Source organism: Mesoplodon mirus (genome assembly GCF_964341445.2).
Source record: "Mesoplodon mirus genome assembly, chromosome: 15".
NCBI classification, from domain to species: Eukaryota; Metazoa; Chordata; class Mammalia; order Artiodactyla; family Ziphiidae; genus Mesoplodon; species Mesoplodon mirus.
In genome coordinates this window covers 12,372,395-12,516,573 of record NC_138991.1, presented here as the reverse complement: position 1 = coordinate 12,516,573, position 144,179 = coordinate 12,372,395, and the positions used below count along the sequence as shown (strand labels likewise).

Below are 144,179 nucleotides of genomic sequence, written 5' to 3'. Positions count from 1 at the left end.
TACTCGCAAAGAAATTCTATGGTTTTGTTCAAAAGAAAAAGTCAGCTTTCTACCTACTGCAATTGAGATTTCAAGATAACTTGTTAAGGGGGAAAAAGCAAGCCTCAGAACATTATATGCGATCTCAACTACAACAAAAAGAAGAGAGGAGGGAGGGCTTTGTCTATAGAGGTGTTGAATCGTGAAAGAGTGCTAGGACCTGGGGCCAGGCATCCTATTTCTGGCCCTCCCTTGCTGTGTAACGAAGAATTAAATAAAGTAAGCTACATAAGAGGCTCTGCTCAGGGTCTAGGACATAGGAAGTGGTCAGTAAAGAATAGGTATACTAATAAGTATCAGCATTATGCCCAAACTTTCTCTGGAGGAAGACACAAGAAACGAGGTACAAGGGCTACTTCTGGGAACAGAAGGATGTGGGTGGGAGAGAGGGCCGCTGACTTTTCAGTGTATGCCCTTTTTGAAGAGTTTGAGTTTTTCTTTTTACCTGTGTCTGTACCATATGTTTCAAGAAGATTATTTAAATAGGGGAGCAGGGCAAATTCCAAAGGAGGGGCAGCTGAGTGATTTCAGGTGGTTTTCCAGCTGGATTTTTCTGAGCTACCAGCAACCTGGGCCCCGTGGTTCACAGTCTGGCCCCTCATTCACCTGGGGGACTGTTAGAAGGGCAGGACCTCAGCTCCACCCCAGACCTGTGGAAAGAGAATCTGCATTTTGACAAGATGCCCAGGTGAGTCGCATGCGTGTGCAAGGTTGAGAGGCACTCGTTTTCAGGCTGCAGCCCCGGAGGCCTCCAAGGACCAGAAAACAAGTGTTTTTTTTTGTGTGTGTTTTTTAAACATCTTTATTGGAGTATAAGTGCTTTACAGTGGTGTGTTAGTTTCTGCTTTATAACAAAGTGAATCCGTTATACATATACATATATCACCATATCCCCTCCCTCTTGCATCTCCCTCCTACCCTCCCTTCCCTATCCCACCCCTCTAGGTGGTCACAAAGCACCGAGCTGATCTCCCTGTGCTATGCGGCTATTTCCCACTAGCTATCTGTTTTACGTTTGGTCGTGTATATATGTCCATGCCACTCTCTCACTTCGTCCCAGCTTACCCTTCCCCCTCCCCATATCCTCAAGTCCATGCTCTAGTAGGTCTGTGTCTTTATTCCCGTCTTACAAGTGTTTTTCAGTTTTGTGACTCAGCCGAGCAAAGGATGAATGGAATGAGTGGCCCCTCCCTTGGGGTGGGGTTTGGGGAAGGGGAGAGAACAGGAAGAATTCAGAACTCTGCTTGCTGTCTCCCCACAGCAGGTTGTAGCACGTGAGGTCTGAGGCATGTGGCTTTCAGCAGCTCCCCACTTAGGGTTTAAAATAACTTTCTGGCTAAAAAAAGAAAGAAAGGAAGGAAGAAAGAAGAGGGACCCTCCCACTGTAGCCCACATAGCCCCGACATGAAAGGAGGCCTCTGCTCTCCCCACCCCAGCCCCAAGCCCACTTTCTGTCTCTTTGGAGACAGTGACAGAAGTATTGCTCAAGGCGAAATCAAGTGGGAGATCCTTAGAGCTGAAGGGCCTCTAAGATAATTCACTTTGAGCTTCTCAGTTAACAGGTGGAGCGGTCAAGCCTCGGAGAGCGGAAGTGGTTTGTCCAAGGTCACACAGCAAGTTAGGGGCCGAAACAGCTCAGGAATCATAGAGGTAAGAGAGACCTTGAAACCATCTACTTAAGAGTTACAAACTTGAGAGGGCCACACAGGTGATGCCTGAAAGAGAAGCCGATCAGCCACACAGGTGATGCCTGAAAGAGAAGCCGATCAGCCGTTCTAGCCCACAGGCTGCAGAGCTGGGACGTGAGCCCAGATGGGCTCATGAGAATTGGTTCTGGAACTTTTGTTGGTACCAGCTATTCACAGGCATAGAGCCTGCCAACAGTTTTTTTTAATTGTGGTAAAATGTACTAACATTTACCATCTTAACCATTTTTAAGTATTCATTTCGGGAACATTAAATGCATTCACATTGTTGTGTAATGAGCCTGTCACTCTTGGTAGAGACATGGGGATAAGAAGTATATCACTCTTTTAGTTCTAGTCTAAGAAAAACTGCAGGGAGCAAAATGATAAATGACCACAGACACTGGGGTGAGGGAGAAAACAGGGAGTAGTGGGCACCATGGCAAACTGAGAAGCATGCAACCCCATCTGAGAGGCAGCCTACTTAGCTCCAGCTGACTTGTGCCTGCAGGGATGCTAGATCATCTATATTTGAAAACACCCGATTTTGTTTTAAATGTATTTTTTTGAAGTATAGTTGATTTACTATGTTGCGTTAGTTTCTGGTATACATCAAAGTGATTCAGGTATATATATATATATATATATATATATATATATATATGTATGTATATGTATATATATATACACACACACATACACATACATTCTTTTTCATATTTTTTTCTTTATGGTTTATCACAGGGTACTGAATATAGTTTCCTGTGCTCTACAGTAGGACCTTGTTGTTTATCCATCCTACATATTATAGTTTACATCTGCTAATCCCAAATTCCCAATCCAACCCTCCTCCAACCCCCTCCCTCTTGGCAACCACAAGTCTGTTCTCTATGTCTGTGAGTCTCTTTCTGTTTCATAGATAAGCTCATTTGTGTCATATTTTAGATTCCACATATAAGTGATATCACATAGTATTTGTCTTTCTCTTTCTGATTTACTTCACTTAGTATGATAATCTCTAGGTCCACCAATGTTGCTGCAAGTGACATTATTTCATTCTTTTTTATGGCTGAGTAGTATTCCAGTGTGTGTGTGTGTGTGTGTGTGTGTGTGTGTGTGCGCGCGCGCGCGCATGTATACACCACATCTTCTTTATCCATTCATCTGTCAATGGAATTTAGGTTGTTTCCATGTCTTGGCTATTGAAAACACTGAATGTTTTAAGCTTTTTTTCAAAATTGAAAACATTTTGAAAGGTAAACAGAAAAATTCGCCCTCCCACTTGGGTCCTCCTCTCCCATAGGTAACAGTTATTGATTTCTTATGAATACTTAAAATTTCTTTATAATTATACAAGCAAATAGTAACACACACATACATTTTTGTCTTGTTTCTCCATTTTTACACAAAAGAGAGCATAATAAACACTTTGTTTTACACCTGGCTTTTTTACTTAACAATTTATCCTAGAAAACTTACCTGATCAGCACTGGGCAGTGTCCTCATTTTTTCCAGCTGCATGGTATTCCATTCTATGGATGATCCATATTTGATCTAACCCATCCCCTATTGATAGGCACTGGCTATTTTTTGAAACTGTTGCATTACAAACAATGCTGCCTGGATAACCTCCAACATAATCATTTTTCACATGTGCACATGTATCTGTGGGCTAGTTTCCAAATAGTAGAATTTTTATATTTGCATTTTTTATATTTAACAAACTTGCCAAATTTTCCCCAAGATCCACTCCTGCCAGTCATGTATGAGCGACTATTTCCTCACAAACACTTTATTGTTTTAATGTTGACAAATAAACTAAAATGAAACAAAATAAAAACCATGTGCATCCAAACAAACAAAGCTGTGGACTGCATCAGTTCCAACTTTACCAACTCCAACCCTTCAAAGCCCAGAAATGTTGATTGACTTGCTTCAAGTTGCACAGTGAAGGAACCACAGAGTCAGGATTCGAATCTCAACAGCCTGATTCCTATGACTGTACCTGATCAACTTCCCAGCTAACCGCCAACTTGGGGGACCCCTCAGCTTTGGTGGTAAGAAACTACAGCTTCTGCAGAGTTACCTTGTCAGCTTAACCAGTTGAAAAAGTCCCAGGCTTATTTGCAGATGTTGACTGTGGATGGAGCTGGCCTCACACCCAGCAAGTACCTCCTCTCAGATGTTATCGGTCAGCTTTTGCTGTGTAAAAACCAAGCACAAAATCTTATTTATTTCTGTTCTTTCAACGGAAAGCCCTTCACCCAAGTGCTTGAGGAAGCTCCTTATTGCAGAAGTGAGTCTGCAACTAAAACCCATGAAGTAGCTTTGGGTCCAGACAGACCTGAGCTCCACTTCTGGCTCAACCCTCTTGTAAACTGTATGACTTTGGATAATTATCTCTTTTAAGATTCCTTTTCCCTCAACTATAATAGAAGGATAAAGGTAGTCCTCACTTTGAATTGCGGTAACCACAGTGGACACAAAATAAGTACCTTGAACATGAGAATCAGCTCACCAAGATGCTCAGGCTATGAAAGGCTCAAAGGAACTGGGCTGGTGTGAGAGGAGAGAAGGTTCAAGGGTCCCCTCTCACACTTATACTCCTCCATGTCACACCCTCATTTAGTCACGAACAGTGGACAGACTCACCCATACTCATCACATTATGATTTTTTTTACATCGAGCACAGATAATTAGATACGTGTAAGTTGCATACACATGTAAAACAATTCCTTTGTATTTATATTGTGTTTATGCAACTAGATTGACAGCAGGGACTGTCTTCTAGTGGGTAAGACAGGCATGGGGACGGCTAAATATTTGGCAAAATAGAATGAAATAAATGGCGGCTGCAAAGTGCCATGGGGAAGGGCAACCCATTCAAATTGGAGCCCGGAAGGGCTTCTGGAGTCTTCTGAATCATCCCTTGAAGGAGGGTTAGGGGATGGAAGAGGACCCAGCATTTATTAAACAGCTATTTGCTTGGCACTCTGTTTCCTGATTTAATTTTTTCTATTGAGTTTTTTTTCTTTAAAAAATAACTCAAGTATGATATCACTTACTTGTGGAATCTAAATAATACAACAAACTAGTGAGTATAACCAAAAAAGAAGCAGACTTAGGGAACAAGTTAGTGGTTACCAGTGGGGAGAGGGAAGGGGAGAGGGGCAATGTAGGGGTAAGAGATTAAGAGGTCACAAACTATTAGGTATAAAATAAGCTACAAGGATATATTGTACAACATGGAGAATGTAGCAAATATTTTACAATAATAATTGGAGTATAACCTTTAAAAATTGTGAATCATTATATTGTACAGCTATAATTTATATAGTATTATACATCAACTATACTTGAAAAAGGAATTTTAAAAGGAACATGAAAAATAAAAGGATTTGTTTAAAAAAATAACACAAATGTATAAGTCAGCTTTTGCTACAGAACAAACTCTCATTTATTTCTGGCTCACACATCTGTGGATTTGGGGGGAAGCTGCTTTTTTTTTTTTTTTTGGCTGAGCCACGCGTGGCATGCAGGATCTTAGTTCCCCAACCAGGGATCGAACCCGTGCCCCCTGCAGTGGAAGCTCGGAGTCTTAACCACTGGACCACCAGGAAAGTCCCAGTGGGGAGCTACTATTGATCTCATGATTTCAGCTAGACCTCTAGGAAAGGGGGTTGATTTAGAGATCCCCAACATGTCACTCATTTTGGGGAGACTAGTGGGCTATGCAGAACACGTTCTTCTCATTGTGAAATGCAGGAACCCAGGGACCAGCCCAACTCAACCAGCACATTTCAAGTCTTTGTTTATATCATGTCCACTAATACCCCATTGGCCAAAGCCAGTCACATAGCCAAGGCCAAAGACAAGAGGTGGAGAAGTATGTTCCATCCACCGAAGTGGAGGAGGAGAGGGTACAAATTTGCTCAAAAATCACCTAGTTGGCTGCAATCAATACTACGTGAATGCAGTCACGTTAAAAATTCAAACAAGAAAGTATAAAAACATAACAAGGGAGGAAAATACTTTACCATCGTCCCCATCCCACCTCTCCCCAGCTGGACATAATCATCCCATCAGTTTGGGTTGAGCCCCGTCAGACTTCTTCCCACACTTTCACACACACACAGAGAAGGTTTTTATTTTACCCAATGAGCTCATACACTATGTATTTTCACATGACAATTACAAGTATCTAACCATTTAACAATTATATTGACCTTATGATTAGACTTTTTTTTTAACATCTTTATTGGAGTATAATTGCTTTACAGTGATGTGTTAGTTTATGCTTTATAACAAAGTGAATCCTTTATACATATACATATGTTCCCATATCTCTTCCCTATTGCATCTCCCTCCCTCCCACCCTCCCTATCCCACCCCCCTAGGTGGTCACAAAGCACCGAGCTGATCTCCCTGTGCTGTGCGGCTGCTTCCCACTAGCTGTCTATTTTACATGTGGTAGTGTATATATGTCCATGTCACTCTCTCATTTTGTCCCAGCTTACCCTTCCCCCTCCCCATATCCTCAAGTCCATTCTCTAGTAGGTCTGCGTCTTTATTACCATCTTGCCCCTAGGTTCTTCATGAACTTTATTTTATTTTTTTTAGATTCCATATGTATGTGTGAGCATACGGTATTTGTCTTTCTCTTTCTGACTTACTTCACTCTGTATGACAGTCTATATGTCCATCCACCTCACTACAAATAACTCAATTTCGTTCCTTTTTATGGCTGAGTAATATTCCATTGTATATATGTGCCACATCTTCTTTATCCATTCATCTGTTGATGGACACTTCGGTTGCTTCCATGTCCTGGCTATTGTAAATAGAGCTGTAATGAACATTGTGGTATGTGACTCTTTTTGAATTATGGCTTTCTCAGGGTATATGCCCAGTAGTGGGATTGCTGGGTCGTATGGTAGTTCTATTTTTAGTTTTTTAAGGACCCTCCATACTGTTCTCCATAGTGGCTGTATCAATTTACATTCCCACCAACAATGCAAGAGGGTTCCCTTTTCTCCACACCCTCTCCAGCATTTATTGTTTGTAGATTTTTTGATGATGGCCATTCTGACCAGTGTGAGATGATATCTCATTGTAGTTTTGATATGCATTTCTCTAATGATTAATGATGTTGAGCATTCTTTCATGTGTCTGTTGGCAATCTGTATATCTTCTCTGGAGAAATGTCTATTTAGGTCTTCTGCCCATTTTTGGATTGGGTTGTTTGTTTTTTTAATATTGAGCTGCATGCCCTGCTTGTAAATTTTGGAGATTTGATTAGACTTTTTGAGTTGCTATTTTATAAGCAAGGAATCTGGGGTTAAGATGCATACCCAAGATCACCCACCTCTTCAATAGATGGACCAGGATTCAAACCCAGGACTTTCCAAAAATTATTTTCATTACGATGAGGCTGTCTCTATAAAAGGGGGATCGAATTATGCCCCCAAATTTGTTACCAGCCCACTTTGCCTTTCATATGGGACCACAGAGAAGGCGACGGGTCTGTGTTTGTGTTTGTGCGTGTGTGTGTGTGTTGAGAGTGAGTGGGTTTTAGGAAAAGGAAAAAGGAGTTATCACTATGACCAGACTTGTGTTAAGAGCTTTGGGAAACATGATGTACAGAAAAGACCCTCACCCTCTCGTCACTTATAATTAAGCCAAAGAAACAAGGAGTCTCTCTTGAGGCAGTTGAACAACTCGGCAGGATGTGCTAGCTGGCAGGTTGGGCACCGATGGGACGTTTGCTCTGTCCGTCTAAGAGCTGAATGCTGGAGGACACGAGCCTTAACCACGTTCCTAGAAAATGGGAAAAATTTAGAGAAAGAATGAATCTTGGCCTGAATTGGGAACAGTGGTGATTGCTACACTCGTCGGACTCAGTAGGTGTGATGTGAGTGTGTCACCAGGGGGCTTAGTTTAGACCGGAGTCAGGGAAGGTTTCTTGAGAAACTGACCTTCAAGCAGAACCCTGAAGGCTGAGTGGGAATTAGGCAAAGAATAAGGGAAGAGAGAGAATGGCAGGTGGGAAAACCTTGAGTGAAGCCGGAGAGGACTTGGGCATCAGAGCAAGAGAAGGATTCCTGGGTGGTGAGGTAGAGGGTGGGGATGGAGGTAGGGAAGCCCTGTGAGATAAGGCCGGGCGGTTGGCAGGGGCCAGGTTTGCAGGGACTTGAGCTGATCTGCATTGGGAAGGCAGATAAGAGGGGAAACGTGTGCGTGACCACAAGCTGTTGCCAGAGGAAGATGGCAGACGTATGTGCCTGTGAAAGAATGGCTTCATGAGCATATAAGAGGACAAGGTCAGGGCAGCACATGGCTCTGAATCAGGGCCAGGGGAGGTACTGTGTAAATCGTGTGATGATTCTGGATATGATTTCCTCTGGTCAGGTCTGCAGCTAAAAATTCAAGTTTTCAAAAGGGCGTCTTGGATAGCAAAACTTGAGAAGCCCTTTGCATGGAGTTTGAACAAAGCACAGAAGAGACAAAGTCTGATGTGTTTGTGGTGTGGAATAGAGGAACAGGTCGGGGAGGGATTGGCATTTGGAAGGTGTCACAAGGTGACATCTGAGCTAGGTCTTGAGGGATGAATGGGAGCTCACTAAGCCAGGATGGGGGGGGGGAATGACACAGCGGGCAGAAGGCACAGAAGAGGTAAAGGCAGGGTGTTCTGAAAGTGCCCGATGGGTGAAGGAAACAGGTTGGAGGGTGTGAACTTAGATTCCTGGTGGAGAGGGCCACAGGGAATGCTGGGGTTCAGCAGGGGGTAGGCTGTGCAGAGCGTCCCACACCAGGCACGGGAACTGGGGAGCAGCACGATCAGATGATTCGTAATAACATATCGGGCTCACTTCTGTGCCCTCTCACCACAAGGGACTAGAACGAGGCATCTGGGGCCCTTCCCCCTCTTCCTCTGCACAAAGACACACCTTTCGGAGAGGTCAAGGTGGGAGATGGGGTAACAGATCCTGTCATCCTATCCCCAATCCCTGCGTCAGGAAGCCCTTTCCCCAGCGGGCTCTAGCCCAAGTCTTCTGTTAAGACAGAGGTTGGAAAACTGTTTTTCTCATCCACCTGGACTCAGGTGGGCAGGATGGAAGCCAACCCAAGTCCTCTGGAGACAGTTCTCGCTGTGGGATTGGCCCTTGGAGGAAACAGATGAAACCCAATGCAACATGAAAGATGGCAGAGGTGGCCAAGTGCTGATCTTATCAAGCTAACTCCTCCTTGGAATCAAAGAAAGGGAATAGAGCTTTCCTTGTTTTCTCTCCTTTTACCTCTTGGTTAACTGCTGGCCAGGGGTCTGTGGGATAGGCGTTGTGGGTGACTCTCAGACTGTAATCTGGCCTGGGAGGTGGGCAGGTTTCCCAGCCATCCTGGATTTTTAACATTTTCTTGTTGGAAGTCACATCCTCAAGCAAACTATTGAACACCATTTAGGGGGAGGGACAGAAAAGGTAAAAGACTGTCTTTGCGTAAGAGGGGTCTGTAATCTAGATAAAGGCAGGAAAACAGGCACAGGTCCTTCATCTATCTCACTCAACTGTGAGCTCATTAGAAGCAAGGACCTAGTCAAAACCATACTGGCATTTGTCTCTGGAAACAAGCACATAATGGGGCTCAATGTATATGTCATCTCATCCAGAATTCTTTCAGTTGTGAGTAGTAGAAACCCAGCTCAGGATGGTTTAAATGAAAAGTGGGATGTGTTGATTTATAAAACTGAGAAATCCAGGGCTAGAATGACTTCAGGCATGGCTGGATCTAGGGGTTAACCAAAGTCATCAGGGTCAGACTTTCTTCCATCCCATCACTTAATTCCTGTGCTCTTTGTGTTGGCCTTATTTTCAAGTAGATTCTTACTAAGTGGTGACTCTTGGTGGCAAGACATACCTTTAGCAACCCCAGTGGAAAGAGTTTCTATTCTCCCAATAGTTACAGCAGAAATGCCTGGACTGGATCTTGCTGGACTGATGTGGGTCACAAGCTGATTCCTGATACAGTCACTGGCCAGGGGAATGGAATATGCTGATTGGCCAAACCTAAGCCCCATGTCCATTTCATATTTGTTACATGAATAAATATGAAAGGCTAAAGATAGCAATATAATATTTTACATTTGAACAACAGAGTAGCTACAGGGGTTCTTTTTCAAAACCTACATCTGATCATTTCACTCCTCGGCTCTAAACCTTACATCTCACTCAGAGCAAAAGCCCAAGTCCTTACAATGGCTCACAAGGCACTGCATGATCTGCACCCCTGCCCAGCTCCGATTCCTCAACTACTTCCTCTCCCACTAATCTCCCCTTGCTCACTACTTTCCAGCCAGGTTGTCCTCCTTGCTGATCCACAAACCATTAGGCATGCAGTAGCCTCGGTTTCTTTATTAATAAGATGGGGATGCTTGTAGGAGACATCTGACATTTTGTCTGTCCAGCATTCCTCGTTTTCGGGCACTTCTGTGACATCCCCTCACCCCCATGTGTTTCAGGAAGTGTTGGCCCATCCCAGATCCAAAAATGGACTTGTAACTGACCAATCAGAACATTCCAGCAGCATTCCAAAACCATTCACGGAGCTTGGTTCAGGGGTGGACGTGTGACCCAAGTCAATCTAATGAGATTCAATCCTGACACTTCCACTGGAATTATTAGAAATAAAAACTCTCTTTATGCGAATGTTTTTAGAAGGATAATAGAAGAATTAAGCCACAAGAGCTACCACATGGAGAGAGAGTGTGCTTGACAAACACCAGGGAAAGCAGCACAGTGAGGCTGAGAGAGGAAAACCGAGTTCTGGTGGTATCTTTGAGCTCCCGGATTCAGCCATGCCTGAATCCCACTAGACTTAAAGTTACATGCCTTAGAAGATTCCCTTCTTTGCTCAGGCCGATTGGACTTTGGTTTTAGTCACTTGTAAGCAAGACCACATTGAAGGGCTGCTGTTGTAAGGGTTAAATGACATTGTGAATTATACAGCGCTTAGCATGGTAAGTGCTCAAAAAAACAGGAGTCATTATTTGTAGTATTTTATGATTCCATCTTCTGCACACATATTGAAATCTGTTTTCACTCTTAAAACTTTTACTTAACAAAAAAGTATTTAAAATTCTGTGTCATCAGGGCTGATAGTCACTTGGTACAAGTGTGGCCACATGGGTTATTAGAACACTGAAATATTTTCATAATGGCTGGTAAATAGCACCACTCTGAATCTCCCAAGTACTCCCTGGATCTCTAGGACGCACCCAACCCCTCTCTTGGGACTCTCCAGCCCATCCTATAATCTAGCACCTAAAGGGTTAACACCAGGGCTGGCAGGAGCCTCCTGGACCTGCTCTCTGACTAAGGCTACATATTTTTGATATCACCTCTGGGTAATCTATCGACTCTTCAATATGCATGCATTAAATGGAAACCCTAAATTATCAACAGCTCCACGAAATAAGAGCCTCACCCTCCATCCCTCAAATGATCAATTATTGTTAATTGTGTAAACTTGTCTGATCCTAAAGACACCAGAGACATAGTTTGGCACATTGGTGACCAAGCAGGCATGGCCACAAGCCCAAGTCCCTTTTTTCTCCCTGCCTGTTACCTTGTAGAGCTCCCTCCTTTATTCTACATCATGGTCATATTTGTGATTCCTAGTGGCAATCTGATATTCCTTTGTTTTAACGCACGATGGCTGGCCTTACCCTTCCTTCACGGTGAGACATATGGTCCGTTTTTGTTCAGCTTTTCAAATTTTAAAAACTCACTCTGTTGGAAATTGAATTTCCATGTGGTGCCCATCTTTCTGGTAATAAGCAACGGATTTCCTTCCTGATTCAAACTTCAGTTTTGCGAATCACAAGACGCAGTTTAACTTTTCGTCTGCAAGTGATTTTTGTTGGTGCTCTTTGAAATAAGAATCCTGGTGCTCAGTTGTGTAATGCTGCCATTTAATAAATTATTTATTTTGATTCTAAGTCCATAAAGGATTTAAAGTGGTTTTTAAAAATATGTACAAGATGAAATCAATACGTGAGGGAATCAGGGAGAAGAAAAAATAAGGAGCAGTATATCTGACAGGTATTGCGCTCAGCTGCTGGGGAGAGAGACCAGAAATCACAGTGGCCCAAACACCACAGACATTTATTTTTCTCTTACATAACTGAAATCTGGAGGGAGGAGGTCCAGAACTGCTGTGGCAGCTCCACAGTAATTGAGGATACAGGCTCCTCCTAGCATCTTCCTTCATTATCCTTAGAATGTGGCTTCCGTCCTCAAGGCTACCTCGTGGTTCAAGATGGCTACAGGACCTCCAGCCATTGCAGCCACATTTAGACAGCAGGAGGCCGGGAGAGAGAAAATCCTGCAATCCCAGCTTTCTTTAAGGAGTTTCTTGGAAGTTCCAGCCCCAAACTTCTATTTATCTATCACTGGCCAGAATTTAACCCTAGCTACATAGGGACCTGAGAAGTACGGTCTCTTAACCGTGCACACTGCCACCTCGAATAAAATCAGGGCTTGGTTACAAGGAAAGAAGGGACAACGGATAATGGGTAGGCCACTAGAAATCTCTGCTACAAATAAGAAAATGGAAGAAAGTAAGGAGTTCAGCTGGTTCACAAAACTGCCTACTGTCAAGATGTCTCAGGTGTCTGGCGGCCAGGTTGTCTCCAAGCATCCTAGTGACGATGCAGAAAGGAATCTGTGGCTAAATACAAAGTGTATTATCCAAGCAAAGAAAGTACACCCATTGCTCGGAAAAACAGACAAACAAACAAAAAACAACTGGGAATTCCTTGGAGGTCTAATGGTTAGGACTCCGCGCTCTCACTGCCGAGGGCCTGGGTTCAATCCCTGGTCGGGGAACTAAAATCCCACAAGCTGTGTGGCCAAAAAACCCCAAACAAACAAACAAACAAACAAAAAACAAAAAAACTTACCTTTTCCCAATACAGAGGTTAAAAAGAAAGTCTCCCCACAGGTCTTCATGAGGAGACATGGGACGTGGTGGGTAATATCTTTAACAATATTCCTGCAGTAAAGGAACAACACGATTCTGGGATTTGCTTCAAAAATTCAGGGCAAGGGAGTGAGTGGGAGGAGAGCTAAAACCAGATGGGCCATGAGTTGAAAATTGCTGGACTGGGTGCTGGAGACATGGGAGTGTGTTATGTGTTTTCCTTTACTTTGGTATATGTTTAAAATTTTTCCATAATAAAAAAAGATTTAAACTCTGCAATAAGTCCTTTCTGACAATTGCTTTTTAAAATGTTCCTTTTAATAAACTTGCTTTAGGTTAAGTTGACAGGCAGTTTCTATCATAACTATTCCCTCATTTTTTCTTTTGGCTTTTTAATCTACTTTATTAACTTACTTTTTAACAGCTTTATTGAGATATAATTCGCCTCCTGTACTATTCACGCTTTTAAAAGGTACAATTCACTGGTTTCTCACAGAGTTGTACAGCAATCACCACAATCTAATTTTAGAATATTTTCATCACCCCCCCAAAGAACCTCCATACTTATGAGCAGTCACACCCCTTTCCCCTCCCCAACCCCGCGTCCACGCTCAGCCCTAGACAACCACTTATCTACTTCCTGACTCTATGTATTTGCCTATCCTGTATATTTCATGTAAATGGAATCATACAATATTGTTTTTCATGAGTGACTAGCTTCTTTCACCTAGCATAGTGTATTCAAATTTCATCCACGTTGTAGCACTCCTCAGTACTTCATACCTTTTTACAGCCAAGGAATATTCCATTTTATTGATATACCATATTTTGTTTATCCAATCATCCTCAGTTGATGGACATTTTGGTTGTTTCCAATTTGGGACTGTTATGAATAATGCAGATATGAGGTTTCACGTACAGCTTTTTGTGCAAATGTATGTTTTCATTTCTCTTGGGTATATAACTAGGAGTAGCATGGCTGGGTTAAATGGTAACTCTATGTTTAACATTTTGAGGGATTGCTGACTGTTTTCCAAAGTGGCTGCACCATTTTACATTTCCATTGGTAATGTATATCAGTTCCAACTTCATAGCCTCACCATTACTGATTATGGTCTGTCTTTTTTATTTTAGTCATACCAGTGGGTATAAAGTAGTGTCTTATGGTTTTGATTTGCATTTCCCTAATGATTAGTGATATTGACCATCTTTCAATGGATTTATTTGCTATTTGTATATCTTCTTTGGAGAAATGTCTATTCAAATCATTTGCCCACTCTTCAATTTATTGTTTTTTTATTGTTGGGTTGTAGGTGTTTTTTTAAATATATTCTGGATACAAGTCCCTTACTACATATATGATTTGAAAATATTTTCTACCATTCTGTAGCTTGTCTTTTCACTTTCTTGATGGTGATCTTTGAAGCAGAGAAGTTTTTAATTTTGATACAATCCAATTTATCTATTTTTCCTCTTTAGTCACTTGTGCTTTTTTGGTGTTATATCTAAGAAAGTTCTGCTTAACTCAGAATCATAAAGATTTGCTCTGATGTTTTCTTCCAAGAATTTTATAGTTTTAGTTCTTATCTTTAGGTCTGTGATCCATTTTGAATTATTCTCTGTGTATAATGTGAGGAAGGGATCCAAATTTATTCTTTGGATGTGAATATCCAGTGGTCCCAGCACATCTTACTGAAAAGGTTATCCCCATTGAATTATCTTGGCATCCATGTCAAAAATCATCTGACTGTAAGAGTGAGGATTTATTTCTACTCGTTTGATCTGTTTCACTGATCTTTGTCTGGCCCTATGCTGAAACCATTGTGTTGATTACTGTAGCTTTGTAGTAAGTTTTGAATTCAGAAATTGTGAGACCTCCAACTTTGTTCTTTTCCAAGGTTATTTCAAATTTTCTGTTTCTTCTTGAGTCAGTTTTGTAGGTTATGTCTTTTCAGAAATTTGTCCAGTTCATCTAAATCACATAATTTTTCGCCACAGTTGTTCATAGTATTCCTCTAAAACTTTTTTATTTCTTTAAAGTTGGTAATGATGCCCCCTCTTTCATTCTCGGTTTTAGTAACTTGAGTCTTCTCCCTATGTTTCTTGGTCAATATGGCTAAAGATTTGTTGATTTTGTTGATCTTTTCAAAGAACCAAATTTTGATATCATTTATTTTCTCTATTTTTTCCTATTCTTTATATCATTAATTTCTTCTCTAACACTTATTTCTTCTGCTTGCCTTAGCTTTATCCATAGTATTTAAAATGTAGTGTTTTCTAAATTATTTTCCACAGGACCAAGAATATCATTTGGTGAAGAAAAAGGATTTTTGTTATCAAATAGTTTTGGGAAGCACTGAATTTAATCATATTAAATCATTTCTATTTTTGTTTTTAACTATGGAGCTTCCCAGAAACTCTGCTATTTTTACTAATATTGTGGATTTCCAAGAGGGAATTTAGTATTCAGAATTTTCAATATATATAGGTTATTCAATGAGGAAACTTTTTTTGTAAGGTAGCTTTGGATTCTGGGATTTTGTGAAACTCTAAAGTTTCCTGAAGTTTTACCATGCACAAAGACTTTACATGGCTAAGATGTAGACTGACCATATAATTTATCATCCAAACCAGCACAGTCTTGAGACCAATGGGTGTGGCTATTAATAATTATGATAGAACAACAGGTGTAAAACCTAAACAATCCTGGGTTTTGAACCTGGACAGATGGCCTCACAACAGAGCCAGACAACCTGTGTTTGACCTCAGGTCCATCATATCCAGTTGTGTGGCCTCAGGCAAGTTGCTCAACCTCTGTCTGCTTTTGTTGTCTCATCTATAAAATGGGGGAAATTATAGTAGTACTTCCTTTGAGTTAATGCATATAAAGAACAGCTTAGCGAGGAGTCTAAAATTAGCCACTATCATCATCATCACCATCACCATATATCATTTGGATCTAATAGATACATCCGAGATAGGGACACCGTCTTGTTTCATTGTTATATCTCCAGCACCTGGAACAGTGTGTGTGTGTGTGTGTGTGTGGTATTGTACATTGCAGGTGCTTAGTAAATATTTCTTGAATGAATTCATGCCAGTGAATAAATGAATGAATGAATGAACGAATGAAATATGAGTGCAGTAGGGCTTTAGTTTAAGCATGGATGGCAATACCAAATGCTGGCAAGGATGTGGAGCAACAGGAACTCTCATTCATTGCTGGTGGGAATTTAAAATGCCACTTTGAAAGACACTTTGGCAGTTTCTTACAAACTAAACCTACTCTTACCATACAATCCAGCAATCATACTCTTTGCTATTTTCTCAAATGAATTGAAAACTTATGTCTACAGAAAAATCTAACATGGATGTTTATAGCAAAATCAGTAGCCCAAAACTCAATCAACTAACAGAGATCAGAGCAAGGTTGTGAACCCAAGCAGGCTGGCTCCAAGGCTCAGGCTCTTGATTGCTACGTATTCTGCGATCTGTGTGCACAGTACCTTACAGTTTGCAAAATGCTGTCAGGCATGCACTATCTCATTTAAGCCTCACAACAACCATTAGAGGTAGGTAGGGCAGCTATTATTATCCTTATTGGGAGTGGCAATGAGGGGATAGCAAATGAGGAAACTGAAGCCCTGAAAAGGCTGGTGATTTGCCCAAAGTCACATGATACACAGAATAAGACCTAGAGGCAGATGGGCTGGGTTCAAACCCCAGCACTGTTACTGACTGGCCACATGACCATGATCAAGTTAAAGCATACCTCTATGCCTCAGTTTCCCCATCTTTCTTAGCGTTCTTATGAGGATTAAGGGAATTAATACATTGAAAGCACTTAGAAGGGTGCCTGGAACCTGGGCTGGGACTAGAGTGAGGCAAGTGAGGAACTTGCTTTGGAACGAAATTTAAGGGGGCACCAAAAAACTCGGTGATTAAGATAAATGATCTTTGTAATACCATATTTTTTAAAAATTAAAATGAATGTAAAAAATCCATGATGGATAAAAATATCCAACATGTTAAACAGACAGGAGCAGTACTACAGACTTTGCCTCTTGTCTCAGGCTCCAGTAGGGCTCCACATGGCACTGTTACTGATCCTGTCCTTATAGAAAATGTTGGTATTTTGTTCATTATGGATTCTTCATATTCATTTTGATTTTTGTAAATACTGTATTATAAATATCATTTCTCCCAGTCATGGAGGTTTTTTGGCACCCCCTTAAATTTTGCCTGGCTTGCTTCCCACATACCTAGCCCCAGGCTTGTTTTGCATAGAGGAAGCATCCATTGCACATTTGCCATTGTTATTGCTACTGATTGCTAACTCTGCAACAGGAATTGTTGTGAAGAGTTTTATAAATATCTATCAGCTCAACAAGAAGAATAAAAACCAGAAACAAAGTTGAAAACCAAGGAACAGGATGGAAGAAAATATTTGTAGCTTATACAAGCAAAAGATTAGTGCCAAAACTGTATCAGGAACTCCTACAAATTCAAGATAGGGGAAGAGGATTAAGAGGTACAAACTACTAGGTATAAACTAAATAAGATGCAAGGATGTAGTGTACAGCACAGGGAATATAGCCAATATTTTATAATAACTTTACATGGAATATCATCTATAAAAATATTGAATCACTATGTTGTACACCTGAAGCTAATATACTATTGTAAATGAACTGTGCTTCGATATAAATAAATAAATAAACAAACAAATAAATACCTTAAAAAAAGAATTCCTACAAATTAATTAATTTTTTTTTTTTTTTTTTTTTGGCTGCATTGGGTCTTTGTTGCTGCACGCGGGCTTTCTCTAGTTGCCGCGAGCGGGGGCTACTCTTTGTTGCGGTGCACGGGCTTCTCATTGCAGCGGCGCGCGGGCTTCAGCAGTCGTGGTGCGCGGGCTTAGTTGCTCCGCGGCATGTGGGCATGTAGGATCTTCCCAGACCAGGGCACGAACCTGTGTCCCCTGCATTGGCAGGTGGATTCTTAACCACTGCGCCACCAGGGAAGTCCCACAGATTAATTTTTTTAAAGGACAAATGACCCAATACAACAGTAGGCAAAGGAGAGAAACAGGCAATTCACTGAAAAGGGAAAACAGATGATCATCAAATACATGAAAAACTTCAATCTCGGGCTTCCCTGGTGGCACAGTGGTTGAGAGTCCGCCTGCCGATGCAGGGGACACGGGTTCGTACCCCAGTCCGGGAAGATCCCACATGCCGCGAAGCAGCTGGGCCCGTGAGCCATGGCCACTGAGCCTGCGAGTCCAGAGCCTGTGCTCCGCAACAGGAGAGGCCACAACAGTGAAAGGCCCGCGTACCACAAAAAAAAAAAAGAAAAACAAAAAACAAATAAAAACCTTCAATCTCACTAGTTATGAAATACAAATTTTGAAATTAATGTTATCAAGCATGGGTAAGGGTATAAGGACACGGGATTATAAACTGATAGCAGCCTCTTTGGAGGGAAATTTGGCATATCTAGTAAATTAAAATTACACACACTCTCTTGCTGAGCTATTCCACTTCTTTTTACTCCAGGGAAAAACATACCCATGTGTGCAAGGATGTTTATTGAGACTTTGCTCGTAACAGCGATAAATTGGAAATAACCTAAATGTTCTTCAGAAAGAGAGCTGATTAAAAAACAAACAAACAAACAAAAAAACATGATATGGCCAGCAACACCACTCCTACTGGGGGGCCCAGGTCTATGGCAGCATCTCCTATCACCAGCCCTGATCTACAGAAGCCAGCTCCCCTGAGCTTTCCACCACCAGATCTCTCTTGTGCAGATAAGTGGAGAATTCCCTGGGGTTTGCAGAACAGACTGGCAGGGCGGGGTTTTAGTGTCCTCACTCTTACAAACCTGCCTTTCTGGGTCTTGGCTCCCTTCCTGCGTGGTCTGCTGGGGCAGTCCTGGCATTTCTACCACACACATTTTTTCAAGCTGCCCTCCTGGGAGCATATGAGCCTCATCCATCTCCTGGGGATGTGCCAAGGTGTTAAATCACAGGAAAATACTCACAAGTGGTAAACTCACTCATATGTAGTATCCTGTTATCTCCCTACACTCCGCCCCTTGATCCAGCGCCCTCTGGACCCAGTCCATCCACACTCTCCTGACTCTGGTTGGTACACGTGAAACTGATTGTGCAGCCCCTTCAGTGTCTAATCCCCCTCCTCCCTTAGCAGCCCAGAACATCCCCAAGTCGGGCTGTGCTGCCATGTGGCTCTTGGAGATGGGGGTGGATGCTGTTGGTTGGACCTCCTTGTCTAGAAGTGTTCAAGAGAGTTTGGAAGTGTCCTCGGCAAGATGGTGTCAACTCCAGCCTCTGCAATCACACAGCCCTGGGTTCAAGGTCGGGAGCTCAGCACTTCCTAGTTGTGTGGAAATTCACTCATCCTCTGTGAGTCTCTGTCTCCCCATCTGTGAAGGACAGGGAGTAGCACCAGCCTCAATGGGTCGTTTGTAAGGATTAAGTGAGATAACACCCGAATAGCTCCCCACAGAGTGCCTGCCTGGCTGGGCTGAGACACTTAGATGGGCCCTTCCTAACTTGAGATTCTATAAATAGGCAGACATGCTTCCCAGAAACCAGTGGGGAATTGAAAGCAGTGTCAGGCATTGGGGGAGGGGAAGAAAGGGACTTGAGGGAGAAAAGGAAACGCACGCTGGGTTCCGCTGCAGCTGTGGTGTGTGCCTGGGGTTCTCTCCAGATACTTCTCTGTTGTGGGTACCGTCCTGTGCATTGAGGGATTAATAACATCCCTGGCCTCTACCCACTAGAGGCCCGTAGCACTCTCATCCCACTTTGTGACAACCTCGTATCCCCTGGGGAGCAAAGTAATCCCTGGTTGAGAACCACTGCTGCAAAATGAATTAAGCCTCCCAGTAAAACCGGAATAATAACATACTCATACCTGCCTTGTATGGCAGCGGTACAGATTGTGGTTATTAGGATGTGTTTATTGAGCACTTACTACATGCCAATGTCTGTGCTGATGCTTGGCATTACTCAGCTCACCTAATCCTCAAGCCTGTCCTACTTGCCACTGCTATCCTTATCCTCACTGTACAGATGAAGCAACTACAAACTTCTCTCTTTTCTTCAAATCCAAATTCAACCAGCGCCTCCCAAAGGCCTGTTATGTGCCGGGACCCGGGGAGGTATTGTACTTGTAATAACCTCCCTGGTTTCTGGGTGGATTCTGCCAAATGGGAGGCAGTGGCTGGAGGTTGGAGGGTGAAAGGAAGGGAAGATCCTGAGCATTTTTCTCTTCTCTTCGCCTCCAACAGCATCTTCAGCAGCTGCTGTGTCTCCAGCTCCTGCCTTACAGCCCCTGCCTCATGGGTCCTGGATCCCGCTGCCTGTCAAAGCCTCCAGCAGGTGGCCCAGGCTCCCATGCCACCGTTAATGCCAACTCCTGTCTTTTCTCTCCCTCTACAAGGGTGGCAGCCTCTTCCTTCTCTGGTTAATCACCGAGCTGCCTAATATGCCCTGTTTGGCTTCTCAGCTCTACCATCACCCACATGACCAATTCCCTGTATTATATTCCCTCAGTTTGAATACCTAGAGGTGTTTCTGCTTCTCTGATTGGACCCTGACTGCTACATACAGGATCTGGTTTCCTTCCATGCTCTTAGATCAGAATGATGAGCTCTTGGCAACACATGGAGTATACCTCCTGAATACAAGAATAAATGTGTTTGATAAATGTATTAATCAGGACTCTTGATTGCAAGTGACAGAAAACCTAACCCCAAATGGTTTAAGCAGCAAAAGGGAATTTATCAGCCTATGTAACTGAAAAGTCCTGAGGATGTACTGATTTCAAGCACAGTTTGATCCAGGGACCCCAATGCTATTGTCAGCATGAACGTGGATGTTTACAGCAGTGAGAAAGGCCCATATAAACTGTAAACTGCTGTGGGAAAGGCTATGAGTAGTATCCCAGTGGCTTTTTCTCCCCTTCTTCCTGAGTTAGGCACGGGGCTGTCTGGAATCAGACTACATTTCCATAAAACAAGTGATTTGATGATCTACATAAGATGGTCTCCTTTTTATATTGCTAAGTAAAGACTTTAAGATAAAAGAAAATTAAAGAATTCTTTTCATCATTACTTCACAAAGAAAGAACACTTTAACCACCGCTACCTGCCAAAAAGGGAAAGAGATTAAACTATTAGAATAAACAGCAGTTATTTAAGTTTATAAAATTTTCACTACATTGTTGTTTTCCCCAAAGTACCATGAACTGGTTAAAAGAAAAAAGAACAAAAACAAACCAAAAAAACCCTCCTCATTGTCTAGCCAGGTTGTGTGTGTGTGTGTGTGCGCACGTGCACGTAGCAGGGGGATGTTGGGTACCCCAGCTCTAGAAAATTCTGAGATTCGTAAAAAGTGGTTCTTGCCCTAAGGAGCTTCAGGTTCCAAAAAGAAGAAGAAGAGAACAAAAACAGGATAATTGCTTTAATAGAGACACAAGCAACAAGAGAACCCAGAGAGAGAAATTAGTCCTGACTGTGGTAAAACCAGGTGGGGACCAGAGATCTGAGTGGGCTGAGATGAATTCTATGAGCCCTTAAGTCTGGGAGATAATTTTTACCAGACCAAAGAGAATCTGCAATTCCTAGAGTCTTGGTACCTTTAGAAGCAGAGATTCTATCGCCAAATAATCTCTTCCAGTTGGGGCACTAATGAAAACAGTGGGCGGGTTTGGTCCCCTCTCCTCCTGGGCCCCAGAGGCTCTGAGAACCATCACTTCTGATAGGATCCAGCTTGGAATTTAGCCTTAAAGTGCCTGCCAGTGCCTGCCAGTGCAGGTTTGAGAGGGAAGCAGCAGCCCCCAGGAGGGTCAGGAGATATATGGGGTCCTCGCACCACCATGAAGGACAATAAGGTAACTGGGACAGCAGACGTCAGAGGACTGCGCTCCGTGAGACTCTGAGACCCTGCCGCCCCCCAACTCGTTAAAACCCCTTGGAGAATTCGGGGGCATACCGGGCAGTTGTAGGCTGAGCTCAGTATAAGGAGGAATTATCCTCTTAGCTTTTCCAGTCCCACAGCTCCAGTCCCACTGCTGGAAGCACAGAAATGAGAAAAGGCAACAAAAGAGAAGGTCATAGATTGCGGGGGTGGATGGGGGGGTCATAGGGAGTATCAGGCAGAAGTGTCAGCAAATCAGAATCAAACCTGACTGATTTTCACGCAAGACTGGCAAAGAAAATAAATAAGGAAAAGTCCCCAGACTTTGTAAAATGGGCTCATGGAAAATTGTGGTGAGAGAGATTTTTTCTGATTAGCTCTGGGGAATAAAATAAGCCGGTACCACACTCACACATGACATAGCTATTAGATGTTCTTCTGGTGCCAAGGTAGCGCATGAGAATGATTCTAAGGCAAGAAGAGGTAAACCAAAACCTTTTTCCCTCCTTTTTTTCAGGGGGGTGGAAAGTAGGACCAGGTGGTGAGTCTAATCAGAACATTGGCGCCCTCTGATGGCCAATGTATAAATTGCATGAAGGTTGAGGATGGAGGAGGGGTGGAGGGTCTTCTTTCCCTTTTATGAGAAGAAAAATGTTAGATATACTAAGACGTTTCAGAGAGGCTGGCATTGCTTAAGAGGAATGTCCATTGGAAGGGGTATTCTTGGAGTTGGAGTCTATAACACCCTTCTCCTTTTGAAGCCAGCTTTTCCTGTGTTCCCTGGCTTGGTAGATGGCCTCACCACCAGTCTGGTTCCCCAAATAAGAAACCTGGGGGTCATCCTAGACACCCTACTCTCCCTCATCCTCACATTCAGGTAGTTCCTGAGGCATGATCATGTAACCTTCTAAACTGGTCTTGAATCTGCCTGCTTTTCACCACCTTTCCTGCTGCGGCTCTGGTCCAGGCCACCAACCCCTGTCAGCTAGAAAACAGCAGAAGTTTTCCTGTTTTGAGTATTCTCTCTTAGATCCATTCTAGCAGGGTGATCTTTCCCTTTGTCATCAAATTATTTTTGATTAAATAACTGTTCTGGTTACCGAGCTGCAGATCAAATCACCTCAAAACTTAGTGGCTTAAAACAATAATCAGTACCTCTCACTGTTTCTGTGGGTCAGGAAATCGGCAAGGGTGTGGTTTGGCAGTTCTGGCTGGAAGTTTCTTCTGTGATTGCAGTGTGACAAGGACTGCAATGACTGGAGCTGGGACAGTGGGAGCCAGAGCCATTGGGGGTTGGAGGGGCTCAGCATCTTCCTATCTCCACCTGGGCTCTCCACGTGGGCTGCTTGGGCTTCCTCACAGCGTGGTGGACTCAGGGCAGTGTTCCTGATTAAATGGCAACTCAGGGCTCAGGCACAAGCATTCACATGAGCAAAGTGGAAACTGAACCACTATTTATGATCTAGCCTCAAAAATACATAACATCGGGCTTCCCTGGTGGCGCAGTGGTTGAGAGTCCGCCTGCTGATGCAGGGGACACGGGTTCGTGCCCCAGTCCAGGAGAATCCCACATGCCGCGGAGCGACTGGGCCCGTGAGCCATGGCCACTAAGCCTGCGCGTCCGGAGCCTGTGCTCCGCAACAGGAGAGGCCACAACAGTGAGAGGCCCGCGTACCACACACACACAAAAAAAAATACATAACATCACTTCTGCCTTACTCTATTAGTTGATATAGTCTCAAAAGCCCACCCGGTTTCAAGGGTTGGGGACATAGATCTCACCTCTCAATGGGAGGACTGTCAAAGAATTTGTGGACATATTTTAAACCTGCCACAAGAATTAATACTTGGTAAAAATTTAAAATATGATACAGATAAGGCTTCAACTAACCCCCCCCCACATTAGTTTATGTGTTTATTATCTGTTTCTCCACATTAGAAATTAAGCTCGATGAGGGTAAGGACTTGGGCATTTTGTTCACTGCAGTGTTGCCAGTGCCTAGAACAGGGTTCGAGAACCACAGAGTGATAGGACAGAAGGAAATATCTGTCACTCTCCTCTCTGCCTAGATTAGGCCCAAGCATCCTCGACCATCCAGCTCCCTCCCTCCTCTGTGGTTCTCCCAAACTCCTGCCCCAAGTCACTTAGTTGTATACTAAGTTGCCACATCTTAAAACACAGTGCCCTATAGAGATGAGCTCAGCTGTGGGAGCCTGGTAGCCTGGATTCAAATCCCAGTGCTAATGAGAACCTGTGTGTGACCTCGGACAAGAAACCTCATAAAGCCTCAGTTTTCTCTTCTGTAAAAAAGAGGTACTATTACTACTTATCTCCTGGGGTAGTGTTGAGTTAATTTAAGAAAAGCGCTTAGGGGGCTTCCCTCGTGGCGCAGTGGTTAAGAATCCACCTTATGGATTAAGTGGTTAAGAATCCACCAATGCAGGGGACACAGGTTCAAGCCCTGGTCCGGAAAGATCCCACATACCCAGAGCAACTAAGCCCGGGCACCACAACTACTGAGCCTGTGCTCTAGAGCCCGCGAGCCACAAGTACTGAAGCCCGCATGCCACAACTGCTGAGCCCGAGTGCCTAGAGCCCATGCTCTGCAACAAGAGAAGCCACCGCAACGAGAAGCCCACGCACTGCAACGAAGAGTAGCCCCCGCTCGCCGCAACTAGAGAAAGCCCTTGCGCAGCAACGAAGACCCAAGGCAACCAAAAATAATAAAATTTTTTAAAAAAGAAAAGTACTTAGGGACTTCCCTGGCGGTCCAGTGGTTAAGACTCTGTGCTTCCACTGCAGGGGGCGCAGGTTCAATCCCTGGGGAAGATCCCACATGCTGCTAGGTGAGGCCAAAAAAAAAAGGACTTAGAACAGTGTGGCATGGGGGAAGTACCATGTGTGTTATCCACTCTTAGCGCTCATATTTCTGCATTGTTAGTTATTTTTCCAGTATATTTTCTTTATTTTTATTTTTATTTTTTTTTGCGGTATGCGGGCCTCTCACTGTTGTGGCCTCTCCCGTTGCGGAGCACAGGCTCCGGATGCACAGGCTCAGTGGCCATGGCTCACGGGCCCAGCCGCTCCACGGCATGTGGGATCTTCCCGGGCCAGGGCTTGAACCCGTTTCCCCTGCACTGGCAGGCGGGCGCTCAACCACTGCACCACCAGGGAAACCCTATTTTCTTTATTTTTAAGACAGCTTTGTTGAGCTTTAATTCACAGATCACACAATTTACCCATCTAAGGTATACAATGGTTTTTAGTGTATTCACAGACTTGTGAAACCATTACCACAATCTAATTTCAGAAAGTTTTCATCGCCCTCCAAAGAAACTCTGTACCCATTAGCAGTCATTTCTCATCCCCCTCTCTCCCCAGGGCCTGAAAACCCCTTATCTACGCTCTGTGTCTATGAATCCGCCTATATCCATGATATTTTTTTTCTTGTATTGTTTCACCCTTGATTGTGTCTTGTTTTCCACCCCCAATTATAATAAAGCATAAGATCCAGAGACCCTGTCTTCTCTTTTTTGTCCCATCCTGAACTTCAAACTGTTCTTCACCCAGTGGGTATCTACTGATAAAGTAATAAACTGGTCCTTTGAGTGAGAACAAATACAGAGCACCTACTATGTGCCAGGTAATGTGCTAGGTGATTTATATATACATTGACTTATCCTCACACAAACCCACGAGGCAGGCACTGTTATTATCCCCATTTTACTGATAAAGAAACTGAGACACAAGAGGGTGAGTCACTTGCCCAGAGTGACAAAGCCAGAAAGTAAGCAAAGTCAGAATTCCAACCCAGGGACTTGCCTGGTGGCACAGTGGTTAAGAATCTGCCTACCAGTGCAGGGGAAACGGGTTCAAGCCCTGGTCCGGGAAGATCCCACATGCCACAGAGCAACTAAGCCCATGCACCACAACTACTGAGCCCGGGTGCTGCATCTACTGAAGCCTGCACACCTAGAGCCTGTGCCCTGCAATAAGAGAAGCCACTGCAATGAGAAGCCTGCTCTCTGCAACTAGAGAAAGCTGGTGTGCCGCAACGAAGACCCAATGCAGCCAAAAATAAAATTTTTTTTTAAATTAAAAAAGGATTCCAACCCAGACCATTTGTATCTGGAGTCTGCACTCTTTACCTCTGCATAATACTTTCTCTTTTGAGGCCCTTTCACCTGGAAGGGCCATCCTTGTCCTTCTGATTTATCTGAAGGTTACCTGTGAGTATACGTGTGCCATGCTTTTGGCCACTCTGTCTATATTTGGGGGATTTCCCACCTCAAGAGTGGAAGGCAAAGCCAGACATGATCTCCAGCCTCCCTTGCAGCAAAGGGGCTGGCACGTGGCCTTGGCTCTGCTAATCAGCCACACCCACACCAGCCTTCAATTTGGAGGTGAGTGACTTGAAGAAGGCCCACCTAAAATCCATCAGGTAAGAGTAGCAGAGAGGCCTGCAGCTTGCAGAAGTGGGGGTCCTGGAAATGGCATCCCATACCCAGCCTTGGCCGTGGAGCCTGTACCCAGGATGGTGGCAGTGGATCTTTCTGGTATAGCCCAGCAGTGAAATATAGACATTGCATCCAGCTGCAAAGCCTCCAAACCTGATTTTCTGGCCCTCCCAGAGTTTCTATCAGCTTCTTGGTATATTTTAATAAAACACTTTTCTGCTTAAATTATCTAGAGTGAATGCTGTTGTTCACAATTCGGAACCTTGTCTGATACACTCACTGTCTAGGTATTAGTTTCTTCCTGCTGTTATAACAAATTGTCACAAACTTAGTGGCAACACCAGAAATTGATTACCTCACAGTTCTGGAGTCCTGAAATCTGGGGTCTCACTGAGCCAAATTCGAGGTGTCAGCAGGACTGTGTTCCTTTCTGGAGGCTCTAGGGGAGAATCTGTTTTCTTGCCTGTTCCAAATTCTAGAGGCGGCACACATCCCTTGGCTTGTGGTCCTCTTCCATCCTCAAAGCCAGCAAGGGCATCACTTCGACCTCTGCTTCTGTTGTCACATCTCCCTTCTCTGGCTCTGACTCTTCTGCCTCCCTTTTTCACTTATACGGACACTTAGGATTATATTCAGCCCACACAGACAATCCAGAACAGTCTTCCCATCTCAAGATCCTCAATTTATACAACTGAAACTAACACAACATTGTTAATCAACTATACTCCAGTATTACATAAAAACTAAAAAAAAAAAAATCCTCAGTTTAATCCCATCTGTAAAGTCCCTTTGGCCATGTAAGGTTATATTCACAGGTTCTGGAGATTAGCATGTGGGTGGGTATCTTTGGAGAGTTACTGGCCTGTCTACCACCGTTGGGTTCCCCAGAAACTCATTCATTCTGAGATAAGGATTTGGATGCACATGGTTTATTTGGGAAGCACCAGTAGGAGAGAGGGGAAGTGACACAGGGGAGGGGAGGAAGCCACAACAGGGTGTGCGGCCAGAGTTGTCTCTTCATCACTGGGTAGCTCTCCCCAGGGTGTCAACCCACTGGCATTTCTGGTGTGCCCTAGGCTCAGCCAAGCACACATCTGGGTCCAGAGAGAACTCTCAGGCCAAGGGTCTGGCATATTTTAAAACATAAAATACCAAAACAGCATGTAGCAGACCCTGGTCAGTGCTCCAGACATTTGCCCTGGGTACTCACCTCTCCTGGCTGCAGGAGGCTGCTTTGCATAAGCCATGGGGCTTGGCCAGCCTGTGAGCAGGACACAGTGTCAGAGCTGATGCCCCCAGAAGCAGCCTGTAGTCAGTGATGGGTGAGAAGTTGGTGAATGAATACACTTGCTCTCCCATCCCTTGGCTGGGATAACTCTGAGACATGCCTACACTGGCTCCCAGAATTCTCCGATGGGATGGAACCCCAGATGCCCTCAGTGATGACGGGCTTGATAGCACACCTGTGTTGGCTGCATCTGCACTCCTCTGCTGCTGTGTCCTGGGATCACTTCCCCAAACACACTTGAATCCTTGTCTTGGGGTCTTCCTCTCAGGGAGTTCAAACCAAGATCCAGGGACAAACAAACAACAAAACCCCACAACTGTGGTGTCTTAAATATTTACATTGGGCAAGTGAACACTTTTTTAGTGCAGCTGGACACATGGACCCAAACAAGCAGCATACAATTGCCTCCTTTGGAGACAATCTTGAAAATCTACATTTGAGGCTTTTCCTAAATATGAGGCCCCAACCAAATGGTGCTTCTGCCTCGAGCCCCCTCCCCAGCCGTGCTGACAGGCATCGAGGAGGCTGCACTTGAGTTTGGCCTTAAAGTAAACATGGAAAATAAATTTGTTTCCAGGGGAGCAGTGACACACAGAGGCACTGTGGGAGCGGGGGGTGGGGGGTGGTCATCCAGGACGGCTGGGCTCATAAAGAGGCTGTGTATCATGGGAAGAAGCCAGACTGGCAGCTGGAAAGGCAGACTGCAGGCACAGCCACAAGGGCCTTAAATGACTGGTGCTTGTTACCAAGTCAAGACATTACTCAGAGGAAAGCAGGAGTCAAAGCAGACAGTGTGGGCTGCCAACTTTATCCGTTAGGACTAGGTTCAGCTGCAAGAGATAGGGAAATGAAAATAAAAGGTGCTTATTCTATCTCATGTAAAAGCCAATGGGTCAGCACCCCAGAATTGGCATGGCACCCCAGAGTTGGCATGACTCTCCAGACTCTCAGGGACTCAGGCGCCTTCTCTCTTGTTCTGCTGAGAAAAACTTCTATCCCAAAGATCGCCTCCTGGGTGCAACGTGGCTGCTGGACAAAGTGGGCTGGGAGGAGGATGGCTAAATAGAATGCAACGTATCTCATTAAATTTAAGTTTCAGGTAGACAGCGAATTCTTCTAAAAATATAACTATGTCCAAATTATTGCATGGGACCTACCTATACTAAAAAAAAAAAAAAGGATTTCTTGTTTAGCTGAAATTCAAAGTAACAGCTGTAACAAATGACCCTAAACTAGGGCTTCCCTGGTGCCGCAGTGGTTGAGAGTCCGCCTGCTGATGCAGGGGACACAGGTTCGTGCCCCGGTCTGGGAAGATCCTATATGCCGCGGAGCGGCTAGGCCCGTGAGCCATGGCCGCTGAGCCTGTGCGTTCGGAGCCTGTGCCCCGCAACGGGAGAGGCAACAACAGTGAGACGCCCGCGTACAGCAAAAAAAAAAAAAAAAAAAAAAAAGACCCCAAACTCAGTGGCTTAAAGCAACACAGATTTAGGCTCTCACAGTTTTGGAGGTCAGAAGTGTAAAATGGATCAGCAGGATGGTGTTCCTTGTGAGGCACTCAGGGCACTTGTTTCTCTGCCTTTTCCAGCTTCTAGAGGCTTGCGTGCCTTGGCTTGTGGCTCCACAATCACTCCAACCTCTGCTTCCATCAACACATCTCCTCCTGACTCTGACCCTTCTGTGTCCCCCTTATAAGGACTCTTATTATATTGAGCCAACAAGATAATCCAGGATAATTTCACCGTCTCAAAACCCTTAACTTAATCACATCTGCAAAGCTCCTTTGGCCCCCTAACATAACATATTCACTGGAGATGAATTAGGATGTGGATAACTTTGGGGACCATTATTACGCCATAGAAAAACAGAAGTTGTGCCCCCAGATAACCTGCTGATTAGATGACTAAGTTCTGTGGCCCCCAATCCAGCTCCCTCCCTCCCTGCATTCATTCATTCATTCATTCATTCGTCCCATAAGTAGTTATTGAGCACCTCCTATGTGCTCTGGGCATAGAGCTGTGAACAGAACAATGTCTCCACCTTCACGGATGCACACTCTACCTCCGTTAACTATTCTGAATTGAAATTCATAGATAATGAAACCTTCTTATGCACATAATTTTTTGGAAAATATGATGACCTAATAAAGACAAAACAAAAGGAAAGCAATGTGTAATTTGCAGATTTGATTTCAGTATATAAATGTTTAGGTGCTATTACACTAAGATATAATGAATCAGTCAGCTGCTAGAACCTAAAAGTCAAATCCCCTGGATTACAACAGCTGCAAATGCAAGGGTGCCATTGGGGCAACTCAAATACCATGGCTGGCCTAAATGGTGGCGATGTGGTTTTGAAACAGTGAACAGCATTTGGTAACGTTCCAGACAAAATACAGTTTTCCCTTGAATTATAATCACAGTTGCATTCCCGGAAAATTCTATATATATTAAAACCGCACCAAAAATGCTTTGTGTTTATATGTAGGTTCTAGGTTCAGATCATTATCAATAGGTTTTTCACCTCCAGGAATGTCTAGTCCAACCAAGTGGGACATGTGTAATTCTTTGCTATATGGGAATGTCCAGCTCTCTGCAGGATGTAGACAAGCATTCCTGCTCCCCCTGTCATGACAATAAAAATATTTCCTCCACAAAATTTAAAAAATGTCCCTGGGGGTGGTACTGCCCTCAAGGAGAAGCAATGATTGAGCATAACAGAGGTGCATAAGTCAAGCCCTTGATGGGAACAAAAAGGAATCCAGAATGGCCTGAGAGTCCTGACAAGGAGGAAAGGGGGAGAGAGATGAAGCCAGAGAAGTCGGCCACAGTGAGATACTTAGATTCAATTCCAAGGACAATGGAGAGTGATGGGGAGTCGCTGTAGGGTTTTCAGCAGGAGAATGACATGGCTTGACCTTGTCATGGGGGGATGGCTCAAAACACCTGTTAGTCAGTGGACTGCACTGCTTTCTTCTGCGTTTCACACATTCATTCATTCACTCACGAATTCATTCAACAGGTGAGGACTGAGGAGTGTCTCAGTGATGTATATATTGCTGTGTAACAAGCTACCCCCAAATATAGTGGCTTAAAATAACAATCATTTGTTGTTTTCCATGAATCTGTGGGTTAGCTGGGCAGTTCCTCTACTGGTCTCACCAGGGTTTCTCAAGCTGTTGAATTCAGCTGGTGGGTCAGCTGGGGGCTGGGCTCAGCCGGGAGTGCTGGGATAACGGGCCTCTCTCTCTCCATGGGCTTTTTCTTCCAGATGCTCCTGCACATCTGAAGACCTCATGATGCCTGGGCTCTGGAAGAGCACAGCCTCACTTCCACCACATTTATTGGTCAAGGCAAGTCACAAGAGGGTAGAGAAACAGACTTCACTTTTTTCTTTCTTTCTTTTTTTGAGATAACATTTATTCATTTAAACCCGACCCTATTCCCAAAAGGCTTTAAAAAAATTTTTATTGAAGTATAGTTGATTTACAATGTTGTGCTAATTTGTGCTGTACAGCAACATGATTCAGTTATATATATATATATATTTCATATTCTTTCCATTTTGGTTTATCACAGGTTATTGAATATAGTTCCCTGTACTATATGGTAGGACCTTGCTCTTTATCCATCCTATACAGACTTCACTTCTTAGCAGGAGGAGCTGCAAAGTCTCCAGACAGCAATGGAATTTTTATGGCCATGAAACCTTCTACCTAGCTCCAGAACAGGCCCTGGGGATGCAGCCTGCTTCTCTGTGGCCTAAACCCTAGTCAGACAACAAACAAGTCAACAAGTGAAAAAGGTCAGAAAGTGCTGTAGGGAGAGAGGGGCTACTTTAAACACAGTGATCAGGGAGGGCCTCCCTGAGATGTTTGAGCTGAGACCTGAGCATCTGAGCATGTCTGTGTCAGAAGTTTCCAGAGATTCCAAAAAGACACTGCCCTTGCACGCGCAGCAGCACCATGGCTCCCTTGGGGGAGGTGGGCAGCGTGAAAGGAAGGGCTCCAGTGGACAGCACAGAGTGAGCCAGAATCTGTCTCCTTACCCTCACTGGCAGGCTGTGTGACACTGGCCATCTCTGTTTCTTCCCCTGTCTGATGCCCCCAAGTGTCCCCACCTCACACACCACACTGGGAGGAACCACAGGCTTATGAAAATAGATGGATACACTCCAGAAGGAGGTGCACTCGGGATGGTCCTTTCTGGCAGCACCATGCACAGATGTGGCACTGGACACACAGAAGTTCACTGGACTGGATGCCAGGAGCCAGGTCTACTCCAGGGACAGGAGGGTAGTGTGGGAGGTGAGTGTCTTGCCACAGGGGTGGTGAAATCCCATTTCTGGAGAGTGTGCATGAGCACACCTCCTTTCGATCTCTCTCTCTCCCGCCCTTTGCCTTCCTTTCACCTGCCCTTTCCCTCCACCCCTCCACACGCCCCTTCCTTTGCTCTCTTCCTCTCCCAGCCTGTTTCCTTGCTTTTCTCGCCTCCCCCCTTCACCTCCCTCCCGCACCATTTCTTTTTCCATTCTGCCTCCCTCTCCTCCTAATCCCCCCTTCCCTTTCTTTCCCTCCCTCTCCTCCTCTTTGTTCCCCCCTCCTCTGCTATGCTCCCCAACTCTCCTCTTCCTCCCTGCTCTCTTCCTATCTCCCCCCCCTTTCCCCTCACTTCTCCTCTTGCCTTCCCGCCTCCTCTCCTCTCACCGCCCCGCCTGCTCTTCCAATCCTCTAGCTTCCTCTCTTTTCTCCTCACCTCCCCTGACTCCCTAATCACCTCTCACTCACTCACCAACTTTCTTTCCACCTTCTCTCTCTCCCTCACCTCCTCTCTTTCCTCCTCTTACCCCTTTAGCATCTCTCACTCTTTTTTTCCAGTCTTCTTGTTCCCTTTCCTTTCTTCCTCTCCTCCGATCTCCTCCGCCTCTATGTCTCCTTCTTCATCTCTTCTCTGACCCTGTCATCCCCACTCTCACGCTCCTCATGGCCTTTCTCCTCACCTTCTCTCTCACACCCCCATCACCACCCCTCCTGCCTGCCACCACCTTTCTTCCGCCCTTCACATGCCCTCCTGCCTCCACCCACTTCTACTCACCTCCCAACTTTTTTCCCCTTCCTTCCTGCACCCTCGCCCCTCCCCTCCTCGTCCACCTGGCCCCGCCCCGCCCCCAGCCTAGACCACGCCCTCCAGGGTCACGGGTCGACGGACGCCGTAGCGCCCCCTCCAGTCACGTGGTCACGTGACGCGCTCCAACATGGCGGCGCCGTGGGGCCGCGGCGTCGCTTCCTGACTGGGCGGCGCGGACGGACGCGGCTGGTGCCGGCGTGGACGCCGGGCCCTCAGCTTCGCTCGCCCGCCTGCTAACGCCATCCGCCCGCGGGGCTTTCAGCCCCCGCTGGGCCGGGGCCATGCAGGAGAGCCAGACCAAGAGCATGTTCGTGTCCCGGGCCCTGGAGAAGATCCTAGCCGACAAGGAGGTGAAGCGGCCCCAGCACTCCCAGCTGCGCAGGGCCTGCCAGGTGGCGCTCGGTGGGTGAACCGCCCCGGCCCGGCCCCGCGCCGGCCTCCCCACGCCGGCCATTACCCCACGGGGCCTCAGCCCGGCCTCCTGGGCGCCACTTCCCCACGACCCCGAGTCCCACCCTCCCGCCCTCCTTATTATACCCCGGGAGAAACTGATGCCCTGCCAGCTCGGGACTGGCCCAAGGTCACCTAGCAAGTTGGTGACAGCCAGGGCTGGCTCTCCAGCCTCCCAGCCCAGGGCTCTTGCCACGGCTCCTTGACGTCCTATTTCCTGGTTCCTTCTCTCGTCACCTTCAGAAGCAGCAGCCCTTGATCTGAGCTTTTTCTTTACCTGGGTTCTGCTGGTTGGAGTTCCCCCATGTGAGCAGAGCCTGTGAGAAGAGCTGCCCAACTGCTTTAGGGAAACTCCTGAGGCCTGCTTTGGAAGTGCCCAGCTGGTGTATGTTTTCCTTTCATTTGGGGATCGCCCGTAACTCCCTCCAGGAGGGAATGTAGAGGGTTATCCTGCACTTTCAGGTACTGTAGTGTTAAAGAGATCTGCTCGTTCCTTGAGGTCCACTCAAATAGAGGGTCTGTGAGGGCAGAGACACTTGTTTGTTTTATTCACCGCTGGATCCCCTGCACCTGCAACAGGGCGTAACACGCAGTAGCTGCTGACTGAATGGACCCACAGATGATTGAAAGAGGGGAGAAGTCTGATTCATCTCTAGTTAAAACCTTGGTAGTTGATTCCATCATCAACATCCTATCTTTTAGTTTGTCACTCAACAAATATTTATCAAATGCCCACTGTGTACCAGGCACGGTGGCAGGCGCTGAGGATACAGTGGGGAACGAGACAGACAAGGTATTTGCCCTTACAGAGCTCCTACTCTAATAGCGGAGGCAGAATAATTTTTTAAAATGAATGAGACATTTTTGAATGCTAATAAATACTTTAGTAAAAGCAGTTTTTAAAAATTTATTTATTTTATTTATTTATTTTTGGCTGTGTTGGGTTTTCCTTTCTGCGCACGGGCTTTCTCTAACTGCGGAGAGCGGGGGCTACTCTTCATTGCGATGCGCAGGCTTCTCATTGTGGTGGCTTCTCGTTGTGGAGCACGGGCTCCAGGCTTGCAGGCTTCAGTAGTTGTGGCTGGCGGGCTCTAGAGCGCAGGCTCAGTAGTTGTGACACACGGGCTTCGTTGCTCGGCGGCATGTGGGATCTTCCCAAACCAGGGCTCGAACCCGTGTCCCCTTCATTGGCAGGTGGATTCTTAACCACTGCGCCACCAGGGAGACCTAAAAGTAATTTTTTCATAATTATTTTACTTGGGTAAAATTTTTTGTAAAAGTAGATGTGATAAAAAGGGCCTGAGGACTGCTTTCCATAGGGTGGTCAAGAAAGTAATCCTTTCTGAGGAGGTGACATTTGAGCCGAGTACTGAAAGGCAGGAAGTATTCACCACGTGGAATTACAGGAGAAGAGAGTTCTAGGCCGTGAGGATCAATACATTTGGCCAGAGTTGACATCAAGTTAATTCATCACCCCAATGCCTTTGGTTTGGAATGTGTAAAAAGACCTGTTTTCCCTAACAAGTGACCACGTACATGGAAAGTTGGATTTTCTGTCACAGAGTTGGAGGTTACCATCACCTTTCTCCTTTCATTTGGTGCAGGGTACTCTGGGAGTCTTCTCTTGGGGCCTAGGAATGGGTTTGTGAACTTTGAATTTATTTCTCTGGGAAGAAGGCCATGGCTTTCATCAGCTTCTCAGAGGGGTCTGAGACTCCCTCAAGGATCAAGAACTATTGATACAAAGGTGGTTGTTGCTGAGAAAATCTGGAAACATACTAGTCCTGTGAAATTCAGGATCAGTTAGAGGAATTTACTGAGATTTAGATTTGTAAAGCTTTTTTATTCAGGAAACCAAGGCTAACTGTTGAATATTGTTTTATCAGGAATGCAGGATAAGCACTACAAAGCAGTTAGTTAGGCAAAAGCCTGGTACTTACAACTCTGCTTGAAAATCTGCCTGCATTCTGTCCTCTCAGTGTTACTTTAAGTGAATTGTTGCAGAAGTTTCAAAATAGTTATTTGGCAGAGTTTTCATTCCCCCTTCAGAACATTTAACATCAAATTTCCAGCAAATTGTATATCACTTTGTTGGAACCTACGTATAAAATCGTCACATGGGTCATAGAGGGCCTTAACATTGAGAGCTTTTTATATATTTTTGGATCATGCCTTGTTGAGAAGTTCAGATTTTTCCAACCCAAACTGTGGAATGCGCATTCAGTGTTTTGGTAGTGAATTGTAAGAAATAGCCTATACTGAAAATAAAAGTTCTCCATTAAAAATATTTTTCTTGTCAAACAACATAGACGAGTTAAATAAAATATCCCATATGATGTTATTTAAGAAAAAAAAGAAATAGCCGATAAAGGAAGTAATTTGACCAGAGGTTAATTGAATAGCAGATTGTCATGGTGGCTCATCATCATCAAATTGAGTAATCATTACAAGGGAACCTATGTAAAGAGTTAGACTGGCCATCTTTTTTTTTTTTTAAGACAGTATTTGTGTGTCATTGCTGTTAAATGAAAATGACTGCAGAAGAAAGCATATAGCAGAGTATCTGCTGATACTTCACTCTGCATCCCAAGGCCCAGTTTTGTGTCCAGTAAAAGTAGCTGAAACAAGCCTGTGTACGAAGCATTGCAGTGTGGCGAGTATTTTAGAGATTGCCATGTATAGATTATTACTCATTTTGATAAGAGGAGCTGTAAGTGACTGCTCAAAGTTGAAATGCTTGAACGATAGGAGCACTTCCAGGAAACAGCTTCTGTGACCTTCCACCAGTTGTAGCATATTAGGGGGAGGGGATCACGGATGCAGGGTCTGTGTAGCGTACTGACTTGGAGTGTGTTCTGTGGACTCAAGACCGCCTGGGTTCAGATCCCTTGCCTTCTACTTGCTATCTTTGTGACCTTGGACAGATCGTATAGCTTCCTGATGGGGTTATTATAAAGTTAGGGGGCTTCCCTGGTGACGCAGTGGCTAAGAATCTGCCTGCCAATGCAGGGGACACGGGTTCGAGCCCTGGTCCGGGAAGATCCCACATGCCGTGGAGCAGCTAAGCCTGCGAGCCACAACTACTGAAGCCCGTGCGCCTAGAGCCTGTGCTCCGCAACAAGTGAAGCCACCGCAATGAGAAGCCCGCTCACCGCAACGAAGAGTAGCCCCCCCTTGCTGCAACTACAGAAAGCTCGCGCGCAGCAACAAATAAATAAATAAAATAAATAAATTTATTTTTTAAAAAAGATAGTTGACGTGTGCAAAAAGCTTGACATGTAGTAGGTGCTCTCTAAAAGCTTGCTGTGTTATTTATTATTTTAAGCTGTGAGAAACCACAAGCCACTCTAAGCACCCTGCTTGATGTTAACTTAGGTTGGTTGCTCGTTCAAGAATGACTTATTGCTCTATTTGGTTTGTAGGTGCAATAAATAAGAATGTGATTACACGACTGAAAGGCTGTGTTTATTAGAGTATTAACTTGCTAAGCTCAATGAAGACAAGGGTTGTTCCTTGTAAAAGCAGTGATGATCAGGATGGAACAGGTTTGGAGTAATCTCAGGGATTCCTCTTCTCTAAATGCCAAATGCATAGATGGGGTCTGCCCAATTAGAGGATCATGGCCTTCCAGCCTTTATTGAGAAATCAAAAGAGCCTGTGAAGGTATTCATCACCCCAAGGACGTTGTTGCTCTTTACTTTCCTAATGAAGTTTTTATATATATTAATCACCTTGAACCTTTCAGCCCTCCAGTTGGGGTACATAATTACATTTTTAGACCTCCCTTTCGCAACAGTTTATTTAAGAGCCGTTCTCTCTCATGGTCTCTTTAAATTATATTTCTGGTCTTAAACTCCATCAAGTTTAGAGCCTTGAGGAGATAATCTGAGTGGTTTCGAATGGTGTGGAAAAATCTGGAAATCTCGAAAACTTTAAATGAATTTTCACAGTAGTCTTCATATATGGTAAGAGATTTGGTATCTTGTTTAATAATTTAATACCCACAAAGTGCCAAGTAGGGGCTCAATGCTCTGTAATTGCCAGTTGTCATTAAACATACCTATGTTTTTCATATGAAATTGAGTGACTTTAATGTTTAGAGCAGTTTTAGGTTCACAGCAGAATTGCATGGGAGGTGCAGAGACTTCCCGTATTTCCCTCCCTGCCCCGCCTCGTGCATGGTCTCCGCATTACCAACATCCCTCACCAGAGTGGGGCGATTATATAGTGACGAACCTAACTCTGATGCATCGTTATCACCCAATTGAGTGAGTGACTTTTTTCTTTTTTTATAAATTTATTTATTTTATTTATTTATCTTTGGCTGCATTGGGTCTTCGTTGCTGTGTGCAGGCTTTCTCTAGTTGCGGCGAGCGGGGGCTACTCTTCCTTGCGGTGCGTGGGCTTCGCATTGCAGTGGCTTCTCTTGTTGCGGAGCACGGGCTCCAGGCGCACAGGTTTCAGTAGTTGTGGCCCATGGGCATAGTTGCTCCGCGGCATGTGGGATCTTCCCGAACCAGGACTCAAACCCGTGTCCCCTGCATTGGCAGGTGGATTCTTAACCACTGCGCCACCAGGGAAGCCTGAGTGAGTGACTTTTTTAAATCACATGTTATATAATAGCTGTATGATATCAACCATGTACTAAGCACTTCTGTGTTCCAGGCACAGTGCCATACGCTCTACATGCAGTTTAGTTCTTACTATTATTATCCTCGTTGAAGGCCTTAAGAACTTGGCTGACGTGACTTAACCAAGAAGCAGTGGAGCCAGGCTGTGAACACTGGCAGTCTGGCTCCAGAGCCCAAGATCTTAACTATTACTACCATTGCTCCTCCATACGAAAGTTCTTGTGTTGTATAAAATACTCATTGGAGTCTTAAACAATCATTATATTGGCAGTGAAGTTTCTATGCAGTGAACTTTTGGTGATGTTTCAGTAAGTAGAGCATTCAATAAGTAAAGAGCCTATTTTTTGTAGTTGAATTTTGAGATGTAGTATATGAAAGCCTCTAATCAAAAAGATCACAGCTTTTTCTCTGCAGCTTTTTACTGCGTATGTCTTTGGTTTAATTTAGGGACTAACAGGAAGAAAGAAATGAAGTTAAAGAGCTGGTTTCCCACGAGTTTCATTTGAGGTGTTAAATCTTGCTGATTTATGACCTCTCTCTACATCAGCAGTAAACTCCCTCTATTCATTCTGGAGTCGTGACGTGTGATTGATGTCCGTCTTTGGGTACAGCAGGCAAAGGGAAACCAAAGCTCAGAGGGCAGCTTGCCCACATCTGCACAGCCAGGTGGGCAACAGCTACAACGTGTAGCTGACATATAAATCATAAAATCCACTTTTAGATTTGCTACTCTGTTTAATATACGGGATTTAGAGACATGTGGGTCATTGGTGATCTTAGCTTGAGCTGTTTTGGTGGCACGCTGAAGGTGAAAACCAGTCTGGAGTGGGTTGAGGTGTGAGTGGGAGGTGAGGAAATAGACCGTGAGCACACGCAACTCTTCCCCAAAGTCTGGCTGTGCTGTGAAGGGGAGGAGGGAGATGTGGCTCATGGGGGTTCTTTGGTTTTTTCTTTTTCTTTGTTTAAAGGTAGAAAAGACTCAAACTTGTTTAAATGTCATTAGGATGAAGCCAATTAAGGGAGTATATTCATAAATTTTAGTTGCATATTAATATACAAAAAACATTCAGCATTCACATGTCCATATAATATATGGTAAATGGCTTTTTCCTGCGTACGATGTTGTTCTTCTAACTTTGATGTGTTTGAAATAACTATTCTCATCATTAGGAGGAACGTAAGTGCAAAATTTGAAAAATACCAAAAATATCCCTAAATTGTCAAAGTAAGTCTTTCAATTGAAACACAAAATAAAACCTTTAATGTTATCAAAGTCAGGTGTTTTGATTAGACATCTTGTTTATGTGTGCTGTAGATGATAAAAATTTTGAGAAACAATAGGACTTGGGACCCTGACGTTACTTTTTGTTGAAAAACTTTATAGTGATTCTGCAGGAGGAGGTTCTCTGTCTAGAAGCAGCACTAAAAATTGGATTTTGATTATTGAAAAGCATTTATTTGTTGGATTGGCAGAAAATTCATTGGGAGCTGCGTTTGAAACTTTGCTTATTGATTGGTCTTGTGATCCTGGGCTAATCATTTAGCTTCTCGGAGCCTTGGTTTCCTGGGATGAGAAAGGTGATAATACCTGTGTCACGGGATTGTTGTAAAGGTTATATGAACTAACGCAATAAATAACTGACACTGTACCTGGCACCTAACAAATGACCTACTAAAATTCAGAGGCATTGGTGTTACCATATTTAAAGGAGAAGGAGCTGAATACTTGTTCTTCCTGCCTCCCTTATTGGTTGGTTTATGGACATCTTTGCTGGTCTCTGACATTTCGACACTGGTAAGGCAAGTGGTTGGAAAAATTTAGAGCTCTGTCCTGTACTTGTAAATCTCAGGGGAGACTGTAAGCAGTGCTGGGGAAAACAGTAAGACCATTCTTTATGGAAAAGAGCAAACTTGTGAAAACGTGTGCTTAATCAGCAAGTACATGGAGTCTCCTATATAAATAGCTCAGAACTGTATTTAGTTATTTTTCACCAGGCTGAGGGGGCCTGCCTGGAAAATACTTGACTTTCTTTCCAGCAAGGTTATCTTAGAAAATACTTAACTGTTTGCGAATTCATTCCTGGAGTCTTCCTATAAGAAGCTTCTTTGGGTTTACTGTCTTGGTTGTAAATGAGTCTTTTAGCTTTTTTATTAGGTATTTCATTAGGTTTTATAGACTTGTGGGGAGAACAGCCTTCTTGTGCTAGGACCTAGAATTCTTAAATTTTCCCTCTGTCCTAAGGAGTAGTCAGTGCATACTTGTTCTCTGTATAGTCCTTCTGACTAAACCAGGGTGACATTCATTCAGAAGATATTTATTTGGGTGTCATACCAGGTGTCATGATGCAAGGAAAACAAAACAAACAAAGACCCTGTTCTCATGGTGTTTGCAGTTAATGGGGAAGAAGGGGACTGTTCAGATGATCACGTCCTCTGAGTCATACTAACAACCTGACAACTCCTGTGAAGGAGAGAAACCTGGTCCCACAAGGGGAGTGGACAAAGGGATGAAGGAAAGCTTCCCTGAGGAAGTCTTGAGAGCTGAATGATAATTAAAAATTAAATAGGTTAGGGTGAGAGGCATTATGGCAGCAGGAGGGGGAACAGCATATGCAAAGGTCCTGTGGCAGAGAGGAATATGACGGTTAAGGAAACTAAAAGATACAACAGCCTGTGAATCTGTAGTTACTTCAAAATTTTTAAAAAGCTTTAATAATAATTTTTTAAAAAGAAACTAAAAGAGGCCACTGTGTGGTTGGAGCATGGCAAATGAAGGGGGAGAGGTTTTGGGGATAAGGTGGGAGAGGTAGTCCAGGGTCCTACCATGCAAGACCTTGGAGGTTATGTTGAGGAGTTTGATTTTTAGACCAAAAGCAGTGAGATAACACTGCAGAGTTCTAAACAGGGAAGAAGGTGATGGGATAAACAGGTTTGTATTTTGGAAAGATCACTTGAGCCATTGTGTTCAGAACATCTTCGAGGAAAACCAGAGGGACTGCCCAGGGACCAGTGAGAAGGCAGTTACCGTCATCCAGGGGAGAGATGCCGGTGGCCTGGACTTAAGTAGTGATAGTAGTAACAGTAAAGTGAATGTATTCCCCACTTGTTTAGAAGGTAAAACTAAGAAACCTGGTGATGGATTGGGTAAGAACACGAGAAAGTGGATCAGTAAAGCTGACTCTTAAGTTTCTGACTCACCCAGCTGGATGGATAGTGGTGCAGTTCTTTTAGATGGGAGTGGGAAGACCATCTAGGGAGAGGTGGGTGGAGGAGCTTGATCTGAGTTGGGACTTGGATGTGTTGAGTTTCACCTGCCTTTGAGCATCCAGTTGGACAGGTGGAATAGGAAGTGGATGGATGTACGAGCCTTGTGTTCATAAGGCAGGCCGGCGCCGGAAATCAAGATTTGGGGGTCATCCGAGCCCAGGTGGGAATTGAAGATGCAGTTGAGGCTGCGAAGGCCTGTGGGGGAGAGTGTACAGGAAAGGAGAGGCAGGAGAGCCTGGGCCCGAGGAACCCCGGCCTGCCTGGCTGGGCAGAGGAGGCTGAGTCTACCAAGGAAATGGAGAAGAGATGGGACAGAGGGCAGATGAGAACGGGTGCTTATGAAGCCGAAAGTCGAGAAAATTTCAAGGAGGGGGAGGTCAGTCAGGTCAAATGCTGCAAGGAGGTCAGGTCAGATGGCAACTGGAAAATTGCCCATCAGATTTAGAGACATGCGGGTCATGGGTGACCTTAGCTTGAGCTGTTTTGCTGATGCAGTGAAGGTGAAAACCAGACTGTAATGGGTTGGGGCATGCACGGGAGGTGAGGAAACAGACACAGCTCTTTCCAGGGCTTTGCCTGGGGTGTGAAGGAGAGGATGGAGATGTGGATCGTGGGAGTTTTTGGTTTTATATTTTTCTTTGTTTAAAGGTAGAAGAGGCTTGAACTTGTTTAAATGTCACTGGGAAGGGAGCCAGTTAAGGGAGAGGTTAAATAATGCAAGAAAGAGAAAGGACAGTTTATTCATTCAGCAAATACTGAGTGCCTGCTCTGTGTCTAGGAATTCCTAGATAATGGGGATTCAGCAGTGAACAAAACAGACGGAAGTCTCTGTTATCACAGAGTTTATATTCTACTGGGGAAGATGGAGAATAAGTGAACTGATACAAAGTATGTCAAGGGTGGTAAATACCATGATGAAAAACTAGGAAAAATTGGTGTAAAGTGAAAAAATAAAGCAGGTAAGGTGGTCCAGAATCACAAGGAGGGCAGTTTTAGGTGGCGAAGGAAGGCCTCTCTGAAGAGGTGACATTTGAACAGTCATCTGAAGGAAGGGAAGAGTGAACCTTGTGGATATCTGGGGGAGGGAGGGCATTCCAGGTGGCAGGAAGAGCAAGTGCAAAAGGCCCTGAACAGGACAGGCAACAAGTAAGCTGGGGGCGGGGTGGTAGGAGGTGAGAACAAAGGGATAGCAGGGGGCCAGATGTTTTAGAGGCTTGGAGGCCAAGGTCAAGATTGTGAGTTTTTACTCTGTGAGATGAGAAGCCAGTGGCGTTCTGCGCAAAGGAGCAGATGTTAATCAGATTTACATTATGATGGTTATGGATAATCTATTTTGAGCAGATGTAATCTGATTCACATTTTAAGGGAATCCCTCTGGCTGATGTGTAGACAAAGATGTGGGCCGGGAGGAAGGGTGAGAGCTGAAGCTGTGAGACCAGTTAAGAAGGAGGCTCTTAGTCTAGGTGGGAGATGATGGTGGCTTGGTCTGGGGTAATGGGGGTGGTCCAGCATGTGAGAAGTGATCAGATTCTAGGTAGTTCTTCAGGCGGCAGTAGGGATGGGAGACTGCAGAGTTGGAGGGGCTTGACACTGCTTTCTAGCAGGAGAGAGTGCAGGCTGGGTACAGAAGTAGGTGAGTTTGTAGATTGGCCAACAGGAAGTTGAGGGAGTCTCCTCGTGTTGGCGTCTAATTTCTGCATGAAATAGGCTGCTCCATCGGTTGTGAGTAAAGATGAATGGTGATGACTAGGAGGGAGAGGTGGGGGTATTTGAAGAGAGTAGAGAAATATGCAGTAGTCTTTGTGGAGAGTTGGAGGTGGTGAGCTTAACTGGCAGTATTTAGGGTTCCATTGTGGTTGGTGATTAGGGCGTTTATAGACCTACCAACTTGCCCTGTAGTCAGAGGTCTGGTCGTTAGGTGGAGACAGGTCAGAGGAGAGGGTCATATAATCCAAGTTTGGGATTTTTGCCAGAAGTTAAGACTCAAGGTCAGAGAGAGTCAAGCCTATTGTTTGGCTGTCATTCAGATAACAATCCTGTAATGGGATCCATCCTGGAAAATGAAAAAAGGGGAAAGCTGACAAGTTCTTGGCCTTGTCAGGTCTGACAGGCCAAAGAAGGGTCCTACTGGGAGCAGTTAGTAGGTCATCTGGAAGGAAAGGAGGTTGTGGGCGGAGAACAGGTAGCAGCTAGAAGTAGCACAGTTCCAAACAAGGACAAGATTCAGAGTGTGGCCAGCCACACCAGGCTGACTTGGGGTGGAGGAGGAACTGAGGGTAGTGTTGGGTGGAGGAGGAACTGAGGGTAGTGTTGGTTTGCATAGTAGAGAGGAGTGTGCAGATCAGATGTGTGAGGGGAGGTGAAGGTTCCAAGGGATGTCGTGGGGCTTTGGGGGGTTGACTGGGGATGGCGTTGTTGAGCTTGGTCATGGTCATTGTCGGACTTAGCTTGGGAGTGGAGCAGAGAACGTGAGCTGGTGCCAAAGTCATTGACGAATGGGGAGGTGTGACCTGAGGTTCCTAACTGACAGCCATGGCCAGGAAGGATTTCCCAGGAAGACAGCGTGGCTTTTCAGCTGCAGCTGCCCCACCCCACTCAGGTCTGGCTCCTTTCCAGCCTGCTCATTTATTGCTGCTAATTGCCCAGTTGGCTGTTGGGAGAGCCGCACCTGTTAAAAGGCAGGGCAATAAACTGGAGCAGGTGTGCCCACCATCTCCTCCTCCTCCCTCACCCATCCTCCTCCTCTTTGGCTCTGGAGCAGACAGCCTGGGTGTGAGTCCTGCAGTGGCACTTCCTGACTGTGACTGTGGGCAGGTGACTTCACCTCTCTGTGTCCAGAGTCCTCACTGTGTATGGTTAGGAGATGAGTCTCTTGTCTTCCTGAGTTGTAAGGAGGACCAAATGGGCACCTGCCCCTAGCGAATGTCAGCAGTTATTATGATGATTTGTGTTCCACTGATTTTCTTCTTTCCCTTGGCTTTCTGTCGTTCCACCGACGGCACTAGAGATTTTGCACTATTACTGACTCAAACTTTTAAGATAAGAGCAAGAGAACAGACGTTTATTGACCACCTGTGTATGCCTGACACTGCCTTAGCCATCAATACTTCGGGTTTGTCAAAAGAATTACCTACACCCAACTGCCTAGTTACAGTCTCTGGAGCATATGGGGCTGCTTTTTATCATCCTCATTTTTTTTAGAGTAGGACATCAAGATTCAGGGAGGTTTAGTAACCCACCTGGCATCATTCAGCTGATAGATGTCCATCTTCTTTCGGAACTTCCAACCCACTTCTTGTCTTTCACCACACCAGGCTATGTCAGGTGTTCTGTGGGACCCCATGCCACACACCTTTTCCCTATTTTTTTTTCCCTGCCTCTTTTTTTTTTTTGGCCATGCAGCATGTGGGATATGGCATCATAGTTCCCTAACCAGGGATCGAGCCTGTGCCCCCCACAGTGGAAGCACGGAGTCTCAACCACTGGACCGCCAGGGAAGTCCCCTGCCTCTTTTCAATGGAAAAAAATGTTGTATCATCCAAATACATCTAGAAGCCAACTGTTGGGTCAGACTATATGGAACTACTACCCTCAGGCCATTTCCAGCTTTCCTGTGGCTCATGCTCATCCGTCTCTGTCCCCGCCCTGGCCCCAGCCCCCACTAATGCTTGCCTGGGTTATTAGCAGCGGCCTCTTGATTGGCTTCCCTGCTTCTATGCTGTCCACCCTCCTCTTTATACTCAAAACTGCAGCCAGAGGGATCTGTCCAAACATAGGTCCGCCCAGGCCCCTCCTCCACTGCCCTCCAGGGGCTTCTCCTCATCTGGACCCCTACTGGGCCTTGTGGAGAGGATTTTTCAAATTTTTTTTCTTTAACAAAGAATGTTCTAGAGAGTGCAACAATTCCTCATACTTGTGGGAATACTTAAGTATAGATTAAGAAGACTAAAGGAAATCTGTGATCCCGTGTTTTGTGAACATCGCAGTTTCTTGGTCTTCTGCAGTAGGTACTGCTCACTGTGGAGGGCTATGCCCTGCCCTGCTCAAGTCACACTGGCCCTTGTTCATTCCCATCGGAAAACCAGGGTGCACCTTCCTATGGTCCTGTCCCATCAGGCCAGAAAAAGAGGTGGGGGGATTCCAGAGCCTAGGTTGTAAATAGGCTCCCCGAGGCCGGATGAGGCTCACGGAGCAGTACGAACACCAAGCCTTCCAACTATGGTCGCAGCATTCACGCTTTGAATTAATGATGCAAAACCAGTGTTTATATTGTTTCGCATTTATAGGTTATGGAGTAATTTGACATGCTTATTTGAGAGCCAAGTTACCCAAGAGGTTACGAACACAGGCTTGGGAGCCTAATTTTCTGGGTTCAAGTCGCAGCTCCACCTCTCACTAGCTTGTAACCTTTCTGGATCTTGTCTCTTCATCTGTAAGATATAGCAGAGTTTGGCCTCGAACCCTGGTCCTCTGGCTCCTTAGTTGCTCTTTGTTCTTTGGCCAGGCAACATTTTGCTTGTATAAAACGGGGATGTTTTGTTTTCCTTGTGCTGGTCATAGTCCTTTATCCCCTGCAGTTAGTTTTCCGCGGCCAGTGAATTTCTTTCTCCTTGATTCTTCCCTATCCCTTAAGGCAAAGGTTGCAAACTGGTAGGGTAAGGTCAGGGCAGCCTGCAAACCAGTTTCATTTGAGCATAATTTTTTTTTTTTTTTTTGGCCATGCCTCGCGGCTTGCAGGATCTTAGTTCCCTGACCAGGAATGGAACCAGCACCCCCTGCAGTGGAAGTGTGGAGTCTTAACCACTGGATTGCCAGGGAAGTCCCTGAGCATAATTTTTTTAAACAGTTGAAATTACTTCCAATTACAGTTGGAGTTTTCACTTAAAATCCAGATTTTGAATTCTGGAGAAATCAGAACAACGGGCACCTCTGGGCTCAATCAGCTGGGACTGAGACTCTGCTGCCCTCCATGCCCTGTTGGGTGGGGAGGGGGGTCCTCCCTGCCCTGTGTCTCTCCAGGAGGTTTCCCACCTGGCCTCCATAGGTCTTTGATTTGATTACCCTTAGTGCCTCAGTGAGTAAGTAACAGTCCTGGTGATTGATTCGTCGACTGGTGGGTTGGCACCAGTGGCATTCTAGAACAGACTATTTTAGAGCTCAGAGGTCAGCACAGACTCTAACAGAGGCCTAATTGCTTCAGATACACTTAACATCTAAACTTAACTCTAATAAGGTAACCATGACTGGAAGGAACCCTTGCATTTGAGTTCCGGCATCAGTGCCCTTCTGACACGTCACACAGTGACAGATGTTATTACCACCAAGCAGAGTCTTGACATTATACATGTTGATTTCTGCAAGTTGAAAGCTTGGCCACCAGCCTCCTTGGCTGGATTTCCCGGGCCACTCCCACAGCCTGGGGCCTCAGGTAGAGGAGGCCAGAGCTACTTCCTGAGTGGATTCTTGTCCCAGAGGAGCAGGAACCATACCACAGAGCTCTCTTTAGCAGACCCTGTGGGTCACAGGCCTTATGGTCCATGAGCGAAATGTTTGATATTAGTCATCTGGTGTTCCTCTTCTGGTTTCTTATGTGTGTAGTAAGAGGACATTGAAAGAGTGGCTTGAAGGTTAAAATTGCCACCTCTAGTGAGTCCAGTTACTCGGTTTTCACTTCCTAAAGGTCAGTCTAGAATAGAGTTGTCCAGGAAAAGGAAACTTGTCACTTCCAGAACTGTGTTCTGGGGTTGCTAGGATAACTAATGCCGTATCCAAACCACTGGCTCTCAAGAGATTGTGTGAAGAAGGCTGGCCTTTTGGAGGTTATCTGAATACATGGCATTCAGGTAGACATGTTTCACTGGCCTGCTTTGATAATACCGTGAGCCTGCCAAGCCTGACACGTAGGAATGCATTCAACTAAGTGGCTGTGGGGGAATCCGGCGTGTTTAGATAGGATGTTCTTGTCTCAATGGCACAAAATCTTGTTCTCCTGGAAATAAGATGATCTCTCTTTGAGACTGTGACTGCTGAGTGTTAGCACTATTCCATAACTGTAATCATGTAGTTGTTGTACCCTCCATGGTAAAGGTTTATAAATTAACTTTAATTCATAAAAATTATATATGCCTTAGCACAATATAAATATACTTAATGTCACTGAACTGTACACTTAAAAATAGTTAATGTGGTAAATTTTGTGTTACGCATATTTACCACAATTTTTTTAAGTGCTAAAGAAAAAGTGTATATACTTACAGAAAATGTGGAAAAGAGAAAAAGATCATCATCCCCCTACTTAGATAGCTTTCAATATTTTTTTATATATATATTTTTAATATACATATTGCATGCTCCTAACATGCCTTTCTTTCTTCCCCACCAGATGAAATTAAAGCAGAAATAGAAAAGCAAAGGTAAGCCTGGGCATGTTCTCCTTGCTGAAGTGCAGTATGAAGGGAGTAGTAGGTGGTGGCTGCGGGAACCCCTTTCTCTGCATGTTTTCCCATATTTCTGATCCTCAGGGGTGGCACACACTCTCCTAGCACAGCGCTGGGCACATGGCAAGACTGTGTATGTGTTTGAACTGATACCGAGTTAACAGGTTACTGGCTCAACAACTGCATATTTGGAGGAAAGGTTAAGGAAGGTCAAGTTAATGCTGTTGTACCTTCTCTTGACAGAAGAGGCAAAGCCCTTGTCTCTTGTGTGTCATGCTTCCTCTGGCAGGAGGGCAGCTTGTTCTGTTAAGGGGCTGCTCCTCATCTTCATAGTAATGAAGCCAGTGAGTCCCATTTCAGAAATACAGCTCTGACGTGGCAGGTGCCAGGATTCAGTCCAGGCCGCTGTTGATACAGCTTGCTCATCAGAGACCCTGTTCTCTGCCTGTGGCCCCTTGGTGTTTTTTTCCTAATGCATGTGTTTAAACTTTTCATTGTCTAGCCCCACAGATGCAGTTTGCAGGCACTTTTAATTAAATGATTGCAAGTGGGATGGGAAGTTAGAGTGGGGGGTAGGAAAAGCAAGCTCTTTTTTTTTTTTTTTCATTTCCCCTCTCCGGCCCTCTCCTGCTTTTTTCCTAGGCTTGGTGCTACCGCACCACCAAAGGCAAACTTCATTGAAGCTGACAAGTATTTCCTTCCGTTCGAGCTGGCTTGCCAGTCCAAGTCCCCACGGGTGGTCAGCACATCCCTCGACTGCTTGCAGGTACCATGTTTCAACTTGGTGGTATGAAGGATGTTCTCTCAAGCCACAGGTAGTCCTTTACACAGGAGCTGTGCCCGTGACCCCCTGGTACTCAGAATGCTTCCGGAGGTGATGGAGAAAGGAGCATTTCAGCTCATTCTTTATGGAGGTCTTGTGAGGGAGGGAAGAACGAGAGGTCTGACCTCTTTACCTAAAAAAGAATTAGTTTCTCTCGAAGTATTTTGTTCTCTCTTATGTATGTTTTCCTAAATGAAACCTTTAGCATTGATTGGAATATTTGGTACATATGCGGGTACATAAGATATTTAGTGCTACTTCTTTATTGATGGCATTAATATTCATAATGCCAAGTAGAGAAATAGATATCATCGACTCTCATTATTTGTGGTGATGGTCTATGAAGTTGCTGTGAACACGGAATTAGCAAACCCTGAAGCATTATTCCTGGAGGGAATACAGGGCTAGGTTCCTGTGAGCCTCTCTGGTCACGTGTACATCAGCTGATCAATACATAACTTTATTCCTTGTGTGTTTCTGTTTAAAGACACCTTATTTAATATATATTGTTGATTTGTTAGCATTGAACTTATGGTCAACAGCACTATGACACTTGCCTGAACAAAGCTGATCACACGTCATTTCTCTGTAGGGCACATCCTACAGAGACAGCACTAGACAGCGCTTAACACTGTGCACGGGGGCCATTTTAAATGGCGAAATCACCAATGAAAAGGACAAAAGTGTGAAAACCATGGCAATAAATAGATCACAAGAAAGACACTGTTTACGATATGAGAGGTGAAACAAGAAGGCAGAGCGTCTCCTTGTTTGACCTTAGCCAGGAACTTGTGCATCAAGTGATTCAAATTTTTCACTGCGCTGCAGGTGTCTGCAGGTGACCACAAAAGCGTCCCAAATATTGACTGGGGACTTACAAATTTTAGTGAGCGGGCACATTCACAAGTACAAACCTGTGAATAATGAGGATCAACTGTACTTAGGGCCATAAGTAACCTTGTTAGAAGTTACTTTTTACTGGTGAAAAAGCAGCAGTGGAGAAGTTAGGGTGACTTGTCCAATGACGTGCACATAGTGAGGGACCAAAACAGGACTACAACTTGGGCTTCTTAATTCCCAGTCCAGCATTCTTGTATTTTTCCTAAGATCTACTCATGAAGCTTCCGGTTACCTCAGAAACATTTGTTTTTAACCCCAGTGGGCAACCTACAGCAATGAAAAGAGCTTGATAAATTTTTAAAAATACAGTGGAGAGAGCCACAATTTACCAGTACTTTCTAGAACAGGAATAGTGAATAGGTTCTATATTATATTGCTTGGAAGCTGTGTTGAAAAAATACGTGGAACCTCATCTGGGTTTCTTGAGAAAGTGCCATGATTGATTGGTTATGTCTGCTGAGGAACAGGACTGCCAAGTGGCAGTGGGTAGGCCACATTTTTGGCATCTCTAGTCTAATATTTACTCTATTAATTTCCCTTGTTTGATACATCTATACTTGAAAATTGATGAGAGTTTCTTCACAGAAGCAGCTCTTCTAAATGAAAAGCCATTTTCTCATTCAGTATAATTCTGTACAAATTGTCCTATGTGGAACATGTAATGAGCCAAGAATTTTAAAGTGGCAGGCTCGAATCCTACTTCTATCCTAAAATATTTGTTGTTGTGAACATTTTCAGAGGAAATTTGGCATAATTAGCTGTTTTGTCCTCACGTTAAGGTTGAGTTTGGAAGCTGGTGCTGATAGTTAACATTATCGATGTCCTAAACAATGCCAGTGTATTGAGCACTCAGCCTGTGCTGGGCCCTGTGCTAAGTGCCTTATCCCCATCATCATGTTTAATCTTCCCAGCAACCACCTGAGGTTCCTACTCTCATCCTCATTTTAGAATCAATGAAACTGAGGCTTGGAGAATAAAATGACCAGCCCTGCCAAGTTCCCCTGGCCAGGCAGTGATGGGATTGGGTGGGTGTCTAGGACTTGTTTACCTCAAGCCTATGTTCTTAACCAGGGGTCCTTAAACTATGCTATGAGCCAAATCTGGCCTGCAGCCTGCTTTGGTAAATAAAGTTTTATTGGAACAAAGCTGCCTTAATCTGTTAAGACTGTTATAGCAGAATACCACAGACTGGGTGGCTTAAACAAGAGACATTTATTTCCTACAGTTCTGGAGGCTGGGGAGTCCAAGATAAAGTACCAGCTGATTAAGTTCCTGGTGAGCCGTCTTCCTGATTTGTAAATGGCCAAGTTCTCACTGTGTCCTCACATGGCAGACAGAGCAAGCTAGGTATCTGGTCTCTTCTTATAGGGCATTAATCCCATCATGAGGACCCCACCCTCATGGCCTCATGTAAACTTAATCACCTCCCAAAGGCCCCACCTCCTAATACCATCATATTGAGGGTTAGGACTGCAACATAGGAATTCCAGAAACAGAAACATTCAGTCCATAACACCAGCCATGCCCTTTCGTTGATGTATTATCTATATGGCTGCTTTCCAGCTACTACAGCTGAGTTGAAGAGTTGGAACGGAGACCATATGACCTGCGCAGCCTAAATATTTAGCATGTGGTCCTCTACAGAAAGAGGCTGCTGACCTCTGCTCTTAACTATTACCCTGTAGTTCTGGCCTCTTTAATTAAAAATATGCTGTGTTTTCCTGGAAATAGTCTGTTTCTGGAACTCTGTGTACTGTGAGTATGGTTTCTGATGGAAACATCGACATCCTGCTGTACTTCAGCGACTTGAGTGCAGTACCTGTCTTGAGGCTTTTGGCATGTGGTTAACACTCTTTTTCAGAACGGAAGTTCTCTGTAATTTGATAGGTACACTAAGATTTCTTTGGTTAGTATACAAAATGCAAAATGTATCGTCCTTTTTATGACATTAGAAAGTGGCTGGGTGCTCCCTGGAATACTGAATGAAAAAATTCATTTCCTCTTGGGGTTTGTCCTTGCAAACCTGTTTGACTGGCTTTTCCCAGTGTGGGTGATGAGACTTCTGCCTTGGAAATGGAGGGCCAGAGTCTAGGAGTAAAGGTTGGTTTTGGCAGGGTTGAAGCCAGCTGCAGAGGCATCCATATTGTGCCCTGGGCATTTTAAGGAGTCCCTTTTTGAGCATGGAGAGATGATGGGATAGCAAAGGTGCTTCTGGGTTTGATTTGCTGTGAGTACAGAGCTCAGCATTCCCTCCCCAACAGGGAGAAGCCCAGAGCCTTCCCTTCTCACTTCTCCCAAGGGATAAAGATTCTCCTTATTCCTTTCCTTCAGCACCTGGTCGCCACACGCTCCCCCAGGGCCAGGACTGGAGGAAGGAGGGTTAGTTCAGTCTTGCCTAAACTAGTGAGTGATCTTCAAGTTTCTCTGGGCACATACCAACCACAGAAATTATTTTTGAGAATATTCTCTCAGAATATTCATATTTCTTCAATTATAAGATTATATACAGGTACTACTGTTAATAAATTATGTACATTATAAACAATACAAAAACAGACCTTTTAAAAGGGTAGGACAAAAAAGTAGATAGAAACAGACTTCTAATATTTTCTTTCTACATAAGGCTGTAGGAAACCACTGGTCTGAGCCGTCTGGTTCGTACCACAAGCATTATCTTTTTTTTTTTTAAATAAATTTATTTAATTTATTTATTTTTGGCTGTGTTGGGTCTTCATTGCTGTGCACAGGCTTTCTCTAGTTGTGGCGAGTGGGGGCTACTCTTTGTTGTGGTGCATGGGCTTCTCATTGCGGTGGCTTCTCTTGTTGTGGAGCACGGGCTCTAGCCGTGCGGGCTTCAGTAGTTGTGCCTTGTGGGCTCTAGAGCACAGGCTCAGTAGTTGTGGCGCACGGGCTTAGTTGCTCCGCGGCATGTGGGATCTTCCCGGACCAGGGCTCGAACCCATGTCCCCTGCATTGGCAGGCAGATTCTTAACCACTGCACCACCAGGGAAGCCCACAAGCATTATCTTTTAGCTCTTATTTCTAAAAGACTTTGGATTTTTTAATGCACATTTAAAAATCTATTGTAATAATATAAATTGTACCTGACTATATTCTCTGTTAGAAATTTCTTTTAGAACTTTACAGATTAAGGCTGAAGGCCCTTGGACTGCTAACCCCAAACCCAGTTGCCTATTTAGGTGTATAATTTTCTCTCTCTTTTTTTTCTTTCTTTTTTTCTTTTTCTTTCTTTCTTTTTTTTAAAACATAAATGATATCATTTATAATATCACTTTTCTGTGGAGGACCACATGCTAAATATTTAGGCTTTGTAGGTCGTATGGTCTCCATTTCAACTCTTCAACTCAACCGTAGTAGCTGGAAATGATATCATGTATCATTTATACTTGTACAGATTTTTCTGTGGCTTGCTTTTTTTTTTTTTTTTTTTTTTTTGGCGGTACGTGGGCCTCTCACTGCTGTGGCCTCTCCTGTTGCGGAGCACAGGCTCCGGACGCACAGGCTCAGTGGCCATGGCTCACGGGCCCAGCCACTCTGCGGCATGTGGGATCTTCCCGGACCGGGGCACGAACCCGTGTCCCCTGCGTTGGCAGGCGGACTCTCAACCACTGTGCCACCAGGGAAGCCCTCTGTGGCTTGCTTTTTACAACAGTGTTTTTAATGCCAGAACACTACATGCAAATTGAGGGCATTCCTTTGGACTGATAAATGATATGTTATGCAACCATTTTACTTATCCCTCCCCGTCTAGAGGGGCATTGACAAGTAGCATCCCTGTGCAGGCAGTCTCCTTGGACACAAGTATCAGTGAGCCAGCTGCCCAGAGGCCTCCCTCCTCTGCCCTTCTTCCCATCCCTGCTTCGCATCAGCAAAGAATAAGACAGGAACTTCTACTCTCCATCTCTGTCAGTCCCTCATGGTCCAAGCCACCAGCATCTCCCCCCTAGACAGCTGAGGTAGCCTCGTCAGCTTCCACTGCTGTTGCCCTCCAGCCTGTTCTGTACTCAGGAGCCGGGCGGAGCCTTTAGAAATGTATCCCATCATGTGCATCCTTTGCTTACACCTGCTAGTACTTTCTCCCTCACTCACTGTGCAGAACACCTTCCTCAGGTGAGCCTGCCAGGCACGCTTCTGCCCCTGTGAGAAAAAGGACTGTCCTATCACTGTTGTACCCCCAGTGCCAGAACAACGTCCGGTACAAGGAAGGGTGAGAAGGCAGAACTAGAAAGACCCACAGCTTGCAGGAATTCTGCTTTCTTCCAGCCCTGCCTCACAAGGGAGTAAAATTATACTTAAAACCCTTTTCCATTGGAACGGTAACATGCCCTTTAAGGAGCGCATAGAGGGGCAAATACTTCCAATCTTTTTTTATATTTGAATTAAACATCTGTAATTCACCTCCACCTTTGCTTTGTACCGTCAGTGTTGGGTTCTGTGGGGCCTGCTTTTCAGCATTCACATTTTAGGAGCTCATAGACCATCCCACTCATAACCTAGTACTCAAAATGGGCTTGAGTCCATTAGGGGTAAGGAGTCAGCAGTGTCCAAAAGCAGAGCTCATTTACCAGATGGCCGGCACCAGAGCTTATTTACCAGGCGGCCGGCGCTGCCCTCACAGGAAGCCCGCATGGGGATCAGCGATGAGAGCAGATGAGGTAAAAGGCATCTGGACTCGTTCTTCAAAAACACACTTGAGCACCTCCCCGCCTCCGTCTGGAGCTCTCTGGGGTTGGTCTTGAGCAGCAGAGTGTGTGCAGGCCTCTCTCTTGCTCACTCGGTCACTTGATCCAGCAGTGTCGTATTTGTGCTCTCAGTCACTCTCTTTCCATCTGTTTTTCTTCCTGCTTATTGAATGGCGGTGCTTTCGAGGCTAATGATGGGGAAGAGCCATTGAGAAACGGCATCTGGCCTCCGCAGGGCGGCGCATCTTCCTATTGCAGTGGTGGCGGCACTGTGGATCGCCTCAGGAGCTGTGTCTCTCTGGGCAGGTAGATCAAGAATGTGACACGCCAGAAACCAAAAAGATAAAGAACAGAACAGCATTTGTCAGAGTCTTTACTAAGTCACTGGAAGCAGAGGGTGCCTTAGAATTCACGGATCCCAGAGGGCTTGTAGCAGATGAGTGGTTCTTTTTATCTGGTCAGCCATCAGGATGACATGCAAGGCTTGGAGAAAAACCGATTCCTGGGCTCCACCCGACAAGTTCTGTTAGAGGAAGTTTGTGTTGAGGTCCAGGAATCTGTATTTGTAACGATCTCCCTCAGGTGACCCTGAATCTCAGCCAGGCTTTGAAACCATCCTGACCTTTGAGTTCCCTTCCAGCTCTCAGATTGTCCCTGATGAAATCCAGGTCAGGAGTGAGGTGGCCCAGGCAGGCAGGCGGCCCCTGTCCAAACTGATCTGTCACCTGACCGAGAGGGCACAGCTCAAGCAGCCTCTCATCTGAAGAGGCTGCCGCATGGGTGACATGCAGTTTGATAACGTAGGTGCAAAAGTCAGTTAGTTTTTTTACTTTAATTTTTGGAATAGAAAATACAGCAACATGATTTGATTCAGCATTCAAAAAGAATGAAAGCCTGCTCTACAAAATGTGTTAGTCCCACCCCTGCCTACAGCTGCTTAGTTCTCCCTGCGCTCAAGCAAACCATGTTATCATTAGTTTTTTATGTATCTTACCGTTAGGAAAAAAAAAAAGTTTTTTAGCAGCTTGAGATATAATTCACATGCGTACAATTCACCCATCTGAGGTATACAGTTCAGTGACTTTCGTATATTGACAGAGTTATGGAGCCCTCACCACAGTCTAATTAGAGACCATCTTTATTCTCAGAAAGAAGCCCCGTTTTTGCTCATCAGCAGTCACTCCCTGTTTCCCTGGGATCCCCCCAGGTCTAGGCAGCTGCTGACTACTTTCTGTCTCTATTATGTATAGTTTTTAATTGCTCCATTTTTTACACAAGTGATTGTGCGCTGGGGGCTGTTGTACACGTGCCTTTTCCACCATCGTGGGCTCTTCTGCCATCGGGAGTCAGGCTGGATGCTGCGCTCTCAGGGTGGCTGTGCCCCCTGCACCCAGGAGAGCAGAGAGATCTGTGTGGGAACCGGAAGTTAAAGGCCGAGCCCACTGCCTGCCTCTTACTGCTGTGGGCGGCAGAAACTTCTCATGTCTATGATTTCTGTGTTTAGAAACTCATCGCATATGGGCACATCACCGGCAATGCCCCCGACAGTGGAGCCCCCGGGAAGCGGCTGATTGACAGGATCGTTGAAACCATTTGCAATTGTTTTCAAGGCCCTCAGACCGATGAAGGAGTTCAGTTACAAATAATTAAGGTATTTCTGTCTGTCTGCCTGGTCTGGATTTTAAATGAGAAAGCTCATCGCCCTTGGGAATTTGGATTTCTAATTTACCATGTGTTAGTTGTCTGAGGAGGTGCTGAGCTGGAACAGAAAAATGTAAGCATCACTTAGATCTTTTGTTAAGTGTCAGAACTGATTAGTGTGGACTGAGACAAAAAGAGTGGAACCAGGTGTGTTTTCATAGTAAACAGTTCCGCTAATAACTACGTAAATTGCTTGTGAATTAAATTGACTTCAAATCCTCTGCTCTTTGCCCTCGAAATTCTGGATTCCCAGACTGCCATTTCTCAGCAGGTCCTCCTGTTGGTACTTTTATCACCCATTTGCCCTTGTCCTCTTACCCTCCCTTTCCTTCGCCCTGTTCCATTTCTGCTGCCAGGAATGGTTTGGCATGGGGTGGTCCCGTCTGCTTGTCAGAGAACCGATCAGGATGGGTGCGGTCAGTGTTTCAAATCTTAAATCCTGGATATATTAGCTTTGTGAGAGAGCTCCCTGTTAGCCACACCTTTCCTGAAGTTCCCTTGAAAACCCACCAGGGAACTCTGAAACTGACCCCCCCCCCCATCAAAACATGTATATTTTGTGACTGGCGTAGGTGAGATCAAGTTGGAGCACTTTCCCTCCTGAGAGAAGTGTCTGTATTTTTGGCTTTTTAAAAAGTAAGCTGGTAGAAAGCCCACTTCAACACAACTTACGTACTTTAAATGACTTGTATTCTATGGAGTTAATAATTGTGTTTAAACTCAGAGCAGTAGGGGGGTTGGCTTTTGTTACTAATCATCCAGTTTAGTTTGCAGAGCCATCTTCTTAAACCAAACCAAATTAAAAACAAAGCCAAACCATGTAGAAAAGTTTGGCTGTGAGAGGATGGGAGGTGGGTGCTCGTGAAGGTGAAGGTTGCGGATTTCTGTTTTAGGCTCTTCTGACTGCAGTGACGTCCCCGCACATTGAAATTCACGAGGGTACTATCCTGCAGACAGTCAGGACATGTTACAATATCTATTTGGCCAGCAGAAATCTCATCAATCAAACCACTGCCAAGGCTACTCTTACTCAGATGCTGAACGTCATTTTCACCCGCATGGAAAACCAAGTGGTGAGCGGTAGCAGTTATCAGCTGCTGGGGGGCGGGACACCATCCCACGCTGTGAACTGTTTCATGTGTGGCCTCGGTGCTTGGTGAAGATTCATAGCATTTTAAAATCAATCCCTTCCTCCTCTGAGTTCTCTGCACTCTGTTTTTATCCTTGCTTTAAAAAGCAGAGAGAGAATCTAGCATGGGTTTTGAAATTTGCATTCAGAATTTGCTTTGAGATTGCTGCAGGAATTTATTTCCTTTTTTAAATTCTATCCTTCTGTTTGGAAATTTTTTATGCAACAGGCTGGCGTATTTTCTATTCCTTATCAACACGCTGGATCCATTTAGATTGAATCCCTTTTTCATTGCCTTTCAGTTGCAGGAGGCCAGAGAATTGGAAAAACCAATCCATTCGAAACCCCAGTCCCCTGTGATCCAAGCTGCAGCAGTGTCCCCAAAGTTCAATCGTTTGAAGCAGAGCCAGGCACACAGCAAACCAACAACTCCTGAGAAGACCGATTTAACCAATGGTGAACATGGCAGGAGTGGTTCTGGAAAAGTGAGCACAGAGAATGGAGATGTGCCCAGAGAGAGAGACCCTTCGCTATCAGGTACGGCCCATGCGCTTCCCTGCCCATCCTGTATCCGAGGGGCAGGTGAAAAAGTTGTCTGGTGTCATCGCAGGAAACCTCTGATAGCAGCTCTTCTATTTCTGGGCCTCCCCCTTGACTTCCCTTTCGCTTTTCTCTTACAAAACACAGCCAGTGAGGCATGGTGTCTCAGATCACGTTGTCAGTTGTGCAGTTTTCTTTGGATAGTTCCTGGAATGTATTGATATCTAGCCACTGCCACTTGATGTCAGCTTCAATGCCGTGGGTTCACTTTGGAGCATTTGTCTCCCAGGAGTTAATCGTTTGGGTAGTTGATCGTTGAGTGTCTGTTTTATCTCCCAGAGGAAGACAAGGACCTCCTCTGTCACGTATCCACAGGATCTCCGTGCTTTGCCCACTGCCGGACAGTTAGTTGCTATTTATGGACATCTGTGAAGGGAGCCAGAAGGTGGGTGGGTGGGTGGATTCATAGAGAAACAGATAAACAGATAGCTTTGTTTTCTTCTTCTGAGACCAAGTACACTATTTGGTTGTGTTTGCTTTTTTAATTGAAAGAGATATTCCACACCTGGTGATAGTCTTAAAGTAAGTAAAACATTAGGCATGAAATTTTGGACTGGGTTGTCATATATTTCTGAATGTTTGCATCTCTCTCTGGGGAATTTGTACAAACCAGATCCTAAGTTCATATATTTTTCAAGAATGTACCTTCTTCCCAAGTGATTCTGCCAAATAATTCTTCGCTCTAGCTGACGGCTCTACAGTGAAGTATCTGACCCGCCTTTTTTTTAATGTTTTTTTATTGTGGTAGAAGTCACATAATATAAAACATACTGTTTCAACCATATTTAACTGTACAATTCAGTGACACTAAGTACGTTTCACATCGTTGTGCCACTCTCACCATCATCCGTCTCCTGAAGTTTTCACCTTCCTGAACTAAAACTCTGTCCCCATTAAACACTGACTCCCCATTCCCCCTCCACACCCCCTGGCCCCTGGCATCCAGCAGTGTACTTTCTGACTATGAATTTGACTATTCTAGGTATTTCGTATAAGTGGAATCAAACAGTATTTTTCTGCACCTACTGTATATTGGAACGCATTTTTAAGGTTAACTTATTATATGTCTACAAACAGACTGTGTTTTTTTTCTCCCCTGTGCTATGCAGTAGGTTCTCATTAGTTATCTGTTTTATACATAGTAGCGTATATATGTCTGACCTGCCTTTATAATTGGTCTCATGTCTTCTTTTGCCCCATTATTGGTAATGACGTCTGTTGGTGGTATGTTCACTACCAGAGAGACCATACTTGAGCAGTTTTTGTTCATCTGTAATTTACCAGTGCTTGGCACAGGTAGGAACAGACCAAGTGTTGTTGCTGGAATGTTGTTCTGTATCAGTTTACCCAAGGCAAGGATCAAAGAAAAAGTTGCCACAAAGAACTACATGTGTGTCTCGTGTGAACACTGTTTCAGGCTACTCGGTCCCACTGTCCTGTGTCTTGGAAGGTGCTCAGGAAGTCCTGGCCCACCCTCTGTATGTGTCATCGTCTTTGCCTTATTAACTCTCAGGGCAAGGACCAGGCAGGTTTTTACTGTAACCTTTATCAGACTGTGGTCAATCAATCAGCATTAATATTGAAACAGACTGTAGTAAGCATAGCTGTGCAGATGTAAAAGCAAGTCTCTCTGAGCTGTAAGAACGTCCTTCCACTACAGCCCGTTTTCCACAGGGCAGCCAAAGTGATCTCTTAAAAGCATGAATTAGATCACCACCCCCCCTCTGCTTAAACCCCTCTGATAATTTCCCATTCTGTCCCATTCAGAGTGAAGTCTAGGCCTGCCCCATCCCCACAGCTTCCAAGGCCCTGTGTGACCTGGCCCCGCCCACCTCCCTATACCCTTCTTTTACTTCCTTTCCCCTCGTTTGCGATAGTGGTTCTGGTTCTTGAAAGTGTGGTGCTTTCTCTTGGTGCCTATGCACTTACTGTCCCTTCCTTGTCCCCCCTCTTTGTCTTCAGGTCTCTCAGTTCTAACTGATCCCTCTCTCTGAAGCGTCCCATCATCCTCTTTTATTTTCCTCGTAGCATTTTTTTTTCATCCTTTGTAAGGTTGCTTTATTTTGCTTTTAGTCTAGCGGCAGATTTTTAAAATATATAATTTTATTTATTTATTGGCTTCATTGGGTCTTTTTTTTTAACATCTTTATTGGAGAATAATTGCTTTACAATGGTGTGTCAGTTTCCGCTTTATAACAAAGTGAATCCGTTATACATGTACATATGTCCCCATATCTCTTCCCTCTTGCGTCTCCCTCCCTCCCACCCTCCCTATCCCACCCCTCTAGATGGTCACAAAGTACTTTATAACAAAGTGAATCCGTTATACATGTACATATGTCCCCATATCTCTTCCCTCTTGTGTCTCCCTCCCTCCCACCCTCCCTATCCCACCCCTCTAGATGGTCACAAAGCACCAAGCTGATCTTCCTGTGCTATGCGGCTGCTTCCCACTAGCTATCAGTTTTACATTTGGTAGTGTATATATGCCCATGCCACTCTCTTACTTTGTCCCAGCTTACCCTTCCCCCTCCCCATATCCTCAAGTCCATTCTCTAGTAGGTCTGTGTCTTTATTCCCGTCTTGCCCCTAGGTTCTTCATGACCTTTTTTTTTTTTTTAGATTCCATATATATGTGTTAGCATACGGTATTTGTTTTTCTCTTTCTGACTTAACTTCACTCTGCATGACAGACTAGGTCCATCCACCTCACTACAAATAACTCAATTTTGTTTCTTTTTATGGCTGAGTAATATTCCATTGTATATATGTGCCACATCTTTATCCATTCATCTGTTGATGGACACTTCGGTTGCTTCCATGTCCTGGCTATTGTAAATAGAGCTGCAGTGAACATTTTGGTACATGACTCTTTTTGAATTAATGGTTTTCTCAGGGTATATGCCCAGTAGTGGGATTGCTGGGTCGTATGGTAGTTCTATTTGTAGTTTTTTAAGGAACCTCCATACTGTTCTCCATAGTGGCTGTATCAATTTACATTCCCACCAACAGTGCAAGAGGGTTCCCTTTTCTCCACACCCTCTCCAGCATTTATTTATTTATTTATTTATTTATTTATTTATTTATTTTTGTGATACGCGGGCCTCTCACTGTTGTGGCCTCCCCCGTTGCAGAGCACAGGCTCCGGACGCGCAGGCCCAGCAGCCATGGCTCACGGGCCCAGCCGCTCCGCGGCATGTGGGATCTTCCCGGACCGGGGCACGAATCCGTGTCCCCTGCATCAGCAGGCGGACTCTCAACCACTGCGCCACCAGGGAAGCCCTCCAGCATTTATTGTTTATAGATTTTTTGATGATGGCCATTCTGACTGGTGTGAGATGATATCTCATTGTAGTTTTGATTTGCATTTCTGTAATGATTAATGATGTTGAGCATTCTTTCATGTGTTTGTTGGCAATCTGTATATCTTCTTTGGAGAAATGTCTGTTTAGGTCTTCTGCCCATTTTTGGATTGGGTTGTTTGTTTTTTTGATATTGAGCTGCATGAGCTGCTTGTAAATTTTGGAGATTAATCCTTTGTCAGTTGCTTCATTTGCAAATATTTTCTCCCATTCTGAGGGTTGTCTTTTCATCTTGTTTATGGTTTCCTTTGCTGTACTGCATTGGGTCTTCGTTGCTGTACACAGGGAGGGCTACTCTTCATTGTGGTGCATGGGCTTCTCATTGTCGTGGCTTCTCTTGTTGCAGAGCACAGGCTCTAGGTGCGCAGGCTTCAGTAGTTGTGGCTCGTGGGCTCTAGAGCACAGGCTCAGTAGTTGTGGCACACGGGCTTAGTTGCTCCACAGCATGTGGAATCTTCCTGGACCAGGGCTCGAACCCGTGTCCTCTGTATTGGCAGGCGGATTCTCAACCACTGCCCCACCAAGGAAGTCCCCCTCATAGCACTTATTACTACCCCAAATCACTGAAGAGTTTGTGTTCACTTGCACCCGGTCTAAGACCTTGGCCATCCTGTTCACACTATATTCCCAACACCTGGTCTGGTGCCCAGCACACATATTCAGTAAATACATTTTTTTAGCTTAAAATTCTGTTCTAACAAAGTATGCTTTACACTTAGTATATTGCTGTGGATTTTGTTGCCAGTATGATATACCCTGTGAGGCTTCTCCCAAGAGCATGGCCATCAGATTGCCTATAGAAATCAGACCGCAAACCTGCCAATGGTAGGTCAGAATGGAGGTGCACCGTCACCCTTACAAAGAGTGACTGGCTTCCAGTTCTCCAGATGTGGCTCTAAAGAAAGAACGAGTCCTTCAGGAGAACTGGTTGAGGAGCCTGGGAGGCCTGGGAGGAGGGGCAGCCTGCGAGGCAGATGGTGGAGGTGCCGGCCTGGGGGACACTGCGCCCCAGGGTAGAGTCCAGGCTGCCGAGGCCCCCAGGCTCCAGTGCCTCTGTGACAGAGGACACATCCAGCTCTCCTGCGGGTTCCATCCTGTGGAATGGCCGTCACGTAGCCACCCCTGGCTAGGCAGTCACTGTGCCAGGAGTGATGCTTGCTACCTGGGTGCTCCACATACGTTGTCCTGCTTTATTGGGAACCCTTCCTGGGCCTTTTTGGGATAATGTGCCTCCCAGTAAAATTTGTGTGGGTAACAATTCACCGACAGACCAGAGCATCTTTTTCCCCTCAGCAGTTTTTCATCCCGAGTTGATAAATCGACAGTTTGTCAGTCTTATCGGCCTGACCAAGAAGTGGATCAGATGGCTCTCTGTAAATTCGCAAAATGAGATTTTTGAGCCTGTGACATGCTAGCTTATGTGAATTCTAGGGCATGGCCAACAGCCTTCCCTTGGGACCTCACCCCATTTGTCCATTGACACCCCTCCGATGGCCCAGCTATTCTTGTCAATTTTTTGAAAAACAGCTTGATTGAAGTACAGTTCACATTCCATAAGTTCACCCGTTTAAAATGTACAGTTCAGTTCTTTTTAGTATGGTCACAGAGTTTGCAACAATCACCACAATCAGTTTTAGAGCATTTTTATCACACCCAGCCCTGTACCCACGAGCAGTCACTTCCCCTTTTCTTTTTAAGTTTATTTTTAAGATTCTGACTCTTTAACTCCCAGCATTAGACTTTAGCATTTTTACATGTGTACAGCTAATATGTAGCTGTTGTAGGTACAGAGTTACCAGTGTGTTCACAGATTTCTTAGCTCACTTTTTTCATCTTGCAACCCATTCTTTAAGGGAAAAACAACCCAACTCTTAGGTACTATGAAATAGAGAAAACGTATCCTCCCTCAGCCAGTGTGGAGGTTCTGATCAGACAGCCTGGGTTCAGATCATGACTGACCACTTAGTAGCTCTGTGACCTTGAGCAAAATCTTTAACCTCTCTGAGCCTCAGTTTCCTCATCTTTAAAATGAGAATACAACTGGTACTTAGAGGTTTCTGAGAATTAATGAGAACAGTGTCTGGCGCTTAGGGCTCTATAAGTGTTTGTTGTTATTATCTTTCATATAAGTTTCAGCTTAAAAAATGAGTTAGTTTAGAGAAAAAAATTACAAATATTTCAAATGGTAATCAGACGTGAAGATAATGGGAACAGTGCAGTAGGATAACGTGAGTCTGTTTTCCACGTTAACGATACCAGATCCTCTGCTTTAGGAATTTTATTATTTTTGTCGACCAGAAAAAAAAAAGGGTCTGGGGAATTCCCTGGCAGTCCAGTGGTTATGACTCCACGCTTCCACTACAGGGGACGTGGGTTCAATCCCTGGTCGGGGAACTAAGATCCCGCATGCTACACGGTGCTGCCTGGCCAAAAAAAAAAACTAAAATAGCTTTAAACAAACAAACAAACAAAAGTTCTCAGGCTAACACTTTATCAAAACAACAAAATGTACCCACAGGTCCCCCTTCTTTCTGACTTGTTTTTGACACAGCCAGCTTTACAGGGAGGCTTGGCAGCTCATTGGTTTATAGCATTTTTATTAGCTGTGTAATGGACATTTATTTTGGGACAATAAGTTGTCCAGTGTATTTCATATATTTGAGGAACCGTATTGGTGTGTGGCCAGAATGTGACAGCAAACAGCTTTATGCCTTGGTTTTTCCCTTTAGTTTTCTTACGTGTTACCAAATGCTTAGACACTGGACATCACCAAAGCCTCGTTTCTAGGAAACAGGTGTATGTCATATTTCATTGTCACCACATGCACACACTTGCCCCTTCTAATTCCACGTCTCCCTTCTCCCACTCTACTTTTTCCCTAGCATGTAGCAGAAAGTATAATTTCCTTATTATCCTAGCTAGGATGTAAGTACCATGAGAGTAAGGATCTTTTTTTTTTTTTTTTTGGCCATACGCGGGCCTCTCACTGTTGTGGCCTCTCCCGTTGCGGAGCACAGGCTCCGGACGCGAAGGCCCAGCGGCCATGGCTCACGGGCGCAGCCGCTCCGCGGCATATGGGATCTTCCCGGACCAGGGCACAAACCCGTGTCCCCTGCATCAGCAGGCGGACTCTCAACCACTGCGCCACCAGGGAAGCCCGAGAGTTAGGATCTTTGACTGACTGATTCATTTTTATTTTTTTAATTGAAGTATAACTGACTTACCACCTGATATTAGTTTCAGGTGTACACCATAGTGATTTGATATTTTTAGAGGTGACAAACTGTACACAGTTATCACAATATTATTGACTGTGTATCCTGTGCTGTGCATTACATCCCTGTGACTTATTTATCTTATAAGTGGTAGTTTGTACCTCTTAATCTCCTTCACCTATTTTGCCCCATACCCCACCCCCCTCCTCTCTAGCAGCCACCAGTCTGTTCTCTGTATCTGTGAGTCTATTTCTGTTTTGTTATATTTGTCCATTTGTTTTTTATATTCCACATATAAGTGAAAACATAGAGGATTTGTCTTTTTCTGACTTATTTCACTTAGCATAATACGCTGTAGGTCCATCCATGTTGTCACGAATGGCAAGATTTCCTTCTTTTTTATGGACTAAAGGACTCCTAGCCGAGTCACGCCCCTTCTAAGGAGCCTTCCTGGAAGCCTGTGCCATCCCCGTTACTTAGGCTTGCCCCTCATTGGCTAAAACTGGGTCACATGGCCACCCTTTCTACTAGGAAGGCCAGGAAACGTAGGCACAGCCCCTTCCGAAACAGAAATAGAGCTCTCTGAGGAAGAAGGATCTGAGTTAAGTAACTGGCAGTGCCTGCCTCAGGGGTTGTTGTCTAGCTGGCTAGGGAGGGGGTGGCAGCAAGGGTTTCTCCAGTCTGAACCTAGTCAAGGTGTCCATCTTATTTTACCTGGGGACAGAGTCTGTGAAACAGGTAGGGTGTGTTACCTAATCAGTAACGGCCAGGTGGTGGCCTCTGGACTTCCCCGCAAACCAGTGTTTTTTAAGTGTACTCTGAACTTTGCAAGGATTTGACTTGATTTGGTTGTCCCACATTTTCACAGCAGGCTTGAAACTGAAACACAGCAGCCTTCTTGGTGGTCATTACACCGTCCAGGAAGGCCTCTTCTGAGTCCTGCAGGCGGTCATGTCAGCAGGGGAAGCGGCCCAGGGTTCCTGTGTGGAGTCCTGCTGCTTCTGGGCCTCTAGTGGGATTCCTCAGCAACAGCTCCCTCTGCAGGAACCTTCCATGGGAGTCTGGACTTCCTGACTCCCCACCCCTTCCTAGCCTGAGACTATTTTAATTTTGAATGGGTGCTGGTACAGATCCAGCCTGTCAAGGAAGATAGGTTAAACACTCTGATCCCTCAAAAAAAATGGTGATCCTGATGCTGTTTAAATGGAAAAACGGCAGTGAAGGAAAGGGGAGATCCACGTTGAAATGGAAATTTTACTTTTCTCTGTAGGAGTGAAAGATAGTGAAGGCTTTAGCTAACTGAAAGTGCTTTCAACATGGCTGGTTGGGAAATTTCAATATGGACTTAGTCTCCAGGGCCAGGCAGATGGCAGAAACGAGAAAGCTTCTATCACCAGGGCATCGTGAATGTCTTAACGCAATTACGCTCTACATATAAAACACACAGGCCCAAGAAAAAGGAACGTTTGAGCGCTCTTCTTTTCAGGCACCATCTTAAACGCTTTACGTGTTTTATCTTATCCAGTTCTCACAAACCCTGTGAGGTATGTGCTGTTGTAATCATCCTTGTTCACTGCTGAGGAAACCAAGGCTCGGGGCAGTTACTTAACTTAAGTTCCCACATCGGGAAGTGGTAGAGCGGGATCTGAACCAGGCATACTGGCTCCAGAGCCCTCACTCTTTTTTTTTTTGCGGTACGCGGGCCTCTCACTGTTGTGGCCTCTCCAGTTGCGGAGCACAGGCTCCGGACGCGCAGGCTCAGCGGCCATGGCTCACGGGCCCAGCCGCTCCACGGCATGTGGGATCTTCCCAGACCGGGGCACGACCCCGTGTCCCCTGCATTGGCAGGCGGACTCTCAACCACTGCGCCACCAGGGAAGCCCCAGAGCCCTCACTCTTATTAATCACCGTGTTGAGGAACATTTTCTCTCTGAGGTTCTTAAAACACCCTACCCCGTCAGTCTCCCATTTTTACCACTCTTGTCAGAGACATGCTGCTAAGCATGTGTCCCTTTCCTACACTCTGTGCTTGACCTCAGTGGACGATGGACAGTTGGGAGTGGCATGGGATGAGACAGAAGGACATCTGCAGAGTTCATGCCCTGGCTGAAGGGGACAGCTACTCCTGGTTCTAGCCGGTTGGGGCCAGTGTTACCAGGTATTCTTTTTTTTTTTTTTTTTTTTAAATAGAAGCGAGATCTGGATTTTTATGACATGTCTCCCAGTCTTTAAATGTTCACAGGTAATTCAGAAGTTTTAGAAAGCAGTGCATAGACACAGCAAAGGAAACAATCAACAGAGTGAAAATGCAACCTATGGATTGGGAGAAAATATTTGCGAACTATATATCTGATAAGGGGTTAACATCCAAAATATCTAAGAAATTCATACAAGAGTAAAAAACCACAAATAACCCCATTGAAAAATGGGTAAAGGACCTGAATAGACATTTCTCAGAAGAAGACATACAAATGGTCAGGAGACATTTAAGAAGGTGCTCAACTTCACTAATAACCAGGAAAATAGAAATCAAAAGTATGATGAGATACCACCTCATGTCTGTTAGAATGACTTTCATCAGAAAGAGTTGGAGGGGATGTAGAGAAAAGGGAACGCTTGTACCCTGTTGGTGGGAATGTAAGTTGGTACAGCTGTTACAAAAAAGTGTGGAGGAAAAAAAGAACAGTATGGAGGTTCCTCAAAAAATTAGAAATAGAAATACTTTATGATCCAGCAATTCTGTTTCTGAGTATGTAGAAATGAAATGAAATCAGGAAATGAAATCAGGATCTTGAAGAGATAATCTACACTCCCATGTTCATTGCAGCATTATTCATGATAACCAAGATATGGAAACAGCGTAAGTGCCCATCAACAGATGAATGGAAAAAGAGATGTGGTTATATACATACAGTGAAATATCATTCAGCCTTAAAAAAGGATATCCTGCCAGTTGTAACAACATGGATGGACCTGGAGGGCATTATGCTAAGTGAAAGAAGCCAGTCACAAAAAAGACAAATACTGCATGATTCCATTTATATGAGGTGTACCTAGAGTAGTCAGATTCATAGAGATAGTGTAGAAAGGTGGCTGGAGAAATGGGGAGATGTTTGTTGGGGGTACGAAGTTTCAGTTATGCAAGATAGATAATTTCTGGAGATCTAATGTACACCTGTGTGACCAGAGTTAACAGTACTGTGCTATACACTTGAAATTTGCTGAGTGTAGATCTTAAGTGTTTTCATCAGAAAAAAAAAAAAGGAAAAAAATAAGGTAACTATGTGAGGTGATGAATATGTTAATTGGCTTGTTTGTAGTGTTTATTTCTCAATGTATGCATATATCAAATCATCAAGTCATACACCTTAGATAGATATAATTCTTGTCACTTATAGCTCACTAAAGTTTGGGGGCGGGGGGAAGCAGGATGTAGGCTAAACAGTGCGTATCTGCAGACCAGATGTACCCGGCAGCCACCACTTCCCAGACTCTGATTTAACTCATCAAGCCTGCAGCTCCTCTGATGAAATGTGTGCGTCAGGCTGATATTTCTTGGGTGTTGAATGTGTACAAGGGACTAACAGATTAGAAACTGTCATCATAATTCTGTTAAATCATAGCATAAGAGAATGTTGGAACTAGAAAGGAACTTGGAAATATCTAGCCACTTGTTGACCAAATCATGGTGTAGATGAGATCTTAGACGGCTCATAGGTGAATGGTTTTTATTTTAATAGTTGTACATTTATTTTAACACGCATTCAGAAAGTATGATTAGCGTATGAAGCCTGTGCTTTTGTGAATATTAGTTACTATTTAAGGTGAGTTAAAGAGCACTGTTAAATATGTATGTAAATATGTATGTAATAAATACAATACCATAAGTGGTGCACGAAAATGGCAAAAATTGTGAGGGTTGTGTGAGAATGACTGAAGTGTGAGTAACACTGATCCAGACTAAATCATCTTATTTAGATGAAAAAACAGGTTTAGAAGATTTTGCCTGTGGCTGCGGACTTTTCTAACTTCCATCCAAGTTCTTTTTTTGCCCTCTAAGAAGAGCATATAACATCAGTATTTTCCACATAAATTTACTTACCCATTTAAATAATTATGATGGTTTTATTTGTCAGTTAGCCCTCAGTAAAGCTGAGGGGTGGAGAATAAATAAATAGTTATGGTGAGTACCAACTGAAAAAAAAATGCACAGTTGAGAATAAAAGTTGAGAATTATGTTTTATTGGCGGACAAACCTGAGGACTTAAGCCAGGACACAGCCTCTCTGCGGGCCTGCTCCGAAGAGGTCAGGGAGGAGCCAGCGGGTAGAGGAGTTTTTGCAACAAAGACCAGGTAGTCAGAACTTCAAAATATTACTGTTAATTCAAGAAAACCAGATGTCTCAAGTTAATGAATTGAGTACTTTTCTGTGTATGGGAAGATGCAAGAGCCTGGGCGCATTGAAGTCATTCCTTTGATGTGCACCTTAACTATCTGGGGCCAGTGTCCTGTGCTTTCCCATCCTGAGTCCCCTCAGGTGCACCCTTTGGAGGTGGCTGCAGTGGCTGAGGGCGTGGTGTCATTTGTCTCCATCCTGAGTTCCCCCAGGGCTTACCGTAGGGGGCGGCTGTTGGCTGCAACATCCTTTGTTTACTGATATGATATGTGGGGCAGCATTTTTCTTTCACATGAGTTAAGTGCTCAATGGAAATGAAAATACTGGGTGCTGCTTCTGCAGGATCTAGTGGACCAAGCCCAGAACTCATAAAAATAGTGGCCTGATTGAAAATCCTCGTTAAGGAAGAATTTAAAGGGTGATTTTGGTTTTGTTTATTTAACATGATGGCCTTTTTGTCAGTGATGTTTTATAAATCAGTAATATTTACTTCCAAAGGTCTAGTCAAGTGCTGTTTACTAGTTCTCCCAGAACTAGTTTTCTACAAAAACAACTGGTACCAAACCTCTTCCACTTAAACAGTTAACATTTTATAGAATAATTCAATTTAAAATTTAGTAAATCCTCAACTGTCACATTAGAAATCTCACGCTAAGTTCTGGGTTTACAGTGTGGAAAAACGAAGCAGCAGAAGGCATGTCATTTACCAGGGCTCTGTGGTACATGAGGTGAAGGGACAAGATGAAGCTCCTTCTTGTGTTCTGCCAGGAACCATAGCTGGATACAGTCCAGCTCCTGCCTCCAAGCCGGGGTGGTAGAGAGGGCCCTGGGCCAGCAGCTGTGACTCAGGAAGGAAGAATGTATAAGACAACGAGGTCTTAGTGTTCCACAGAGGGAAAACCGAATCATAGCAGATGCTGCCTATGAGTTTCCAGATTTCCTGGGACACAGTCAGATTTGGCTTTGGAGAGAGCTTATTTGTACCCTTGCCTTCCGACTGTGACTCTTCATCTCCTTCTCCACCTTTCTTAGTTTTCCCTGGAAATGCCCACACGTATGTGTTTGCGTTTGTGTATTTGGTGTATGTGTAGGGACGGAAGATGGAGCTCAGGAAGTGGTGAAGGAGATCTTAGAAGATGTGGTCACGTCTGCAGTTAAAGGTAAGAACCAAGACCCCAGCCTTTCCTCCTACTCGTTCCTTCATAGACGTCCCCAGCCAGGTATTTTAGTGCCCACCCCCAGTAAACTCATGGAAGCTGTCTGCCCCTGTCTGCCCAACATTTATATGGAATTCAGAAATTACTTGTCGTTAGTGATTGGTGTTCTCACTCGGGTTGGGTTCAAGAAGCACAGTCCGACAGTGTTAAGAGTTGGGTGCTCCACATGGAGATGCAGAGGGCCACTCCTGTATACAGCCAGGTTTTTCCAGAAGTGGGCAGGGAGCCCTGAGGTGGTGAATTTTCCTGGCTAGCCATTGATGTATCCAGGGGACCGTACCCACGTCAGCAGGTATCAGATGCACAGGGAGGCTTCGTTCATTTTGTTAGACTTCATTCTTAACTCCCTCAGTTTTTGGTGTAGTTTCAGTGGAATTAACCTTGTATAGCTCAGAATGACTATCAGATGATTTTTCCTTTGTTTTTACCCAAAATCTCAGGTCAGTGGTTATGTGCTGAATACTCAGCTCCAGTGCCAATAAACCATTAATGGATTGAGAACTCAATAAATTAGTGGGTTGCAATCAGCGTTTTCTAAATGGAAGAGAATAAAATGAAAATAGATGCAAGCTGAATGTGACTCATATAGTAATGTTAAGCATTGTTTCATGAAACATGTTTCAGTGATTTATTTTTGTGCACACGTGTATACTGGGTCATGACTGTTAAAATGTATTTCTTAGTGAGGATCATGGTCAAAGAAGTTTGACCCACTGCTCTAAGCCCTATCCTTTTATTAATTTAGGGTACCACCAAGCTATATTCATAGATTTCATTATTTGTTTAACTTTTTATAGAAATGTCTTTAAAATAAAATAATTTTATTTCATACCTTTAGATTTTTTTTTTCTGGGGCCAGTGCAAGAAGTCCTCACGTAATGAACACTTATCTGTCTCGTTCACTGCTATATCCCCCAGCCCCTAGCACAGAGCTTGGCACATAATAGACACCTGATGAATATTTGTTGAATGAATATATGCTTCAAAAACCATTATGGACGATTATGCTTATTAAGTTGTTCGGTGTCCCTTAAATATATGATCCACATGGTAAATTCCTCATAGAGTTCAGCTGTTCTGCTAATCATCAGATACGCTTTCTTTCATTAAATGATGGAATCTATTTAATTCTTTGTCTTTTCCTTTTCCACATGGCTGCCAGGAAGCTCAGGTCTACATTTTTTTTTTTCCTGTGACTGAGGTTTTCTATCATAACTATCAAACTCTTTTCATTTATGTAACTCTTGTTCTCTAACCCCTGTATTAGTAGCCTTTTTAAAAAAGAAAATCTGTGCTTTTTATGTTTAGCTGGTTCTAATCTTCTTTGGAAGTAGGTAGGGGTGGGCAGGACTGCTGTATTGGACAATTCTGGAGGCACCACTGACCTGGGCCACAATGTGAAGGAAGCCACCTGGGAGTGGGGCTGTGGGTAATAGACACATATAGCCAGAGCAGGGCAGTGGCTCAGGGAAAGGGAGAAAGCAGTAGCTGGAAGGTTATGTGAATAACTTCTTCTTGGTGTGAGGCCACCTTTTAGGGTAAGTACTAACTTGGTAATGACTTTTGCATTGTATTTTAAGAAGCAGCACAAAAGCATGGTCTGACAGAGCCTGAGAGGGTCCTGGGTGAACTGGAGCGCCAGGAACATGCCACGCCCCCAGCAGCTGACGAAAACTCACAGACCAATGGGATAGCAGACGACAGGCAGTCCTTGTCTTCGGCAGATAATCTGGTACGTTGGTGATCTTCCTATCAGGCTTGTTTTGGTTTTTACTTTTTTAGAAGATGCAGAATTAAATCTCTTATCGGAAGAAGCGAGTGAAAACCAACAAGCCCTGTTCAATTCTTTAGTCACACCATCCTGGCCTGATAGTCTTTGTGTTAATAGGTTCCATTCTTGGAACATGCTAATGTTGGTGGTATATAATAGGGTTGTTAAACCGTATTTATTCAGACTTTTAAAAACTTATGTTTCCTGCCCTTTTTCTTTTATCTTAAAATGGTGTACATTCGTTATAGAAAAATAATACAGAGAAGGAAAATAAGGAAATAGAAGTCATCCATAATCTTCTAACCCAGAGATAACATTTGTTAACATTCTACTTATACTCTAGATTTTTCTCTCCCTCCCATGTTTTTTACCGCTTAAATGTAGTAACACAATGTACATGCTGTTTTGTAACCTGCTTTTTAAATTTGAGGTGTATTATGAACATCCTTTCAGGGCCCCCCTAAGTGTGTCTGCTACATTATTATTATTTTTTTAGGTAGCTTTGTTGTTCTCTTGAAAACAGTATATATAAACATTCAAAACAGGAAGAAATGATATTAACATCCCACCTGAACCCACTCTCTCGCTGTACCTTTTCACCAATGTTTCTCAACCTTTTAAATGATCTCTCTCTCTCTCTCACACACTCACACTCTCACACACACACACACACACACACACGGGAGCCTTTTTATGTATTTTTCCCATTCATCACCCTGTTTCATGAAATTTTAAAGCTATTGGTAAACTAGATACCTGTTTATGTACTGTAGGTATATCTGTGCTTTATATATAAAAAGAATGATTTTTTTCCACACCCATTGCCCCCGCCTCCAACCAGTTTTTGCCCCTGTCTTAGTCTGTATAGGCTGCTCTAACAGAATACTATTTACTGGGTGACTTGTAAACAACAGAAATGTGTTTCTCACAGTTCTGGAAACTGGGAAGTCCAAGATCAAGGTACCAGCAGTTTCAGTGTCTGGCGAGAGTCTGTTTCCTGGCTCACAGATAACTGTCTTTTTACTCTGTCCTTCTGGCAGAAGGGGCGAGGGAGCTCTCTGGGGCCTCTTTAATAAGGACATTAATCCCATCCATGAGAGCTCCACCCTCATGACCTAATCACCTCTCGAAGGCCCCACCTCCAAACACCGTCACATTAGGATTAGGTTTCAACATGTGAATTTTGGGGTGGAGTGGAGGGCACAGACATCCAGTCTATAGCAGTCCCCTTGGGGTTATATCATCCCCATTAAGAATGCACTTATAAAAAAAAATGCACTTATATAGGGATGTACTTAAATCCACACTAGGTATTTGTGTGTTATGTACTAGGCTGCAACTTTGTTCACTCAACACTGTTCTATGGACATCTTTTTACATCAGTAGTACATATATGTCTAACTAATGTTTTTAATGACCATGTGAGATTTTATCATGGATTACCATAATGTAACAGTTCCCTATTAGGTTTTTGGGTTATTTTCAGTTTAATCACAGGAGACAGTTCTACAGTGAACATCCTTGTAGATAGATCTTATGCCCATCCTTAATTATTTATGATAAATTCATACAAGTGGTATTGTTGGGTCAAGAGTTGGGAGCTTTAAGGCTTTTGTTCCTCAACATCAAATTAGGCGGCCAGGAGGGCAGTGGTCGAATTTCTGCCCACTTGGAGGCTCTCAGCACTCATTTTCCCATTCCCTCATTAAAACTGAGCAGTAGCATTCATTCAAATCTTTGCTGGTCTGATGGAAGATCCTGCCTTAATAATTAGTAGTAAGGTTATTTTGGTTTACCTGTTATTTGCATTTCTTGGTGAATTGTTTACTCATGCTTTCTGCCTGTTTTTCATTTGGGAGTAGGGTTTCCATATTTCCTGAATGAATTATGAGAACTTTTTGTATGTTGAGGATTTAATCCTTGTCGTATGTTGCAAACATTTATTTAAAAAAATTTTTAATGTAGCTTACTTTTTTAGTTAAAGAAGTTTATTTTAAAACAAAGACCTGTCATTTTTCCCCCATTTATCCTGCAATAATATTCTTAGAAATACCTTTTTTACCCAAGCTAATATAAATAATTACCTATATTTGTTTTGGGTTCTTTTATGGTTTAACCTTTGCTCGTTTATCATTTTAAACCACCCACACCCACTTTTTGAAGGACAAGGAACAATTTTTAGAATTGCTGTAATGACTCCCCCATAAGCTCCTGTTTTGACATATTGTTTCCTCCTCCACATCCCTCACTTCCCCATTGAATAAATACTGGGTGGGCCAAAAGGTTCGTTCAGTTTTTTCCATAAGATGGCTCTAGTAGCACTTAGTCGTCTTTAACTTCATTTGAAACAGGTTTGTTAAAATTGTACGTGACAGCTGTCATATCAGCAGACATTTAAAAAAAAAGACATCAAAATTGGTGAATTTTTGTGTAGCCATTTTAATATTGAAGATGGAAGAAAAAAGCAACATTTTCATGCTTTATTATTTCAAGAAAGGTAAAAACGCAGCTGAAATGCATAAAAAGATTTGTGCAGTGTATGGAGAAGGTGCTGTGACTGATCAAACGTGTCAAAAGTGGTTTGCAAAGTTTTGTGCTGGAGATTTCTTGCTGGACGATGCTCCAAGGTTGGGTAGACCAGTTGAAGTTGATAATGATCAAATCGAAACAATAATTGACAACAATCAACGTTATACCACGCAAGAGATAGCTGACATACTCAAAATACCCAAATCAAGCATTGAAAATCATTTGCACCAGCTTGATTATGTTCATCGGTTTGATGTTTGGGTTCCACATAAGTTAAGGGGAAAAAAAATGTTTTGACCGTATTTCTGCGTGCGATTCTCTACTGAAACGTAATGAAACCATTCCTATTTTAAAACAAATTGTGATGGGCAATGAAAAGGGGATACTGTACAGTAATGTGGAACAGAAGAGATTGTGGGGCAAATGAAATGAACCACCACCAACCACACCAAAGGCCGGTCTTCATCCAAAGAAGGTGATGTTGTGTATATGGTGGGATTGGAAGGGAGTCCTCTATTATGAGCTCCTTCCAGAAAACCAGATGATTAATTCCAACAAGTACTGCTCCTGATTAGACCAACTGAAAGCGGCTGTCAAGAAAAAACATCCAGAATTAGTCAACAGAAAACGTAATCTTCCATCAGGATAACCCAAGACTGCATGTTTCTTTGATGACCAGGCAAAAACTGTTATAGCTTGGCTGGGAAGTTCTGATTCATCCACCGTATTCACTAGACATTGCTCCTTTGGATTTCCATTTATTTCGGTCTTTACAAAATTCTCTTAATGGAAAAAATTTCAATTCCCTGGAAGACTGTAAAAGGTACCTGGAACAGTTCTTTGCTCAAAAAGATAAAAAGTTTTGGGAAGATGGAATTATGAAGTTGTCTGAAAAATGGCAGAGGGTAGTGGAACAAAAGGGTGAATACGTTGTTCAATAAAGTTCTTGGTGAAAATGAAAAATGTGTCTTTTATTTTTACTTAAAAAAACGAAGGCACTTTTTGGCCCACCCAATAATTTAAATTTTCATGAGATAATTACATTTCTTATTTTTGAAGAGTTACCCTTTGGTTTGGACCCTTTGATTTTTCTCATCTTTGTTCTAATCTTAGGAATCAGATGCACAAGGACATCCAGTGGCCGCCAGGTTCTCGCACATTCTGCAGAAGGACGCCTTCCTGGTGTTTCGCTCCCTGTGCAAGCTGTCCATGAAACCCCTGGGCGAAGGTCCCCCAGATCCAAAGTGAGCGGACAGCAGTTCTTGGCCGTCTATAACCCAAATGACCCAGGAGGATCTTGGGGGCTCCAAGAAACCCCAGGGCCTTGTCCCCTGGTTGGTGTAAATTCAAGAATTTACAGGATGGTTTTACAACTTTTTCAGACTCATGCAGGTCCCCTAGTCCTTTCATCATGAATTGTCTCTGTGTTCCCACCAACCATGATTATCGTGCCCAATTTTCCTTTCCTTGGTTTACATGCTAAAAATAATCATTATATTGAACATTCATCTTCTTTTTACTGACTAATGAATTAATTCAATCTCCTGATCTGGGGGTCCACCATCAGGATGCATACAAACCTCAATTTCTTACCCTGATTGGAAACTTCTTCTTTGTGCATACAGATTTAAGCCCCAGATTCAACTCAGAGAAGCCAAACCTTTAAAGTCAAGGATGTACCACAAGGATGGTAGTGCTGTGGAGTGTCAAAGCAGAAGTTCTGGAGCCACAGGGAGCTGTGTTCAGCCCTGGCTTACTTGAGTCCAACTTCATGGCCGTATGAGCTACTAAACCTCATCTGAAAAATGGGAATACGGAAAATCACCTCACAGGATCAATGATATGAAATGATAGAATGACATCCCAAGCACAGGGCCTAGTACTTTATGAGAGTTTTTAGTTACTATTATTATCATTATTATTAGTCGCTAATAATAATCCTCACTCTTCTGTTAAGAATATGGTGACCGTTAGGGAAAAGACTCATGAAAGTGTCCCATTCTTACCATCCATCCCTTGTGGGCCGGGATGGGGAGCATGAGGCAGATGGATGAAGAGCACTGTTCTCCTTGTCCCTAAAGGTAGAGCGGGACAGACGTTTTCGTCTCACGTGATGGACGTGAAGTAATTGGTTCTATTAGATTAGTTGCAGAACCAGCTTTCCAGAGTCTGTGTGCACTTACTTTGCTCCTGCTGGGCTCTGTGCTTTATGACGGGGAGTTGGCAGCTCTCGTTCTCCCAGGGCCTGCAGGTTCTGTGAGAACCCACCTCATGCCATCTGCCCTCATTCTCTTGACATTTAGGTGCTGTTGCCAGTTCTCAACTCCCTGGCTTCTCAGAAAATCCTGCCCCACTGGTAGAGGAGTGAGACCTTCTCAAGAAACATCCTTTCTAAAATTTCACCTTTCAGCTCTGTCCTTGTTCTCCGTTTCCTTCGCCAGATCCCACGAGCTGCGCTCCAAGGTGGTTTCCCTGCAGCTCCTCCTCTCCGTGTTGCAGAACGCTGGCCCGGTCTTCAGGACTCACGAGATGTTCATCAATGCAATCAAGCAGTATCTCTGCGTGGCATTGTCCAAAAACGGCGTCTCCTCAGTGCCTGATGTCTTTGAGCTCTCTCTCGCCATTTTTCTTACTCTTCTTTCAAACTTTAAAATGCACTTGAAGATGCAGATAGAGGTAAGGACTCCAAATTGACTTTTTTTTTTTTTTAAGTTTGATGACACTTTTGCATGATGCGTTAACTGCTGGCCGCATAGTCACCAGGAACTAGAGTTACACAGTCTACTTGCTAGTGCCCCAAAGAAGAATATTTTGAGCAAGAGAACACCTTTTCATAAAAAGTTACTGCCCCCAAATCTTGTATATAAAGGTATATTTCATTTTAACCAAAGGTTTAACTCATATGGTCTGTGTGTTGGGCTCAGTCCCCAAACATGTTCCTATAAGTTGTTTGGGATAACTTGAATTCGTTTCCAAATTGAGAAATCAGATTCTCCGTGAACATCCAGATTTGTGATTTCTCTCAAAAAAACCACAACCCCGGTCCTGCCTTTCCACGTAGCAGCTCTTGGTGGTTTCTCAGGAGCAGCTACTCCCTCTGATGGGGCCGTGTTCTCCCTTCACTGTGGTCCTACCCTATTAGCTCTTCCCACCCAGGGTTCTGGTGCCGGTCAGCAGTGTGTGTGCCTCATCTCTTCTCCTGCCCGGACTGCTTCACCCATAGGCTCTGCCTGTTCTTCAAAGGCTTTGGGGGTTTTGAGCCCTAATTTAAACTATTAATTGGTGTCCTCCTTTATCTTCTTCTCGTCGTATAGGTCTTTTTCAAAGAGATTTTCCTGAACATTTTAGAAACATCAACAAGTTCTTTTGAGCACAGGTGGATGGTCATTCAGACCCTGACAAGGATCTGTGCAGGTATTTTCACCCTGAGGGTGCTCATCTGTTTGACTTGCCCAGAAACACTTCTGATGCTTTCATTCTCCAAAGTCCAGATTAAGACCTTTAACTCCTCCTTTTAGCGTTTTAATGAAGTGCTGAGGAAATCATTACCTTAAAGGCTACTGCTAGCCTAATGACCAACTCAGACTGGTTTGCCCAGGACTTTCTGATTCTAGCATGGAAAGTCCCACGTCCTGGGAAACCCCGTAATCCTGGAAAACTAGGACACTTGTCACCCTACCTACAAGCTGAACGTGGTTTGTAAGTCACAGGGTCCTGGGTCTTGGTGCTGACAACCCTTGATTGGATACTAAGGTAAATGTGTACTTCCCTTACACCGTACAATTGTGTAGCTATAAACCGAGCATCTATTTGTTATCTGAGTAACTGCATAAAAGTTACACAACTTTAAGAATTGGATCGGGCAGTTGTTCTCCCTTTTTTTGATGAGGAAAACGAGCTGTAGAGAGGTGGAAGCAGCTGCCTAAGATTTCAGTTAGTACCAGAGCAGGCCTAGAAAGAGGGCCTTCCACGCTCCTGGTCCTTCCAACATGCATTTCCAGAGTGAGGTGTGTCCAGCCTGACTTAGTAATTCACTGCGAAAAGTTTTTGACCAAGGAATCTCATTTAATAAGATAACGTAACTGCTGTCTGTGTTCAGTCAGAATTTCTAATATCCATGTGTTATTTTCCAAGATGCCCAGTGTGTTGTAGATATTTATGTCAACTACGACTGTGATTTAAATGCTGCTAACATTTTTGAGCGCCTCGTAAACGATTTATCCAAAATCGCTCAGGGAAGAAGTGGACACGAGCTGGGAATGACACCTCTGCAGGTACAAACACTGAGAACACTCATTTATAATTTAAAGTTCATTCATTTCAGTAAACATTTGTCGAGAGTCACCATGTGCCAGGCACTGTCCTTGGTGTGGGGATACAGCAGTGAAAAAAGCACAAACACGCACATCCATGTGCACAATTGCTGTGGTCCCAACACTTAAAAGCAGACAATGAAGAAATAAGCCACAGAGAAAAATAAAGCAGGGACGATAGAGAAGGGATGTTGGAGGTGAGGGTGGTGCCATTTTTAGTGGGGCATCAGGGTAGTCTCCCTGAGAAGGTGACACTTGAGCTGAGACCTGTAGGAAGCAAGTTCACTCTGTCACCTTTCCATAGATCATGTGAAAACAGGATCCCAGACTCCAGTAAAGGCAAAGGAGATTGCTTCTTATTAGATTCCCTCATTATTAGAGTGCCTACAAAGAGAATAGGATTCTTAACCTGAGGTCTCTGAAGAAACTGGTCAGAAGGTCTGTGAGCCACTTGGAATTATATATAGAATTTTGGTGTATGGGCATTTTTCCTAGATGAAGGTCCATAGTTGTCATTAAATTCACAGAGAGAGATCCATACTATTTTAGATGCTGTTTTGAGTCTAAAATATATGCTTTTTTTGGGGGGGGGGGGGCTGCGTGTCTTGTGGGATGTTGCCCTGACCAGGGATTAAACCTGCGCCCTGGCAGTGAAAGCCCGAAGTCCTAACCACTAGGCCACCAGGGAACTGCAACATTTTTAAAGACATTTACAACTTGCGTTCAACTTTTAAGAAATGCTACTTAAAAGAAAAAAAAACAGTATTTTTATTTACTTGCAGAATAAGCCTTAAAATCGAATGCTTTTGTGGGTGTTTAGGGGATAATGGTATGTCCACAATCATTCATCTGCTGCAAAAGATTCTTTTCACTTTTTTCAGGGTCACTAGTTAAGACCCTCTTTATTTTTTTAAATGGTATTTTTAAGTGTTTTGTCTAATTTAAACAAGCAATGAATGAGGACTTTCTTTTAAAAAGTCCAGATAATACTCTGTTTCAGGAATGCACACGTCCCATATTTTTGCTGCTGGGGAGTTTGTAATGAACACCTTTAAAGATGTTCATGGTTTTTGCAATGAGCCGCCAATATTTATGTCACCCGTTAGCTTTTCCTTGGGTTAATAGCACTGAATGTCAGTGCTTATCTCGTGTCGTCTCAGGATTCCCGGAGCCCTCTAGATGTCGGCACTTAATTTATCTGCTGAGTCTCTGTGTTGTGTCACTTTCGTCCTTTAGGAGCTCAGTCTGAGGAAGAAAGGCCTAGAGTGCCTCGTGTCCATCCTCAAGTGCATGGTGGAGTGGAGCAAAGACCTGTATGTGAATCCCAACCACCAGGCCAGCCTCGGTGAGAGACCCCTGCTGCAAACAACCTCCCCATCCAGACCTCACCCCCACCACGCACAACAGGCTACTTACTTCGTTGGGAGAAGCTATCCTGATATAGGTGTCTTAGAGTTAGCAAAACACTTTCATTTGCAAACTATGTGAAGTATTTTAAATGTTCTGTTTTTTCATCCATCTGGAATTTGGGGGGGAATAGTGTGAGTTGTGCTCAAACTCCATTTTTCCAAAAGGGGAGCCAGTTATTCCAACATTTTTTTAGTAGTCTCTCCTTCCCTCACTGATTTGAAGCACCACTGATTGGGTTTATGATATACCAAATTCTCCTGTGTGCATTAAGTCTGTTTCTGAATATTCTGTTCTATTGATTTGTCTGTTCTTGCACCAATATCACGCCTTTCAAATGCCTAGAGTTCTTAGCAGTGAGTTTTGATACCTGCTAAGACAGGTCCTCCTGTTCATTGTTCCTTAAGTGTCTTGACTGGTTTTGTACTTTTGTTCTTTCATGTGAATTTTAGTATTAGCTTATCGAGTTCCACAAACAAGTAAGTTGTTAAGTAACTGAGTGAGATCAAGGTGCTCATGACCCTTACAGTACAAACTTTATTGTTACAGGTCTAGGAAAAGGAACTGCAGAGGCAAACCTCACCTCAGCCGTGTCTCTGTCCCATCTGTTTATTTGGTTTCCTTTGCTTTTATGTCATCGCAGGTCAGGAGAGGCCCACGGATCAGGAAATGGGGGACGGGAAAAGCCTTGACATGGCGAGACGGAGCAGCGTGACATCCATGGAGTCCACGGTGTCCTCGGGGACTCAGACGGCCGTCCAGGATGATCCAGAACAGTTTGAGGTCATCAAGCAACAAAAGGAGATGATTGAACACGGCATTGACCTGTGAGTGTGGCTGTCGCTCTAGCTGAATCTCTTGGGAACCTGGCACTGACTCCTCAAGACGAAATGCCTGTTTCCAGAGACTAGTGCTGGCACTTGTGCCCAGGCCTGATCAGGCTGGGCTGAGAGTGAGTGTGTGTGAGAGAGAAATATAATAGCTTTGTGTGGTTGATGCCTGGTCTTCCCCCCCCCCAATTAAAAAAATCAAACCAGTTTAGAAAATACAGAAAAGCATAAAGCAAGAATGTTAAAATCACTCATACAATTACTACCTAGAGGAAATCACCTTTAGTAACACTTTTTTCTAACTGTGTATTGTGAAAAATTTCAACATACAGAAAAATTAACTTTTGCCATATCAGTGTTATCTGTGTATTTTTTTCCTGAACCATTTGAAAGTAATTTGTAGCCATCATAATATTTCAGCTGTACATAGTTGAGAAATAAGGACAGTCTCCCATATAACCACATCATCATCATTACAATCACTGGTAAATCATGTTTCTTTTCAGTTTTTTTATACACAAAAGTACATACACACACAATCTCACATCCTGTCCAACTTTTGAATGATTAATTTTGTAAACTCAATTTATTTTAAAAGTTGATGTTATAATACTCATTTATTAATTAAAATGTTGATCTCCTCATTTCCACTCTCACCATCCCTGCATCCCTCCCAGTCTGTTCTCCCACAGCAGTTAAAGGAATCTTTTAAAAACTTAAATCAGGTCTTGTCACTCCCTGCCTACAGTCATTGCAGGTTTCCCATTTCCTCCCCACAGCCCGATCCAGCCTCCAGCCTCCCTCACTGACCTCATCCCCTTTCAGTACTCCTGGGTCACAAGGGGCGTTTCAGTCCCTTGAACACCTCAAGCTTTTTGCACTATTGCACCTTCTGCTTAGAATATTCTTGGATCTTTTTCATTCTTCGGGCTTGGCAAAGCATCTCTTCCTGAAAGAGGCCCCCTGTAACCACACTCTCTGAACAGTTCCGAGGTAGTCTCTGTCCCTGCACCATAGTCATAGCCTGTCCTCACAGTCCTTTCCACAGTTTGTGCTTATACATGAAGATCATTCCCCAATGCATGGCCTGGTAAATAACAAGTTGAATTTATACGTCAGTTAAGTTTGCCTGCCTTTAACAGAAAATCCAGAAATAACAGTGCTTAAGCACCATTAAAGGAAATCCCAAAGGGGACAGGCTAGGACAGTTGCAGTGACTCTTAGGGATGTCAGAGACCCAGGCTCCTTTTATCTTTCTGCTTCATCATCTTGAATACAGTTTTCATCTTCAGTGTTGCCTCATGGTTTAAGAGGACTGCTGGAGCTCCAGACATCACACATATATTCTGGGGAAGAAGGGGAAAGAGCAAAAAATGTACACCTCCCTGCCAAGTCAGCTTTGTTTAAGGATCCTTCCTAGAAGTATCCACACCACTTCTGCTCATCTCTCACTGGCCAGAACTTTATCACATGACCGTACTTTGTCTAAGGGGGGCAGGGGAATGTAGTTCTTATCCCAGATAGTTGTGTGCCCAGCTAAACATCTAGGCTTTATTAGTGTTGGAGAAGAGGAGAATGGATATTGGGTGACAACCAGCAGATTCTGTTAAAGCTAGGTCAAAAATTAAAAAGTGGAATTGAGAAAAACTACCAGGACACACAGTTCATGCTGTTACTGTAATTTGCCTCAAATGCTAGCTTTTTTCTATCCTCCAGAGTTTGAAATAAGCAACCTGTGTCCCATCTCTTGAAAAAGGTTCAACAAGAAACCCAAGAGAGGGATCCAGTATCTCCAGGAGCAGGGCATGCTGGGAACGTCAGTTGAAGACATTGCCCAATTCCTGCACCAGGAGGAGCGGCTCGATTCTGTAAGACTGGGGGCTGGGTACGTGCATGTGGGTTCTTTCAGGTGACTCTGAGACCTTACGGCTTTAACCTAGAGACTGGCCGACCCTGAGTGCAGTGCTAGAGTCCACACCCCCGCTTACAGCAGTCCTATTTATCCCTTTGGCCAGTGTTGCAAAAAGTTCTTTAAAGAGAATAAACCAGCCTCCTGACAGGTGGTTGTGTATTTGGTGGGACAGTGTCAGAGCTAAAAGTGTCACTTGGCTGCTAGAAATTGTTCTGGGTGCTCGTTGGCAGCTCACCTCCCTCCTGAGTGTGCCCCATCATTCCTCCACTTTTCAGTCTCCTGTGCCTCCCCTCTTCCTTCGTGGCGGGACAGTCTGAACCTGGAATGGTTGGGTGGGTGGGCAGACTCAGGGAGTTGCCTAACTTTTCTAGCAGTTCAGCCCATTCTGGGTGTTCAGAGCCGGGGCATTCGGGCCCCCCCCCCCCCCGCCTTTGACTGAGGTGTCTTTCACTGGGTGTTCATATTTGACAATTTGTAGGTATGAGTGAGTGTGTATGTTTCAGACCCAAGTAGGTGATTTTCTGGGAGAAAGCATGAAGTTCAACAAGGAGGTGATGTATGCCTATGTGGACCAACTTGACTTCTGTGAAAAGGAGTTTGTCTCAGCCCTGCGGACGTTTCTAGAAGGTTTCCGCCTACCTGGGGAAGCTCAGAAGATTGATCGGTTAATGGAGAAGTTTGCTGCAAGATACATAGAGTGCAACCAGGGGTGAGCACCGTGTTTAAGTCCCTTCTGCGCCCTCTTTTTGCCTTCCTCAGGGCACCAGTCTTAGCGTGGTTGGGGTTTAACCTGTGCCAAGCTATTAAAGTTTCTGTTCACTGTGTCTCATGTTAAGACCTCACCTTGACCGTTCATGTCCCCTCTACAGGAGATTGAGGACCAGAGAGGCTAAGTAACTTGCCCAAGACTACACAGCTAGAGCCCACGCTCTTAATTATGACAAAAGAGCAGTTCTGTGGGTTGAGAAGAGGCACTCAGGCATCTCTTCCCTAATCAAGAACAGCTCCCTGACTTGATATATGGGGTAGATCTGAAGAATTTTAGTTTTTCTTTGATTACATACTGATGAGCAGGTTACTGAAATGGCTCCGTAACTAATAAAACCCCACCTAAGTACATGATTTCATCTTGGGGCCTTTTTTCTTAACTTTTTTTTTTAATTAAAAAAAATTTTTTTAAATAGTTTATTTTCCCTACAGTTCAATTTTTTAAATTATTATTTTACTTATATTTGGCTGCATTGGGTCTTCGTTGCTGCGCGCAGGCTTTCTCTAGTTGCAGCGAGCAGGGGCTACTCTTTGTTGCGGTGCGCGGGCTTCTCATTGCGGAGGCTTCTGTTGTGGAGCACGGACTCTAGGTGCGTGGGCTTCATTAGTTGTGGCACGTGGGCTCACTAGTTGTGGCTCACAGGCTCTAGAGCACAGGCTCAGTAGTTGTGGTGCACAGGCTTATTTGCTCCGTGGCATGTGGGATCTTTCGCAGACCAGGGCTTGAACCTGTGCCCCCTGCATTGGCAGGCAGATTCTTAACCACTGCACCACCAGGGATGTCCCTTGGGGCCTTTTTTGATAGGTAGTTCATTTTTGCATGGGAAATGGAAATTGAAAGGAGAGCTAACCTTTATTAAACATCTCCTGTGTGCCAGCCATGCCGTGAGTTTTACATGCATTTCATCTTAATTAACGGTAAGCCTGGGAGGTAGTATCCCTGTTCTATAGGTGAGGAAACAGGCTCTGAGATAGTGAGCAACCTGTCCAAATATTAATCAGCTAGAAAGTAGCAGAGATTGAATATGAATTTGTCTGACTCAAAAAAGCTCATGCTCTTTCCTCTGAACATGAAGTTAAGAATGTCTGAATACACTGTGAACATGAAGTGGAAAATTTTCAGTGGAAACATTTTGAGAACAGTTTTGCCTCTTAAGTCAGCTTGGTTTTCATATTAATTGGTCCCAATCCTCCAGGCTGTCTCCATGAGATGACCTGGTCAACAAAGGCAGCCTCTGGTCGTTTTAACCAAATAGGTATTAGAATTTTCTGTGAAGACACAATTAGATGTTATTTACTTTAAACATATCTCTTATGTGGACCTAGAGACCTTGGTCTGTGTCCCCTAGTCGGTAAATATGTGACCCAATTAAATGTCACGTTAGAATGTAGACCTTTTACAGTGTTCTTCAGAACTTCTCCTTCTCCTGTTGGGGGTAGTTTGGATAGACAAGTTTTTCTTTAGCCTCACATATTACAAGGCTGTGCATCCCCAAGTATTTGTCTTTCTTCTCTTGCCTAAGGTGAAAAAAGTCAGACTTCACCAGCATATTGTTTATTAAAGCAACATAAATATTTTTCTTTGTATTTCTGCTGTCAAATATTATAGTGCATAATGTAAACTTTTTTTTTTTTTTTTTTTTTCCGTACACGGGCCTCTCACTGTTGCGGCCTCTCCCGCTGCGGAGCACAGGCTCCGGACGCGCAGGCTCAGCGGCCATGGCTCACGGGCCCAGCCGCTCCGCGGCATGTGGGATCCTCCCGGACCGGGGCACGAACCCGTGTCCCCTGCATCGGCAGGCGGACTCTCAACCACTGCGCCACCCGGGAAGCCCTTATAATGTAAACTGTAAATGGCTAATAACTGGACAGGAGTTTTAGTCACCTCTCCACCCGGTGCCTGGCACACAGTGGCTACTCTCAGGAACAGGACCACGGTGGGGCAAGCGAAGCACTAAAGGTGCAGACTGTAAAGGGCCTCGTTCAGCGTCACGTGCTGTAGGGTCGGCACCTGGGGGTAGGGGCTGCCTCGCTTGCCTCACCCTCGTCCCTGGCCCGGGAGGCTCCTTAAGGATCTTTTTTAAAAATCGACTTGAGGGCTTCCCTGGTGGCGCAGTGGTTGAGAGTCCGCCTGCCGATGCAGGGGACACGGGTTCGTGCCCCGGTCCGGGAGGATCCCACATGCCGCGGAGCGGCTGGGCCCGTGAGCCATGGCCGCGGAGCCTGCGCGTCCGGAGCCTGTGCTTCGCAACGGGAGAGGCCACAGCAGTGAGAGGCCCGCGTACCGCAAAAAAAAAAAAAAAATCGACTTGAAACTGCTTTATTCAAAGAAGTCTAAATCTGACACGTATTCTTAACTAGCTTCTTCTACACTCTGGATCATTAGTTATCATTCAGTGATGATGAAAGCATCCTGAAGAGCAGTTGGCCTGCTCTGAGAGAAGCACACCTCCTTGAGCACTGCACCCTTCCAGCCTCGGCTCCGTGTGTGTTCTCACATCTGGAATCTTTTTTTTTTTTTTCAGGCAGACTCTATTTGCTAGTGCTGACACTGCATATGTCCTAGCATATTCAATTATTATGCTAACTACAGACTTGCACAGCCCTCAGGTAAAATATTTTAATGATACATATACTATAGTGGCTAAATAAGGAGCTTTATTTGGGCCATTGGCTATCTTCTAAATGGGTTCTTAATTTTTTTAAATTTCAGGTAAAAAATAAAATGACAAAAGAGCAGTATATTAAAATGAATCGGGGTATCAATGATAGTAAAGATCTGCCTGAAGAATATCTCTCAAGCATCTATGAAGAGATAGAAGGCAAGAAAATTGCGATGAAAGAAACAAAAGAACACACGATTGCAACCAAATCTACTAAGCAGAGTAAGGTCTAATGGCAAATTATTTCTATTAATTCCAATTTTCGAGTGTATCGGAATGCATGATTAAGTTCCCTGGTGATAGATTTAACTTGCATATCTAGCTACCTAAATAAGAAATGTGATTAAATTAGTTATTATGATTATGTTGGCGCTTTCGTAATATCACTTAATCTTCTTGCTAGATTTGTAATTAGTTACAAGATGGAATTTAAAATAATCTGAGAGCTAAATTATTCCCCAAAAATGTTCCTTAAGACTCTGCTATAATACCAGCGGTGATTGTGGCAACCTTGATTAGAATTCTCTGAGTTAACACCCCTGTGAAGCTATCAGTTTCTTTATTTGAGAGGCAGCAGTGTGTATGGTTTAGAGCAGGGGTCCCCAACCCCCGGGCCACAGACTGGTAGCAGTCCGCAGCCTGTTAGGAACCGGGCCGCACAGCAGGAGGTGAGCGGCGGGCGAGCGAGTGAAGTTCCATCTGCATTCACAGCTGCTTCTCATTGCTCGCGTTACCGCCTGAGCTCCGCCTCCTGTCAGCATTATGGTGACTTGTATGATTATTTCATTATATATTACAATATAATAATAATAAAGTGCACAATAAATGTAATGCGCTTGAGTCATCCCGAAATCATCCCCTCCCCCCAGGTCCGTCGAAGAATTGTCTTCCACGAAACCCGTCCCTGGTGCCAAAAAGGTTTGGGGACCGCTGGTTTAGAGCATGGGCTCTAGAGCTACGCTGCCTGGATTCAGGTCCCAGCTCTACTGCTTAGTTGTGTGACCCTGGGCAAGTCACTTAATGTCTTTGTGCCTCATTTCCCATCCGTAAAATGGCGATAATACTTGCAACAGACTCATGTAGTGGTCCTCATGAGCGTTTGTGAGTTAATTGTTGTAAATCTTTTGAAACAGAGCCTGGCACATGGCAAGCGCTTAGTGAATGTTAGCTGCTATTATTCTCTTATTTCTTTGTAGGTGTCGCTAGTGAAAAGCAGCGACGGCTACTATACAATTTGGAGATGGAGCAAATGGCTAAAACAGCCAAAGCCCTGATGGAGGCTGTGAGCCATGCCAAAGCCCCATTTACGAGTGCCACTCACCTGGACCATGTCCGGCCAATGTTCAAAGTGAGTATCCTGAGAAGTTAGGACACAGCTAAGCCTGATTCTAGAGCTGACCAGCCAGAAGCTCACCAGCGAGTTTATAATGGTGAAGAGATTGAGGAGAGGAAAAGGCCAAGCCTGGGTGTGTCTTTCTGGACAGCAACTAAAGCAAGTCCTTCTTAGAAGCCCTGTGATGATGTGAAGCCCTGTGATGATGCTAGGGATACGTCAGCATGGGCTTTACCATCAGAACATCTGGTTTAAACCCTGCTTTTGCCACTTCGTCGCTCTGTGACCATGGTGAGGTTATTCAGCCTCTCTCTGTTCATCGTCTGTGAAATGGAGACAAATACAGAGTGCTACAGGGCTGCCGGGGGGATTGAATGAATTAATAATTATTCAGGCATAAGAGACAGTTTTATTGTGACATCTCATCTCAGTGGCCTCAGGGTTAGTTTATCAGATGAAATTATGTAGAAGTAAAAGACAATATCCTAAGATCTCTTTTTTAAATGTCTAGAAAAGGTACACTTTCTAAATACATAGCACTCATGTTTTTCTCTAAGATGTTTTTATAGTAACTGTTAATATCCTGTTGATCAACTCTAGATTTTTGTGAGCTTTTATTTTCAGGGAATTCACAAGAAACTTGGAGGAAGAGTAAAGTCTAAATAATTTGAATTAGGAACCTTTCAATAAACGAAGTTTATAGAACACAAGTTGCTTATAGATTTCACCTTGCATGCCGGCCTCTGATTAGTGATGGATGCCTGCTGCACTGTGTAAAGGATTCTCGAGCCCTGATTAGACTCAGCAGGGAGTGGGATCTCTGATCAGTGATGTCTGCCATGAGCACAGATAGATATGCTGGTGGCACACTAGCCGCGTGTTTGCCATCCTTCCTTTAGAACTGTACGTTTAGTAAATGGCATATCTGTAGTGACAGCTTTGACCACAGTTTAGGAGGAATTATTTTACTTTGTGAATGAATCAAAGTAGCAGTGAACTTGGCATCCAGGCTGTGCTCATAACTAATAGTGTGGCCTCTAAGTGCTCTTCCACACTGAGATTCTAGACGTTATTGAAACCTTCCTTCCTTGGTAGCTGGTGTGGACGCCACTGTTGGCAGCCTACAGCATCGGACTGCAGAACTGTGACGACACTGAAGTGGCCTCCCTGTGTTTGGAAGGCATCCGATGTGCAATCCGGATTGCCTGCATCTTTGGAATGCAGGTGGGTATAAGCACAGCTCCAGAGATACTGGTGGGCCATTTTCTTTCAGATTTGGAAAAATTTAGAAATTATCAGACATTTCCAATTAGCCAAAAACATCTCAGCAAACTCCATACTCATGCCCACCGAGAGGAAGCCCACAGATTTGTGCTGGCAACAGCCTCATTAGGGGAAAAGCTGGAGGTTTGGATTAAAACCTTCTTTGAAGATAGGTGGGGTCCAAGCTACTTAATTGGATTTGACAAAACAGCCTTCCTATCTATCTGGCTAACTGCCTGCCCTGGTGCTTAAAATATTGTTTTTCCTTTTAAAAGCAGTTTATTGTTTTAATTTCCCTTATCTCCAGGTCTTCTCTGGGGGAAATAAATAGTTCAATGCAAAATGAATATGTCTGTAAATCTTTTGAATCTTGAAAAACTCAAATAAGCAAAATGCAGTTCTCAAAATGTTAGGAAATCAGGAAGTTGTCAGTCCTATGTATCATTTTCTAAATCACTAAGAATTGGCACCCATTTATGTTGAAAAACTCAGTCTTCTGTTCCCATTTATCTTACAGTTAGACATTTTCTTTTGTACCAAGACCCCGGGCTTTGACATCAGACAGTCTGGGTTTCAAACCTCAGCTCTGCTGCTTCTCTAGCATTGGTCTAGCTAACTTCTCCCTAAGACACCCTTACTTCCTCATTTGTAAACTTAAGAAAATAGACCTACCTTGCAGGATTGTTGTAGACATTAGCATTTATGTGACAGTCTTAGCATTCATCAGATTCCTCCCCTACTCCCTCCGAAGGGAATGGAACGTGAACATCAGTTTGAGGTCGGCTGCAAAGGAGAGACTAGTTCTCAAACACGAGATGGGCTGTTCGGGTAGCGGGAGGATAGCAGCGTGGAGTAGCTGGTGTGTTAACGTACGTAAAGCCTGTCGACGTGCGTACAGAAGGCGGCAGAGGATCCAGTGCTCGGTCCCTTCAGTGTGAAAACGGTCTTGCTCAGGGCCGGATCTCAGCGTTCCCTCTCGGCTTCCCTTACAGCTGGAACGAGATGCCTACGTTCAGGCTCTCGCGCGCTTCTCCCTGCTGACGGCCAGCTCCAGCATCACAGAGATGAAGCAGAAGAACATCGACACCATAAAGACGCTCATCACGGTGGCTCACACGGACGGCAACTACCTCGGGAATTCCTGGCACGAGGTGTGTGTTTCTTTGAAAGCCTGGGGTTGCCATTTCTTAGAGAGGATGAGTCCCAGCTTTCCTTTGATTCAGAACCAGTCTGTCTTTGGTCGATTCCATTTTTCTTGAAGTCAAGCCTAACTTTAACTGGGTTTTGTCTCATTCCTCAAATGCATCATGTATCAGAAAAGTCAGACTCCCTGGGGCGTGGTGGGTGAAATGCCTCAGATGCGCCACCTCACAAGGTGCTCCTGTCCCCGGTGGCCAGTGTCCACACGGAGAGCACTTCTGTTGTGGCAGCTTCCTTCCCACTTTTCCCAAGTCCTTATGTACCTCCTGAGAGCTCTTACCACCAGGGAGTAGATTTAAGACAAAGCCAAGGAGCCCAATTTCTCCTGAGTGTATCAGAAAAGAGATGGTCAGCATCTACAATGAGCCATTAGGGAAATTGCCAGTGGTTTCACGTTTTTATTTAACTAAACCATATTCTAAGAGTTTTACGTACGGATATAATTATCCATGTGCACAAACAGGTGTTTGAAAGGTTGTTCATGGAAATTTTAGTTGTTCAAGGGAAAAATTAAGTTAGAAACAGCCTAGATGTTCCAACAATGAGAGATTGCTCTTTTTTTAAAAAAGTGTGCTGCACCACTTCTTAGAATGCTGTGTGGCCATTTAAAATGATGTTGCTGAGGGACTTCCCCGGCAGCGCAGTGGTTAAGACTACGCCTTCCAATGCAGGGGGTGCAGGTTCGATCCCTGGTCAGGGAGCTAAGATCCCACATGCCTTGTGGCCAAAAACCCAGAACATAAATCAGAAGCAATATTGTAACAAATTCGATAAAGACTTTAAAAATGATCCACATCAAAAAAAAATCTTAAAAAAAATATAAATAAAACCAAACGAAACAAAATAAAATAACGTTGCTGAAGGGAGAGACAGCTGGACGTGACACGCTCCCTGATGGAAGCACACAATACCTCCTAAGAAATGTTTTTGCCTAAAACTCCAACCTGAGTCAATTCAAGCCTCCACTGTCAGTTTAAAGGAAATGTAGGGGACGGAGGAGCACAATACATGGTATCATGAGAATGCAGCGTGCAAACTCTAGAATACGACAGAGCCTCAGAGCCAGTGACCAGGTTCTTCAACAAATACATTGCATGGAAAATAGTAGATGGTTGGGGGTGAGGCGGGGGCGGGCCTGTGGATTAAAAGACTTCAGAGAAAAAGGTAAAGATGCTATTAAACACTGTCTAATACTGTGGGAAGGTGATCACAGTATATTAAATTGAAAAATCGTTATAAACATTGTGAGGCTTCGTCCCTTGTGCCAGATGTGCACAGAAAATGGATTTGAAAAGATAAACAGGAATGTTAACATCCTATCTGTGTGATAGCATTATAGAGGCGATTTATTTTCTTTTTTTCCTAAAGTTTTCTAATTTCTCTACTGTCTGTATGTATTACTTTTTGTTTTAGAGAGAAAACTGTGAAAGGGTAGAGGTGAGGGCATGGAGAGTGGTGGGGACTGTGATGACCTAGAAAGAAAATTGTTATCAGCCTCCTCCTGCCATGGGGATCATGTGGTTCAGGGGGAAGGCCTAGCGCCAGACGGCTGGCATCCAGTCTGGGTATCATCCTTTTCCTGCCTGTATGACATGGCAAGTTGCTTAGTCTTCGAGCCTCATCTTCCTCCTCTCTACAGCCTTCATAGGGTTGTTCTGAGAAAAAAGGGGGTTAACATGTGGAAAAGGGCTTACAACTGCATTTGGCAAGTAGTAAGAACTCAGTAGGTATTAGCTGTCATGGTCATCATGATCATCATCATCATGGCACATACCTCAGTCCCTTTTCACCGAATGTTTCCTTTCTCGGTCACCACTCTGGAGTATTCCATATTAGAAAAGATGGGGGGGGGGGGCGGGGCAGTGGTGTAGTTTTGAGTTGTGTGCTTATTTAAGAAATAATTTCCTGTTTTCTGAGTCGTGATACCTAGTGAATCAATAAATAGCTGCTTTCTCTCCTAGAACTTTCTTTTTTCTTTAACCTGAGAGATATGGTGAAGGTGGGGTTCCTGCCAGTTGCCAAGTATATAGCAGCATCTGGAAATGTTAAAAATGAATCAGCCACCTATTTGATACACAGAAACCTTGAGAAATCAGGTTGGAATCAGTAAGTCCTCGGCCACAAGTGTTATTGACCTACTTGAGATTCCAGCTTCTGGAAAAGGGAGGACACTAGTAGTTTACTAGTAATAATTTAACAGTATTATGCTGTGTGGAACAGTCAGGGGTTGGCTCTCTCTGGCCGAATTAAGTACCTTTCTCAGTCAAGGGGAAGGCAGTTTATAAGTGAAAATACTCAGCAGTGCTCAGTGGTATAGTGGAGTCCCATACTCTGGGATTAGACTGTAGGTCACCATGAAAAGCAAAACTCAGCTTTAGTCAGAAGTCCCCATGGAAATTCCTTAGGAAGGGTTTACCTAGAGGTCTACATGCCGTCGTCCCTCAGTAAGTTTTAAGCAGCCAGTTTTTGCTCCAGTAGAAGTTGAAACCAATCTCTGTTTCTTCGGGTAAGCTCCAGGTGAGAGACGGCCCGTGCGCAGGGACGCGTTGTCAAGCACCTGCACCACCCCGTAGGGCTGGGTGATAGTCTTTTCTCCTACTGCACGCCATTCCAGGGCACATTCTCATCTATTTGATTAACCAGATAATAATCACCAACTATTTTAAGTGCTGGGGATTCAGCAGTGAACAAGACAGAGTTAATGCCCTGCTGGCTCTTAAGACAGAGAACAAACAAATATCTGGCATAATGCCAAAAAGTAGTAAGTGCTAAGGAAAAGAAATATGCGTGGCCAGGGGAGGGTGTGTGATCTCAGGGCGGTCAAGGGAGGTCTGTCTGAGGAACACATGTCTGAGCTGGGAATCTAAGGGGTGAGCCATGGGGAGGAGCGTAAGGAACACATTCAGGCATAAGGAACAGAGAGTGCAAAGACTCTGGGGTAGGACTAGACGTGTCGAGGTAAAGGAGCAGCAGGGAGGCTGGGGAGGTTAGTGTGTTTTATGTCTGAGGGGTCGAGTGGAAGGGAGATGGGGGGGTGGCTGAGTCAGACTAGATGGTTCACTTACTGAGTGGCATGGAATCCCCTGCTCCAATCAAATGCTTTTTCTTTTTTTATTGAGCACTTATTAAATTTGCATAACTAAACATCTGTGTAGCATAACTCTACTGTACCAGTTTTTCTTTTGCTCGTTTTCTCTTTCCCTTTTTAATAGTTAAAAAAAGAAAAAAAATAATGAAGTTTGTCTTCCAGACCCACACTCAGAGGGTTGCCTAGCTGGAACTAGGGAAGCCAGTCTGAGACCCTCAGATTTTATTCTCACCTGAAAAGCTGCTTGTTTCAGAGAACTCTCTAGTGGCTAATTTAAGATGATAGTGCCCTTTTCAGCCAATGAAATGGGAACTCATCTCTTCACACCTTCTTTTCATCAGATCTTGAAATGCATCAGCCAGCTGGAGCTCGCTCAGCTGATAGGAACCGGTGTCAAGACACGCTACCTGTCTGGGTCCGGGCGTGAAAGAGAAGGGAGCCTGAAGGGCCACACGTTGTCGGGAGAAGAGTTCATGGGCCTTGGCCTCGGTAAGATACCAGGCCCCCCAGCCAGCCGTCATGGACTCACCAGTTAACCGGCACAAAACCCTTCTTGTCTCATCAGGACTGTCCCGTAGATTGTCTCTTCCTTACGTGCCAGCTGACAGTATGTTTGTTGATGGAAGCGGAAGTGCTGCCTCAGCTCTCTAAATTGTGATTAAACTGTCGAGTAAATGCCTATTTTATCAACATCAGCAGGGTGCATTACTTTTCTTTCTATACATATAAATATGTTGGAGGGAAAGCCATCTGGTATTCGAGGAGTGGGTGTGTGTTATCTCTAGATTTTCAAAGGTAGATTCAACCTCTCTTCCATGTTCATCTTTTGTTAACTGATGTTCTTATCAAAGTAGAATTATTTCTGGTGATACAGTGAACTGAGAGACTCTCTTGTCCGTAATATATAACAATAATAATAGTAAAAAGGGTAAACAAACGTGCCAGGCCACATTCTAGGCACTCAGTTTATATATTTTAATTCATTTAAACCTTGTAACAACTCAGTGAAATTGGGGCTGTTATCATCCCCGTTTTGTAAATGAGGAAAGTGAGGTACAGAGGGTGAAGTGACTTGAACAAGGTGACATTATGAGGAAGTGGCAGAGGTAAGTTTCAAACCCAGGCCATTTGATGCGGAGAGCAGGCTTCCTAGGTCCCACACACAGTAGTACAGTATAAAAGCACAGACTCTGAAATTGGGGGAGGGGTAATAGCATCTGCTTCTTGGGGTGTATATGAGGGTGACTGGAGTGAAATCCTAGAGAGCTTTCCAGACCTTCTGCGTGTGGAAACCATTACATGTTCTAGGAGCGCTGAGTTAGTATTGATCAATTTGAATTTGTTTTCCTAAAAAGAGACATTTAATACTATAAAAATGTAAAAGACGCTTAAGAAAGGGAGATGAATGGTACAAGCCAGGGAGCCTCTAATAAGAATGTATTCTGAATGCCAAATGCCAAAACCTGAGTTTAATTTTATTCTGTCATCATTGGGGGGTTTTTTGTTTGTTTTGCCTGCAAACCATTCTCACTTATGTTTCTTGTCTGTGCATATTGGATATCACAGGATACTTTGTTCTAAATACTTCACTGTTTTGGAAACACCGTTGATTTTGTGCATTGTGTTTCAGGTAATTTGGTGAGTGGTGGAGTGGACAAAAGACAGATGGCCAGCTTCCAGGAATCAGTCGGTGAGACCAGCTCACAGAGTGTGGTCGTAGCGGTAGACAGGTAATGATTTTCTTCTCCAGTGAAGCTGGACTACCCAGTGGCTTGGCATCTTCTGTATCTTTACTGGGTATGAATGATCACTAATGTGTTTCACTGCTGTAAGTATTGTCAGTTCTAGATTACTCACACTAGGAAAGATGAAAAGTGGCACACGTGATCTGCAGCTACCAATTACCTTCACATTCGTTTGGAGTTTGATCTATAACTGTGACCAAATTATTTCAAAAACAAGAGTTTTTCCTTGTGCTAGTGTTTCAAATCACCTTGTTTCCTTAGTGTAGAAATTACTTTTTTTTTTTTTTTTTTTTTTTGCGGTACGCGGGCCTCTCACTGTTGTGGCCTCTCCTGTTGCGGAGCACAGGCTCCGGACGCGCAGGCTCAGCGGCCATGGCTCATGGGCCCAGCCGCTCCGCGGCATGTGGGATCTTCCTGGACCGGGGCACGAACCCGTGTCCCCTGCATTGGCAGGCGGACTCTCAACCACTGCGCCACCAGGGAAGCCCAGAAATTACTTTTTAAAAAATTTCAAGAAGAGTTTCGGATGTAAAGCCTACCCATGAGTGAGAGTTGGCCAAGTTGACATTTCCATTTCTTTTTCCTCAAAACCTTCCCACTGTTTCTGTTCACTTAAAACTTGACCTAAACATCCAGGAGAAATACAGGTATTCCCATTTGAAGATATTCATTATATATGAGGGCTTAAAATAGGAATTTTCTTAAAATCAACAAACCTCTGAAAACTACCATTGATTAATCATGTACATTAAATATAGATGATTCTGAAATGATAGCAGTATAGAATTTATGACATAATTTGTATTGCTCTCAGAACAATTTTCCTTGTATTTTAAACTCTTCATCAGCATATTTTGATCACCTTGCTCTTGTTGCTTTTCTGCTTCTCTCCAACAGAGATATTGTCTGTAATGTACTTTTGATGAGTTTTCCCTACTTTCCCCCTTAGGTTTAGGCTAATACAACAAAATGTTTGTTGTACCATTAACCGCACATTTCTTTCCTGTTTTTCTGCCTTAGCCAGATAGTGCGCAATAGTAACTTGCCTAGCACCTTTTTGTGTGCTGTTAAATTGTTTTAAGTTGAGATATAATTCATACACCATAAGATTTACTCTTTTTAAAATGTACAATCCAGTGGTTTTTAGTATATTCAGAGTTGTGCAACCATTACCACTATCTAATTTCAGAGCATTTTCATCACCCCCATAACGAAGCCCTGCATTTATTGCAGTCGCTCCCCATTTCCTCTCCAGCCGTTCCTATAACCACTGATATACTTTCTGTTTGTGTAGGTTTGCCGATTCTGGACATTGTTGAATTGTCTATTTCTCCTGTTTAATTCTGTGGTTTTTGCCTCATGATTTTGGGGCTCTGTTGTTAGATGCGTATATGTTTATAATTGTTAGGTTTTCTTGACAGATTAAACTTTTTATCATTATAAAATGTTCTTTGTCTTTAGTAATGATTTTAGTCTTAAGTCTACATTGTCTGATATCAGTGCAGCTACTCTTGTTCTCTTTTGGTTACTGTTCGCATGCTGTGTCTTCTTTCATACTTTTACTTTCAACCTATTTGTGTCTTTGAATCTAAAATGAGATTGGCAGGATGAATTAAAATAAACATGATCCAACTCTATGCTGTCTAAAGATTCAGCCATTTTTCTTGAAGGAACATTTTTTTTACAAGCCTTTGGTAGTTTCCAGAGTTCAGTTCTGAAAAAGTTGATTTTGTTAAATTTTTGCCAGTTTTTTTGGTTGCTCTTATGGAGGAGCAGCTTTTTAAAGGTCCTCAGTCTGCCATTCCCACTGTCGTGACATTCCATGCTATCCTATCTTGACTCTCCCCCATCCTTTTGATGTGTCACTTTCTCTTCCTATCAGTATAAGCATTTCAGCTCTCAACTCAGCTCACTGACCAGTTTCGTTCCTCTGATGCCTCATTGTTTATGTTAGTGGAAGTGCCACACCTGAAATGTTTCCTTTCTGTCTTTTGTGAGTGTTTGAAATTGAAGCTGCAGCTTCCAAGTCTAATTTTTATTTTTTTACGTCTGGAATTTTCTTCCTAGAATTTTTACTGGCTCTACCAGACTGGATGGAAATGCAATAGGTATGTATTTGACTCACCTGTGACAACTACAGAAGCCTCCTATCATAACTGTCTGACCATTACTAACGAGGCCTCGCGTGTGTTGTTGGGTCTGGCCTGTAGTTGACTTTGTCCGCTGGCTGTGTGCCGTGTCCATGGATGAGCTGGCTTCCCCCCACCACCCCCGCATGTTCAGCTTGCAGAAGATTGTGGAGATATCTTACTACAACATGAATCGGATCCGACTACAGTGGTCCCGAATATGGCATGTGATTGGAGATCACTTCAATAAGGTAACTCTTCAAATTCAAAAACCCCACTCCATCAATGTCCAAAAAAAAGGCAGGCAACTAACTTCAAAATAGAAATGATTGAGTGTGTAGGTGCGTGTAATTCACATTCCCTGTGGAGTGGAGAACAGCTCGTAGCATACCTACATATTGATAGAGCGCATGGAGAATGAATTAAAAATCCATTTGTATCTAAAATACTTTAATATCCCATATTTAGGAGGTAGGCTCACACCACAAAAATCATTATAGTCACTGGACAGACATTGGTGTTTGAAAGCATTGTGAAATCCTGAAGCACCTTCTGAATGACCAAAGATTAAGTTATGTTCTTTATATCAGTAGTATCACTCTAAATGTCACTACTTCTTGTGTTCTGGCTTCCTTTGCCACCACTCTTCTAAAACCTTTGTTGAGGAAACTAACATTTATTTAAATCAGAAACAAGCCAGAGACTTCTGTGTTCTAAAACTGAAAACCATGGAGGGAAAACCAGATTTTTCTCCACTCGAGGTTTCGTTATATACACATAGGCACATACACATGTAAATTGAACAAATGAAATCAGAAAATATTTTATGTATATGAGTGTCTGTATCTGTAATGTCATTTGCTTTTTAGGGGAAAACTAACAGCTTAACAACACTGTTTGCTACCAAAACACATTTCATGATTTCAAAAAAATTTTCTCAGGCCTGGAGATAAAGAGTTGTAATAGAGATGCTTAAAAATAGTGTTAATAAAAGACGGTTTATCCAAAAGAGAATTGCCCTCTCTACATTGAATAGGAGAAAATCATAAGAAGAAGTAATCTGTCATTGGGATATAGAACAAGCAGTAGAGCGCTGGTAAATGATTTGTAGCGTCTGCTGATTTCTGTGGTGTGAACACCGCCCCATGCTCGATGGAAGGTTAGCAGTGTGATGTCACTAAATGTGAACTAGGAAGAGTTGGGTACTGTTGGCTTTTCTGGGCAGCTGGGGAACCCCAGTGAAATGAGGCATTGTCACATGTAGTCTTGCTTCTAACTTGGTCCATCAGCTAATCAGAGTTCTTTGTTTACTTTGCTTCCTTATCAGCTCTAAGTAAGGTACCTCTCAGCACACCATCTGTTTACCAAACTGTCCGAGTGCCTTGTACCAGGTAGTAGATAGATGAGGTCCCTGCCCTCCTGGAGCTCACTTGGATTTTATGATAAAATAACTGATGGTAAAGGGTCAGGCAGTGCAGTGTGTCAGGCCTCTCCGGAGGTGACCTTTCTGAACCCTCAGTGAGGAGGTGGCCATGAGAGCCTGCAGATGCCCCAGAGCAACTGTTTGTTGAGTGAGTGGTAACACTGTCGTCTGAAGTAATCAGTCAGCTCAGCAACCATCTTTCCCACTATTGTGGGTAAATAAATTCTTAGTGGACATCACTGATATGAACTTGTTTGAGAGAAAAAATGTGAACCATTATCATGACTGCACCTTGTATTCTTGTCCAAGCCTATGACAAGCTTCGGATCTAGGCTGGCGGGTAGTAATTAGACATGTCGTGGTTGTCAACCTCATTACAAATGTCCACTCCGTCTCATCAGTGCTGTTAAGCACAAAGTTGTGGAAAACTCAGTTGCTCACTCTGGGGCTCATCATTCTTTCCACCACCTCAGAAGGATGTTCTGCTTCCCCCTGGGAGCCGGAGCACATGAAAATCCCGTGGGTTTGAAGAAGTAAATGGCCGAGTAGAACTCTCAGGATTCTAGGACAGTCATTGGGACAGTCACATGTTTCTCTTCTTCTAAACTAGGGCACAAATATGTCCTGGGGTGTGCAAAGCTGCATAGTAAGCGTGGTGTGTATTCCTGAAGCAGCCAGGGATTTTTAGCCGGGGAATAGTATTCTTATTAGTCTCTAATTACATCAACATTACACGAACACTTAAAAAAAAATTACAGGGCTTCCCTGGTGGCGCAGTGGTTGAGAGTCTGCCTGCCGATGCAGGGGACACGGGTTCGTGCCCCAGTCCGGGAAGATCCCACATGCTGTGGAGCAGCTGGGCCGCTGAGCCTGCGCATCCAGAGCCTGTGCTCCGCAACTGGAGAGGCCACAACAGTGAGAGGCCCACATACCGCAAAAAAAAAAAAAAAAAAAATTACAGCTAAAAACACCTTTGACCATCAGCACCCCTCAACCAGACCCTCCCCAAAGCTAATTATTTTTTATCCATTCAGTATACAGGCTGATCTCAGAGATATGGCGGGTTCAGTTCCAGACCAAAGCGATAAAGCAAATATCGCAGTAAAGCAAGTCACACGAATTTTTTTGGTTTCCCAGTGCATAAAGAAGTTATGTTTACACCATACTGTAGTCTATTAAGTGTGCAACAACCAAAAAAAATGTACATACCTTTAATTTTACAACCAAAAAAATGTACATGCCTTAGTTTATTGCTAAAAAACGTGAACCATCACCTGAGCCTTCAGTAGGTTTTAATCTTTTTGCAAATAGTAACATCAAAGAACACTGATCCCAGATCACCATAGCAGATATAATAATAATGAAAAAGTTTGAAATATCGCAAGAATTATCAAAATGTGACACAGAGACACAAAGTGAGCATATTTTGAAAGCATGTTTAATTAAATGTGTTTCATCATTAACCTTAAAACTGTCCAGCTCATGCCAAGAAATACTTTTTTCTTCCTCCTGAGGTGTGTTTTCCCAGAGCAGTTGTTTTGAAGGCAGGCTGTCCATGTTTGGGGTTCAGAACCCCATATCCATAGTTGTTCCACTGTGCCTATTTCACCTCACCTCCTGTTCCTGCTCAGGTTGGCTGTAACCCCAATGAGGATGTGGCTATCTTTGCTGTTGACTCATTAAGGCAGCTCTCCATGAAGTTTCTTGAGAAGGGAGAATTAGCCAACTTCCGTTTCCAGAAAGATTTTCTGAGGCCCTTTGAGCATATCATGAAGAAAAACAGGTATGTGCATTATTCTGGAAGACCCTTAGTCAAATCCCTGCTGGGGGTCTAAAAAGGTCTCTTAACACTAACCACACGATTCGTTTTTTCTTCTCTTGTTTGGCGGAAGCAAAAAAAATGAGCGGCCTTTGATTCACACCTATTGTCCCTAAGTAAATCACACTAAGATCTATGTGTAACCTTTCCCAGAAGGGCAGATCATACAACTGCATCTAATAGAAGTATGTCATGCATCCTTACCGGGGGTCTGGGTGCTGAGGGAGTTCAGAGAAAGAGCCACTGCCAAAGCAGCCTCACACAGGGTCAAGAACTGTGTGACCCAGATTGGTTCAAGGTGGTGGAGTAGAAGGACGTGCTCTCACTCCCTCTTGCGAGAGCACCGGAATCACAACTAACTGCTGAACAGTCATCGACAGAAGACACTGGAACTCACCAAAAAAGATACCCCACATCCAAAGACAAAGGAGAAGCCACAATGAGACGGTAGGAGGGGCGCTATCACAATAAAATCAAATCCCGTAACTGCTGGATAGGTGACTCACAAACTGGAGAACACTTATACCACAGAAGTCCACCCACTGGAGTGAAGGTTCAGAGCCCCACATCAGGCTTCCCAACCTGGGGGTCCGGCAGTGGGAGGAGGAATTCCTAGAGAATCAGACTTTGAAGGCTAGCGGGATTTGATTACAGGACTTCAACAGGACTGGGGGAAACAGAGACTCCACTCTTGGAGGGCACACACAAAGTAGTGTGCGCATCGGGACCCAGGGGAAGGAACAGTGACCCCGTAAGAGACTGAACCAGACCTACCTGCTGGTGTTGGAGGGTTTCCTGCAGAGGCGGGGGGTGGCTGTGTCTCACCGTGAGGACAAGGACACTGGCAGCAGAAGTTCTGGAAAGTACTCCTTGGCATGAGCCCTCCGAGAGTCTGCCATTAGCCCCACCAAAGAGCCCAGGTAGGCTCCAGTGTTGGGTCACCTCAGGCCAAACAACCAACAGGGAGGGAACCCAGCCCCACCCATCAGCAGACAAGCGGATTAAAGTTTTATTGAGCTCTGCCCACCAGAGCAGCAGCCAGCTCTACGCACCACCAGTCCCTCCCATCAGGAAGCTTGCACAAGCCTCTTAGATAGCCTCATCCACCAGAGGGCAGACAGCAGAAACAAGAAGAACTACAATCCTGCAACCTGTGGAACAAAAACCACATTCACAGAAAGATAGACAAGATGAAAAGGCAGAGGGCTATGTACCAGATGAAGGAACAAGATAAAACCCCAGAAAAACAACTAAATGAAGTGGAGATAGGCAGCCTTCCAGGAAAAGAATTCAGAATAATGATAGTGAAGATGATCCAGGACCTCAGAAAAAGAATGGAGGCAAATCGAGAAAATGGCAAGAAATGTTTAACAAAGACCTAGAAGAATTAAAGAACAAACAGAGATGAAGAATACAATAACTGAAATGAAAAATACACCAGAAGGAATCAGTAGCAGAATAACCGAGGCAGAAGAACAGATAAGTGACCTGGAAGACAGAATGGTGGAATTCACTGCTGCGGAACAGAATAAAGAAAAAATGAAAAGAAATGAAGACAGCCTAAGAGACCTCTGGGACAACATTAAATGCAGCAACATTCACATTATAGGGGTCCCAGAAGGAGAAGAGAGAGAGAGAGGACCCGAGAAAATATTTGAAGAGATTATAGTCGAAAACTTTCCTAACATGGGAAAGGAAATAGCCACCCAAGTCCAGGAAGTGCAGTGAGTCCCATACAGGATAAACCCAAGGAGAAACACACCGAGACACACAGTAATCAAAATGGCAAAAATTAAAGAAAAATTATTGAAAGCAGCAAGGGAAAAATGACAAATAACATACAAGGGAACTCCCATAAGGTTAACAGCTGATTTCTCAGCAGAAACTCTACAAGCCAGAAGGGAGTGGCATGACAAATTTAAAGTGATGAAAGGGAAGAACATACAACCAAGATTACTCTACCTGGCAAGGATCTCATTCAGATTCGACGGAGGAATCAAAAGCTTTACAGACAAGCAAAAGCTAAGAGAATTCAGCACCACCAAACCAGCTCTACAACAGATGCTAAAGGAACTTCTCTAAGTGGAAAACACAAGAGAAGAAAAGGACCTACAAAAACAAACCCAAAACAATTAAGAAAATGGTCATAGGAACATACATATCAATAATTACCTTAAACGTGAACGGATTAAGTGCTCCAACCAAAAGACACAGGCTTGCTGAATGGATACAAAAACAAGACCCATATATATGCTGTCTACAAGAGACCCACTTCAGACCTAGGAACATATACAGACTGAAAGTGAGGGGATGGAAAAAGATATTCCATGCAAATGGAAATCAGAAGAAAGCTGGAGTAGCAATACTCATAACAGATAAAATAGACTTTAAAATAAAGAATGTTACAAGAGACAAGGAAGGACACTACGTAATGATCAAGGGATCAATCCAAGAAGAAGATATAACAATTATAAATATATATGCACCCAACCTAGGAGCACCTCAATACATAAGGCAATAGCTAACAGCTATAAAAGAGGAAATCGACAGTAACACAATAATAGTGGGGGACTTTTAACACCTCACTTACACCAATGGACAGATCATCCAAACAGAAAATTAATAAGGAAACACAAGCTTTAAATGACACAATAGACCAGATTTAATTGATATTTATAGGACATTCCATCCAAAAACAGCAGGTTACACATTCTTCTCAAGTGCTCACGGAACATTCTCCAGGATAGATCACATCTTGGGTCACAAATCAAGCCTCAGGAAATTTAAGAAAATTGAAATCACATCAAACATCTTTTCTGACCACAACGCTATGAGATTAGAAATGAATTACAGGGAAAAGAACGTAAAAAACACAAACACATGGCAGCTAAACAATACGTTACTAAATAACCAAGAGATCACTGAAGAAATCAGAGGAAATAAAAAAATACCTAGAGACAAATTACAACGAAAACACGACAATGCAAAACCTATGGGCTGCAGCAAAAGCAGTTGTAAGAGGGAAGTTTATAGCTATACAAGCCTACCTTAAGAAACAAGCAGAATCTCAAACAATCTAACCTTACACCTAAAGGAACTAGAGAAAGAAGAACAAACAAAACCCAAAGTTAGTAGAAGGAAAGAAATCATAAAGATCAGAGCAGAAATAAATGAAATAGAAACAAAGCAGTAGCAAAGATCAATAAAACTAAAAGCTGGTTCTTTGAGAAGATAAAATTGATAAACCATTAGCCAGACTCATCAAGAAAAAGAGGGAGAGGACTCAAATCAATAAAGTTAGAAATGAAAAAGGAGGAGTTACAACAGACACCACAGAAATACAAAGCATTCTAAGAGACTACTACAGGCAACTCAATGCCAATAAGATGGACAACCTGGAAGAAATGGACAAATTCTTAGAAAGGTATAACCTTCCAAGACTGAACCAGGAAGAAATAGAAAATATGAACAGACCAATCACAAGTAATGAAATTGAAACTGAGATTAAAAGTCTTCCAACAAACAAAAGTCCAGGACCAGATGGCTTCACAGGTGAATTCTATCAAACATTTACAGAAGAGCTAACACCCATCCTTCTCAAACTCTTCCAAAAAACTGCAGAGGAAGGAACACTCCCAAACTCATTCTATGAGGCCACCATCACCCTGATACCAAAACCAGACAAAGATACTACAAAAAAAAGAAAATTACAGACCAATATCACTACTGAATATAAATGCAAAAATCCTCAACAAAATACTAGCAAACAGAATCCAACAACACATTAAAAGGATCATACACCATGATCCAGTGGGATTTATCCCAGGGATGCAAAGATTCTTCAGTATACGCAAATCAATCAGTGTGATACACCATGTTAACAAATTGAAGAAGAAAAACCATATGATCATCTCAATAGATAAAGAAAAAGCTTTTGACAAAATTCAACACCCATTTATGATAAAAACTCTCCAGAAAGTGGGCATAGAGGGAACCTACCTCAACATAATAAAGGCCATATACGACAAACCCACAGCAAACATCATTCTCAGTGGTGAAAAACTGAAAGTATTTCCTCTAACATCAGGAGCAAGACAAGGATGTCCACTCTTGCCACTATTATTCAACATGGTTTTGGAAGTCTTAGCCATGGCAATCAGAGAAGAAAAAGAAAGAAAAAGAATACAAATTGGAAAAGAAGTAAAACTGTCACTGTTTGCAGATGACATGATTCTATACATAGAGAATCCTAAAGATGCCACCAGAAAACTACTAGACCTAATCAATCAATTTGGTAAAGTTGCAGGATACAAAATTAATGCACAGATATCTCTTGCATTTCTATACACTAATGATGAAAAATCTGCAAGAGCAATTAGGGGAACGCTGCCATTTACCATTGCAACAAAAAGAATAAAACACCTAGGAATAAACCTACCTAGGGAGACAAAAGACCTGTATGCAGAAAACTATAAGACACTGATGAAAGAAATTAAAAATGATACTAACAGATGGAGAGATATACCATGCTCTTGGATTGGAAGAATCAATATTGTGAAGATGACTATACTACTCAAAGCAATCTACAGATTCAATGCAATCCCTATCAAGTTACCAATGGCATTTTTTACAGAACTATTACAAAAGATCTTAAAATTTGTATGGAGACACAAAAGATCCAGAATAGCCAAAGCAGTCTTGAGGGAGAAAAAGGGATCTGGAGGAATCAGACTCCCTGACTTCAGACTATACTACAAAGCTACAGCAACCAAGACAATATGGTACTGGCACAAAAACAGAAATATAGATCCATGGAACAGGATAGAAAGCCCAGAGATAAACCCACACACCCATGGTCAACTAATCTATGACACAGGAGGCAAGAATATACAATGGAGAAAAGACAGTCTCTTCAGTAAGTGGTGCTGGGAAAACTGGACAGCTACATGTAGAAGAATGAAATTAGAACACTCCCTAACACCATACACAAAAATAAACTCATAGTGGATTAGAGACCTAAATGTAAGATCGGGTACTATAAAACTCTTAGAGGAAAACATAGGAAGAACACTCTGACATAAATCACAGCAAGGTCTTTTTTTTTTTTTTTTTTTTTTTTTTTTTTTTTTGCTGTACGCGGGCCTCTCACTGCTGTGGCCTCTCCCGTTGCGGAGCACAGGCTCCGGACACACAGGCTCCGCGGCCATGGCTCGCGGGCCCAGCCGCTCCGCGGCACGTGGGATCTTCCGGGATCGGGGCACGAACCCGTGTCCCCTGCATCGGCAGGCGGACTCTCAACCACTGCGCCACCAGGGAAGCCCCACAGCAAGGTCTTTTTTGATCCACCTCCTAGAGTAATGGAAATAAAAAGAAAGAAAAACAAGTGGGACCTAACAAAATTTAAAAGGTTTTTTTGCAAAGCAAAGGAAACTACAAGAAAGATGAAAAGACAGACCTCAGAATGGGAGAAAATATTTGCAAACTAATCAACAGACAAAGGATTAATCTCCAAAATATATAAATAGCTCATGCGGCTCAATATTAAAAAACAAACAACCCAATCCAAAAATGGGCAGAAGACCTAAATAGACATTTCTCCAAAGAAGACATACAGATGGCCAAGAAGCACATGAAAAGCTGCTCAACATCGTTAATTATTAGAGAAATACAAATCAAAACTACAATGAGGTATCACCTCACACCAGTTAGAATGGGCATCATCAGAAAATCTGCAAATAACAAATGCTGGCGAGGTTGTGGAGAAAAGGGAACGCTCTTGCACTGTTGGTGGGAATATAAATTGATACACTATGGAGAACAGTATGGAGGTTCCTTAAAAAACTAAAAACAGAATTACCATATGACCCACTACTGGGCATATACCCAGAGAAAACCATAATTCACAAAGACACATGCACCCCAGTGTTCATTGCAGCACTATTTACAATAGCCAGATCATGGAAGCAACCTCAATGCCCAGTAACAGACGAATGGATAAAGAAGACGTGGTACATATATACAATGGAATCAGCCATAAAAAGGAACGAAATTGCGTCATTTGTAGGGATGTGGATGGATCTAGAGACTGTCACACAGAGTGAAGTAAGTCAGAAAGGGAAAAATATCGTATATTAACACATATATGTGGAACCTAGAAAAATGGTACAGATGAACTGGTTTTCAGGGCAGAAATAAGAGACACAGATGTAGAGAACAAATGTATGGACACCAAGGGGGGAAAGTGGTGGTGGTGGTGGGATGAATTGGGAGATTGGGATTGACATATATACACTAATATGTATAAAATGGATAACTAATAAGAACCTGCTGTATAAAAAAATTATAAAATTCAATAAAAAAAGAAAGTTTATAACATGAGAAATGCTTAGTTGCTTAGTGAAAAGAGCAGGTTATAGAATTGGGCAGTCAGTGTAATAATAAAGATTGTGATATAGTATATCTTTCCATATGAAATGCCATAGCATCATATAAAAGAATCTTTTTCTTTATGTTTTTCCCTACATTTTCTAAAACATTTATTGTCATCATTTATTACTTTTAACAGTGAGGCAAAAAACATTTTAATAAATATGTATGGTTCTTGCCAACAAGTTGCTTTTTTTTCCTGGGAGAGAAAACTATGAATTCATTGGTATTATGTGTTAAAGTCACCTAGGTATGTAGTCAGTCCTCCATTATCTGCAGGTAGCAAATTTTCTTTGTGGACTTTCAGCTAATTTTTAACTTTCTCCTTGCCTTCTGTAAGCAACCTTTCCTATTATCAGTTAGTATAGGTCCAGCAGACAAGCATGAATGTTATCCTAAGCCAGATGAAATTTGCAAGCCAAGTCTCTCCTCCTAAAACCACTCTAATGACTTTCAAAGCTAGTGCGATAGAAGCGTTAGGTTTGTGTTGCCTTGCTTCTCGCTATTTGTGAGATAATAGTGTTCACCCCATAATCATACATGTCTGAAAGACATATGTGCTAATCTGTTGTAAATATCCAGGTCACACCATGTTGAACCTTGCAGCTGCTTCAGAAAATGGACCATTTTTTCTGTCTTCATGTTTTGTTTTATAATAATTAAATTTAAAATATTCATCTTAAGTTACATATGTATGCTCCCATCCAAGTGTATGTGTTTGCCATCCACAAATATCTCTGCCCAAAAACCTAAGAGGATATGCATTAAGAATTTAGGAATTGTTATCTCTGGGTGGCAAAATTATGAGTATATTAGTCTAAATGGGTCCAGAAAAATTGACCAACAGTGGCTTAAAGCACAAGTCTACGTATTGTTTACTTAACAAGTCAGAAGCAGGCAGTCCCAACTTTGGTTCCATAGCCCAAATTGTAAGCAAGGACCCAGGTTCTTTCTGTCCCTTTGTTTGGCCATAAACAGGGTGCTTTTCTTCCTTGAGCTTACTGCTTCACGATTGCTGGACAGAGACTTTAGCTTCAGGCATCATGCCGTGTTCACAGTGGGAGTGATTAAAAGAGGCAGAGCCCACCATCAGAATGGGAACAAGGGGATAAAGGGCAGAGCCTACCAAGTGTAATTCCTCTTTTTTTTTCTGCGGTACGCGGGCCTCTCGCTGTTGTGGCCTCTCCCGTTGCGGAGCACAGGCTCCGGACGCGCAGGCTCAGCGGCCATGGCTCACGGGCCCAGCCGCTCCGCGGCATGTGGGATCTTCCCGGACTGCGGCACGAACCCGTGTCCCCTGCATCGGCAGGCGGACCCTCAACCACTGTGCCACCAGGGAAGCCTCCAAGTGTATTCCTTTTAAGAGAAAAGCAGAACCTTCCTAGAAATCCCTCCCCTCCCATACCCGTAGATTTTCTCTCACATCTGATTAGTTAGAACAGGTCATGTAGCTCCCCTAGCTGCAAGGGAGGCTGGGAGATTGAGGTCCTGGCACATGAGACAAGATTGTCATGTTGTTTTATATTATTTATGATGGGTTCCCTGAGGTCGGGCATGTTGCTGCCCAGATGAAATCAGACTTATTAAGGATGTGGGAAGATGACTGCTGGGTAGGCAACTAACTGACATGTTGACTGTCTTACTGTTTTTTCTTTTTGTTGTCTCTAATTTTTTTTTAATGAATGTAGATTACAACATGCTTTAAAAAGTGGTTTTTTTAAGTGCTGCTTCTAAGCAATGAGCTGTATTCATTTATCTTCCCACTGTCCAAAGTACAGATGACATGGGCTGCCCCATTCTTTTCTCAGGTCTCCAACCATCCGGGACATGGTGATCCGCTGCATCACCCAGATGGTGAACTCCCAGGCGGCCAACATCCGCTCAGGCTGGAAGAACATCTTCGCCGTGTTCCACCAGGCCGCCTCGGATCACGACGGGAACATCGTGGAGCTGGCCTTCCAAACCACAGGCCACATCGTCAGTAAGTGTCTCTGTTCCCTCCTGACTAACGTACCACATGCAAGTCCAGAAGGGTGATCATTTCTTTCCCATCTATTTTACTCCCAAAAGGGCCTTCCTTGTTTAGCTACACTGTGATGTGCTAACGTGCCAGGTGATGTGCTGGGCTCTTGACATGTGCTCAACAACCCTAGGAAGGAAACACAGTCGACCCTCATTATTTGCAGGTTCCACATTTGTGAGTTCACCTACTTGCTAAAATTTATATGTAACCCCAAAACCAACATTCCTGGCCCTTTTGTGGTCATTTGCTGACATGTGCATGCACAGAGCAGCAAAATGCTTGTCACCCAAGGCACACGTTCCCAGCTGAGGTTGAACAAGGCCTTCGTGTTTCAGCTCTCTTACTGTAAATAAACAGGTAGCCTTTCTGTGGTAAAAACTTACTGCCACGTTTTTGGCATCTTTGTCTTAGTTGGTGACTTTGCCATTTAAACCCGTCCATAGCCCAGTGCTGAAGTGCTGGCAGGTGTTCCTAAGGGAGACTGTGGTGTACTTTATGGAGAAAAATAACATGTTTTAGATTAGCTCCGTTCAGACATGAGTTATAGAGCTGTTGGCCATGAGTGTAATGTTAATGAATCAACAAAATATATTAAATAAGTTAAACAGAAACACACGTAAAACAAGGTTGTGTGTTAATAGGTTGATGAAAGTATTGTAACCAGAGCCTCGCAGGAACCTAACCCCTTTTTCCCCTAGGAGATGGTTCAGTTATTTGCTAATTCATTGTTCACAGCGACTTTGTAGAACACAAGTACCATGAGTAACAAGAACTGACTACAGTCATCCCTTCATATCTATGAGAGACTGGTTCCAGGACACACCTCGGGTACCAAAATCCACAGGTGCTCAAGTCCCTAAGCTGAAATGGATATAATCTACACACATCCTCCTGTATACTTTAAATCACGTCTAGATTACTCATAAACACAACGTAAGGCTATGCAAATAGTTGCCAGTGCACAGCAAATTCAAACTGCTTTTTGGAACTTGCTGCAGTTTTTTTTTCCCGAATATTTTCGATCTGGGGTTAGTTGAACCCACTGATGTGGATACCATTATTTCCCCCTATTTTACTGAAGAGGAAAACAGGCACAGAAAAGTAAAGTAGGACGACTTGTCTGAGGTCATGCGGCTGGGAGGTGGTGGAAGATTGACACCTGGCAGCCAGCCCGGAGCTGGCGCAGTGTCCCTCCACTCTGCACTGACCACAGGTCTCCGGTCCTGCCTGTCATCACATCACAAGATGTTTACTTGTCTTGGTTTTTGTGGAAATTGTAAAGCAGTGGGTCAGCTTTGATTTTTTGAGGTCGTTTAACTTTTTGTAAACTTCTCTCCCCTCGTATTCTTCTCTTAGGTGGTATTTGTAGGGTTTTGAAAACCTTCAGTTTCTAAATTGCCTGTCACCTTTAGCTCACTGACTTTCTTTATCTCACTTTGTCTTCATAAGGCTCCAGTGAGGTAGCATGAGGTGTGGTCTTAGGGTAGAAACAGCTGGGGAATTAAGGAACATGCTCAGAATCACAGAACTGGGGCCAGAGCTTTGCACAGTGCTCAGCTTCTGTCAGGCAGACCCTCTGGGCCAACCCCCCCCCCCCCGCCACATCCACGTTTATATCTTATATGGTTATGTAAGCTCCATCCTAAAACGGACACCTTGGCATCCTGGTGAAACTTGGTTTTCTCTTGGCTGTCCTCTCTCACTTCCTTAGGGCCACTTCTCAGAAAGGACCTCTTCACAGAGTCCCCCTTCCCTCACCACCAGCCTTTTCTGTCTTCTGTCCCCTTACTCAGCACTTACCCCAGCTGAGATGATTTTACATATCTACAGATTTAGGTGATTATTGTCCATCTTGCCCATTGGAGCAAAGGCAGGAAATTTGGTTACCTCTGTGTACCCAGGGCCCACAACCACGCTTTGCATGTAGTCAGCACTCAACAAATGTTTGTTGAATCAGTGACTGTTTAGGCCTTTACATCGTTGCGTGAGCTCAGGAACCAGTGTAATTTAGCCCAAGCTGTACTCAATGCATTCATTCCTGAATAATTTAATAAGAAACCCTGTCTTCCAGAGACACTGACATGCTTTCCTTAGATTTTCACAAAAGTAATCATCTCTGGTATTTGTGTGTGTGTGTGTGTGTTTAATCCCCATTTCTAAATCCTGGGCTTATAAAAAATGTGCCTTTGTTTCCCCAGCAACCATTTTCCAGCATCATTTCCCTGCAGCCATCGATTCCTTTCAGGATGCTGTGAAGTGCTTATCAGAGTTTGCCTGCAATGCTGCTTTCCCTGACACTAGCATGGAAGCCATCCGGCTCATCCGCTTCTGTGGGAAATACGTCTCCGAGAGGCCTCGGGTACGGTTTTCCTCTCTTTACTCATTTGGGATGTGAGGGGGGAAAGGAGTTGTAGGCAAAAACCCCTTGATCCTGGCAAAGACCTTTCCAGCTACTCTTTTAGAAACGCATGTTTCCCCTAAACTAGGTGTTTATTTCAGAATGCTGCCATTACAGGGTTTACACCTTTTATGTTATTTTGTATGTATGAAATTATTTTATTCACACTGAACTTTTATATGGTATTCTACAGGTTGTTTTTGTAGATGATAATAGTAGTTTAGCTATGAATTTTGACAAAGTTGAAGAAGCAAGACATTACTATTTGAAAGAAAACAAACCTCTCTTTTAGGAAGTGACATTATGCCACTGTGATGTGGTTGAGAAATCACATTTAAAGATGACCTTTTGTTTACTTCCGAAAATGTTTAGGGTTTTTCTGTTACATCTCACCTTTTTAGAGAGGCCTGCCTGGGACTTCCCTGGCGGTCCAGTGGTTGACACTTTACCTTCTAGTACAGGGTGTGCAGGTTCAGTCCCTGGTTGGGGAGCTAAGATCCCACATGCCTCGTGGCCAAAAATCCAAAACATAAAACGGAAGCAATATTGTAACAGATTCAATAAAGACTTTAAAAATGGTCCACATCAGGGCTTCCCTGGTGGCGCAGTGGTTGAGAGTCCGCCTGCCGATGCAGGGGACACGGGTTCGTGCCCCGGTCCGGGAAGATCCCACATGCCGTGGAGCGGCTGGGCCCGTGAGCCATGGCCGCTGAGCCTGCGCGTCCGGAGCCTGTGCTCCACAACGGGAGAGGCCACAGCAGTGAGAGGCCCGCGTACCGCAAAAAAAAAAAAAAAAAAAAGGTCCACATCCAAAAAAAAAAAAAAACCTTTAAAAAGTAAAAAAATAAAGAGTCCTGTTTGGTTCAGCTGACTGTCTCAAAACACTGAAATTGGGTGGAAATGAACACAACTAAACTGATGGCCTGTATAGATCTCTTCTTAAGCATTCTTTACAGAAGTGTAAACCCCTAAGATGATATCTCTGGTCCCTACAGTGGTTCATTAAGATGTGATGATAATGAGAGCCGCTGTTGATTGAGTACTCACTACATGTCAGGCAACATTCTAGGCATTTTGTGTGTGTAGATTTGTTTAATCCCACATCAGACCTACGAGATGGGTAATTATATCCCCATTGTACAGGGGAGTTAACCAAAGCAGAGAGAGAAATTGCCTAATGTTAAATAACCAGGGTTGGTTAAATAAATTCCATTACCACAGACAATACTACTTCAAGAGTGGTCAAGGAACAGAGGGCTCAAGATCCCAGAGATAGGGCAGAAAGTAGGGCTACCCACTTAGACTGTGGAAAGGTTGCCAGCTCCCAGCTGCATGACCTTGGGCAGCTTACTTAATCTCTTAGTGCCTCAGTTAACTCACCTGTATAATGGGGCCATTATTTCTACCTGCTTCATGGAATTGTTGTGAGAATTGTTAATCCATGTAATGCACCGTCACAGTTCCTGACCCATAGCAAGCATTTAGTAAATAGTAGCTGCTGCCGCTATTATTTTAAGTAATACATGTTACACTAACATTCCAGAAAGACCTAAGATATTGAATCATCCTGGATATTTTGCTATCACCATTTGACCTTTATTGCTTTTCTTAATGTACCACCTCCTGCCCCCAGGACTCTTGTGGTCAGCCCCACTCAACTTATTCTAAAGCCCCCTAAGTTCCGAAGGTTCATAGGGGAAAACTGCTCATGTGCCCTTGGAACAGGCTTGTCTCTGTCTCCTCAGGATTTCCCATCAGACCCTTGTTGAATGGGTATTTTCAGGAGAGGAAAATGTGCAGGGCTTTAATCTTCGTGTAGTTCTGTTTCAGTTCCTTTCTTTCACTTGCTTAGTCTTTCTCTGAGAGGTGATTCTCACTGTAGGTGCTGCAAGAATACACTAGCGACGACATGAATGTGGCTACTGGCGACAGAGTCTGGGTCCGAGGCTGGTTCCCCATCCTCTTCGAGCTCTCCTGCATCATTAACAGATGCAAGCTAGATGTACGGACAAGGTAACCGTGACCTAGGGTGGTGCCCCTTCCTTCGGTCACTGAATGAGCCTCCTGTCCCTGCTCCCCCGGCCCCAGGCTCTCCCACTGTCTTCTCTGCTGTCCTCTTCCCCGACCCGTTCCCTCTTCCATGCTGGCTTTCTTTCCTCCAGAGGGCTCACGGTCATGTTCGAGATCATGAAGAGCTATGGCCATACCTTCGAAAAGCACTGGTGGCAGGACCTGTTCAGAATCGTGTTCAGGATTTTTGACAACATGAAACTCCCCGAGCAGCAGTCGGAGGTGGGTGATGACTAAAGCACTGCCCTGGGGAGATGGGAGAAGAGCCCCTCCAGCCTTTGTCTGCGTCTGGTGTTGCATCATCATCCACAGCACACGGAAGTCTTAAATACTGAGCCATTTCGGGTCTGTTTTGAAAATGGAAACACCCTTCCTGGCCTTCTTCTACCAGTATCGAGTAGTGCTAAGAAACTCTCCCCATCCGGGGAAGAGTGAGGGGAAATAAATCACCACCATCTGCCTACTTGGTCCTCAGGCATTGGACTCGCAGGCACCCCGCTGGTCCTCTTACTTATTTGCTTCAGATCGACTTCTGAACAGTTGGTAAAATGTGGAACATCTCTCGTCCCTTTAAAAATCCATTAAAAGGATTTTTAATGAGGTTACAGCTGGAGATAATGTTGGCAAATATTAGACCTTTTTTTTAAAGAATGTTTGATACATCTAGGAGTCTTTGTTATTTCTCCCCTAGGGACAAGGGGGTCAGGGAAGGATGTACTATCCCAAGATTTTTAGGTGGGAATGCAACATTTTTACCTTCTTTTAGGAACAGTGTTTCTGCCCTCCCCCTGGTATAAAAGTACCATATGCTTAATAAAGAATATTAGGAATATACAGAAAATTGATAATTTTACCATTCCGAAATTAGACAATGCTGTGGCAAACTCCCCCAGTCTTCTACATGGTTCAGATGTGGTTGAGGTTATAGTATACATACAGTTTTCTAATCTTACTTTAAAGTTTTCTTCATTATAAAACAGGAATACAAAGAAAAAAATTTAAACACCCACAGTTTCAGTCTTCCACTGGTAACCACTGTTACCCCGTCAGATAGTTCTTGTGTGTTTGTACATCTCATAGCTTTTTTCTTTTGACAAAAATGGAATCCCACCTCACATACTTTTTAACTTAATACATAAGTATTTTTTCCACAGCTGTAACTTTTTTTCTACAATGTTTTTAAGGACTGCAAAACATTCCTAGTTGTGGATGTTCCATAGTCCATGGAAAATTCTTTGCCGTTTTTCTTTCGTTAAAGAGCACTATAATGAACATTTTTTCCAGCTACACTTGTACTTATTTCTTTATTTGTTTAGGGCAAGTGGCTGACTGTCAGGTTTGGGGCATACATGTTACTGAGGCTTTTGATATATACTTCTGAGTTGACCAAGTACATATGTGGTCGTTTACACTGCCGTCAGCAATGCAGGGGAGTTCATGTTTCTCCGCACCCACTCCGGCTCTTCATATTTTAGTTTATTTAATCATCAATTTGATAGACCAAGAGTAAAACATTTAAAAGCTTTTTAACTGCTAGCGAGGTTCTGTTATTTTCCTTCACGTCACTGATCATTACATTTCTTCTTTTACAAATTGCCTTTTCATATCCTTAGCCCATCTATTGACTTACTCATCTTTTTTTCCTATTGATTTATGAGTTTTTTAGTATAAAAATAATATAGAATATCCTTACATAAATTGCAGATGATTTTGCCCACTTGGTTCCTTTTTTGTTTTGGAAAATTTTAGCTTTTAAGTAACCCAATCTATTAGTTTTTTACTTTATAGTTTCCACTTCGGAAATCATGCTTAGCAACCTTTCCCTTTTCCTTAATTTATAAATATCTCTATATATTTCCGTTGGTAATTTCGTGACATTTTAATTTTTTTTATTTTCAGCTTTCTGAGATATAATTGGCATAAAGCACTGCATAAGTTTGAGGGGTACAGCAGAATGACTCAATTTACATGTATTGTGAAATGGTTACCACAGTCAGTTGAGTTAACATCCATTATCCCATGTAGATAGAAAGGAAAAGAGAAAAAAACTTCTCTTTTTCCTTGTGAGAAGAACGTTTAGGATCTACTCTCCTAGCAACTCTCAGGTATACCATCCGGCAGTGTTAACTATAGTCATCATGTTATACATTACATCCCCAGGACTTATTTATCTTATTACTGGAAGTTGGACCTTTTAACCCTCTTCATCCAGTTCCCCTATCCCCATCCTGAACCACAAATCTGATCTTTTTTTCTGAGTTTGGTTTTGGGTGTTTTTTGTTTTTTGTTCTTTGGGTTTTGGGGTTTATTTTTAGATTCCACATACAAGTGAGATCATACAGTATTTGTCTTTGACTTATTTCACTTAGTGTAATGCCCTCAAGTTCCATCCATGTTATTGCAAATGACAGGACTTTCTTTTTTATGGCTGAATAGTATTCCATTATGTGTATATATATATCACATTTTCTATATCTGTTCATCTGTTGATGGACACTTAGGTTGTTGCCATGTCTCAGCTATTGTAAATAATGATGCTGCGAACAGGGGGTTGGATATATTTCTTCAACATAGTGTTTTTGTTTCCTTTAGGCATATACCCAGAAGTAGAATTTGCTGGATCATATGGTAGTTCTATTTTTAATTTTTTGAGGGACTTCCATATTGTTTTCTACAGTGGCTGCACCAATTTACATTCCCACCAACAGTGCACGAGGGTTCCCTTTTCTCCACATTCTCCCCAGCATTTGTTATCTCTTGTCTTTTTGATGATGACATTCTAATAGGCATGAGGTGATATCTCATTGTGGTTTTGATTTGCATCTCTCTGATAATTGATTTTGAGCACCTTGTCTGTTGGCCATTTGTATATCTTCTTTGGAAAAATGTCTATCTAACATCATTTTTAGTATTTAAATTTTTGGTGTAAGGTGTGAATATTTAGCATAACAAAAATTTTTTGGAAGTATCACTGAATGACTTAATATTCTGTCATATGGATGTACTCAATTTAATTGCCACATTACTGAGCCTTAGTTTATGTCTGTGTTTACAGTATATAAATACCAGTGTTGGTAAACATCTTTATTCATAAACCTTCAGCCACAGATCTTTGATTATTTCTTCAGGGTCCATTACTGGAAGTACTGTTATCACATCAGTGGATGTGAACATTTTAAGACAGTTGCTGGGCTTCCCTGGTGGCGCAGTGGTTAAGAATCCACCTGCCAGTGCAGGGGACACGGGTTCGAGCCCTGGTCTGGGAGGATCCCACGTGCAGCAGAGCAACTAGGCCCGTGAGCCACAACTACTGAGCCTGCGCGTCTGGAGCCTGTGCTCCGCAACAAGAGAGGCCGCGATAGTGAGAGGCCCGGGCACCGCGATGAAGAGTGGCCCACACTCGCCGCAACTAGAGAAAGCCCTCGCACAGAAACGAAGACCCAACACACCCAGAAATAAATAAATGAATGAATGAATGAATGAATGAATGAATAAAAAGACAGTTGCTACCTAGTGCTGAATTGCTTTTCAGAACATTTTACCAATGCTATGTGAGAATGCCCATCTCACCGCAGGGAGAGTGGCTTTTAAACATTATCTTTTAATTGTTTTTCCAGAAATCTGAGTGGATGACAACAACTTGCAATCATGCACTTTATGCTATTTGTGACGTATTTACCCAGTTCTATGAAGCTTTGAATGAAGTTCTTCTTTCTGATGTATTTGCACGGTTGCAGTGGTGTGTAAAACAAGGTACTCTTCATGTGGTTAGGCATCAGTTTTCTTGACATAGTCCTTAACGAGAGATTAATGTTTTCAGTATATAAAAGCATGGATGTAATGCCAAGGAGTACAGTGTATAATTTAATAGGTGAAAATGTGTATTTTTAAAATTTAATTAGAAAATAAAAACAGTCTTTCCACCAAGTCAGTTTATAAAGCATTTCTTTTAAGGTGGGATATAGTAAATTTTAAATCTCAAAAGATGTACCTTTGTATATTACTATTCTTTCTACTTTTGTGTATGTTTGAAATTTTCTAAAATAAAATGTTTTTTAACTGTACTGTGAGAATCAAGATCAACAGCTTCATCAATGGACATTCTTGGTTTTGAGTACTTATGTGTTTATTTTAGTATGTATTACAAAAAATACCCACGTAGCACATTAGACCTGGATCCCATAGATAGACTTGGCTTAGGACAAGGCTTAATTTAGTTAAGTTTTTCAAAGAGTACTCAGTTTTCAAGTAACTGATAAAACAGTTGATACACAGCAAAAATGGGAAATGTAATGTTTGAGTGACTAAGTTTTCAGAAACACTGGTCTAATATTTTCTGTGTTACTTTACCATTTCTCGAACAAGGAGCCAGTTAATTAAGTAGCAAAATGTTGACCTTCTTCCATCCCTAGCAATATAGCATGATAAATAATTCTGCCTCTTTATAGCCTACTTAAAACTGAAAATTTTACCGTCCGTACCAATGCTTCATTAATTAGAAGCCAACAAGCCCAAACAAGTTGCATTGTCTCTACCTCACGATAGGAAGCATCAGCAATCAGGTTGGGATTAAAACAGCATTTGAAGTTTAATGATAGATGTTTTATTTTGCAGATAATGAGCAATTGGCTCGATCAGGTACAAATTGCTTAGAAAACTTAGTAATATCCAATGGAGAGAAATTCAGTTCTGACGTCTGGGACAAAACATGCAATTGTATGTTGGATATTTTCAAAACAACCATCCCACATGTGTAAGTGTTAATGTGATTACTGCTGTTTATTTCTACTTTCAGTGGTTATTTTAAAGCTCCGGGTTGCCCTTCACACTGATTCATTTCCTTCTCTTGCATTCCCTTTAGTTTGCTGACATGGAGACCTGTAGGAATGGAGGAAGATCCATCAGAAAAACATTTGGTAGGATTTTTTTTTTCAGTTGTCTTTTCTCTGATCACATATTATAGTAAAAAATTAAGCAGCCCGAAGGGTTTGTGCTTTTCTGTTGGGAAGTGAGTAGAAAAGGTTTTAAGAGCTAAGCACTATGTTCATTAAAATACTTTTTAGAAGGTACAGAAAAGTGTTAAGGAAATAAGTCACTTCACTCAATAAAAACCACAAAACACTTCTGGTTTCTTATTTATGTGACTGAGCACACACAACCCACATGTTTGCAATTTGGGCTCACTTTGTACATAATGTATTACTTAACACCACTGTGGGCATTTTTCCATGTTCCTTCTTTTGGGGGGGCCCTCTGCATGGCATGTGGGAGCTTAGTTCCCTGACCAGGGTTTGAACCCACGCCCCCTGCATTGGAAGTGTGGCATCTTTACCACTGGACCCCCAGAGAAGTCCCTCCATATTCTTAAATATTCTCTGAGAACAGCCTCTTCAGTGGCTGCACATTATTGTAATTTATTTAACAAATTTTCCCTTGTTGGACACTCGTCAGTTCTGGTGTTTCACTGTTATAAATATCGCTTTGGTGTCATTATCCTTATTTATTGCCCTCCTATGTAAGGAGCACTTTCCTCTCCACCAATGAAATAGTAGTTTTTATTTTTTGTGTAAGGCCCCATAAAAAAGTTCTAATTCACGTGTCACTTTAAAATACTTTGGTTTACAAGGGGGTTTGTCTAATTAGCTTCTATTTCCAAGTACCTATAAAGCCATTAGATTTTAAAAGGCATTTGGGATATAGCAACTTAAAAATGAAGCACATTATATAAACATTCTCTGTTTTTTAACTTTCTGCTGTTAACTTTAAAAAAAAAAAAAAAAGCCTAGCTACCGTGCTCATTTATTTTTGAACTTGAGCTCATTAAAAATTTGTCACACTCATCATGAACTCATAGAATGTAGAGAAATGCCGTCTAAGTTGGAATCAGAAAATGTGAAATTTTAACGGGAGGGAGAAGTAATTGAAATTTGTAATCTCTCCCATGCAGCCTCTGAGAAGTGCTACTTTTATACTTCAGGCTGAGCAAGACACAGATTCAAGTTGGGCCAGCAGTGTTAAAACAGGCTCATCTCTGTCCAGGTACTGAATTGTGGACCGAGAAATGAACATTGTGTTTCTCTCCGGTTTACTTCTAGGATGTGGATCTGGACCGCCAGTCTTTAAGCAGCATAGATAAAAATGCCTCTGAGAGAGGCCAGAGCCAACTCTCTAACCCGACCGATGACAGCTGGAAAGCTAGACCGTATGCAAGTAAGACCACTTTCTTTATTGTTTTTTGTATGTATGTATGTAGGTAGGTATTTATTTATTTATTTAAAATAGGTAGCATGTTTACATGATTCAAATATTCAGAAGGTGCAGAAAGGTAAACAGGATATAAGCCTTTCTTTCACCCCTGGGCCTCAGTCTGCCTGTCCCTTCCCTCATGGCAGCCAATGTCACCAGTTTCTTATATACCTTTCTAGAGACATTTTGCTCATATGCAAGCAAATGCGTATTCACATACGCAAGCATACAGTATCTATGGTTTTTTTGTTTTTTTTTTTTTTTTTTTTTGCGGTATGCGGGCCTCTCACTGCCGTGGCCTCCCTCGCTGCGGAGCACAGGCTCCGGACGCGCAGGCTCAGCGGCCATGGCTCACGGGCCCAGCAACTCCGCGGCATGTGGGATCTTCCCAGACTGGGGCACGAACCCGTGTCCCCTGCATCGGCAGGTGGACTCTCAACCACTGCGCCACCAGGGAAGCCCCTGTATCTATGTTTATATATGAATTCTCCACTCCTTTTTATACAAATTATAGGATACTGTGCATTATTCCTTTTTCACTTAATATAGCTTATAGATCATTCAAAATCAGTACCTAAAGTGCTTTCACACTCTTTTGTACTATTGTGTACATTGCCCCAGGTTGTAGATGTGCTATTATTTGCTTAATTTGGTTCCTACCTGGACATTTATGTTATTCCCAGTCTTTTTCTGTTATAAACAATACTGCATTGAATCACCTAATACATGTGTTATTTGTGAGTTTATCTGTACGGTAAATTCCCAGAAAAAAAGATTGCTAGGTTAAAAGAGAAAGTGCATTTGCTATTTTGATAGATAATTCCACATTGCTGCCTATTAAGGTTGTACCTATTTACATGATCTCTGGGAATACGTAGGTGCTATTTGGTATCTCTTGAGTAGTTTTAATTTGCAGTTTTCTAATTATGAATGAAATTGAGCAGTTTTTCATGTGTTTAAGAACAATTTCGATGAGCTATCTATTCATAATCTTTGTTCATTTTGTATTGATTATTGTCTTTTTATTGGTTTGGGTGGGGGGCTCTTTATGTGTTAGATATCCCTTTTCTGGATATGAGTTTCAAATTACTTTTACTAATTTCTCTCTTAATGTTGCTTATGGTGTGTTTCCCTGTCATTTAAACAAATAGGTTTCGCAGTTGCTCTCAGCCAGGCACAGCACTGTGTGTCCCATGTGTGTACTCTCATGTGATCCTTATGCTTGCCCTTTGAGGCGGTACTGTTTTACATTTGAGTGAACTGGGCCTTAGATGACATGACTTGCCAATATGTAGTAGAGTTGGGATTCAGACCCTTTTGGCTGACTGAGAAATTGGAACTTTTCTGGTATTAGTCTGGTCTTCTTAAAGTTGTGGTCCCCATTATTTTTCTTCATAGCAGTTTCAGCCTCTTCTCAACATGCCAGTTTGTAGGTGTTCACACTGACATTAAACTTCTGAAGCAGCACATTAGACAAAGCCCGGTGTGGTCACTGTTATCTTTCGAAGGCACAAAAAATATGGAATCCTTTCAGGAGGTGCCATGTTGGAGACTGACGGGCTGCTCCTCTGTGTCTGCAGCATAGCCAGTGTCTCTCCAATGTCCAAGGAGAGAAGCTGTTTCCTCATCAGCCCCAAATAAAGGGGTTGGCTTGTGTGGGAGGGGAAAGTGGACATTTCTTTAAATGGAACCACTGAGTGCAGCAAGATGTTTATGCTCTAAGAGATGTCTGGGGCTTGAGACCCCTGCCATTCCTCCAAGGAACAGTGCTTTGTTTCTCCCAGGCTCCCATCTCAGCCTCCCTTCTGGGCATGAGCTCAGTGAATAGAGCAGCAGGCAGAATCTCTTACACCACTTGTATTGGTTTTTTTCTTTTTCTTTTTGGTCCAAGATGGTGTCATTGAATTGGCATATATTAAATGTAAATCTGTTGCAATTCCACTGTACACTTTTTCCATTAAAACTAATTCTGGGGATTTCCTGGTGGTCCAGTAGTTAAGACTCTGCCTTTCCATTGCAGGGGCCATGGGTTCAGCCCCTGGTCGGGGAACTAAGATCCCACATGCCCTGTGGTGCGGCCAAAAAAAACTAATTCTGCATGGAGAATTTTTATATGCATATATATAATTTCACAGTCGCTTTCAAAAGCTTGAAGATGACCCAACTCCTTGTTTTTATTTAATGTTTATTTAATATTTTCAACATTCTGATTCTTTAACAAGTTGAAAAGGAAGCTCTACTTTTACTGTAGTCAAATCAGCCAACACAAAGTGCCAGACGTGGGCTGTCCCTGAGCCCAGGGATTGAGAAGATGAGACATTAGTCTGAGTCTGATCAGTAGGCAGAAACCACACCAATAATGTGGACAGGGAAAATTCTACATAAAGAATTGTTAAAAAAAAATAAATGAAAAATTTAAAAAATAAAATAAAGTTTAAAAAATTTTAAAAAAAGGAATTGTTAACTAGTCAAAGAGGGCTAACCACTGAAAGAAGTAGGAGAAGACTCTGAGGGCTATGGAAGCAGAAAATGTGGGAAGCAGCTACTGCCTCCAGGGCAGACAGAAAGTGATCCAGGAACTAAGAGCTTAAATAAGCCGCACCCTCCTCCCCCCACCACCACCACCCCCCGCCCCTCAAGACTGAGATTCAGCCCTTTGGAGAGTCGGCTCCCAGCTACCGCAGGAACCTGTAGCCTCCTGTGGATAGAGCACAGTCCAGAGCTGGTCTGTAGGAGTGACCCTTCAGGCAGCAGAAGAACGTGCCAGAGGACATGGGACCTGCATCGCTGACTCCCTCCCCGTCTTCAGGTCTTTGCTCAGGGAGCTCATTTTCAGAGAGAACCTTTCCTGACCAGCTTGTTTAAACTTGCATCCCCACCTTGACACCGTCCCTACCATATCCCCATCCCTGCCTGATGTCATCATCGTTTAACGTACTACATCTTAACTTAAGTAGCTTGTTTACTGTCTGTCTCTGTCACGGGAGCAGGGATGCTGTTAATGCCACAGCATCAAGAACCATGCCTGGCACATAGTCAGAGCTCAGTGAATTCAGTACTGGCTGAATCATTATTAGGGTTAATCTTTATCATCTAATATAGATCAGAAACTGTTTGCCAGCCTCCTCATCAAGTGCGTGGTCCAGTTGGAATTGATACAGACCATTGACAACATCGTGTTCTACCCTGCGACGAGCAAAAAGGAAGATGCAGAGCACATGGTTGCTGCCCAGGTGAGAGTGGCCTGAAGAAGGGCATCTGAGGAGAGGTGGTTCAGGTGCAGTGGTGTGCTGGAGCCTGGTGAGACTGGCTTGCAAGAGCCCGGCATGCTCACTGCTCCCAGGCCCACGTTCAGTGACAGGGTACTAGTAACTTAAAACTGGCCATGATGGGAGTCTTTACACCACCGAAATCACCGAACGCTAAAAATCAGGCATTTTCTCCCCCCACCCTCACCGAGAGCCAGTTTACCCGCATACTACTACTCAGACTCCACCCCCCACCTTGGTGCTTTGAAAAAAATGTGTTATTAATCACAGGGACTATTCCTTACAGTTGATATACAGTTTAACCATGAATCACTGAGAGGGAAAATATGTGGATAAAGGTACCAATTTTTCCTTCAGGAAGTGCACTTTTTTGTTTTCTATGTGCAACCTTTTATATATATGGTTTGCTTGGAAACAGAATTTGTTGTCCAAAAGTTGGACAGTAACCTTACACCATGGGTTGCAAACTTAAGTGCTTCAGGGGCTGGGAGATGCTGTGAGTGCGGGCGGCAGGCTTGGTGGGACAATGGGAACCACCAAGCTTGAGGCCCGCCAGAGCCCAGCCACCTCCAGCTCCAGGGGCAAGTTGCTGTCAGGTGGGTCAAGCTGGGATGGTCTTCCAGTTTTTCAAGAGGAGTCAGAAATCAAGATTTGTCTCATATAGGGCATCTCTTGTTTATTAGATACTATAATTATTGATCAACAAAATACATCTGTTGGCCAGATCCAGCACAAAGGCTGTCCTTTTTCGGTTTTTGGTTTTATTTTTTAAGTATACAATTCAGTGGCTTTAGTATATTCACAGAGTTGTGCAAATATCCCCACCATCTAATTCCAGAATATTTTTTAACATCTTTATTAGAGTATAATTGCTTTACATTGTTGTGTTAGTTGCTGCTGTATAACAAAGTGAATCAGCTTTATGTATACATATATCCACATATCCCCTCCCTCTTGCGTCTCCCTCCCACCCTCCCTATCCCCCACCTCTAGGTGGTCAGAAAGCACTGAGCTGATCTCCTTGTGCTATGCGGCTGATTCCCACTAGCTATCTATTTTACATTTGGTAGTGTATATATGTCCATGCCACTCTCTCACTTTGTCTCGGCTTACCCTTCCCCCTCCCCATGTCCTCAAGTCCATTCTCTTTGTCTGCACCAGAATATTTTTACCACTGCAAAAGGGAACGCCCTAACCATCAGTGTCACTCCCCACTCCCTCCTTGCCCCAGCCCTAGCAACCATTAATCTATTTTCTGTCTCTATGGATTTGTCTGATTCCGGATATTTCATATTACTGGAATCATATAATATGTGAGCTTTTGTGCGTGGCCTCTTCGCATAATGTTTTCCAGGTTCATCCATATTGTGGCATGTATCAGTACTTCATTTTTATATATGGCTGAATAATATTCCATTGTATGGCTGTACCACATTTTGTTTATCCATTCATCAGTTGATGGACATTTAGGTTGTGTCCATTGTCTGGCTATTATGAATAATGCTGCGGTGAACATTTTTATACAAATTTTAATGTGCACATATGTTTTTAATTCTCTTGAGTATATACCTAGGAGTGGAATTGCTGGGTCATATGGTAACTCAGTGTTTACCTTTTTTGAGGAATTGCCAGACTGTTTTCCAGAGCAGCTAGACTATTTTACGTTCCCATCAGCAATGTATGAAGGTTCCAATTTCTTCACATCCTCACCAGTGGTTGTTATTGTCTTTTTTTTTTTAATTATTATAACCATCCCAATGTGTGTGAAGTAGTATCTCTTTGTGGTTTTGATTTCCATTTCCCTAATGACTAATGATGTAGAGCATCTTTTGTGCTTGTTGGCCATTTGTATATCTTTGGAGAAATGTCTATTCAAATCCTTTGCCCGGTTTTAAGTTGGGTTATTTATCTTTCTATCATTGAATTGTAAGAGTTTTTATATATTCTAGTTATTAGTCTCTTATCAGATAGATGTATGATTTGCACCTATTTTCTCCCATTTTGTACATTGTCTTTTCAATTTCTTGATGGTGTCCTTTGAAGCACAAAACTTTTAAATTTTGATAAAGTCCAAGTTACTATTTTTTCTTTAGTTACTTGTACTTTTAAAGTTATTTCTAAGAAAACATTGCCTAATTCAAGGTCACAAAGATTTAGGCCTACATTTTCTTTTAAGAGTTTCATAATTTTAGCTCTTACATTTAGGTCTCTGATCCATTTTTGAGTTTATTTATGTATATGATGGGAGATAGGGGGTCTGCCTTCATTCTTTTGCATGTAGATGTTTAATTATCCCAGCACCATTTGATGTAAAGACTGTTTTTTTCCCCATTGAATTGTTCTGATAGCCGTGTTGGAAATCTCTTGACCATAAATATGAGGATTTATTTCTGGATTCTCAGTTCTGTTCCATTGATCTATATGTCTCTCTTTATGCCAGTACCACACTGTCTTGATTACTGTCGTTTTTTAGTAAGTTTTGAAATAGGGAAGTATGAGTCTTCCAACTTTGTGCTTCTTTTTTCTAGACTATTTTGGCTATTCCATGTCATTTACATCTCCATATGAATTTTAGGATCAGCTTGTCAATTCCTACAAATATGTCAGTTGGAATTTTGATAAGGATTACATTGAATTTATAGATCAATTTGGGGAGTATTGCAAACTCTGCCCTTTTGTAACCTCTGGCTTCTAGGGAGGGTTGTGGTCTATTCCTAGAGGGCTCAACAAATATAAAATCCTTAATTATGTCTAATAATCCCTAATTATTTTAGGCAACATGTTCAATAAAAGTTTCTAGTGTTCCATACCTATTTCTATGGTTTTTCCCTTCACATTTGAAACACAGTTGTCAATCTTATTAAAGTTCATTAATCACCTGATGAGGCTAAAGATGCCACTTGGACTTTGCTTAACAGTTTCTTTCAGTGAGTATGTTTTGAGACTCACACCTTCTATCACATGCACTACAGTTTGATTTTCTCATTTTCCAATTTCTTTATAAAATAAAAAGAGGACAGTGCAATCCTGTAGTGAAATAATTGGAGAAGTACACACTCCTGTTCATGCAATGAAGGCAGTACTGACAAAACTGAAACTCTGGCCAGCAAAGCCTGCCATCATGCAAGAGCTCAGCATATTCTTTCACCAGCCAGTGAGCAGAGTCTAAATGGAAAACATTTCAGGGTATTGAGGAATGAAGTGTACCTTATAGAGAGGAGGACTTCTGGAGAGTTATGATGATCTCTGTCTGATACCACAGTGTCCAAAACCATTCCATCTTCTTTACTTAGCTCTCTTATCCTCCCCTCTCTAGCAAGACACGCTGGATGCAGATATCCATATAGAGACAGAGGACCAGGGCATGTATAAGTGCATGTCTTCCCAGCACCTCTTCAAGCTCTTAGACTGCTTGCAGGAGTCCCATTCATTCTCAAAGGCCTTCAACTCCAATTACGAGCAACGGACTGTCCTGTGGCGAGCAGGTAAGGGAGGAAGCACAGCAGATGGGACAGGTGGTCACACTGGTCACCGTCCTAAAACATTAAAGCCTTTGGAAAATTCCTGGCGTGATACACACAGCTGGAATAACTTACCGGATATTTCATGCTTGAGGGAGAGAGAAGGGAAATTTCATCCTAGTACCAGGAATATTGTCTGGCACACGGGAGACTCTCAGTAAGTATTTGATGGAAAAATGAATTGGTAGAGTTTAATTGATCTAGCAAGGGCAAGAAATTTTACATTAGGTTAAGATTGTACAGTTAGGGACTTCCCTGGTGGTCCAGTGGCTAAGCCTCCGCACTCCCAATGCAGGGGGCCCGGGTTCAGTCCCTCGCTGGGGAACTAGATCCCACATGCATGCCGCAACTAAGAGTCTGCATGTCACAACTAAGAAGCCCACATGCCACAACTAAAAGATTCCACATGCCTCAACTAAGACCCGGCGCAGCCTAAATAAATAAATAAGTAAATAAATGTATGTATGTATGTAAAGTTAAGTATGATGATGTAAAAAGTGTCATCTAGGAGCAACAAAAGCATTCATACATTTTTTTGAGGCTTTTAGGGGTTTTCTCTCCCACCTGTACAAATAAATATATAAGTCCTGGAAGTGAGTGATGTGTGTGTGCGTGTAGACACACATGTATGTGCAGGGGTGATGGTAGGTAGGAGTCTCATTTTGTGAACTGTGTACAAAAGTGATACTTTATATAATTCTTGTATTGTTACCATTACTTGAATTTTCCACCCAAATGCCTGTTTTAATCCATAATTTTAAAATGTCATTTTTCTCTATAGCTTTAAACTATCTAGGTGTTTTATGTCTTTATGTTTTTGCCTATAATAAGATTTTGCTTAGGGACTTCCCTGGTGGTCCAGTGGTTAGGACTCTGCACTTCTACTGCAGGGGGCACAGGCTCAATCCCTGGTCGGGGAACTAAGATCCCACATGCTGTGTGGAGCAGCCAAAAAAAAAAAGATTTTGCGTATAAGAGTGGTTTTACACATCTCTGTGGCAGATTGGTATTGCTTTGTTTAAGAAAACGTGTTCTTCAGGGATGAGATACAAAGAAAAGGATACTTATGGAAGATTGTTCTGGCTGGTGTGTGTGGGATGGATTGGCAGAGGGAGAAGAGATGACAGAGACGCACTGAGGAGCTATTTCAGGAATTGCTGTGCAGTTTTCATCTAGGGCAGTGGTCCTTATTTTCAAATGATAAAATGCTCTAATGGAGGGTCTAATTTGGAAGGCTAGAAAAATAAAATAATTATCATGTTGGTTCTCAAAAAAAACCAAAAACAAAACGTGTTCTTATATGTGGTTTGTGAAAAAAATCTAACAAGTCAGAGACATTCTAGAATTCTTAAGAGCTTTTATACTTGAGAAGATGAAATGAATGGCTTCACCAGCCAGTGAGCAGAGTCTGAATGGAGAACAGCTCAGGGTGTTGAGCAAAGTGTATCTTGTGGGGAGGATGAGATGTCAGGGCTGCCTCATCTGGTATCACAATTGAGCCATATTAAAAATGTGAGATCTTTCAGTATTTCCTAAAGTAACTCAATTAGTTTCCCATGTGATTTCTCAGCATTACCCTGGAAGTGTGCACTATTTATATGACTATATCTGATCTCCAGGTTTTAAGGGCAAGTCTAAACCCAACCTTCTAAAACAAGAAACCAGCAGCCTGGCCTGTTGTTTGAGGATCCTGTTTCGAATGTATGTCGATGAGAACCGCAGGGATTCCTGGGAAGAAATACAGCAGCGACTTTTAACGTAAGAAGAATGATTTCTGATTAAATTTCTTACCTGTAAAACACAGATGCTTCATAACAATACTGTGATTTGAAAAGAGCAGTAGAAAAATACCTATATGCTGACACCCTCACCAGCTGTTTTCCTTTTTGTTTTTCATCCTATCTGGTTCTTCTATTTCACTTTTCTTAATGCCCTGAAGAGGGCAGAGCCTCATTTCTTCCATTCAACATTGTTTAAAGCACAGAAACATAGGCAGGGAAAAGTGCTCTGAGCTCAGAGTCATCCAGCCTGGATTGAAGTCCTGACTGGGTCCTCTTTAGAGCATTGTCAGCTCTAACATCCCACCATCCCTTCTTCCCAAGAGGAACATATTAGAATCGTGTGGGTACCAGGATGTACTTACTTTGTGTGGAAATGCAGCAGTGGGCCGGCAGTGGATGGCATTGAGAGAGCCCCCTGCAAAGAACTAGATCTTTGCCACCCAGTTTCTTGGGCAACTGTGAGCAAGATGCTGTGTCTAAGCCTCCTTTCGCTCCTTTAAGATTTGAAAACATTAACATGCAGTGCTGGCAAACACGAGATAAAGACACTCACTCTCCAATTTCTGGAAATCAGGGGGCATTATATATATATCAAGAGCCTTAAAGTGTTCAGTCTCTTTCTTTGACTCAGTAATCCACTGTTAGGGAATCAGGATTCCCACACAGAACATTCATTGCAGACTTACTTATAAAGAGAAAACACTTAAAGCAGCTCAACTGTGGAATGGATAACTACATTGTGGTATATCCTATGATAGAATATTATGCAGCCTTTAAAAATGAAGTTTTGGGGAGTTCCCTGGTGGCCTAGTGGTTAGGATTCCGGGCTTTCACTGCCGTGGCCCAGGTTCAATCCCTGGTCAGGGAACTGAGATCCCACAGACTGCACAGCGTGGCCCCCAAAAAATAAATTTTTTTTTAAAATGAAGTTTTTAAAAAATAATTTTCCTTGATGTGGGAACATGCTCATAATACAAGTTTCACCACAAAAAAGCAGGCTGTAAAACCATATATACTTGTGATTTTTCAGTAATGTTTTTTAAAAATCACAGACAAACTGGAATATTTCCTATTCCAGAATATTGTTATGTGTCTCTTAGGATGACGGAATTATGGGAATTTTTTTCTCTTCTGTAATTTTTTGCACTTTTCAGTCGTCTTGCAATGAGAATATATGACAAGTCATAAACTGAAAAATGAATTAATTAAAGAGGACATCAGCAGCTCATTTCCATTTACATCAAGCCCAAAAGAGAACTACCTACGTAGTCTCGTAAAGTTTCTCTAAAGGAGATACATAAATGTTTTTAGCACAACATGTTTTAAAAATGGCCGTTGTGTGCGATGTGGGAAAAGAAAGTTCATGGTTAACTGTGGGTAACAGGCTCGTGTGCTGATTGTGCTGCACACCCTGATTGAGCCCCAGCCACGTGCCAGGCCTGTGCTGGGCTAACGTTTAATGTACTTGCTTCATTTCATCTTCACAGCAGCCCCTTGAGTTTGGTACAGTTATTTATTCCTATTTTACAGCTGAGAAAACTGAGGCTCAGGGATTTGTTCAAGATGGCACAGCCAGAGCAGGTGTTCACTAAATACTCATTACAAGAATGAAGAGTTCTTGGGACTTCCCTGACGGTCCAGTGGTTAAGACTCCGTGCTTCCAGCAGGGGCCATGGGTTCAGTCCCTGGTTGGGGAACTAAGATCCCACACGCTGCACAGCGCAGCCAAAAGATTTTTAAAAAATAAATGAATAATAAAAGAATAAAGAGTTCTTCACTCCAGTGGAATGTGAGATATTCCTCTTTCATTTGACATCGCCCCCCACACCCCCTCTCTGATTCTTCTAGTGTGTGCAGCGAGGCACTGGCCTATTTCATCACGGTGAACTCTGAAAGCCATCGGGAGGCCTGGACAAGTCTCCTGTTGTTACTTCTAACAAAAACCCTCAAAATAAACGATGAAAAGGTATAAACAAGTAATGTCTCCACTGGGATTTGGGTTGGCTTTTCATTGAGACTTTGAAGTAACTACTTTCCTCATTCTTCCAAGGATGGTGACATAACTAGCACCATTCTAGATGCATGGGAGAGAAGTTAATTAAATACAAACAGTGGGTGCCTGGGGTTATTGGGGCTTTTTCTCTCAAAGAGCCCCAGCGGAGAAAGGCTGAAGTTGAAGCCAGGCAGGTTGCTGTTAAACAGCTACCGTGATTTTCAGTGTGGCTTTGTTGGAAGGGAGGGTTGAGATTGTGAAACACTGGTTTAGAACTGGAAACTTGATTTATTAAAATGAAAGTTGACTTTGGTAGCAAGGTTGTCCCCAAATAGTTTGTGTTAGGAGTTAAATATAATTAAAAGAAGTTTTAATTTACAGATTTTTTGCACCTACTTTCTAATAGCCCGAAAAAACACCAATATTATTTGCAAGAAGTTCCAGGGTGAGATGAATACTTTTGAAAAACTAGTGCCAAAAAATAGTTCCATGTCTAATTTTCTCTCTCTCTGTTTCTCCCACCTCAAGTTTAAAGCACATGCTTCAAGGTACTACCCCTACTTGTGTGAAATTATGCAGTTTGACCTGATTCCTGAGCTCCGAGCAGTTCTGCGGAAGTTCTTCCTAAGGATAGGTGTTGTGTATAAGATATGGATTCCAGAAGAGCCATCCCAGGTACCAGGGACCCCGTCACCAGTATGGTAGCCCTGGCCCCTCCGGGCCACTGCTGCAGCTCTGCAGCACTGTCACCACGCCGCCTCTGCCTGGCACATCTCGGGAAGGGTCAGACCATAGAAAGTCGGCATCCTGGAGCTCAGAATGGCCTGGATAAAGATGGTTCTGTCAGAGTCCCCGACTGAGGCGTTGTGGTATTTCCCTAAACTGTTGCGCACCCAGTTAACACAGTAGGTGGGGAGTCTGTCTCATCTGTCATTCCACTTTACCGATTGAACTGCCTGTCATATCTGTCATTGCACTTGCCGTCATTCTCAAGCAAAGTCCCACGATTGGCTGTAGATGTTCTGTCAGAGGAAGTCGCTCTCCTTGAAGATACTGAGCATAGCTGTATAGGTTTGTGATTATTAGAAAGTACGTTAATAAAATTTCTTGTAACGGCTGAGTGCCACCTAAAATACGCTGGGATCTTTTGTTGTTTGAGTGTGCTAGAGAAGTTTGAGTGTTTTTGTCAGTTGTGAGTCAACTGTAGTTATATTAGTTTGGGGAAAGGTAGGGGGAAAAGGGTTGGTTTTTTTGGGGTTTTTTTTTTTTTCTGTTTCATTTGTTAACGTCTGGGTGATTTTTAAAGCATTTGACAAAAAAGATTACTGAGGATTTGATTGAAGGCAGAGTTTAGTAATTAAGTTAGAATTAAGAGCTTGCAAGGTTTAAAAAACAAATGTAGTGCCTCCTGGCTCTCCCTGTTTTAGTAACAGGGGGAGAAAAAGTCTATAGGAAAAAGTCAACAATTGAATGAAGATGATTAGTCTTCAATGAAGTAAGTATTTGTGGAGGGGTATTAAAATTTCCAGAATACATTGTCCATCTAATATATGAAGCAGTAACAAAAGTGAAGTAGTAATTTAAGAGAATTAATTTATATCTGAGGAACCCTTTTCTTTGTACCTCGGGATAGTGAGTGTACCAGTGGTTAGTGTCCCTGCTTGGGCACAGTCCCCACGCAAGGTCCCCCCAGAGAGAGGGGCTGGGGGCTCTGCGTGAGAAGGGTGGCTCCTGTGAGCCTCCCCCAGCCACGTGTCATGGGTTGAACCCGAGCAGACCTGTGCTGTTGTGGGCCAGCACAGCTCACCGTGACCTTGGCAGGAGGTGGCCTGTGTTCAGTGCTTCCGTTAATTTGAACCAAGGAGCTGAGTTCTTTGGAAGGGTTAGATTCTGGGGTCCCTATCACGTTAATGACGGCGCAATACTCTCAGCTGCAGTAGAACTGAGTTCTGGTGCAGCTTGTGTAAAAGCTGGCGGTCTAGGAATACAGCCCGAGGTCTGCAAGCAGTAGATTTGGGAGCTGAATTTTATTCTGAGTCGGTGAGAAAGAACACAGGCTTCGTCTCTGCCCTCTCATCCCTGCTCACCGAGAGCAGCACTCAGCGTTAGAAGCGTTGCAGGGTTATTAACACATGGAGACTGCTCCCTACGCCCTGTAGTCCTGTAAATTGGGTTGTATTGATGTCGACTCTGGTGCCTTAGAAGTTAGTAAGTTGGGAACCTATCTAAACAATCTGATAGTTTTTCTTTATAGAGAAGGATTTCTGGTGCTTTTGTTTACTAAGAGACTGATTTCTTACATTTTTTGTGTTCTAACAGCCTTGAGCAATGTTTGGTTTTGGCCAGCAGTAGTACTCTGTCTACTTTCTTCTTTCCTCAAAAGTGTTTTAATTTCTCTACCAAAGAAAAAAAAAGAGCAGGTTTAGGTTTTTACGTTATTTGCATACATGAGAGAAGAGGGGCTATGGAATTTAGCAGGAAAGGACCTGCTAAATATTTTACTGTGAATGGAAAATGTTAGCACGTTTGACGTCCTGGTCCTGGAATCCATTACATCTTTACTCTGAAGCATGGACCCCACATGCTGAGACGTCCTCGCTGGTACTGTGGTGGTCACAGCCTCCGCAAGTCAGCCGTCTCCATTGACATTTGCACTAAAGGTATAAATGGGGAGCATGCGGGTTTGTTCATACTTACATTTTCTGTCCAGTTGCGTCCCTAGGTAGAGATTTTTCCTTTCCTTCTGAGGTTCTCATGGGACGTTTTCTTCACTGAATGTGACTGCAAGACTTCGCCCATGTGTTCCTGCCTTCTCTTTCATTTTTGCCCCCTCTCGCAGAGTAGGAAACGTGTAAGCGCGTTTTGTCACTTGCCGAAACATTCAGGTTTGAATTTCTTTTCAGCTGTGTTTTTTAAAAGATTCTATATTCTGAGTAAGGCATTTGAATTGGTCCAGCATGGACCTTTTAGAAACTGGATGTAAAACCATTTAGGGTGATTTTTCTTGTCGGTGGACAGTGACGTACAGAGGAAGTCCCTTAATTCAATAGGAAGCCATTCGGCCTAGGTCCTCTTTTGTGATGAAGCTCTTCTAGCTCACGGTGAACGTGGCTTGTGCCACTCACACACCAGTGAAAGGGGTGTGTGTGGCCCTGCAGCACTGGGCCAGGGGCCATTCATCCACAGGGTTATGGAGAAGAGCGACACATTTCCAAGGCCTTATTTCTTTCTCAGCATGCTTTAAGTGTTGCTCTTTTGTGCTGAGTCTCTGGAGAAGTTTTTGTTCGTTACAGTACTGCTGCTTTGAGCAGCTTTGTTTTTCTTCACTGTCCTTTAGGGAGATCACCAGCTTTGGCATCTTAACAACAAACGGTGGATGGGAAATTTTATTTCTAATATGCATCTTTAGAGTCAAATACACCTTTTCCCTGTTACTCCTCACATACAAGCAAAGAACATACATAATGGAACTTGTATAATAATATCTGGCAACAACATTTTCCTCTGAGAGGTGACTTTTGTACAAAATGAAAAAAAAAAAAAAAAACCTAAACTTTCTTGTCATTCTTTTGTGATTATGGCTCTACATTTAGTAGTCTTCATAGTTATTAAAGGAACCTGCTGACATGCAAGTATGGCCATCTCATTCAGACGTTTGTTGTTATGATGCAAATGGGTATTGGTTTAAATAGAAGCTGGATCCTTAATACTGCATTTTCTGAATTCTGTTTTAGTATTTGTGTTAAGTAGATATAGCTTGAACTCATGTGAAATCTTGGAGTTTTGCTGTCGGCAGCTTTGTAGTTTGGGAAACAAAGAAACCAAAGCTGAATATTTAAAAGAATGACTATATATGGAAATCCTTGCTCTCAAAAAAAGACACTCATCAAAAGTGTAGTTTTTCTCAGTGTTCTAATTTTTAAAAAATTTTATCTGCATATTTGCATCAAATATTTCTTTATGTGCAGATGTATGTTTTACCTCCTTAAAAATGCCTAAAAGTTAGTTAATAGCTACTTTTGTTTAATCTATACACAATGATTAAGTGCATTTAATATTGGTAATTTAATGAAAAGCATTCCTTGCCCAATGGATGTATACATTTTTGAAAGAATAAGCAGAATTATATAATATGAAATGCTATGTAAAGTTTTCTATGTAAAAATATTATGTATAATACTGTTAAAATAAATATCCCATGCTTTAATCAGGTGGTAAATCAATAAAGTTTTAAAAAGTAAAGCTGCTTTTAATGTAGTAATTAATGTATATCAAGCCATTATTTATATCAAACTTGATAATGTATATCAAGTTTTGGGTTAGTTTCTTCTTGTGGCAGGTATTGGTGGTAAAATTTGGTCTTTATGTTTAACTATTATAATTATTAATGGGAGAATATTAATTGTGGGTTTCAATTTTTTTAAGTAAAATTCCCTTCATTCACTTTCCTCCCCCCGTGAAAGGGAAGAATATCCAGTTATGAGGTCATGAGAAGATTCTTATTTATCTCATTAATTAGTTTGACCAGTGGGTTAGTTCCCAAGAAAGACAGACATCTCCTCCTGCTGGCACTGAGGGCAAGATTGCAGAGGAAGACTCACACGTAAGCCAAGTGGGCACTGAGCCGGAGACGATTCTGAGATTCACGCGGGGAGCTGGCCTAGGAAGACAGTGAGTTCTAACCTTGCCTTTCCTGCCTCCAAGCACAGAATCCACTCCTTCTGAAATATGTAAAGTTGTAAATCATGATTATATTTAAAATAATCCACTGCTGGGAATTCCCTGGCGATCCAGTGTTTAGGACTCCACGCTTCCACTGCAGGGGGCACGCGTTCGATCCCTGGTAGGGGAACTAAGATCCCACGTGCCATACAGCATGGCCAGGAAAAAAAAAAAATCCACTGGTGAAATTGACTAATGCATGGTCGTCTTTATTAATTCACAGGTATAAAACATCTCTCTCTGGTGCCACATTTCAGGTGCTTCCAGGGAAGAACAAAGGGACAGCGCTTTCTTTTGGAAAGGTTTTCTGAAGTGTCTTTATCTCTTCAGAGCAGATAGTGCCTGAGTTTTATCTAGAGCAGTGGTTTTCAACCTGCTGCCAACCAGTGGTTTTCAGTTCTGCCCCCAGGAAACACGGGGGACACTTGGCAAGGTCTGAAGACATGTTTGGTTGTCACAACGGGGTGGGAGTGGCTGTGCTACTGGCATCTAGTGAGTAGAGGCTAACAAACAGCCCGAACCCCTGCCCCACAAGGAATAACCCAGCCCCAATGTCAGTAGTGCCAAGGTTGAAACACCCTGAACTAAAGTGACTTCTTTCTTCTGAGTAACAGGGCTCCTTCAGCATGTGTTACAGGACCTAAAAGTCCCTTTGTGGCAGATACTTTCAGCTTTCTTTGGCCTTCCTGTAAAAAAAAAAGTCTCTTCTGCTCGGCCCTACAGAGGGCATGCTGAGGTCACTGGTTAGGGAAGGGCCAGCTCTACCTTATTTCAAGTGCTACTTATTTAAGCTTTTTTTTAAATTAATTTTTATTGGAGTATAGTTGCTTTACAATGTTCTGTTAGTTTCTACTGTACAGCAAAGTGAATCGGTCATACGTACACATATATCCACTCTTTTTTAGATTTCCTTCCCATTTAGGTTACCACAGAGAATTGAGTGGAGTTCCCTGTGCTATACAGTAGGTTCTCATTAGTTATCTGTTTTATGCATAGTAGGGTATGTATGTCAGTCCCAATCTCCCAATTCATCCCACCCCCCCAAGCATTTTGAAAGGTAATTTTAGCATTATTCTGCATTTGTACCCTGCCAACAGACTGGAACACATTTTAGGCAAAAGTACGTTTCCTTTTTCAGAGGACCAGAATGGTTCCCTGGAATTTTTGCAAACCTGTGTAACATGCCTGTTGTCCAGTTTAAGAAATCTAAGTTGTCCTTGAGTTAGTGATTTGTATCACATCTTAGGAGCGTCCAGCTCAGTAAATGCAGCTACATGCCCACAGCGAGAGGAGGAGGAGCAGGGATGGGGACTCCCCAAGGGTTCCGGCAAAAATGATTTCAGTATTTTTTTAAATGCCTATTTCTAGACACAAGCCAACCTTATCTGGTACTCAACTGATGATTGAGCCTCTGAGGATAATTTTATATAATAGTCAATTTTCATCTTTCCCAGAGACTCCCAGTCTTTTCATGAAGCTTGTATAGCCTCCTCTCCTTTAACCTAGTTCAGATTTGCCTAAAGAATTTATCTTGATTTATGTCCAAGAAATACCCATATGTTCTAATTAACTCCTTAGCTTGAGTGAATTTGAGCTTAAATAATGGCATATTGATTTCCTTCTCCAGAGTGTATGGATTTCTGAGAAGAACCAAGCACCACGCTGTAGGAGAGGCCAGTGGTCAGATCATGGAAGCTGGAAGGAAGAATTCTTTTGTTCTGTTTTTTTTCATATCTTTTTTTTTATTGGAGTATAGTTGCTTCACAATATTGTGTTAGTTTATACTGTACAGCAAAGTGAATCAGCTATACCTACAATCCCACTACTGGGCATATACCCAGAGAAAACCATAATTCAAAAAGACACATGCACCCCAGTGTTCACTGCAGCGGTATTTACAGTAGCCAGGATGTGGAAGCAACCGAAATGCCCATCGACAGACGAATGGATAAAGAAGATGTGGTACATGTATACAATGGAATATTACTCGGCCATAAAAAGGAACGAAATTGGCTCATTTGTAGAGACATGGATGGACCTAGAGACTGTCATACAGAGTGAAGTAAGTCAGAAAGAGAAAAACAAATATCGTATATAACACATATATGTGGAATCTGAAAAAATTGGCATAGACAATCTTATTTACAAAGCAGAAATAGAGACACAGATGTAGAGAACAAACGTATGGATACCGAGGGGGAAAGCGGGGTGGTGGGATGAACTGGGAGATTGGGATTGACATATATACACTATTGATACTATATATAAAATAGATAACTAATGAGAACCTATTGTATAGCACAGGAACTCTACTCAGTGCTCTGTGGTGACCTAAATGAGAAGGAAATCCAAAAAAGAGAAAGAACTCTTTGTGTAGAAGGATTTGTGCTAACTTTCTGCCCTTTCGGGGTATTAGCACTGAGCAGGCTATCAATGTCATTCATTCATTAACATTAATGATGTTAATTAACATTTTTTTATTTATTATTTTCGGCTGCGTTGGGTCGTTGGGTCTCTGTTGCTGCGCACGGGCTTTCTCTAGTTGCGATGAGCGGGGGCCACTCTTCGTTGCGGTGCGCGGGCTTCTCATTGCAGTGGCTTCTTGTTGCGGAGCACAGGCTCTAGGCACACAGGCTTCAGTAGCTGTGACATTCAGGTTCAGTAGTTGTGGCTCATGGGCTCTAGAGCGCAGGCTCAGTAGCTGTGGCTCACTTGCTTAGTTGCTCCGCGGCATGTGGGATCTTCCTGGACCAGGGCTCGAACCCGTGTCCCCTGCATTGGCGGGTGGATTCTTAACCACTGCGCCACCAGGGAAGTCCCAACATCATTAACATTTATTGATGTTTACGGCACTCCAGACACCTTACTAAGTGCTTTGCCTACAGGAAGTCCTTTAAACCTCACCACAACCATATGATGAAGGTCGCAGCATTAGATGAGGACACTGAGGCCCAAGAGGCCCACCGAGGCGGGGAATCACACGGTTGGGAAGTGGCAGAGCTGGGATTCTGACCCAGACTCTGTCTTCAGGGCACACGTACACCAACCACACTGCATATCACTGCGCCGGTTGATCTGGTGGATGAGGTGGGAAACCCAGCAGGGCGTCCAGCAGAACACAGTCCTGGTCTCTGAGGAGCTGATGTTCCAAGGCCTCTGTTTGTAAGTTGAACTGCTTGGATATTACAAACACCTGAGTTAGAAACAATCATTATCAGATCTCTTAACACTACCTTGGTAGGGCTATACTATACCCTCAGAGCCTTTCCAGACTAGCACAGACATTCAGAAGTCGAGGAAAGGAACGGTGACTGGCAGAGAAGATGTAAGAGGAAGCGAGCAGATGCTGAGGTTGGGCCAGTAAGCGCTTGTGGTTTATGCCTTTATTTTTCCACTTTAATACACACCTTAAAAGTCACCAATTTGTAAATGCTGAAGAGGGTGTGGAGAAAAGGGAACCCTCTTATGTTGTTGGTAGGAATGTAAATTGGTGCAGCCACTTTGGAGAACAGTATGGAGGTCCCTTAAAAAACTTAAGACAGAGTTACCACGTGATCCAGAAATCCCACTCCTGGGCATATATCCAGAAAAGACAAAACCTCTAATTCAAAAAGATACATGCACCCCCAATGTTCTCAGCAGCCCTATTTACAACAGCCAAGACAAGGAAGCAACCTAAGTGTCTATCAACAGATGAATGGATAAAGAAGACGTAGCGTGTGTGTGTGTGTATATATATATAGTAATATTAGCCATAAAAAGGAATGAAATAATGCCATTTGCAGCAACATGGATGAACCCAGAGATTATCATACCAAGTGAAGTAAGTCACACAGATAAAGGCAAATATCATATGATATTGCTTATATGTGGAATCTAAAAAAAATTGTACAAATGAACTTATTTACAATAGAGAAATAGACTCACAGACATAGAAAACAAACACGGTTATCAAAGGGGAAAGGTGGGGAGGGAGGGATAATTTAGGAGTTTGGGATTAACAGATATACACTACTATATGTAAAACAGATAAACAATAAGGACCTACTGTAGGGGACTATATTCAAGATCTTGTAATAACCGATAATGGAAAAGAACGTGAAAAAGATATTTAGATAGATAAGATATCTGAATCACTTTGCTGTACACCTGAAACTAACAACATCAACTATACTCCAATTTAAAAAAAAAGGCACGAATTCGTGACTTCTTTAGAGTCCCACACTTGCTCCTGCCTCAGGGCCTTTGCCCATGCTGTTCCTCTGCCTGGAAGGCGCTTTCTCTAGATTGCTTCATGGCTAGTTCCTCCTCCTGGGTTCAACCGAAACACTAACTCCTTGTGCCTTCTTGGTGTCCTCCTCAGAGCTCACCACCATCTGTAATGATCTGTTTGATATGTCTCCCCGCACTGAAATGGGGGAATGGAATGGGGACAGGAACCGGGGCTGTTTTGTTTATGACAGTCTCACCAACCAGAACACAGTACCAGATATAAAATTCACTCAGTGAATTTTTGGTGAAAGAATGTAAGGATTTTTTAAAATGTTTTTTTAGTTCTTTTTTTTATTTTTAATTTATTTATTTTTGGCTGTGTTGGGTCTTCGTTGCTGCGCGTGGGCTTTCTCTAGTTGCGGTGAGCGGGGGCTACTCTTCATTGTGGTGCCTGGGCTTCTCATTGCAGTGGTTTCTCTTGTTGTGGAGCACGGGCTCTAGGCGCACGGGCTTCAGTAGGTGTGGCACACGGGCTCAGTAGTTGTGGCACACGGGCTCAGTAGTTGTGGCTCACGGGCTCTAGAGTGCAGGCTCAGTAGATGTGGCGCACGAGCTTAGTTGCTCCATGGCATGTGGGATCTTCCCGGACTAGGGCTTGAACCCGTGTCCCCTGCATTGTTAGGCAGATTCTTAACCACTGTGCCACCAGGGAAGCCCAGGAATTTTTTTTTTTTTTAAGTGGAAATTCTAGGGTGATCATGGGACAGTTCACAAACTCGGGAATTTGGTAATTTCCTGTGCTTTCTTGAGTTGCTGGCAATTCCACTCTCCATTTGCCTTGCTCAGCTTGAAGAGGAAGCTGCCACCCAAAGACCCCACTTGCCCTGTGTACCTGCCATGGTGGAAATCAGCACTAGGTACCTGCTTCCCCTGAGAGCATTCAGGAAGATGCTCAGTCCTCAACTCCAAAGGTACCCAAAGGGCTCCGGTTTGAAACTCCACATTCCCTGGATTCTTGCTGGCCTCACTTCCCCGTTCCCCTCCACCAAAGGAGGTGAGAAAGAGAACTTCATTTCTTGTGTTAGGCTTCCCTGTTGATCATTTGATATACTCTTTGCCATTTCAGCCATTGTTCAGCCTTTTTTTTTTCTTTTCCATTTCTATGATAGCACCAGAGCAATGATCAAATAATGACCATTTACTGGATTTTTAATGTGCAAGGCATTTGTTCTGCATATATTATCCCCTTTAATCCTCACAACCTCTCCGTAAGGACATAAGATAGCTACCATCGTCACACCCCATTTTTTTTTTTTTTTTTTTTTTGGGCCGTGCAGCTTGTGGGATCTTAGTTCCCCAACCAGGGATCAAACCCATGCCGCCTGCAGTGGAAGCACAGAGTTCCAACCACTGGGCCGCCAGGGAATTCCCATCACACCCCTTTTTTTTTTTTTTTTTTTTTTTTTTTTGGCCGTACGCGGGCCTCTCACTATTGTGGCCTCTCCCGTTGCGGAGCACAGGCTCCAGACGCACAGGCTCAGCGGCCATGGCTCACGGGCCCAGCCGCTCCGCGGCACGTGGGATCTTCCCGGACCGGGGCACGAACCCGTGTCCCCTGCATCAGCAGGCAGACTCCCAACCACTGCGCCACCAGGGAAGCCCCACACCCCATTTTTTAACATGGGGCTCAGAGAGTTCAAGGAACTTGCCCAAGCCACACAGCTAGATTTGACGCCCTGCAGTCTGGCTCTAGAGCCTGCCTCTTAACCACTGCCCCACACCACCTATCAGTGCTTGTGAGAGCCGTCACCTCCTGTCCCCATCCCTCCCCTCCACTACACCTTTCTTTGGGGAGGGGGCGGGGAGCCATTGTGGCTTGCGGGATCCTAGTTTCCTGACCAGAGATCGAACCCCGGGCCCTTGGCAGTGAAAGCTCAGAGTCCTAACTACTGGACTCCCAGGGAATACCCTCCACTGCATCATTGATGCTCCCTTCAGTCCCTCCCTAAGGAGGGATCTCACACAAGGGAAGGGCTATTTAATGTGCTGGAGAGCAGACAGATGGATGTATTGATAGATCACTGTGACACTGGCTGCAGAGGGCAGAGAGCACAGCCCACTACTGACATCTGCTGGCTGTGGGGCAGAAATACAACCATGGGCTCACATGCAGTTAAGTCTACATATTTCAAAGTTATATGTCAAGCTATAAGCTTTCGAATAAAACAGACCCTAACCACCTTCCTTGATAAATACCTTTGTAATACCTGCAAGTCTAGGTTCAAAAGTTGAATTCTCAGGCTCCCCAGAGTTCCCCATGCCAGAACAGAGCAGTGGGGGGAGAATTGGCCTTTGTCCTGCACCCTTTCTCCTCCCCCCTCAAGCCTCAACTTGCACCACAGGGCTTTGAATGTGTGTGTGGATATCCAGCTCTGTCCAAACCCGCTGCAGGGGCTTCCCTGGTGGCACAGTGGTTAAGAATCCGCCTGCCAGTGCAGGGGACACAGGTTCGAGCCCTGGCCCGGGAAAATCCTACATGCCGCGGAGCAGCTAGGCCTGTGTGCCTAGAGCCCGTGCTCCGCAAGGAGGAGTAGCCCCCGCTCACCGCAACTAGAGAAAGCCCGCATGCAGCAACGAAGACCCAACGCAGCCAAAAGTAAATAAATAAATTTATTTTTTTAAAAAACCAGCTGCGAACACGTCTGCCCCCCCAGTCACACTTCCAGCTTAGAGGCGCTCAGGCCGGCTGTGCATTTGCTCTCAGAAGTAACCCAGGCAAGAGATTTCCAGAGACCCTGGCAGAGAGCTCAGGGCCTGAGAGTGGGGACTTCCAGGGTCCTGCACGACTGGAACGTGGTCTGAAAGGGGGTGGCCCAGGTTTGGGTGAGCACGGAAGGGCACCCACTTGGCCTGTGGACCCCTGGCCTGTGGGCAAGGAGTGGCTGGAGGAGGGCCAGCATGGAGCCCTCTAAGGCACAGTGGCCAAGGTCAGAAGGCTTGCCCAGCTCTAAAATAGCACACCTGGGAAAACACAGGACTGGGGACGATGGGAGGGCGTCAAGAATGCACTCCCACCGGTCATAACAAATGGTCATAACAGCTAACACCGTTGGGCGCTGTTTCCCAGGTGCCCTTTTGTGGGCTTCATGTATATTGGCTCTTTGATCCTCACTACTACCGAGGCAAAATAATATTATTACCCGTGTTTTAGAGATTAGGCAACCAAGTTATAAGTAACTTGCCCAGTGTCACACAGATGGCATTGGGGTCTTAACCTCGGTAGTCTGGCTCAAACCCATGTACTTAAGTAGCATGATACAAAAGGATGAAAGAATTCTGGCAATAAAGGGATGCTGAAAGATATGTCAGTTATATCTCAAGGACTTCCCTGGTGGCGCAGTGGTTAAGATTCCACCTGCCGATGCAGGGGACACGGGTTTGAGCCCTGGTCCGGGAAGACCCACATGCCACGGAGCAACAGAGCCTGTGCGCCACAACTGCTGAGCCGGTGCTCTAGAGCCTGCGAGCCACAACTACTGAGCCTGCATGCCTAGAGCCTGTGCTCCGCAACAAGAGAAGCCACCGCAATGAGAAGCCTGCGCACCGCAACGAAGAGTAGCCCCTGCTCGCCGCAACTAGAGAAAGCCCACGTGCAGCAACGAAGACCCAATGCAGCCAAAAATAAATGAATGAATACATTTATTTGAAAAAATTATGTCAATAAAACGGGGAGGGGAAGAGCCAGGAAATGGTTAACAGAAAGAAAGTAGGTCCAGCCGTACTGATATCAGACAAGAATTGGAAGAGGAAAGCTTTGAAAGGGCCAAAGAGGAATATTTCACATTATCAAATGGTAGACTTCATCAGGAAGAAAGGGCAGGAACCCTTTATCCACCTAACAGCTTCAAACTATAAATCAAAAGCTGACTGAAGTACCCTTTAACAATGACAAAGCCAGAACCACGATGGGAGACTCACACGCCTCTCAGAGAACATCAGATAAAGAACATTTAAAAAATAAGAACATAAAGGGCTTAAATATTCAATATAGTATCTACAGCTAATGTCCTGATTAGTGAAAGACCAAAAGCTGTTTGTACCATGTGAATTTTCTACCATGTGCACAAGAAAGAAAGGTGCCTCCATTTAAAAAAGGTAAGAAACAGCAATCCGACACGTCTCAATTTTAGCTGTCAACACTTTTCTGCATCTCAGCTGGGCCTTAAAAGTGAGATAGAACCAAAAGAAGACTTCTTCTTTCCAAGCACAGCCAGATGTGTCCATGTCCTTCTGAATCCAAATAAAATGTAAGAGTATCTTCCTTTTTTCAGAAAATCTTTCCATACAGTATATGCACTGTTTTATCAGGGTTTGGAAAGAAAGAAAACTACGTGCATACTCAGTTCTAGCTCCTGAAAATGGCTGAATTATTTTCCTTGGTTTCCAGCACAACAGCAGTTGTGGGAAACGTAAGAGTGTGTGTACGTGGGGGCAGGGAGAATGGGGATCCCCAGGGAATCTTCATGGATCACCCACGCCCCACGGAGGATGGAGAGAGAGGACCCACAAGCCTCTCTGTGGCCCTCACCCCTGTAGTTCTTGAGGCTGCTACGGGTGAGGGGAGAGCGCCCCGCTGGAGCCACGTCCACAGACATGATAACCTTGGCACATCTTGAGGGCTTCCTACAGAAACGGGCAGTGATGCTAGACAGACACAAGATGCCAGCCAGCTTCCTTCCTGATTGGCTCTCGGGGATGAAAAACTGTTAAGTCATCAGGGTTGCTCTCCCCAGGACTAGAGGAAAATGTCCAGGAAAGCAGACTAGTATGATCAAGATGATTGCTGCAATGGTAAAAATATATCTTTTCCACCAGTGTCCTAATAATGTACACCTTTCCCAGTGGACTTCACCTATTTATATAGGGCATTTAATTCAACATTCAACAAATATTTATTGAACAGCTACGCTGTGCTAGGTGCTGGGGGTATAGCTGTAAATAAGAGAAAGTCCTTGTTTTAATAGTGTCCTTAGGCAGGTGCGGGGTGGGGGGGACAATTGAAAAAGAGACAGTGGGGGCTTCCCCGCAGTCCAGTGGTTAAGACTCCGGCCTCTCAATGCAAGGGGCACAGGTTTGGTCCCTGGCTGGGGAACTAAGATCCTGCATGCTTCACGGCGCGGCCAAAAAAAAAAAAAAGGAGACAATTGCAGGGAGTGATAAATGCTGTGAAGATGATGATGTAATGGAGGTAGGGCTGTCAGATAAAATACAGGACACTTGATTCAATGTGAATTTCAGATAAACACTATGATTTTTTTAGTGTAGCTACGTCCCATGCGATATTTATACTAAAAAATCATGCATTGCTTTTCTGAAATTCACGTTGCACCGGGTGTCCTGTATTTCATTTGCTATATCTGGCAACCCTAAATGTCTTGTTATTGGGTGGTGAGGAGTGAGTAATTTCGTTTGGAAAAAAGTGGAAGGCCTCTTTGAGGAGGTGACATTTGAGCTGGAATCTGAAGGTGCAGAAAAGCCAGTCTTTCAAGGATCTAGAAGAGCCTTCCAGACAAAGAGGGAAGAGCACGTAGGAATGAGGTAGGAATAAGCTTGGAGCTTGGAAGAACAGGAAGGTGGGGTGGCTGAGCTGAGTGAGGGTGGAGGGAAGCAGAGAGGAAGGTGATGAGTCAAACGGGTTGGCAGGAGTCAGATCTTGTAGGGTTTGTGGACTATGATGAGAGGTTGAGTAATTTTACCAGAAACTTATAACTACAACCCTTCTACTCAAACAGAGCAACTTTTTACATTTTATACATAGGAGTTGCTTTTGCATGTCTGTAGCCAGGGTGCAGTCAAAGATAAACACAGCTGGACATTGTTAAAGTGGTGAAAACAGATTTTATTCTGTAATTACTGGTAATTAGTGGTGGGGAAGGAGCTGAGCTCATTCTGGACCTTTGCGGAGGTGATTGGATGTTC

The 144,179-nt window shown here is 43.4% G+C and overlaps 1 protein-coding gene across 1 annotated transcript; it reads left to right on the top strand.

The window, feature by feature from the left end:
• Positions 1-32,632: 32,632 nt before the first annotated feature.
• ARFGEF2 (ARF guanine nucleotide exchange factor 2) lies at positions 32,633-133,508 on the top strand. Its single transcript, XM_082600589.1, has 39 exons — positions 32,633-32,917; positions 47,246-47,276; positions 47,943-48,066; positions 55,231-55,377; positions 56,321-56,500; positions 56,859-57,093; positions 69,221-69,289; positions 70,927-71,078; positions 74,760-74,890; positions 76,088-76,322; positions 76,961-77,060; positions 77,781-77,920; positions 79,196-79,304; positions 80,010-80,193; positions 81,953-82,064; positions 82,612-82,817; positions 85,402-85,486; positions 85,590-85,761; positions 86,736-86,887; positions 87,968-88,096; positions 89,128-89,286; positions 92,765-92,912; positions 94,054-94,153; positions 96,236-96,276; positions 96,379-96,548; positions 99,352-99,503; positions 107,774-107,946; positions 110,187-110,347; positions 112,269-112,399; positions 112,549-112,678; positions 116,074-116,209; positions 117,071-117,209; positions 117,318-117,372; positions 118,552-118,666; positions 121,805-121,935; positions 125,288-125,456; positions 127,112-127,250; positions 129,122-129,239; positions 129,795-133,508. Exons 1-39 carry the CDS (start codon positions 32,797-32,799, stop codon positions 129,969-129,971), a joined length of 5,358 nt encoding a protein of 1,785 aa, XP_082456715.1. The 5' UTR covers positions 32,633-32,796; the 3' UTR covers positions 129,972-133,508.
• The last annotated feature ends 10,671 nt before the right edge of the window (positions 133,509-144,179 follow it).

Coding starts and splice junctions, on each gene's coding strand:
- ARFGEF2 (XM_082600589.1), top strand. CDS start 32,797: ATGCAGGAGAGCCAGACCAAGAGCATGTTCGTGTCCCGGGCCCTGGAG. Junction 96,549..99,351: donor TTGGAGATCACTTCAATAAG/GTAACTCTTCAA, acceptor GTTCCTGCTCAG/GTTGGCTGTAACCCCAATGA. Junction 118,667..121,804: donor GAAAGCTAGACCGTATGCAA/GTAAGACCACTT, acceptor CATCTAATATAG/ATCAGAAACTGTTTGCCAGC.